We start from the raw sequence: 144179 nt of genomic DNA on the forward strand, positions 1-144179 counted from the left end.
GGAGTCTGAGTGTCTGGACTTGCGAGTGTCCTGGATAAAAACCAAGATCCAGGCTTTTAATGACCTCTTGGGCACAGCCATCAGCAGTGTGTCTGTTTGCGGATAGAGTGTCGACTTTGTTGAGAGGTTTACTTACCTTGGCAGTGACATTCATGTCTCTGGTGATTCTTCCTGTGAAGTCAGTAGATGAATTGGGAGAGCATGGGGGGTTATGGGGTTTGCTGGAAAGGGGTGTGTGGCACTCCGGATATCTATTCAAAAGGACAAAGGTCCAAGTCTTTAGAGTCCTGGTGCTTCCTGTCTTGCTACGGTTGCGAGACATGGACGCTATCCAGTGACCTGAGACGAAGACTGGACTCCTTTGGTACTGTGTCTCTCCAGAAAATCCTTGGGTAACGTTGATTTGACTTTGTGTTGAATGAGCGGTTGCTCATGGAGTCCCGAATGAGGCACATTACCTGCATTGTGAGGGAACATTAGTTACGGCACTACGGCCATGTAGCGCGTTTCCCCAAGGGTGATCCCACTCGTAAGATCCTCATTTTTGGGGACCCGAGTGACTGCACCAGGCCAAGGGGTCGCCCACATAACACCTGGCTGCGGCAGATAGAGGGTCATTTCCAGAGGGTAGGATTGAACCGCGTGTCTTCCTGGGGGGTTGCCAACTGGTATCCTGAGTTGTTTCATCATGTAGTGGGTGCGGCAATGCACTGTACCAGTGCATGTTCCCCAACTTAAGTTAACTTGTTCTCCCACTAGCCTTCAGGCATTTTGCCACTCATACACACAGGAGGAAGGGGTTGAGAAAAGCCAAACACTGAAATTTACATAAAGGTAATACAAGGAACAATACAATAGAAAATATTTTTGGGTAAGACAGTGCAGCCTTGTCCGGCAACACATATTTCTTATACTAATATCTAAAAATAAAATTTGCATTACATTCTATATTGCACCAGTATTTAATCTCCTGCAAATCGGCAACTGACAGCTGAAATATAATTAAAGATAAAAGGCACTTTAAAGCTCTTTAAACACTCTGCAATGTAATGATCTGCCTACAAAATCACTGTGCTATGGGGAACATAAAACTATCTAAGAAAATGAAAATGCCATGTGGTTTGTTCCCAGAGTGTATTGTACTTTTTGGGTACTCCATTAAATACTATTGTCAGTCAGTCAATTTCTAACCTGCTTTATTCTGAACAAGGTCATGGGGTGGTGCCAGAGCATATGCCAGCTAGCATTGGGAACAAGGCAGGAACAAACCCTGGACAGGGCATGCAGGGTGAACACACAAACAGATACCCTCACCCACACTAGGGCCCATTTACTATCACCAATCCACCTAACATGCATGTCTCTGGACTGTGGGAGGAATCCGGAAGAAACCCATGTAGACTGGGGGTTGTGAGCTTTGGTGGCATGCAGGGAGGACATGTGACCCAAGCCGTGGTCTCCTTACTACAAGGTATAAATACCATTGTCTTAAATACAAATAAATACTCCTAAACAAGTCATCTTTGATTTTATTTACATTTATGTTGCCCCATTACTCCATTAGCCTTTTCATTCTAAGCATGTCGAACATGAGAAATTTATATACATTTTAAATTAGACTTTTCCATTTTTTTAAAATACTGTAAAGTAAAAAATATCTGATTTTCCAGGATAAAATGTTAAATACATTCTTTTCTATTTGTTGAAAATTATGTTTTGGGCTTGACTAAGGCCTACTCAATTGTGTTATGCCTTTATCCATCCATGCTTCCATCAATTTTTGGACCCTTCTTTATCCAGTATCTTGAATACTGTCTGGATATCCTGGGCTTTCCCACAATCTTAATACTGGATATACAGCCTTAAAAATATATGGATATTAAAACTTAAGTATGAGAAATAAGACAAAAAACAAAAACAGAAATATATGTGGAATGATACAATAAAATAAGGCATGATAAGACAAGATAGTGCTCGTTCTTCTTTCAGGTTTTAACATCCATCAAAGACCTCAAGCTACAGATGAAATCAGGCAAAAATATTGCTTCAATAATCATCTTGACTAATTGTACTATAAAATAAACTTTGGACTTTAAAAGCATGGCTGTTGGAGCCAACCTTGGTTGGTGAGCTGATTGGAATGATTTTCAATATAGGTCAGGTCAGGTCAGGTCAGATTGGGGAGCATGCACTGGTACAGCGATTTGCCGCACCCATCAAATGACGAAACAGCTTGGGATCCTGATTGACAACCCCCCAGGCAGATACCTAGTCCAGTCCCACCCTCCAGAAATGACCCTCTATCTGCCACAGCCAGGTGTTACGTGGGCATCCCCTTGGCTTTGTCCAGCCACTTGGGTCCAAAACAGTGAGGATCTTGTGAGCCGGATCACCCTCGGGGAATCACGCCACACGGCCGTAGTGCCATAACTGATGTTCCCTCACAATGTGCATCATTCGGGACTCCATGAGCAACCGCTCATTCGACACAAAATGAAACAAGCAGTATCCATAGACTCTCTGAAGAGACACAGTGTCAAAGCAGTCCAGTATTTGTCTCAGTTCACTGGAAAGCATCCATGTCTGACAACCATATAGCAATACAGGACTCTGAAGACTTGGACCTTTGTCCTTTTGCATAGATATTGGGAGCACCACACACACTTTTCCAGCTACCTAATGACCCATCATGCTCTCCCAATCTGTCTACTGATTTTCAATAGATCTATGGATTTTCAATAGAGGCATTAGGTAATAACTAAAACAATTTTTATTTATTTGCATGTTTGTTAATTAATGAATAGTTGAAAAAAACGGCAGACGGCTCAGAGAAAAACCATAAAAATGAGGAAAAGTTTAAAAAAAAGCACAAGCCTGTGAAAGCACAAGAACTAAACACTAGGACACAAAATGAGCTCTGAATGGTGTCTGTGCAAATGCTAGAGCAAAGCCGTGGCCTTAGCTCTACTGGTTTTTCACACATAAGAGGCGAAGAAGTAAATCAGTTGCAGAAGGAAAGTCTTAGGTGGAGCTCAAACCATTTGCTGTTAATCACAAAGTATGCTTCAGAAACAATGGAAATTCTCCCATTTACTTCTCCAGCTGTCTCTTACTTTAATTCTCTTGCTGCCTTGGCCAAATCACCTCTCTCCTAGTGTGTCTGTCCAAAGTTCTGCAGCTTTTAGTTTGCTTCATAGGACAGTTCTGGCAATAGCATGATGCATTTTCAAATAATTCCACAGACTAATTATCTTAGTTTTGAAAGTTTTAGAAAAATTCAAAGCAGAACAGTTGACAAAAAACGGAAAAAATTATATTACAAAGAAAAGAAATCAAAAGTTCTTATTTAATGAAAATTCTGTTTAAGGCTTATTTATCTTGTTTCATTTCTCTCTAAATTTAGTCATTAAGTCATATTACGTTCAGAATGATCAGAAAATTGTATGCAAATATCTAAACTGATCATGCAAGCAGTGAAACTATTTCCTAACTGGCTTAATCATCACTCTGTTATACAGATATAGCTAAGAAAGTTCTACTTTGTGTTAACTTACAGGGGGTAAAAGACTATACTACAGTCTAAGTAACTACAAGATACTGTTATTCTATTGAAATTAAGCAAACATTTAAGTGAATTTAACATTAGCATTACTTTCTAAGATTGACTCTTACACCTAGTCAGGCTTTTGCCCAAACTCACCTACCAACTCCAAACTCAGTGGGCAGATGGAAAGGAACAACTTTCAAACCCTAACCAAAGATTACTACTGGGGCATTTGCTATCACCACTTTCGGGGTCAAGAATGCTCTACGGATGACTCTGACCATTCTTACTCGAACTTACTCTGGCTGCCTTATGCTTTAAGCAGCTGTGAACCCCAGTACACACTTTAAAAGATGAGGATCCATTGCTGCACCTGTTATTATCTGTTCCACCCAACAATTTCCATATGTTAGACTCCCATACTCTCATCTAATGGCATTAGAAATGCATATATGGTATGCATTTATTCCTTCTAAAATCATGTGTGAAGTTCTTAAAAAAATTAAAGGGCAAGTTAACTCTTCAATTTGAACCAAAATCAAATCGAGCCATTCTTATTTGACCATTGACCCATTATTAATCCCCCATAATCCAGTTCAGTGTTATGGGTATTGGAGCCTATCCTGCCAGTACTATCCACAAAGCTGGTACCCACTATGGATAGGGTGCCAGTCATAAAACTGCTACACTCACTGTTGTGGGCTCAGTTGAGAATCACCAATTAATCTAACTAACATGTGTTTGGATACTGAGAAGAAAACCGGAGTATCTAGAAGAAATCTCATGGACATACAGAGAGAATGTGCAAACTCCATATAGGCACTGACCATACTACAATTTTAGCCCCAACACCTTTGAGCTTTAATTGAACAATGCTAACCACGGTCACATCATGCTGCACTTCTTTCTAATCTTCTTGAAAAGCAATTTTCAGTAATCCATAATTAAAATTGACAAATACACTTACTTCTGTGACTTTTTAAGAAACTTTCACAAAATTGAAAAATGTCCCTCATATCACTATTTGAATACATAGCAGTTTTTATCATTTCATGAAAATCTAAGTCTCATAACTTCCCTTTCTGTACGTTGTGATAAAGGCACAGACTACGCAGAGGCACGTGTTCACACTCAAAGGGCTTTTTATTTTCTTCAGCCGTGGGCACACGCCTTCCCCATGTCCCACAGGCCCAACACAGTCTAAAGCACAAAATAACCCACACAACCAAACGCTTCCTGGCACCACCACTCCTCCCAGGCAACCTCGTCCTCTTCCTCCCGATTCTGGCCTTGATTGCTGGGAGGCAGGCCCTTTTATACCCCACCCGGAAGTGTTCCAGGTGCCTGACCAGCTGGTCTTAATTGCAGCTCCGGGTGGGGCTGATAAACCGTCCAGTGTGGTGGCTGGTTGTCCACAGCACCCCCTAGCGGCCACCCCATCTCCCAACCGAGCTGCTGTGGTGGACTCCATGATCCATGGAGCCACGGGGAAGATTGAAGAGGGATCCACGGCCAGGGAGGCTGCCCCCAAGCGCCCCGGGGAAGGTACTGCAATGTCCATGATGACTCCCCCGGGACGTATGCAGCAGAGGCGTCCCGGCCGGGCATGGGACCCGGCTCTCCATCACAACGTATACTTTAGGCTTATTACCTATACAGTATACTGTATATATAGTAAACATTGTGACAGAAACATAATTTTGATTTTAAGTTTGAACAGATGTATACAGTTATGTATTTTTAGGCATATCTGAATGCAATTTGACCAATTTCAGAGTGACATGTGTCTGCTTTTGTACTTGTGCCCATCTCTGTGCCAGAATGCAAGTCTGTAGACAATGTAAGTAAAAATAAAATCACTAAGTCTAAGAAAACATGGCACATTAGTATCATAATATTATAAAATAGTCTACAAAGACAACTACCTATACCATAGCTATACCTAGAGAAGGTATGACAGGATCAGAACTTTGAAATCACAGCATTAGGTAATTAATATAATGTAATGTAATGACATATCAGTTATTTTATTACAGTAACTGATAATCTTAATCTTGTGTGTTGCTTTCCTTTAAATATATTCACATTATAAAGCTCCTTGTGATAATTGTTTACTGTACAGCATGAGATACAGTACAGTAAAGAAATACTAATGTAATCATCCTTTTAAATATAAACCAACTTCAATTATTATGTAGATTTTAACTTGAACTGCAGAGTAGATATATTATCATTAAATTCTTAATAATTTGTCATGCAACCACTATAGACCACTAGTTTTCACAGATATGTCACCCCTGTGAAAATTAGGTTCTCAATCCAAATCAGGCAACCATAATCATGCAGCGATTAAAAAAAAAAATTTTAAACTAATTTATGCTCCAAATATGTCATGACCTTCATGTCAGCTGTGAAAATTCATGCTTTTAAATTTGAAAATGCTGCATCTTTCATTTTGTAAAATCCTGTACATATGATTGATAGGCATTTATAAAGATGCAATTTCACAGCACACACCTTCACAGATAATGAATATTTATGTTTATCCTAATGTTTTTTTAATCTTGTGGGCTATACTTTAATTGTAATAGAAACCTCACTCTTTCTCATGCTGCCTTACTCATATTTAACATATAATGCAGCTTTTCAGTTTCAGCCTTTACACTGAGATTAAATCCTATGGTATTGTAATTGTATGATGTGTTTTCCAGAACTGCTCTGCTTTAGCCCAGTACTGAGTCACCAGGTCTCCCTTATTCAAAGGATTTGCATGACATGCACCTGCAGAAAAAATTAGTATATTGAAACATGAAACCAGGGAAGGATTAATAACTATGGCAGTTGCTATTGGGAATTTCAATTTCACTTTAAGTTCATTATTAATGGTTGCATTTTTGAACAACAATAGACAAAAGTATGCTTCAATTGCTATCATAATATACATTGTAGGTGACAAGGTGGACAAACTGGAAACCCATCCAGGAAGGAGGGTGGTTCCTTACCCAGAAGGGAGCCATAAGATTATGGCTAGACAGGCATCTAGTCCTGGGTAATTGCAGGTGCCTTTCCTGGCTGGGAGGATATAACAGAAGGACAGGGAAGGACTGTCTCTTGGGACCGTGTAATCCCATAGTACGTCAGATGGTAGCATCCCTCAGGTAGAGCTCCCATGTGTACACCCATAGAGCACCTTGGGGATTGTAGTCCTGATGGATAGACCTGTCAGGGTACGCAGGTGCCACTAGAGAAAAGAGAGGACTCACAAATTTTAAGGAGGTTCTGCCTGACCTGGTAGTGCTTCCAGAGTGTAATCATGCGGCACTAGAAGTACTCCCAAGCCAGGCATAAAAGAAGCCATTCAAACTCATCCAGGTGAGCTAGAGTCAGGAGGTGGAAGACAAGGCTTGCCTGGCAGAGAGCAGAGGAGAATTCATATATGAATTTTGCGTGTGAGTACTCTTTTGAAGAAAGAACCTGAAAAAGGTATTTATGAATAATATAATTGAGTTTATTTTGAACCCCTGGCTATGGATGTACACTATATTTCAAGTCTGGGGCTCAGTGGGGCTCCCTACTCATTCACAACATGTATTGATTTTATAACTCACTTATCTACTAGAGCAGGTTCTCATTCTGGTATCACCACCAAATAAACACCCACAATCCTCCTAAGCCAGTTTAGATTCTCTAGTTAATTTGAATGGCTCCACAAAACTGTTCTGAGAATTTTATACTTTAACCATGACACCAATGATAAGATCCGTTAAATCATAAATAAAAATCAATGAACTACAAATACCTCTTCATGTTAGCAAAGAGAGGAAAGCTAAAATCCAAGACAATCTTGTAAGGAATGGTCCTGGGAACATGAAAAAGAGGGTGGAGTGGGTGGAGAAGAGTGTCAGGAGCAAGAGGGAAAGGAAAGGTCTACAAGATGGTAGTGGGACCAACTATGTTATATGGGTTGCAGATGGTGGCACTAACGAAAAGACAGGAGATAGCAGAGTTAAATATTTTAAGATTTGCATTAGATGTGATGAGGATGGACAGGATTAGAAATGAATACATTAGAGGGTCAGCTCAGGTTGGATGGTTGCGAGACAGTCAGAGAGGTGAAATTATTATGGTTTGGATATGTGCAGAGGAGAGGTGCTGGGCATCTTGGGAAAAGGATTTTAAAGATAGAGCTGCCAGGCAAAAGTGAAAAGAGGAAAGCCTAAGAGAAGGTTTATGGCTGTGGTGAGAGAAGACATGCAGGTGATGGATGTGACAGAGCAAGATGGGGAGGACAGGAAGATATGGAAAAAGATGATCTGCTGTGGTGGCCCCTAACAGTAGCAGGCGAAAGAAGAAGTAGAAGATCAAAAAAAAACATTTGCAGTGTATTTATTATAAATAAGAAATGTATTATTACAACGTGAGTCATTTTTAAATCCAGTTCTTTTGCTTTTAAAGACACATATTTCAGCCTGCAACCTATGTATCATTACTAATGGCTAAAATGATGCACTCTTTGAGTGGCTCAAATGAATAACGTTAAGCTTAAAGATATTAATTTGAATGTATTAGTTGATATAGAAATAAGTCCTGATTGCCCTTCTTTCCTGATGTTTGTTTAGTCATCTGAACATTTCAGTACAATTATATGTACTAAACTAAGGTAAAACACTATCTCCATTCATTCAATGAATTTCAATATCAAAAATGGAACTACTTCTGTAGTGCATAGTCAGAAATTACTAACAAAAATCAATCTGGAATTTCAAAATGGAGAGGTTCCCCATATAAACACTATACACAGACTGTTTATGCTAGCATAATGTTGTTTTTACTGTTTTCACTCACAAAGTAAAGTCATTACTCATCTGCATGTACACAAAATCGGCATTTTTTTCTGAGAGATTTCAGTCAAGATCAATAAATCCAGGGCCTCCTCTCTGTTCACTGCTTTTTCACATATGTATTGTACAAACCTATGTAACCTAAGTTAAACCTAAGTAACAAGACTGCATCGACCTGCTGATCTGTCTCTTCATTATTTACACTAATGACTTCTGTCTTCTTCAAGCTGATGTTTTGGTCACATTTATTTTAAGGGCCACTTCTGCTTTCTTACTAGCTCATCAAAAAGAATTTTTGTGCTAAGGTGCTATTCCATCTGTTTGTCTTGATCCATTGTTACTAATCACCACTGTCTATTCATTTTCAGTGTTATATAAAGTACCCAGCATTCATACAGTACTTGAGTAAAAGCACAGAACCTTATTGAAGTGACTTAAGCAGAAGTAAAATTTGCCCATAAGAAGCTAGTAAAGTAGACGTTCAGTTAAGTATAAAAAGTAGAAGTAAATGAAAGATTGCTCTCTGTTGTCATGTCACTTTCTAAACTACTTAATCCTGAACCAGGATCATGGGTGGAGGTGGTGCTAGAATCCGTAGCTAGCATAGGGGACAAGGCAGGAATTAACACTAGACAGGCATTGCAGGGTAAACACACACACACACACACACAAACACACACTAGGGACAAGTCGTCATCACCAATTCACCTAACATGCATATCTTTGGACAGTTCGAGGAAACTGGAGGAAACCCACATAGACATGGGGGACACACAAATTCCACACAGAGAGGACCTGTGACGTGAACCCTGGTCTACTTAGTGTGAAGCACCGATGCTACCCTTGCAGCACTATGCCACCCCACTCTCTATTTTAGTTAGTCAAAAAAGTTCTTACAAACTTAAAATACTTTTTCTGTGAAATTTGAGTTACAATCACTAAAGTATGAGCCAAGAAACTGCAACTTAAAGCAGTGATACTGAGTATGTCACATAAAGGTACCCTAATTTAGTGGAGTAGGCTAATAGGAGAGGCATACAGTTTACACTTTAAGAAGGAGCTAATCCATTGCTTAATACTCCTTTGTAAAATGAATATTCATAACACATACACTTAAATACAGTTAATTTAAAAGTTAAAATTAAATTAGTTAAAATTACCCCATTTCTGTTCAAGTAACATCAGATTAAATGAAAATTGATAGATTTAGTTTAATGACAACAATAGTCATCAAAATAAACCCTAATAAGGCATTACTCTTTATTAAATAATAATTGTGTATGTCCACTCCCTCAGAGCAATCTGATTGGTCAGTTTGGTTTCTGTGTGACTGGTCAGTCTGGCTTTGGTGATGTAATGAAAAAGGAACTGCCAGCGTAAGACACATGAGGAAGGTAAAGGTGTAGGATGCATACTGAGAATCGCTTTCAAAGATAGGATGTATGGAAACAGACAGGACACAAGAAAAACCCATCAAAAATAATGACAGTCTGATCAGCAGTTTTTACGGGAACATGCTCAAGAGAGGGAGTGACAGTGAATAGTGGTTCATGCACAATAGTATACATAGGAATGGTGCTGAATGTATATGTGGGTCAGGGGATAGGAAATATTTTGAAATTATTCAATAACATGTCTTTAACAGGTGGGCGGCACGGTGGCGCAGTGGTAGCGCTGCTGCCTCGCAGTTAGGAGACCTGGGTTCGCTTCTCGGGGCCTTCCTGCGTGGAGTTTGCATGTTCTCCCCGTGTCTGTGTGGGTTTCCTCCGGGCACTCCGGTTTCCTCCCACAATCCACAGACGTGCAGGTTAGGTGGATTGGCGACTCTAAATTGACCCTAGTGTGTGCTTGGTGTGTGGGTGTGTTTGTGTGTGTCCTGCGGTGGGATGGCACCCTGCCCAGGATTGGTTCCTGCCTTGTGCCCTGTGTTGGCTGGGATTGGCTCCAGCAGACCCCTGTGACCCTGTATTCGGATTCAGCGAGTTGGAAAATGGATGGATGGATGTCTTTAACAGGAACCATGGCTAGTGTTTAATAAAGTGCTTTATCAAGATTTTTCACTTGAAAATATACATTGAAAAGAATGGACTTTAGGTTTTTCTTTGGAATTTTCCAACTATTTCATTTTCTGTTTTAGGGTTATGATACTCAATATAATTTGAGAAGACATGTGAGCAACACACAGAATGTGACACGTTATGAGAACTACAGCACATGACCGCACAAGCCCAGCTTACTGCAGCCTGAGTGAGGACAGTGTCTAAACACAGCAGCAAAAGCAGTGCAAATAACAGACACTGACATTCTGACATTACACGTTACCAATATCCAGCCCTGCCATGTTCAACATGTGGCAGCAAGGTGTACTTTGAATGACTATGCAGACGACCAGATGTTAGCACTAGCAATGCACATTTGAAAATGGTTCCATCTTTTCCACATACACACATTTTCTTAAAGTTTGTTCCAGAGAGGTAGGGTAACATGTATTTTAGATAACTGACTAAATAATATTTTGTGTGTATTTCTATAGCCCATTTGTTTTCTGGTTTAGTATTGCATTAACAGAAGTGTCCAGTAAAGTAAAATTTGCCATTTGCAATTTAACATATAGTGAAGTAAAGGTGAACATAGATAGAATATTTAATATTTGAATAAAGAAGAAATAAAGCATACTCAAGTTCAGTAACAAAGTCTTTCTATTTGTTACTATACCACACTGTTCATTTTAAAACTTGCTTATTGTAGTCAAGCTTGCAGGGTAATTGCATTTTTGGGCATATAATTATACTTAGGAAATAGCAGAGTCAAATAAACATAATTAGGAAACAGTGCAGTTCTGATAAACTGTAAAATTATTGAAAATACAAAGTAATGAAGTGTAATGATATTTGGGTGAAGACAATGCTGGTAACTTGAAGGTTAGTGGTTCGAATCCTGGCCGTGACAAAAGGAATGCTACTCTGTTGGGCCCTTGAGCAAGGCCCTTAACCTAGAATTGCTCCAGGGGCACTATACAAATAGCTGACTCAGTGCTCAGAGTCCAAACTTTCTGGAGAGTAAGTAGGGACATACGAAAAATGCCAAATTCCTAATACAGTACAAGAAATTGAATGTGACGAATAAAGGATTAAATGCTTATTAGAATGTTCTTAATTCTCTTCATTGTAGAATAACCCATGTCTAGTGAAAGCCTTTTGTATGTTGTAGTATTTCACATGATTTGCTAAGGTCTAAAATTCACATAATGTGGAATATCAACCACAATTGGCCTATATCCAATTCAGCTGAAGTAAGCCTTTGTTTCCATGACGTTACATGCAAACTGTACATTTGACATGCAAATTGTGTCAGACAGGCAGAAAACATTTGCTACACAAATTTTTCTTAGTCTCAAGTTAAAAGCAAATTACATTGTATGTGATATTGAAAGTATAAATATTCACCAATTCTTTAACTGCTCCTCTATCATTAGCAGGTCACTGGGAACCAAAGCATACCCAGGTAGCACTGCATGCAAGGCAAGAGACAACCTTGGACTTGAAGCCAGTATGTGACATCCATTCAATAATTTTCCCAATCCACTTATTCCTGCACAGGATAGCCCATCAAAACCATGCTAGCTGCAAAATAAGAGACAGCCATGTTCAGGATGCAAGTCTATCGTATTGATCTGTCAATAATACACTGCAGTACATTTTTAAAATTTAATTTTTAATCAACCTTACCCATCTAATCAAGCTAATGAAAGTCTAATAGAAAGAAGTCAGGCAACACTATCTTTTGAGAATTTTGGATAAGATTTTTGCTTGGCTACCTCACTAATCTTGACATACTTGTCAGTTCCTTTGAAGATAATACTTCAAGGTAGCTTAATTTTTCTTTGTAATTAGTTGGTTTTTTTTTTTAGAAGATGAGGAGTTTATAGAAAGTCTCAAAATGCTTATATGATTTCAGTTAAGATCTGATATAATTTATTATTTTCAAAAGCAGTGAGCCATACAGTGACACAACAGCAATAACCAGTCAGACCAGTTAAAAAGTAAATACAAAAGGAGACAGATGAAGTTTATATAGTATATAATTTAAGATCAAGTGCTGTCAAGGGATCTGGACATTCTTTTTCCACAGGTCACTGGGTGCAGGCTGAAAACTGACTTGGACTTCCACTAAGTTGTGGATGCATAATTAAACTGTGCAAAAAGTATAGAAAAAAATAAGGAATGTGAACTTTTTTATTAAAAGGTTCTAAATCTGATTAAAAGTCCAGTATTGAGAACATCTGAAGAGAAAGGTAGATCAGAATGTGGCCCCAAAAAAGCCAAAGTGGAATAGAAATTAAAAAAATATAAGTGACAGCACTGTCATCAAATTTACCTGGCTTGAAACTTGGCCGTGGTCTTGTTGCAAGACAAGAAATTTCTTCAAAGAAACACAGGGTTTCAGTATAAACCTACTTCAGCTAAGAAAAATACTGGTAATTCTTAAAAAAAAAGCAGTGCTTGCTTTAAAGTGAGAATGAGCAGATGACCATATAAGGTTGCAGCTTGTAAACCATGCGTCACAATGATCAAACAAGAACTGTACTGCAAAGGAACATTAGAAAATGCAGTGGGGCGCTAGTGCAGAGCAAAAAGGAAATGAGACAGAGAGAAACAAATAGGAGGGGAGCGAGAGAAAGAGACACGGCAGAAAAGAGGTCTGCATGGAAAGCAGGGTCTACAAGAAACAATTTTATCATGTGCTTTTTATGTAAATATACACTCACCTAAAGGATTATTAGGAACACCATACTAATACGGTGTTTGACCCCCTTTCGCCTTCAGAACTGCCTTAATTCTACATGGCATTGATTCAACAAGGTGCTGAAAGCATTCTTTAGAAATGTTGGCCCATATTGATAGGATAGCATCTTGCAGTTGATGGAGATTTGTGGGATGCACATCCAGGGCACGAAGCTCCCGTTCCACCACATCCCAAAGATGCTCTATTGGGTTGAGATCTGGTGACTGTGGGGGCCATTTTAGTACAGTGAACTCATTGTCATGTTGTGCGTGTTGTGGCTTCACAAATGCTTTGCTGCATACCTCGGTTGTAACGAGTGGTTATTTCAGTCAAAGTTGCTCTTCTATCAGCTTGAATCAGTCGGAATTCTCCTCTGACCTCTAGCATCAACAAGGCATTTTCACCCACAGGACTGCCGCATACTGGATGTTTTTCCCTTTTCACACCATTCTTTGTAAACCCTAGAAATGGTTGTGTGTGAAAATCCCAGTAACTGAGCAGATTGTGAAATACTCAGACCGGCCCGTCTGGCACCAACAACCATGCCACGCTCAAAATTGCTTAAATCACCTTTCTTTCCTATTCTGACATTCAGTTTGGAGTTCAGGAGATTGTCTTGACCAGGACCACACCCCTAAATGCATTGAAGCAACTGCCATGTGATTAGTTGATTAGATAATTGCATTAATGAGAAATTGAACAGGTGTTCCTAATAATCCTTTAGGTGAGTACTTACCTCATTCATTTATTCTCAGTCAGGTCCATAAGTATTTGAACAGTGACACAATTTTTTATAATTTTGGCTCTGTATGCCACCACAATGGATTTGAAATAAAGCAGTCACTATGTGATTGAAGTGTAGACCTTCAACTTTAATATGAGAGGTTTACCAAAAATATCATATGAGCCGTTATGGAATGACAGAATTTTTCTGCATAGTGCAGAGAAAAAAGGAAATGAGAAAGAGAGAAACAGAAAGGGAGCGAGGGAAAAAGACCCGACAGAGAAGAGGTCTGCACTCAAGAACATGGAAAGCAGGAACTACAAGAAACAATTTTATAATGTGCTTTTTATGCATTTATCTCATTTATTTATTCTCAGTCAGGTCCATAAATATTTGGACAGTGACACAATTTTTAGTCCCCGCATTTTTAGGGGCTCAAAAGTATTTGGACATTTGACCAACAAGCTGCTTCATAGCCAGGTGGAAGCAGTTTCCTCATTATTTCATTAACTATTAAGCAGGTAAAGGGTGTGTCTCATCTCTTCCCTCTGCAGAGATGGCCACGGCCCTTCCAGTCAGAGTCTTATAAAAGACAGACGTCCCTGGAAGGAGATGTGATTCTTGGACCTGAGCTTAAATTATTAAGTTATTGTACCAAGAGCAATCTACTGAGGCATACAAGGATAGCCATTGAACAGGAAAATCTTTTTTTTTTGTTTATGTGGGGCTACCAGACAATAGTTTATTTGAATTATAAGATTAAACGGAGTGGCCTGGTTGGCTCCACAACTATTCCCCTGGACGTTTCTAATTTACCTGGGTGATTACAACGGTAAGTAACCTAAAGTGCACAGCATTAGGATAGGGGTGAAAACCACACAAGCAAACCAAGAACATGTAAATTCTTCCTAGACAGTGACATGTATGGCAAGCCGATCTCAAAATGAACTTCAGATATCTTTAAAATGCAGTTACATTTTTAAAATACATGAAACTCATTTTGAAATAGCTCAAAATATATTCCTTTCCATTTTAAGATATCTGCAATATACTGTATTTAGTGATCTCTCAAATGCATTTCAAGATATCTCAAATATATTTTCAGAAATCTCAAAATAAGTGTTTGTGCAATTCAAGATATCTCTCTTTAAGGTATCTCAAGTTGACCTTGCATACACTTTAAGCTATGTGAAATGCATTTCAACATATCTCACACCCAATTCATGTAAAATTCTCTATACTTCAATGGGACTTTCTGTATGTTTTAAGATATCTGGATATGTATTTGAGATATCTCAAAATGCACAGGTAGTTATTTTGAGATATCTTGAAATGCATTACAGATGTCTAAAAATTAACAGGAAGCTATTTTGAGATATCTGGAAATGTATTTGAGACAGCTTAAAGTGTATTGTAGATATCTGAAAATGCTAGTTAGACATCTTGAAGTAATTGAATATCTTTTAAAGATAGCTTAATATTTTTGAGAGATCTTGAAATAAAATGCGAGATATCTTTTAAATACATTTTAAGATATATGAAATGGAGCAGAGACCCATTTTAAGAAATCCTGAAATTAATCTGAGATATCTAAAAATCTATTTAGATATCTCATAAAAGAGTGAATTTCAAGATATCTTGAATACTTTATAAGATATCTTAATTAGATTTTGAGATATCTTAAAATAGGTTCCTGCTTATTGCTACCACAGCACAAATTACACCTCAAAATAAATACTGTATAAGCTCCAGGCACCAAGAACACTAGGATAGGCAAACAATGTTATTTAAAGAATATTTACCTTACTTGGACAGACAAAAATATTTTGTCTGAATAACAAGACCAAGAATTGCACTATAAATCCATTAGATTGCATTAGCTGGTTCTCAGTGCAAGACTAGCAACAACACATACAAATCATCACTTTTACCTCTAGGGGACAATTACTTGTGTGCAAGCCACTGTTGCCAGTTAACAACGAAAACCAGTCACTCGGCATAATAAAATACAGGACTGAGAATATTTTTAAGGTTGTTACATTTGACAATGTTTATTTATTTAAAACCAATATATCTTAGGTAAAATTAAATGCACCATGTATAGCAAAGGAAGCAGTAGTTTCTTATTTATGAGTGTTTAAAAACAAGGATGAGATATGAATACATAGTATTCATAGTACATACATAGCACATGGAACCATGTCAGCAATTAAGTAACAGAAACACAAACGTTTAACTCTGTATCATACTCTTTCTAGTTTAGTCTTACTTTATGGAACTAAATTTTAGCCTTTTGTGAAACAAAGTACTGTATTTGGGTTTGTTTAAAAACACAACAATAACAGACCCAGCACAAAATGTAAGACCAACTAGCATTCTGCTTAATTTTCATGGATTAATCATTGTTATCTGATCTTTTCATTACTGAAGTCTTTATTTCCAGAATACCTGTTGCAGTGATAGGGCATACTACCAACTGCCTACCCTGTCATGAAGAGATATTTTACAATTACAGGTGCTGGTTTTTCTATTTATTTCTCCAACTCTTTTCAGGTCCTGTGCTGTGCTGCTCTAGTACCACTTTTACCGCCCTTTTCCAGCTAGACCACCTAGTCTCCAATCTTCAAAGTAATATGTGGACAAATTAGTTTGGAAAATTTTAGAATCTGTTAATCACTGCTATGTAATGAAATATTAACAAATGTTTTGTTTGCTCCTAATCGGACTTAAGAAACAACAACAACTCTTTAAAATGGAGGTATCTAAACAGTTGCTTACTACTTTATGTTAATAATTAAACAACAGCTTTGTTTGTGTTAACATAGCAATAAGTAACTAATAGATGCACCACAGCAAGTCATTAAAGCCCTTTCTCTAAAGTGTTGCATGATCTATTCCAATAACTTTTAACAAGATTAAACATGATTAAAACCGGTGGTGGTAGTACTGCTGCCTCACAGTAAGGAGACCAGAGCTTGCATCCTGGGTTCTTCCTGTATGGACTCTGCACATTCTGCCCATGTCTGCATGGGTTTCCTCTGGGTGCTCCGGTTTCTTCCCACTTTCCAAAGACATGCAGGTTAGGTGAATTGAGGGCGCTAAATCGGCCCTAGTGTGTGTGTGTGTGTGAGTGTGTGTGTGTGAGTGAGTACGTGTGCTCACCCTGTGAATGTCTGGTGCCCTCTCCAGGGTTTGTTCCTGCTTAACATGACATGACCTGATACTGGATGATAAAATGGATGGATCAATTACTTCTAAACAAACATTCCTGCAGTTTAAATTCAAATAACTTATGCATAAGCACTAAAATATGTAAACGTTGTGTATAGTAATGAATAATTTACTTTTAACCACAAACAATAATGATAAACAGAAGATAAAGAAAAATGCATTTACAAATGACTTGAGCACAGAGCATAAATCAGTTTCAGCAGAAGAGGGAGCACTACACAAAGGATCTTCTGCTTAATTTACCTTCAGAAAGTGCTTCCTCCAGGTATTATTTTACGAGAGGTGTGGAAATAACTGAAGACAATCAGCCTATTTACATGCAGGCACAATCATCAGCAAGGAAATTACTTCCTAAAGTGGTCCATGGCTAATGAATGGGTCAAATTTTTAGATGAAGCTATAATAATTCCGCTCACGTAAACATCAACCAAATGTGTGCAATATTCCATTGACAACTTCAGTGATTTCCAAATTGTATAAAGTGAAAATTTCATTGTGGATCATTCCCCTATCAAAAAGAGAAAAACAACGCTTCAGAGAAAAACATTGTCAAGAGAAGAGAATTGCTTATGTAATTGGAAATGTCTGTCTAAATAACATGAATTGACTGCACTTGGCATACTTTTCATCACAGCAATAGGAGTAAGGTTTTACTCAATTTTGCAAAAAATGTATTTCCAATGGGGAACTACAGAAATCATAATCCAACTATGACCTATTTGTTACTACAATTCAAAAATTAACATCATCTTAGGATGGGCTATAATTACATTCACACTTAAAAGTTCACCACCATTATGTTACACATTCAATGGCCACTATTTTAGGCAACGCATACAGCCTGCTTCCCCACACAGTCAGCCATGCAACATCAATTCATTACATATACAGTAGCATGCACACAAAGTCAAGAAGTTTAATTTTTGGTGAGCAACAAGAGGCCAAGACACATGATCTAAGCCAGTGGCTCTCAAATTCAATCCTGGAGTCCACTGCGGCTGCAGACTTTCTTCACAGCCAGTTTCTCCTTTTAATTGGTCTCCTACCTAATTAAGCAAGCTGTTGTTTCCTAGTTTCTAAGTTGTTTTGTCTATCCAGAAATTAGAGCAAACTCTACATTAAAGATGATGAATCATGAAAATACAGTCATGCATCAATTTTTAGCTGATGAGTTGATGACATTTGTACAAATGGCAGAGAGCCATAGAAAAAACAATAGGGTAATAATGTTCTAGAAATTTCCAAAACCAGCCACTACAGATCCCAAAGGCCATATTCTTTTTGTTTATTACAGCAACGCTGCCAGCCACAGAAGCAGTGAAAGAAGTGGTGTTGGAGCCACAGAGGTAGCAGTCTTTTAGCTGTCTTCCTTCCTGTATTGATGCACCAAAAAACAAACGGCCACAATGTAGCAATAAATAAAAAATATATATCATTGCACTTACAGAGTTCCAATCTTCAGGGCAATGAATGGACATGTAATGCAGAATTTTTTGCAGCTACAATTAATGTCTTTTTTGTTTCTGATCTGTGCAGATGGTTTTCACTTTTTTTTTCATCAAGGAGATTGAAGTGCCTTATAAATAGTAATAAATCTTTCATTACATTAAAAACATTTTCTGTTGTATCCACGTTATTCAGCTTTGACCACTCCCCTTCACACTACTCATCCAATCATTACTCCTACTGTGCACATCCTCTCTCCATACCACCCCGTGACACTCTCAGTGCTTCAATACAGTTGTTTATAATGGCAAGGCAGAAAAGCAAATTTTCCATTCAAGAACGCCAAATTTTAGATTTGCGAATGAAAAATAGCGGCAAGAGATGATAATGAATGTCGAAAAAAAAGAAAATGAATAAAAAAGAGCTTCATATAATAAAAATGAAGAACAAAGAGGATTGTCCAATAAACGAGAAAGAAAAAAATATCCTGAACAGTATACAAACAGAAATGCAAAAAAGCAACGTTTATAGAATGTAAGTTAGAGCAGGGGTCCCTAACAGCCAGGCCGCGAGAGAACTCCCGGAAACGGAGACTCACTCAGTAAAGGGCTACAGCAAAATGGCTGCCCCCTTCACTTAGGACACTTTTCAGAACACTAGGCGGATAGGGCTTTGCAGCGGCGCAGAGAGAGGAGAGGAGAGAGATTGAGCTGAGAGAGTATTACAGCAAAGTATGTTTGTGGTCCTGACAGTTTCCCCATATGACATGAGTCTATAGAAATCTCGTTACTACCTTGAAATGCTTGAATGAATCATCCACATAGCAGTTAGTTCTGTTGTAGCAGCTCAGTTGTGCACATTTGCACAATGATCCCGAAACAGGAAACATTGTAAAAAAAAAAATTTCTTTCTTCAAACTTTCCTCATACTGTTTTTTTGCTGTTTTTTATTTTCTGTGGTTTTCAGTGATACCTTTTGCTTATTGCTCGTCAACATTTACAAAACATCCATTGGAATTTAAATCATTGTCACCATCCTATTGAAACAGCAGACACGAAAAAATGATAACAGTGTTAATGTTTGTGATGGGCAATCTGTTGGAATGACAAATGCAATGCATATGTCTTTGTTATATGCAAAAAAAGAATAAAAATCTCGGGTTGCAAACGTATGTGAACTGTTGCATTTGAAGACAGTTTTTATGTGGTTCAGTGGTGCTTGTTCAAAAAAACATTCCTATTAATGCAGCACTCATTCAAGGAAATGTGAGGTTTCTAAACTCTCTTGGGACCTCCGTCAATGGGAAAACACACTGAAGAGCGTCCCGAAGTGCGATCACCGCGTCTGTGGAAGACTGTTTATCTGTTGCTCTGCTGCGTCTCTCTGCCAAAGCAAACAGAAAAGATCTCAATGGGTGAATCAAGGAACATTGTAAATGCAGGGAACTTGGCCACTAACCTGGCCACAACCCTGCCTGACTGCTGTGTCTGTTTATAGGATAGTAGCAGATCCCGCTACACTAAATAACCATGCTATTCCTGTTTCAAGCTGAATAAAGCTGGTTTTGCTAAAGTACTGAGACTCAGTCTCGTGTTTTGGAGAGTAAGACAGGGACTTACAGTGCGACCACGATCTTTTAGGATTCGTTTCTGCGGCGCTTCACTGCAGCGCTGTGAGCCTGCTGTTGCCCTGCCCTGGCAACAGACAAACAATCTTATACAGACGCGGCAATCGCGCTTCGGGACACACTTCAGCATGAGGTTCCTGTTGGGTGAGGGGGAAGGGGAATCCCAAAAGAGTTCAGAAACCTCACAATAGGAACAGGCATACGGGCACTATTGGGCACCCCACCTTTACCCACTCTGCAGACTCAGTATACAACCAGGCTGGAGGAGTGCTGGAGGAGCCTGTGGAGGAAAATCTGAGGCAGTGGTGGAGCAGCAGCACATGGGGCAGAGGCAGAAGATACCTGTTGTTCAAGTTGCCAGATAAAGTGGCTGCATTCAAAGCCAAACTTGATTTATGGGGCCGATGAGTGAACATTGGGATTTTTGATATGTTTCAAATGTTAGCAGAGGTTGTTAAATATACCAAGCCAGGTTCTTCTTTCTCCCAGCTGGTGTATGATCACATATCTCAACTTTCAATAGAGTTTGAGCATTATTCCCATCCACAAAAGACCCCCAAAATGGGAAGGAATGGATTTATGAATAAGCCAGGTGAATCAACTTTGTCTGTGCTTGAAGAAGATCAACTGCTTGTGGTTGCAAATGATGGTGGCCTTAAAATTATGTTTGATACAACTTCAAACCTCCACACGTTTTGGATTATGGTCATGGTGCAATTACCTGAGGTTGCCACAAAAGCACTGAAAAGTCTGCTTCCATTTCCAACATCCTATCTTTGTGAGACAGCGTTTTCTGCAGTGACAGCAACCAAAACGAGATTATGGGGTAGACTAAACATAAGCAACACACTTTTTATGTCACTGTCTTCCATCGTCCCCAGATGGGATCGTCTGGTTGCAGAATAACAAGCTTAGGGCTCCCGCTGGTAAGTTGTATAATTTCTATTATGATATTATAACTTAATAATAGAAATGTAATGTAAAATGTGTATAAAACTGCCTTACGATCCTGCCCCAAATCCTCCACACCATCACCACCGGCTTCTAGTAAAGCGGTCCTTGGTGTCAAAAAAGCTGGGGACCACTGAGTTAGAGGATAAAGTATTTAATAATATTGTTTTTGACGAGGTGTTAATGTAATTTAATTTTTTATTTACTTTTAATTATGTTTGATTTTTTACTTCTACTTTTTTACTTTGCTTTATTTTTCATTGGTATTTAAAGTAGACAGTTGTAATGAAATACTCAAGTACAGTAACTGCTTTTCTATCTTTAATAGCGAAGGACCAAACCATTTTCCTCCAGCTCCCGGGAGTTGGTGAGCGAAGTGAGCAGTGGCCAGAGCCCCCTAGTTATTATTAGTGAACAGGATCTCACCCATGTTCTGACTCTTGCAGGACCCATTAAGGTTAGTTTTCAACGACACTGTTTCATGTGGTTACTTCTTATTTATTCGGCCCACTCTCCTTTCCATTATACAGATGAGTGCTGAATATTAATTTATGCTACTCCGCACCAGCAGTTAAATTATGTATACCAGTGAACCACAGCACACCTGCAGAGCCTCGATTGCAATGACCTGAACACTTTATGACCTAAATACAGCCAATTTCACATACAGCCAAATAACTAGTCTCAGATGGAGGCGTAAATTGGTAAATGACTGTATATGGCAAAAGATATAAAAATGTCTTAATCTTCTATAAATGTAAATCTCACATTACTACACTTTTCTGAATGCAAAATAATACAGAATAAGAGGTTAGCAAATTAAATGATAAGATCAATGTAAAGGTAAAAATGAATCACTGATTGTGAAATTGGTTAGAACAAAAATCTGTAGCCATAGTGGCTCCTCTGAGTGAACTTCAGAACCACTTATCTAAGCAACTTACTGTATATAAATTGGTAGGATTTTTGGTGTGAAATGTAGCTCTGCAAACAATTCAAAAACTACTGCTTTAACCTATTGCAATGACGCACTACTGTTTTCAGAATTGACAAGGTGCGATAAACAAAAGCATCCTGTAAGCATCAATTCTGTGGATGAAAATGGGTCAGATTAACAGATGGGTCATAAACACTTAAATAACAGGTCTTTACAACAGTGGTGTGCAGAAGGAGATTTTTGAAGACAAAACGATTCAGGATGTGAAGTGAATGGACCACACCATGTTCTGCTAACAGAAGATGCAGCTACAGTGGAAACATAATTACCAAAACATAACAATGGAAGAAAAATCGTAATTTTTCCTGTCACATGCAGATGGTGGAGTTACAATTTGGCATAAACATCATAAATCAACTGATCCAAAGTATCTTGTGTCGATGATATAAGTCAGTAGTGGTAGTGTAATCTTGTAGGGGATATTTTCCTGGCACACGATACAGTAGGTCTATTGATACCAGTTAAACATCATTTAAATGTTAGAGTATGCCTAAACATTGTTGCTAACCCTGTGCATCCCTTTAAGGCCACGGTTCATTCTTTTACAAAGTGAAACTTCCCTCATCCAGTATGGATCATCTCAGGTTGGTTCCTCAAACATGGCCATGCCGTCAGTTGTCATGTTTTAGCCAGAATGTGTTCTCTGGCTTATATGAATTTTGTTTCAGATGTCTTCTTTGTTCACTGTTATATATTAACTTTCATGCATTTATTTTATTTATGTATTTTTGTTGTGATTTGTTATAATTTTGTATCTATGTACTTAAGTGTATTCTCCTATGTCCCTTGTATTCTGCGGGTTGAAGACCTAAGGGATGGGAACACCCTTGCAATATTGCTAAGGGACTTCCCACAGACATTTATCTGACTTTCGACTATTTTAGCTTCTGTTACTGGATCATGATTTCTGGATTGTGTTTGGGATGTGTTTGCCTTGTTTGCCCTTTGAGCTTATTCTTAAGTTTAGTTACTTTTGTAAATATATCCTTATTTTTTTATAAAGATCACTATGATATTTGTCTCTGTGTAAGATAGAATTTATTTGGGTTTTTGTCTCTTGTGAGACATATTTTGAAATTTCAAAGACTCTTGTTTTATTTTTTTGAATTTTTTTAAAAGGCGTTCACATTTTGGGGCCTAGCCAGGCCTGAGACCCCTCCTTTCCTTTCTGTCAGTCCTGCCTGATAGAGACCGATTGTAATTTAGGGCAGGCCAGTGAAGATTTTGGGCTATTTTTGTGTGTTTATTAAAGGCCACACTCATTTTTCTATTTCATGGTGCTGGAACCATATAATATCGGTTTATTTGTATGGCTTGCACAGCTCGCAGGTATCAGCCCAACAAAGCTTCTTTGAGACAAGTATGGAAAAGGAGGTTAGTAAAATGAACATGTGAATGACAGATCAGCAGGAACTGCAAGATTTTGTTGAGTCAGTATTAACTGAAATATCTATAAGGAGTGCTTACTGATATTACAAATTGTGTACTTTGAGAATTTTTTTTTTAAATTTTTTCTCTAGCACCCTGTGTGGGTTCCTTGCACTTATATGTTTCCTGAATGTAATGATAATTATTCAAGGTGTTGCAACATTATTGTTTTATAAGGTTATTATTCTCATTACTGGCATGCAGCCTCCGGTTGCCATGGAAATCATGTAGCATGAAACAGTGCCATGTGTCATCAGCGTGACCCTTTACATCCAACACAAAGATTCATTTGGTATGCAAGATTGGGATAAAAACACCATCAAATGAAATGCATATTATTTCTCTACTTTGTTTTCCAATTCTACTGTTTTTCTCTCTGACTTTTATTTCTGGTTTACGATTAGGCTTTAGTGTTTAGGGTTTATATGAATATAATCGTAGGGCGAATGAAAACATGAGGGCAACCATTAAAAAGTATATTAGGGAAGTTAAAAAGCAGTTAGAGAGGAATATAGTAGATAAGGTGAAAGATGACTCAAAGAGATTCTTGTAGTATTTTAGCAGTAAAAGAACAGTCAAAGAGGAGGTGAAATTCATCAGGAATAGTAAAGGGGAATTAAACATACAGACAGTGAAATAGCAGATGCTTTAAATAAGCATTTGTCTGAGGTCTACACATGTAAGGAAGTAGATAACCTCTCAGTGGTAAAAGGGACTATTAAGAAGGTACTGAGTGATTTGGAAATTGTAGAGGGAGAAGTACTGCTTAGATTAAAGTGACTGAAATTAAACAAATCACCAGGAACAGATAATAGTTATCCTCGAGTTCTTAAGGAAGTTAGAGAATCTATATATATAATTCACTAAGGCAAGACAACCATGAAAAGCACGCCGGAAGGGGCGTGGATTCACTAAGCCGACAAGTGAGACACCTATGGTGCACACAGGAAGGAGCCACGCCCACCAACTCCAAGACCATTGGATACGACGACAACTCGCAGGGCCACACCCACCAACGCGACGACACAGAAAAAATGGCGTCATTTATGTTCATCTGTCGTAGAGGCCACATGCAGTGCAGGTCAGGTTAATGTCATGTACCTCCGAGCTACGTTGACTGTTCATAGAGGCATGTTTCTCGGAGGTGAATGCCATATGCAGCGTGTGAAACGGTTTGCGAGGGTATCCCATGGGATCCTTAAAACAATCCTTTAAAACTGAGGTTAAAGCACAATGAAGGAATCAGTCTTTAAAAACCAATAAGCCCTGTGCCTCTGTTTCATTACCGTCTCACCTGCTTCACCAATGCAGGCCCTGCAACAGTCGAGACGCTCTGTCAGCAGCTGACCTTCTCTGTGCCTGACCGGTTCACACAGAGGCAGCGCAAGAGAAAGCCGCCAGAGACAGACAGAGGCACACACACAGGCAGCTGGTGGGCGGCTCTCCGTGAGTTTCTCTTGTGAGCGGACACATAACCAGGCGGTGTGTATGCTTCGAGAACGAGGCTGGACGCGGCTTGCGGTCGGGCACATGAGCAGGCAGTGTGTATGCTTCGAGTGCGAGGGTGGACGCGACAGGACCATCTAGGAAAAATCATGTCGCGGATGTGATTCGCTGTATGCAGTGTGTAAAACAGTTTGTTTGTCGCAGATGTGAATCGCTGTATGCGGCGTGTAGAACAGTTTGCGAGGGGTGTCCCTGTGTCTTTCCAGAAGTGTTCAACCATCAATAAATAATTATGCGGCGTTTGTTATGCCGGGTTCACTATTGTGTTGTATTTTGCTCTCTCCAGAGTTCCATCTTTTCATTCACTTACTGTTGTATTCTCACACTAACCTGTTTTAGACAACCGTGTCTTTCCAGAAGTGTTTACCATTCAATAAATAATTATGCATGAGATTGAGCGTGTGTCTAGGCGTGGGTAAGCCGTTGAACCCCATTCGGGCTGCAAACCGTGGAATTGCCACTAAGTGCGACTCATACGCTCCCACTGTTTTCGTCCCTACCCTTTGTACACACCCCCCTCCCACACGTTGACTGTTAATAGAGGCATGTTTCTCACTGAGGTGAATCGCCATATGCAGCGTGTAAAACTGTTTGCGAGGGTATCCCATGGGATCATTAAAACATTCCTTTACAACTGAGGTTAAAACACAATGAAGTGAGCAGTCTTTAAAAAACGAGTTTTCGGTTACGACGCACGACCATAGCATAGCAAAGTGTTGTACACGCTACATACAGCAATTCGCATCCGCGACAAACATGCGTCTTCTTAGATGCTCCTGCACTTTGTACACTCCCACCTCGCTACGCCACACGGACGATTGTGTGTTGGTTCGTTCCGTGCATTGTTACAATGTTGCTTTTCTTGCTGATTTATTACATTACCGATTTTGCAAATGTTAAATTTTCTCCCTGTGCTTAAAAATTATTAAAAAACCGGCCTGATTATGCGGCGTATGGTACGCCGCGGGTTGGCTAGTCTTGTATATAAACGTTTACGCGTGGAAGTGTGTTTTTCTGTGCGGCCCAGAAATGGAGTCAGGGTAAGGGCTCCACCTCAGAGGATACGCAAGTGAGGCCAGCACATCGGCAAACACAAAACCGCCGAAAATGTATGGTGTTCCTAATAATCCTTTAGGTGAGTATATATATACAGTAATCCCTCGCTATATCGTGCTTCGACTTTCGCGGTTTCACTCTATCGCGGATTTTAAATGTAAGCACATCTAAATATATATCACAGATTTTTCGCTGGTTCGTGGATTTCTGCAGACAATGGGTCTTTTAATTTATGCTACACGCTTCCTCAGTTTGTTTGCCCTGTTGATTTCATACAAGGGACGCTATTGGCAGATGGCTTAGAAGCTACCCAATCAGAGCATGTATTACATATTAACTAAAACTCCTCAATGCTATAAGATATGCATCCCGCGCGGAGCTTGATTGTTTGCTTGTCTCTGCCTCTCTCTCACCCTCTCTGACATTCTCTGTGCCTGACGGAGGGGCTGTTTGCACAGAGGCTGTTTGCTTAAAAGATACTGACGCTCCTCTAAAAATGCCGCTTTATTGCGGTGCTCGGCATATTTAAAAGCACAAAAGCACATGTATTGATTTTTTGATTGTTGCTTTAATCTCGCTCGCTCTCTCTGACGTTCTCTGCGCCTGACGGAGGAGATGTGAGCAGAGGGCTGTTTGCACAGAGGCTGTTTGCTTAGAAGATACTAACGCTCCTCTAAAAATGCCGCGGCAAACTTAAAAGCACAAGTATTGATTTTTTGATTGTTTGCTTTTCTTTGCGAGCGCTCTCTCTCTCCCTCTGAAATTCTTTGCTCCTGACATGCATTCTTTGAAGAGAAGATCTATTTGCATTCTTTTAATTGTAAGAAAGAACTGTCATCTCTTTCTTGTCATGGAGGACAGTTTAAACTTTTGACAAAAGGGTGTTATTTCATGTCTAGAGGGCTCTAATAATGTTAACAGTGTGGGAGAGTTTACAAGGGCTTAAAATATATAAAAATAACTACACAAACATGGTTTCTACTTTGCAGATTTTCTTCTATCGCGGGGGGTTCTGGAACACAACCCCCACGATCGAGGAGGGATTACTGTATATATATATATATCTATATCTATATACACTCACCTAAAGGATTATTAGGAACACCATACTAATACAGTGTTTGACCCCCTTTCGCCTTCAGAACTGCCTTAATTCTACGTGGCATTGATTCAACAAGGTGCTGAATGCATTCTTTAGAAATGTTGGCCCATATTGATAGGATAGCATCTTGCAGTTGATGGAGATTTGTGGGATGCACATCCAGGGCACGAAGCTCCGTTCCACCACATCCCAAAGATGCTCTATTGGGTTGAGATCTGGTGACCGTGGGGCCATTTTAGTACAGTGAACTCATTGTCATGTTCAAGAAACCAATTTGAAATGATTCGAGCTTTGTGACATGGTGCATTATCCTGCTGGAAGTAGCCATCAGAGGATGGGTACATGGTGGTCATGAAGGGATGGACATGGTCAGAAACAATGCTCAGGTAGCCCGTGGCATTTAAACGATGCCCAATTGGCACTAAGGGGCCTAAAGTGTGCCAAGAAAACATCCCCCACACCATTACACCACCACCACCAGCCTGCACAGTGGTAACAAGGCATGATGGATCCATGTTCTCATTCTGTTTACGCCAAATTCTGACTCTACCATTTGAATGTCTCAACAGAAATCGAGACTCATCAGACCAGGCAACATTTTTCCAGTCTTCAACTGTCCAATTTTGGTGAGCTTGTGCAAATTGTAGCCTCTTTTTCCTATTTGTAGTGGAGATGAGTGGTATCCGGTGAGGTCTTCTGCTGTTGTAGCCCATCTGCCTCAAGGTTGTGCGTGTTGTGGCTTCACAAATGCTTTGCTGCATACCTCGGTTGTAACGAGTGGTTATTTCAGTCAAAGTTGCTCTTCTATCAGCTTGAATCAGTCGGCCCATTCTCCTCTGACCTCTAGCATCAACAAGGCATTTTCGCCAACAGGACTGCCGCATACTGGATGTTTTTCCCTTTTCACACCATTCTTTGTAAACCCTAGAAATGGTTGTGCGTGAAAATCCCAGTAACTGAGCAGATTGTGAAATACTCAGACCGCCCGTCTGGCACCAACAACCATGCCACGCTCAAAATTGCTTAAATCACCTTTCTTTCCCATTCTGACATTCAGTTTGGAGTTCAGGAGATTGTCTTGACCAGGACCACACCCTAAATGCATTGAAGCAACTGCCATGTGATTGGTTGATTAGATAATTGCATTAATGAGAAATTGAACAGGTGTTCCTAATAATCCTTTAGGTGAGTATATATATATATATATATATATATATATATATATATATATATATCCTTTGGGGTGCGAGCAGCTGTTGCTGGGGGTGCCAGAATCCATTGAGGAAGAAAACTTAAAAACATTATTTGTACATAATCTTAAATTATCTATCCATTCCTAAATAATTAAATGGGCAGGCTATTTCGTATCAGTGCAATACGTTGCTTGTTAAAACAGATGACTCCTAATCTTACGTGCACTTAGTGCTGCGTGGGTATTATGAACTATCGATTTGTTCAAGTTCTATTTAAATTTTAAATATAAGTAATTTTATTTGGTTGACAGAAATATGTTTAGTAGGAATGAAAGTTAAATATAATCATCATTGCATAAATTTTTCTTCACCATAGAAATTTAAAGACTAAATCCAACTGCCTGATGGGCTCATCAGTCAGTATACACTCACTGCACCCACTCTCACGAATCGAACCTCAGACGTCAGCTCTAAAGGCGAAGCCTCTCATATTGCGCTAGGGTGTGTGGTTCGTTTATTTGACAGTATGTAGATCGGGGTGTGTATATATTTATATCTATACTAATAAAAGGCAAAGCCCTCACTGACTGACTGACTGACTGACTGACTGACTGACTCATCACTAATTCTCCAACTTCCCATGTAGGTAGAAAGCTGAAATTTGGCAGGCTTATTCCTTACAACTTATTAACTTACAAAAGTTAAGCAGGTTTCATTTCGAAATTCTACACGTAACGGTCATAATGGACGATAACGGTCGACAACGTCCGCCATGTTGAACTTTCTTATTTATGGCTCCATCTTCACGAAATTTGGTAGGCGGCTTCCCTGCGCTAACCAAAACCAATATACTGTATGTACTTATTTCAGTGGTATGACGCCACTGTCGGCCATATTGAAGTTTCTATTGTCATTAATTCTCCAACTTCCCGTGTAGGTAAAAGGCTGAAATTTGGAAGGCCCATTCCTTACAGCTTACTTACAAAAGTTAAGCAGGTTTCATTTCGAAATTCTATGCATAACGGTCATAACGGTCAACAAAGTCCGCCATATTGAACTTTCTCATTCATGACCCCATCTTCTCGAAATTTGGTAGGTGGCTTCCCTGCACTAACCGAAACCTATACTAGCACTAAAAGAGTGAAATGCTTAAGCCTTTCACCTATGGTTCTGCATGTGAGTTGATGGATGCCGCTGAATTGTTCGCTTGTCGCTTTCAAGTGTACCGGAATGGCCAAATATTTTACACCTTCGACAACCGCCAATGCCTCTTAAACATCTTAGATTCACAGGTGATGATTTCAGTAGTGGACACTTTGATGTTTATGAATGTTTAAACTTTTAAAAGCTGGATGTGAAGTTATCGATGAAACCGGTTGTGTGCTTACAACGCTTGACAGACGCCAAATGTCACTTCAACACAACAAATCCTGCAAATACTGTCGTAATTGAAACAAACCATGAAACTGAAACTGATTAAAGAGTAAGCTCAGCGCACAGCTTGGTCATGTTACAACCGGAGGGCCCAACTGACAACATGGTATACAAAGAGATCCTTAACAAATAATTATTGGCATATTTTCCCTCAGTTTAAAAAGATTTAATTTTCTTCTTAATAAAAATTTTAATGCAGTACTTTGCCGCTGCGAAGCGCAGGTATTTTGCTAGTGTATATATATATATATATATATATATATATGCTTTATTGTGGTCTCGGCATATTAAAAGCAAAAAAGCACATGTATTGATTTTTGATTTTTTGCTTTAATCTGCCGCTCTCTCTGCGTCTCTCGCCTGACGGAGAGTGTGAGCAGAGGGCTGTTGCACAGAGGCTGTTTGCTTAGAAGATACTAACGCTCCTCTAAAATGCACGGCAAACTTAAAAGCACAAGTATTGATTTTTGATTGTTTGCTTTTCTTTTGCGGCCTCTCTCTCTCCCTCTGAAATTCTCTGCTCCTGACATGCATTCTTTGAAGAAAGATCTATTTGCATTCTTTAATTGTGAGAAAGAACTGTCATCTGTTTTGTCATGGAGGACAGTTTAAACTTTGACAAAAGGGTGTTATTTCATGTCTAGAGGGCTCTAATAATGTTAACAGTGTGGGAGAGTTTACAAGGGCTTAAAATATATAAAAATAACTACACAAACATGGTTTCTACTTTGCAGATTTTCTTCTATCGCGGGGTTCTGGAGCTAACCCCTGATCGAGGAGGATTACTGTATATATATATATCTATACTTATACACTCACCTAAAGGATTATTAGGAACACCATACTAATACAGTGTTTGACCCCTTTCGCCTTCAGAACTGCCTTAATTCTCGTGGCATTGATTCAACAAGGTGCTGAATGCATTCTTTAGAAATGTTGGCCCATATTGATAGGATAGCATCTTGCAGTTGATGGAGATTTGTGGGATGCACATCCAGGGCACAAGCTCCATTCCACCACATCCCAAAGATGCTCTATTGGGTTGAGATCTGGTGACCGTGGGGGCCATTTTAGTACAGTGAACTCATTGTCATGTTCAAGAAACCAATTTGAAATGATTCGAGCTTTGTGACATGGTGCATTATCCTGCTGGAAGTAGCCATCAGAGGATGGGTACATGGTGGTCATGAAGGGATGGACATGGTCAGAAACAATGCTCAGGTAGCCCGTGGCATTTAACGATGCCCAATTGGCACTAAGGGCCTAAAGTGTGCCAAGAAAACATCCCCACACCATTACACCACCACCACCAGCCTGCACAGTGGTAACAAGGCATGATGGATCCATGTTCTCATTCTGTTTACGCCAAATTCTGACTCTACCATTTGAATGTCTCAGCAGAAATCGAGACTCATCAGACCAGGCAACATTTTTCCAGTCTTCAACTGTCCAATTTTGGTGAGCTTGTGCAAATTGTAGCCTCTTTTTCCTATTTGTAGTGGAGATGAGTGGTACCCGGTGAGGTCTTCTGCCGTTGTAGCCCATCTGCCTCAAGGTTGTGCGTGTTGTGGCTTCACAAATGCTTTACTGCATACCTCGGTTGTAACGAGTGGTTATTTCAGTCAAAGTTGCTCTTCTATCAGCTTGAATCAGTCGGCCCATTCTCCTCTGACCTCTAGCATCAACAAGGCATTTTCGCCAACAGGACTGCCGCATACTGGATGTTTTTCCCTTTTCACACCATTCTTTGTAAACCCTAGAAATGGTTGTGCGTGAAAATCCAGTAACTGAGCAGATTGTGAAATACTCAGACCGCCCGTCTGGCACCAACAACCATGCCACGCTCAAAATTGCTTAAATCACCTTTCTTTCCCATTCTGACATTCAGTTTGGAGTTCAGGAGATTGTCTTGACCAGGACCACACCCCTAAATGCATTGAAGCAACTGCCATGTGATTGGTTGATTAGATAATTGCATTAATGAGAAATTGAACAGGTGTTCCTAATAATCCTTTAGGTGAGTATATATATATATATATATATATATATATATATATATATATATATATCCTTTGAGTGCGAGCAGCTGTTGCTGGGGGTGCCAGAATCCATTGAGGAAGAAAACTTAAAAACATTATTTGTACATAATCTTAAATTATCTATCCATTCCTAAATAATTAAATGGGCAGGCTATTTCGTATCAGTGCAATACGTTGCTTGTTAAAACAGATGACCCCTAATCTTACGTGCACTTAGTGCTGCGTGGGTATTATGAACTATCGTATTTGTTCAAGTTCTATTTAAATTTTAAATATAAGTAATTTTTATTTGGTTGACAGAAATATGTTTAGTAGGAATGAAAGTTAAATATAATCATCATTGCATAAATTTTTCTTCACCATAGAAATTTAAAGACTAAATCCAACTGCCTGATGGGCTCATCAGTCAGTATACACTCACTGCACCCACTCTCACGAATCGAACCTCAGACGTCAGCTCTAAAGGAAGCCTCCATATTCGTTTAGGGTGTGTGGTTCGTTTATTTGATCAGTATGTAGATCGGGTGTGTATATATTTATATCTATACTAATAAAAGGCAAAGCCCTCACTGACTGACTGACTGACTGACTGACTGACTGGCTCACTGACTCATCACTAATTCTCCAACTTCCCATGTAGGTAGAAAGCTGAAATTTGGCAGGCTTATTCCTTACAACTTATTAACTTACAAAAGTTAAGCAGGTTTCATTTCGAAATTCTACACGTAACGGTCATAATGGCGATACGTCGACAACGTCCGCCATGTTGAACTTTCTTATTTATGGCTCCATCTTCACGAAATTTGGTAGGCAGCTTCCCTGCACTAACCGAAACCTATATACTTACTTATTTCGATGGTATGACGCCACTGTTGGCGCCATATTGAACTTTCAACGTCACCAATTTTCAAACTTCCCGTGTAGGTAGAAGGCTGACCCAATCTTCCCCGAAATTTGGTAGGCGGCTTCCCTCGCTTAACCAAAACCAATATACTGTATGTACTTATTTCGTGGTATGCGCCACTGTCGGCCTATATTGAAGTTTCTATTGTCATTAATTCTCCAACTTCCCGTGTAGGTAAAAGGCTGAAATTTGGAAGGCCCATTCCTTACAGCTTACTTACAAAAGTTAAGCAGGTTTCATTTCGAAATTCTATGCATAACGGTCATAACGGTCAACAAAGTCCGCCATATTGAACTTTCTCATTCACGACCGGCTTCCCTGCACTAACGAAACGAAGCTCTTCTCAGTGATAAAGACTAACAAAACAGCACACAGGAGTCGCCTCACTGATGAGCACCTGCAATCCATCCTGAGAATCTCCACAACACAGAACCTCACACCAAACAGAAACGAACTTGTGGCCAAAAAAAGATGCCAGGCGTCCAGCTCTAAAATGACATATGAGCAAAGACAACTGAATGATTTGATTTGTTATTGCACGTAAGAGCGGGAGTCAACCATTTTAACAAACAGCGTATTGCACTGATACGAAATAGCTGTGTGTGTATATATGAAGATATGGATATATATGTATATATATGCTTATATATGTGTGTGTGTATGTATGTATATATATATATGTGTGTATTTCTGTGTATATATGTGTGTGTATGTATGTATGTGTGTGTATATATGTGTGTGTATATATGTAGATATATATATGTATGTATATATGTGTATATGTATAGATATGTACATATATATATGTTTATGTGTGTGTGTGTAAATATATATATATATATATTTATATATATATGACAACAACACTCATCACTCACAACAGTGACAAAACAATTACATTGACAATCAGGTTACGTTATTTTCAAAATGTTTCCTTTTCTTTTCATTGCTTCTTTAACACACTACTTCTCCTGCTGAGCGGGTATTTTTTATACTATATAAAAGAAAAAGGCAACTTTCCTTTCTTTACACCTTTTTTCCTTTTATCCCAAACCAAAGCCTTTCTCTCTTAACACTGCAGAGGACACAAAACTAATTTTCTTTAAATGCCGGTAAGGCACATTACCAGAGGCACAAATTTGAATGTTCACATAAAAATGTAATTTCAATGTACCTGTACTTCTTAAAACGTTAATGTTTTACTGTTTAATAACTTATAGACTATAATTTATTATTTTTCCCTTGCACTCAGTGACCAAACCTATACACACACATATAGACACATACAAACATACACACAAGTATATGTATGTGTATATATATACACACACACACACACACACACACACACACACATACATACACACATGTATATAATTTGTGTGTGTGTATGTATGTGTGTGTGTATATATGATGTAGATAGGTATGTATGTGCGAGTGTGTGTATATGTAGATATGTATATAGATATGTAGATATGAAGATATATATATATATGTGTATATATATATGTGTATATATATATATGTATGTATGTATGTATGTATGTATGTGTGTGTGTGTGTGTGTATATATGACAGCAGCAATCCAAGCTGTGAGAAAACAAAAAAGGAGGCGTGTCAGACGTCGTGGTACATTTTCTGATGCAGCTACCGAAAACAACTTCGTGACGCTGCCGCCAAATACACAAAACAATTGACAATCATGTTACATTATTTTTAAAATGTTTCCTTTTCTTTCTCTTTCCTTCTTTAACACACTACTTCTCCGCTGCCAAGCGCGGGTATATATATATATAGATAGATAGAGAAATATATATATAGATAGATATGAGAACAACACTCATATCAATGACAAAACAATTACATTAACAACCATGTTACGTTAGTTTTCAAATTTTTCCTTTTCTTTTCGCACCTTCTTTAACACACTACTTCTCATGCAAGCGGTATTCTGCTATATATATATAGATAGATAGAGATATATATATATATAGATAGATAGATAGAGATATATATAAATAGATAGATAGAGGTATATATATATAGATAGATAGAGATATATATATAGATAGATAGAGATATATATATATATATAGATAGAAATGAGAACAACACTCATATCAATGACAAAACAATTACATTATCAATCATGTTACGCTATTTTTTAAAATTTTTCCTTTTCTTTTTCGTACCTTCTTTAAAACACTACTTCTCCGCTGCGAAGCGCGGGTCTTCTGCTAGTATATATATATATATATTACTTTTGAGAATGCAACATATAGTTTTGTCCAGGAGGAAAGCAATGTTGCCTCAAATCAATGGCAACCTTTGTAGGGTGTGTCCGTGAGACTTATTAATTGTCATCAAGCAGAGCCTTACTGGAAATTTGAGGATTTGAATTGAAATGGGAGATCAGAGGGTATAACGGTGATGTGAGGAATACATTCAGCGGTGGCTCTGCTGTTTTTTTGTGTAGCTGCCTTCACACAGCTTCTCCGCTGCTTTATAAACGAACGCCATATAAGGCAGTTGTTTCTCCTTGCTTTGCAGTTCTGTACTGTTTTATTGTTCGTTTATTACGATTGTTATAGTTATTGTGTAGCTATTCGAGACTTACTTTACTGTTCAGGTACCCATTTCCTTTATTTAATCCGCGGCTTGTACGCTATTTTTTGTTCATTTATTACGATTATAGATATTTATTGATTCCCTTCTTTAGCTGACTGCCTGCTCATATAAGGCCCGCTGATTTTTGTGAATCAGCCTTTACACAGCTTCTCCGCTGTTTTATAAATGATCGACATATAAAGCCATCACCTTGTCAATTGTGTAATGCGTTTTTTGAACAGGTTTGATGCATGGAAGTGATCACTCATACTGCGTTCAGTGAGTTCACGTGAGCTGCTCTCTTGTGTGATGTTGCGATGTCCACGGCTTAATTTAATGTTAAGTAAGACCCGGCACTTAAAAGTTTCTGGCTGCACTCGGTTGTAATATGACGAAGCTTGCGAGGTCACTTTTGAGAATGCAAGTATAGTTGTCCAGGAGAAAAGCAATCTTGCCTGAAATCAATGGCATCGTTTTGTAGGGTCTGTCCCTGAGACTTATTACTTGTCATCGCACAGCAGAGCCTTACTGGAAATTGGAGGCATCTGAATTGAAAAGGAGATCAGAGGGGATAAAGGGGACGCAAGGAATACATTGAGTGTGGAGAAACTCTAGAGACAGGGTGTGTATTAACTTGTGGATTTTTCTGTGAGTATTTGGTGGCAGTGTGACGAAGTTGCTTTGGAAGACGGCGTTAGCCGTGGAGCTCTGCTCAGAGAGAAATGAGGTGAATGGGAGGGGAGTTGATGACGTGACTCCCCACCGCCTTTAACTGTCAATCCCCACAAATACAGTCTCGAATTTGCATAAGCACAGCCCTTCACCTGCAATTTTAACTTAGTTACAAAGTGATCAAAACTCTCGTTTATATCCTGCGTCCTCTGATTAAACTTGTATCCCGCATTACCGTGGGCATGACAAACACCAGCGGCAGCCTGTCTATGAATTTAATTTAAACTTTAAGTTTACACCGTGCTTTGTTTCCGAAGTAGCAGCACTCATGAATATGGTTGTAAATGTCAGTCGCTCGCTTCTTATTGTTTCGCTGCCTTCTCAATTATATAATGCATGTTTTCTTTAGCGCTTTTGGAGCTCTTTCTGGTTTTCTACGCGCTGATAGTCAGTTCACGCTGATTACGTGGGAGGCGTAATGATGTCACACGAAACTCCGCCCCCCACGGCCATCCAGCTCAACTCCATTACAGTAAATGGAGAAAAATAGCTTCCAGTTATGACCATTACGTGTAGAATTTCGAAATGAAACCTGCCCAACTTTTGTAAGTAAGCTGTAAGGAATGAGCCTGCCAAATTTCAGCCTTCTACCCACACAGGAACTTGGAGAATTAGTGATGAGTCAGTGAGTCAGTCAGTCAGTCAGTCAGTGAGGGCTTTGCCTTTTATTAGTATAGATTTGCATAGGAACAAAATTAACAAGTTAAGTTTGCAAATGATACCAAGCTAGGTGAATTGTCAGATAATCTAGACTCATTATAGAGGGACTTGGACAACATACAGGCTTGGGCAGATTTGTGGCAGAAGAAATTTAAAGGAAGTAAATGTAAGGTAGTACATGGAAGTAAAAATGTTAAGTCCGAATGCACAATGGGAGGTCTGAAAATTAAGAGCACACCTTATGAGAAGGATTTAGGAGTTGTAGCGGACTAAACATGATCAAATTCTAGACAGCATTAATAAGCCATTAGGGATTCTAACAGAATGTTAGGTTATATAGCACGCATGAGTACAGCACAAGTCCAAGGAGGTTATGCTGAAGCTTTACAATGCACTGACATTAGTTAGACTTCACCTGAGTATTGTGTGCAGTTTGGTCTCCAGGCTGCATGAAGGACATAGTAACGCGTTGAAGAAAATTCAACAAAAGAGTGACTAGGCTGATTACAGGGCTACAGGGGATGAATTATGAGGAAATATTAAAAGAGCTGAGCCTTTTCAGTTTAAGCAGAAGAAGATTAAGAGGAAATATGACTGAAGTGATTAAAATTTATGAGGGCAATTAGTACAGTGGATTGAGACTGTTATTTTAAAATGAGTTCATCAAGAACATGGGGCCACAGCTGAAAACTTGTTAAGGGTAAATTTCGCAAAAACATTAGGAAGTTTTTCTTTACACAGAGAACCATATACACATGGAATAAGCTACCAAGTAGTGCAGTGTACAGTAGGACTCTAGGGACTTTAAAAACTAGACCTGATGTTATTTTAGGAAAGTTAAGTGGATAGGACTGGCCAGCCTTGCTCAGCTGAATGACCTGTTCTCGTCTAGACTGTTGTAATGTTTTTACAGTTTTGACTCATTTTGGTTTGACAGACATTTTACCACCTGGTTCTCTTCTCAGCATTGGGCAGAATACTAGTACCTTTTTTAAGTTCATGTCTGAAATATTTCAAACTGTTCTAGAGGGAAATTATGCTCATATCCATTAGGTGTATCTACATGGGCTTAATGCAATTTTAGTTCAAATTCATTTTTGGAATATATATTAAATAATATATTAAATAATATTATAATATACCAGCAAAGGTAAACTGCACAATAACGTGCAGTGAATACCCTTGGCTTATAGTTTTCATCCTCTTTCTCTGTACGTTTTGCGTGCGTTTGCTTAATGGTTGATGCGCTTGCTGCTTCCTGAGCAGCTCTTCTTTTCTCCACTCTAGCGGCCCGCTTCTTCTCTTCTTTCGTCAGCATCTTAAAACTGATTAAGTCAGTGTTTGTGTTGCAATTATGTAGTATGTTTTCCTTAATTTTTCATTTAAGCTGGCACTTAAGTCTTCAATCTGCCTCAAGAATGATTTAAGATATGAACAGGCAGGGGAAGTGATGGTGAAGGTGTTAGGGAATGAGAACGGTGCCCGTACGCATGCACAGCTGCTGAGAGTTGATTCTACAATAACATAAAATAAAAATAAAAAGAGGTATAACCGTGGAGGTCAATCATCACCCCGAAAGCGGATAGTAGAGGTCAGAGAGTAGTATATGTATACCAAATTTCAGATCAATAGGTCAAACAGTTTGTGAGCTACAGGTGATTTAAAATCCTGGACAGACAAACGGACAGCCACGTAGCGTATTATATATAAAGATTAACTCATATTCTTATACATTATTACAATACAGTACAAAACCAGAAATATGCTGTTAATTTTGGTGTAACATGATTCTGCAAGTATTTTGCAAAATATTTTATATGTCTGACAGCTGAGGGTGCTCTTCCCACTGGGAAGAGGACACACTCCATAACCTTGCCATAATAAAATAAAAGTTAAAGTTTAGTGCTGTCCTCACATAGTTCAAAAGGCCATAATAGTCTTTAAGATTCCTTAGGGAGCTAAAAATAGTCTAGTTCTACACTCTTCACTCCTTTTTCTTTATACACTCTGACATACTGCATACATAAGGTACATCCTTCATGGGGTGAAGTTACTTCTCTGTACATGGTAGCAAGTGAACTACTCGAACCTCTCCTGGATCTCACTGCCTTCCAGGCACCCTTGACCTTGTGGCTGGTAATGATGGTTCATTGTGTTCTTTCCAAAGACCTTAACAGACAAGCCTTTGCTCTAAATATCTTGTTGACGTACCTGAGTGTGGTCTCTTCTAGCTGACTTCTGGTCATCTTCTGCTTGTCCGAAGGTTTTCACTGTGTTCCTATGTTGGATGTTACAAGAAGGAATACAAAACCATGAATGTTATTTGTAATAGTCCCCATAAAAAGAATATGGATTCTGAAAAGTATAGTCGCTTTTGTCCTTTACTGCAATACATTGTTGCACTGGCTTCAGAAATGAAAGTAACTCACTAATATTAAATGGATGGAATAAGCAAAGTCTAAAAGGAGAACATCTACAAGTTAGTCGGTCACAAATGGAAATAATATATACTCTGAGATGAAGGCATTGTTTGAGTTAGAAGATCTAAATAAATCGAGAGTAAAGTAGAGATGAGTGCTGGTACAGAATAAATAGCCCCCTTTACCTATACAAAAGTAAGTTGAAATATGTGGGAATGGTTAAAATAAAGTGTGGTTGGATAGCAAGAGAAATGTATACTATACTCAACAATCAATGTGGCTTACATTTATAGAGCATAAGCCACATTAAAATTACAGTCTCATCAAGGTTTTGTCATCATAAAACAATTTTGAGTACATGTAACGTTATAATTTGTGTGAGTTTGAAGTATTACTGAATAACCACTAAATTCTTCAATCTGACATTCCAATCAGTTCTTAACAGTGACACAACATACAGTATGTTTGATGACTGGTTTATAACTGGGTGCCACTGTGCACTATTCTTTACTGGAATAAAGAATTTAAGTCTATGCATAATTCACAATTAAGTGCATAGTTGTTGAAATAAGTGAAAGTTTGTGGAAGCCAACACAAAATGCAACATAAAACAATATACTCCAATAAAACTTTCAGGTCAGCTGAGAGAGGTGCTGAGATCTCTGTTAAGTTGGGCTACTTATCTAATTGTCCACTTTCAAATAAAGTTCTCCACCTTGTCATCCTCTATAAAAGTTTTGTTTCTACCTCTCTTTGCAAGTCCCATCTGTCAAAATGCAGCCTCCCCTGGCTGCTTCTGTCTGCCAGTGCAGAGTTTTTTTTCCCCTTTCCTTTTACACTGGATTATTTGGCCTCTGTCAGCAGGAACCGATTAATTATTAGGTAAGGTTTACTTGCTGTACTATTATATTCTAAATGACACAAATGAGCTTTCTTTCAGGGTGCCTAATGCTGTTTTGCATGATGATGACAATGGGATGTTACATTCTGTGTGCTACGTAGAGTAATAGACCTACCACCCTCAGGAAGTAGACCAAAAAGACAGTTACTGAGAACCACCATTCTCTAATCTTCACAATTTCATCCTAAAATACACCCCGTAGCACTTGTGGACTCAAAGGTTGTTATTATTAATAATCCTGGCCTATTTATTTTAGTGTATGCTTGGCTGTGATGCTGCCTCTAGTTTCTCCTACTATTTGATACAGTTCTAAATGGCTGAGAAAAGGAACCATTTATTTTTAACTCACTTTATTTTTAACATTGCCTGCTCTGTGCACAAGAGCCATCATCTGAGCCAGCAGTCTCTCTACAATTAAAGGTTACTGAAGTTTTCTCAGTTTTTTTCCCACAAGGTTTCAGGTAATGACAGCATAGAAATCTGCTGTAAGGAGCATATCAAGTTTGCTGACTTATTCTTTCTACTAATTAAAATGAAGTTCTGTATTTTAATACAAAATTCTTGTTTATTACAGTGTCAGAGAGTGACAGCAAATTGCATGTTGGTTGGACACACAATTAAGAATTTCACTGTATTATGTATCCATGACAAACTGCTACTATATTATTCTATGTTACAATAAAGCAAAAGACAGTATGAGTGCTGCAGGAGATGGACGGGCATTCCAAAGAGTGATTATTTGCTCGGACGGACATTATGATAAAAGAAAGTGAAGGACAGGCTCTCTGACCAGAAGAGAACAAGAATTCTTACCCAGCAGGGAGGCCAGTATGTTTGGGAGGACCAGGAGAGAAACCAGCATCTGGGTACAATGTCCCCGATATGCTAGAGGGCAGCATCCCTTGGATTCAGGTTACCTTCGGATACCCACAGGGTTTCATTGGAATTTGAGTTCCAGAATACAGCCTGGTTGGATTCCATGGGTGCTGCAGGGGGGATATGGTCCACACTTTGTGGGACTCCCGTCTTCCCTAGAAGTGCTTCTAACAAACCTGGAAGAACTGCCAGTCAAAGATAAAAGGAGCCGCATTATCTTGACCAAGCTGAGTTGGGAGGAGGTGTACAAGGCTTGATGAAAGGAGTATGTAGGAAGAGGATTGTATTCTGGGCTGTTAGTACTTTCATTGTCGTATTCTGTCTATGAAGATAACATTTGTTAATAAAAAGGGACCATATTTGAACCCTTGACTGGTTTGGGTGTGATTGTGTCTGGTGTTTGGGGGTCAGTGGTGCCTCCCCTACTAGTTACATTTGTGTAGTTGGCAAGATTTCTTGGCCATTAGTTGGCAAAAAATTGCAAAAACAATACATTTTTGTAACCAAACCCAGACCATCAACCCAAACTGACTTAAATACTGACTCTTTCATAAGAAATGGACAAAAAGACAACAAAGAGAATCATAAAATTGGGATAAATATGGCGTCTTTCAGATGTTGGGACACCTGGAGAGAGTGTGAACTATCAAGAGGCCAGCTGGCAACTGCTCCATGTAATGCAGCCAGATCCACATGGGCATTTGGAGCATATGGGTGGAGACGTGCCTTAATGCCTCTCTGACAATGCTCTCCTCTGAAAATGACAAGGTTGCTGTGGGCTGACTTCCCTGTTTTTCAGCTCTGCAGCAAGAAAGCCACAAGGCACCTGAGGTATGGCAACAAAAACCTAGATGAACAGACTGGGGGTAAGTGACTTTCCTGGTTATTCTGGGAATAAAAGTGGGCTTCAGGAAAAGTAGCAGGAAAACATTAATAAAAGAGAAAAGATGGAACAGATGAGTGCAGTTACACACATGACCCTTTTTTCCTGTGGGACTCTGGAGGCAGCTGATAGGTACTGGCAGGCCAAGCGGAATGCGGCTTCGGTGGTTGCTGAGGCAAAAACTCTGGTGTGGGAGGAGTTTGGGGAGGCCATGGAGAACGACTTCCGGACGGCTTCGAGGAGATTCTGGTCCATCATCCAGTGTTTCAGGAGGGAAAAGTGGTGCAGTGTCAACACTGTGTATGGTGGGGATGGTGCTCATGCTGACCTTGACTCGGGACTAAGTGGGTCAGTGGGAGGAGTACTTCAAAGACCTCCTCAATCCCACTAACATGCCTTCCAATGAGGAAGCAAAGCCTTGGGACTCGAAGGTGGGCTCTCCCATCTCTGGAACTTAGGTCACCGAGGTGGTCAAAAAACTCCTTGGTGTCAGGGCCCTGGGGGTGGATGAGATACACCCGGAGTTCCTCAAAGCTCTGGATGTTGTAGGACTGTCTTGGTTGACACGCCTCTGCAACATAGCATGGACATCAGGAACAGTGCCTTTGGATTGGCTGACCGGGGTGGTGGTCCCCCTCTTTAAGAAAGGGGACCGGAGGGTGTGTTCCAACTACAGAGGGATCACACTTTTCAGCCTCCCTGGAAAAGTCTGTGCTTATCCCATGCCTCGCGTGGATGACCTCCTCGAGAGACTGGGACCAGCCAAATTCTTGACTACACTTGACATGACAAAGGGGTACTGGCAGGTTCCTTTAACGGAGTCCGCGAAGGAAAAAACCGCGTTTAGCACTCCTAGCGGACACTGGCAGTATCGTGTCCTTCCATTCGGGTTACACGGGCCTGCGACTTTTCAGCGTCTGGTGGACAAAGTGCTCCGGCCCCATAACTCGTTCTGTGCTGCCTATCTGGATGACGTCGTCATTTATTCCAGCACCTGGAAGGAACACATACAGCAGGTCACAGCAGTATTACGGACGCTGGGAGAGGCCGGGCTCCGAATCAACCCCAAGAAATGTTTCTTTGGATTGAGGGAAGCCAAATATTTGGGCTACCTAGTGGGCCGGGTACTGTGAGGCCACAGTGTTCCAAGTTGCAAGCCATAATGGCCTGGCCCGTCCGCAAACCAAGCGGCAAGTCCAATCCTTTCTCGGTTTGGCCGGGTACTACCGCCGGTTTGTGCCTCGCTTCTCCGAGAGAGCGGCGCCCTTGACCGATTTGACAAAGAAAAGAGCTCCTAATACGGTGGTATGGTCTGATAAAGCGGGGGCTGCATTCAGTGACTTAAAAAGGGCTCTGACTTCAGCACCTATCTTGATCTCCCCTAACTTCTCTCTCCCTTTTATCCTCCAGACGGACGCTTCGGACACAGGCTTAGGTGCCGTGTTGAGCCAAAGCGTCGACGGTGTTGAACACCCCGTTATGTACCTGAGCCGGAAACTGTTGGACAGGGAGACCAGGTGCGCGCGCGTGGAGAAAGAGGCTCTGGCGATCAAATGGGCGGTAACTCAGCTGCGGTACTACCTCTTGGGTCGCGTGTTCACTCTGGTGACGGATCATGCACCTCTGAAGTGGATGGCCCTTCACAGGGAGTCGAATCCACGGGTCACGAGGTGGTTTCTTGACCTGCAGCAGTACAAGTATACGCTCGTTCATCGACAGGGTCTCTTCATGCCAACGCCGATGCCCTCTCCCGGCCCACGACCTCTCGGTGCAGGTCGCCCGACCCGACGGGTCTGGGCTGAGGGGGGAGTCTTGTCACACACGTGTGCATGGGAAGCAGCTGAAGGGCTTAGGAAATACTGTTTATACATCTGCCCAGGGGGGGGCGGGGTGCACTGACGCTCTTTCTGAGTTCTCTGCAGGTCTTACCCGGGAAATCCCACCAGGAGCCGCCATTTCCAGGAAGGACACATCACTTCCGTTCCGCCCCAAGAATGAGGTCACTTCCGGTTCCGCCCTAAGGATGATGTCACTTCCAGTTCCGCCCAGAGGATCTACATCATTTCCGCCCTCTGTGCTATAAAGCTCACTGCCTTTGCTTAGGCAGGCAGTTCTGTTTTGGACTCTGTTGTGTAACAACTGTTTAAATATGCCTCAAAGACTTTTGCAGCCGGGAAACCGAATTAAACGGGTGGCTGCCCCAAACCTTTCTACGTCTCTGGTCTCCTCTTCTTACAATATATATGTATATATATATAACCCGATCTACATACTCGAATAATGGATACTTTATTCGCCATCAATGATTGTTTTGGTAAAGCCAAAACTCAGTGTATTCATTAGATGAACGGTAAAAAAGTAAGAGCGAGGGGAGGATGACTCATTGAGGCATTCAGGCTGTAGTGCGCGTCAACTCTATCTGAATTGCTCGATCACATTTGAAAAAATATATCTTTTCAAGTTCTATTTAGTCCATATGTGTCAAACTCAAGGGACGCGGGCCACGTCCGGCCCGCGAGATCATTTTATATACTGTATTATTGTTATTAAAGCCCGGGTATATGAAGCGTGCTGGTAACACAATAAACTACAGATCCCATAATGCAGCGCTTCAGCTGCCTTGCCGAACACTTACCACGTTAATCAAGTCTACCTTATGATGCTGCAAGTTATTGCGAAGCTAGAGTTATTGCGCACTGAGTTTGCACGGCGCTTTGGTGACTTTGAAGAACAAAAAAAGTCCGTCTACATGCGGCTCGAACCTTGTGCATGTTTGGTAGCACATATCTGTGTGAGAAGCTCTTCTCAGTGATAAAGACTAACAAAACAGCACACAGGAGTCGCCTCACTGATGAGCACCTGCAATCCATCCTGAGAATCTCCACAACACAGAACCTCACACCAAACAGAAACGAACTTGTGGCCAAAAAAAGATGCCAGGCGTCCAGCTCTAAAATGACATATGAGCAAAGACAACTGAATGATTTGATTTGTTATTGCACGTAAGAGCGGGAGTCAACCATTTTAACAAACAGCGTATTGCACTGATACGAAATAGCTGTGTGTGTATATATGAAGATATGGATATATATGTATATATATGCTTATATATGTGTGTGTGTATGTATGTATATATATATATGTGTGTATTTCTGTGTATATATGTGTGTGTATGTATGTATGTGTGTGTATATATGTGTGTGTATATATGTAGATATATATATGTATGTATATATGTGTATATGTATAGATATGTACATATATATATGTTTATGTGTGTGTGTGTAAATATATATATATATATATTTATATATATATGACAACAACACTCATCACTCACAACAGTGACAAAACAATTACATTGACAATCAGGTTACGTTATTTTCAAAATGTTTCCTTTTCTTTTTCATTGCTTCTTTAACACACTATCTCCTGCGAAGCTGGTATTTTGCTATACTATATAAAAGAAAAGGCAACTTTCCTTTCTTTACACCTTTTTCCTTTTTATCCCAAACCAAAGCCTTTCTCTTAACACTGCAGAGGACACAAAACTAATTTTCTTTAAATGCCGGTAAGGCACATTACCAGAGGCACAAATTTGAATGTTCACATAAAAATGTAATTTCAATGTACCTGTACTTCTTAAAACGTTAATGTTTTACTGTTTAATAACTTATAGACTATAATTTATTATTTTTCCCTTGCACTCAGTGACCAAACCTATACACACACATATAGACACATACAAACATACACACAAGTATATGTATGTGTATATATATACACACACACACACACACACACACACATACACACATGTATATAATTTGTGTGTGTGTATGTATGTATGTGTGTGTATATATGATGTAGATAGGTATGTATGTGCGAGTGTGTGTATATGTAGATATGTATATAGATATGTAGATATGAAGATATATATATATATGTGTATATATATATGTGTATATATATATATGTATGTATGTATGTATGTATGTATGTGTGTGTGTGTGTGTGTATATATGACAGCAGCAATCCAAGCTGTGAGAAAACAGTAAAAAGGAGGCGTGTCAGACGTCGTGGTACATTTTCTGATGCAGCTACCGAAAACAACTTCGTGACGCTGCCGCCAAATACACAAAACAATTGACAATCATGTTACGTTATTTTTAAAATGTTTCCTTTTCTTTCTCTTTCCTTCTTTAACACTACTTCTCGCTGCTGCGGGTATATATATATATAGATAGATAGAGAAATATATATATAGATAGATATGAGAACAACACTCATATCAATGACAAAACAATTACATTAACAACCATGTTACGTTAGTTTTCAAATTTTTCCTTTTCTTTTCGTACCTTCTTTAACACACTATCTCCATGGCTGGTATTCTGCTATATATATATAGATAGATAGATATATATATATAGATAGATAGATAGAGAGATATATATAAATAGATAGATAGAGGTATATATATATAGATAGATAGAGATATATATATAGATAGATAGATATATATATATAGATAGATAGATATATATATATATATATAGATAGATATGAGAACAACATAGATAGATAGATAGATAGATAGATAGATAGATAGAAATGAGAACAACACTCATATCAATGACAAAACAATTACATTATCAATCATGTTACGTTATTTTTAAAATTTTTCCTTTTCTTTTTCGTACCTTCTTTAAAACACTACTTCTCCGCTGCGAAGCGGCTGGTCTTCTGCTAGTATATATATATATATATTACTTTTGAGAATGCAACATATAGTTTTGTCCAGGAGGAAAGCAATGTTGCCTCAAATCAATGGCAACCTTTTGTAGGGTGTGTCCGTGAGACTTATTAATTGTCATCGCGAAGCAGAGCCTTACTGGAAATTTGAGGGATTTGAATTGAAATGGGAGATCAGAGGGTATAACGGTGATGTGAGGAATACATTCAGCGTGTGGCGCTCTGCTGTTTTTTTGTGTAGCTGCCTTCACACAGCTTCTCCGCTGCTTTATAAACGAACGCCATATAAGGCAGTTGTTTCTCCTTGCTTTGCAGTTCTGTACTGTTTTATTGTTCGTTTATTACGATTGTTATAGTTATTGTGTAGCTATTCGAGACTTACTTTACTGTTCAGGTACCCATTTCCTTTATTTAATCCGCGGCTTGTACGCTATTTTTTGTTCATTTATTACGATTATAGATATTTATTGATTCCCTTCTTTAGCTGACTGCCTGCTCATAAGGCGCTCCGCTGATTTTTTGTGAATCAGCCTTTACACAGCTTCTCCGCTGTTTTATAAATGATCGACATATAAAGCCATCACCTTGTCAATTGTGTAATGCGTTTTTTGAACAGGTTTGATGCATGGAAGTGATCACTCATACTGCGTTCAGTGAGTTCACGTGAGCTGCTCTCTTGTGTGATGTTGCGATGTCCACGGCTTAATTTAATGTTAAGTAAGACCCGGCACTTAAAAGTTTCTGGCTGCACTCCGGTTGTAATATGACGAAGCTGCGCGAGGTCACTTTTGAGAATGCAAGTATAGTTGTCCAGGAGAAAAGCAATCTTGCCTGAAATCAATGGCATCGTTTTGTAGGGTCTGTCCCTGAGACTTATTACTTGTCATCGCACAGCAGAGCCTTACTGGAAATTGGAGGCATCTGAATTGAAAAGGGAGATCAGAGGGGATAAAGGGGACGCAAGGAATACATTGAGTGTGGAGAAACTCTAGAGACAGGGTGTGTATTAACTTGTGGATTTTTCTGTGAGTATTTGGTGGCAGTGTGACGAAGTTGCTTTGGAAGACGGCGTTAGCCGTGGAGCTCTGCTCAGAGAGAAATGAGGTGAATGGGAGGGGAGTTGATGACGTGACTCCCCCACCCGCCTTAACTGTCAATCCCCCACAAATACAGTCTCTCGGAATTTGCATAAGCACAGCCCTTCACCTGCAATTTTAACTTAGTTACAAAGTGATGAAAACTCTCGTTTATATCCTGCGTCCTCTGATTAAACTTGTATCCCGCATTACCGTGGGCATGACAAACACCAGCGGCAGCCTGTCTATGAACTTAATTTAAACTTTAAGTTTACACTGTGCTTTGTTTCCGAAGTAGCAGCACTCATGAATATGGTTGTAAATGTCAGTCGCTCGCTTCTTATTGTTTCGCTGCCTTCTCAATTATATAATGCATGTTTTCTTTAGCGCTTTTTGGAGCTCTTTCTGGTTTTCTACGTACTGCGTTGATAGTCAGTTCACGTGATTACGTGGGAGGCGTAATGATGTCACACGAAACTCCGCCCCCCACGGCCATCCAGCTCAACTCCATTACAGTAAATGGAGAAAAATAGCTTCCAGTTATGACCATTACGTGTAGAATTTCGAAATGAAACCTGCCCAACTTTTGTAAGTAAGCTGTAAGGAATGAGCCTGCCAAATTTCAGCCTTCTACCCACACAGGAACTTGGAGAATTAGTGATGAGTCAGTGAGTCAGTCAGTCAGTCAGTCAGTGAGGGCTTTGCCTTTTATTAGTATAGATTTGCATAGGAACAAAATTAACAAGTTAAGTTTGCAAATGATACCAAGCTAGGTGAATTGTCAGATAATCTAGACTCATTATAGAGGGACTTGGACAACATACAGGCTTGGGCAGATTTGTGGCAGAAGAAATTTAAAGGAAGTAAATGTAAGGTAGTACATGGAAGTAAAAATGTTAAGTCCGAATGCACAATGGGAGGTCTGAAAATTAAGAGCACACCTTATGAGAAGGATTTAGGAGTTGTAGCGGACTAAACATGATCAAATTCTAGACAGCATTAATAAGCCATTAGGGATTCTAACAGAATGTTAGGTTATATAGCACGATGAGTACAGCACAAGTCCAAGGAGGTTATGCTGAAGCTTTACAATGCACTGACATTAGTTAGACTTCACCTGGAGTATTGTGTGCAGTTTGGTCTCCAGGCTGCATGAAGGACATAGTAACGTTGAAGAAAATTCAACAAAAGAGTGACTAGGCTGATTACAGGGCTACAGGGGATGAATTATGAGGAAATATTAAAAGAGCTGAGCCTTTTCAGTTTAAGCAGAAGAAGATTAAGAGGAAATATGACTGAAGTGATTAAATTTATGAGGGCAATTAGTACAGTGGATTGAGACTGTTATTTTAAAATGAGTTCATCAAGAACATGGGGCCACAGCTGAAAACTTGTTAAGGGTAAATTTCGCAAAAACATTAGGAAGTTTTTCTTTACACAGAGAACCATATACACATGGAATAAGCTACCAAGTAGTGCAGTGTACAGTAGGACTCTAGGGACTTTAAAAACTAGACCTGATGTTATTTTAGGAAAGTTAAGTGGATAGGACTGGCCAGCCTTGCTCAGCTGAATGACCTGTTCTCGTCTAGACTGTTGTAATGTTTTTACAGTTTTGACTCATTTTTGGTTTGACAGACATTTTACCACCTGGTTCTCTTCTCAGCATTGGGCAGAATACTAGTACCTTTTTTAAGTTCATGTCTGAAATATTTCAAACTGTTCTAGAGGGAAATTATGCTCATATCCATTAGGTGTATCTACATGGGCTTAATGCAATTTTAGTTCAAATTCATTTTTGGAATATATATTAAATAATATATTAAATAATATTATAATATACCAGCAAAGGTAAACTGCACAATAACGTGCAGTGAATACCCTTGGCTTATAGTTTTCATCCTCTTTCTCTGTACGTTTTGCGCGTTTGCTTAATGGTTGATGCGCTTGCTGCTTCCTGAGCAGCTCTTCTTTTCTCCACTCTAGCGGCCCGCTTCTTCTCTTCTTTCGTCAGCATCTTAAAACTGATTAAGTCAGTGTTTGTGTTGCAATTATGTAGTATGTTTTCCTTAATTTTTCATTTAAGCTGGCACTTAAGTCTTCAATCTGCCTCAAGAATGATTTAAGATATGAACAGGCAGGGGAAGTGATGGTGAAGGTGTTAGGGAATGAGAACGGTGCCCGTACGCATGCACAGCTGCTGAGAGTTGATTCTACAATAACATAAAATAAAAATAAAAAGAGGTATAACCGTGGAGGTCAATCATCACCCCGAAAGCGGATAGTAGAGGTCAGAGAGTAGTATATGTATACCAAATTTCAGATCAATAGGTCAAACAGTTTGTGAGCTACAGGTGATTTAAAATCCTGGACAGACAAACGGACAGCCACGGTAGCGTATTATATATAAAGATTAACTCATATTCTTATACATTATTACAATACAGTACGAAAACCAGAAATATGCTGTTAATTTTGGTGTAACATGATTCTGCAAGTATTTTGCAAAATATTTTATATGTCTGTGACAGCTGAGGGGTGCTCTTCCCACTGGGAAGAGGACACACTCCATAACCTTGCCATAATAAAATAAAAGTTAAAGTTTAGTGCTGTCCTCACATAGTTCAAAAGGCCATAATAGTCTTTAAGATTCCTTAGGGAGCTAAAAATAGTCTAGTTCTACACTCTTCACTCCTTTTTCTTTATACACTCTGACATACTGCATACATAAGGTACATCCTTCATGGGGTGAAGTTACTTCTCTGTACATGGTAGCAAGTGAACTACTCGAACCTCTCCTGGATCTCACTGCCTTCCAGGCACCCTTGACCTTGTGGCTGGTAATGATGGTTCATTGTGTTCTTTCCAAAGACCTTAACAGACAAGCCTTTGCTCTAAATATCTTGTTGACGTACCTGAGTGTGGTCTCTTCTAGCTGACTTCTGGTCATCTTCTGCTTGTCCGAAGGTTTTCACTGTGTTCCTATGTTGGATGTTACAAGAAGGAATACAAAACCATGAATGTTATTTGTAATAGTCCCCATAAAAAGAATATGGATTCTGAAAAGTATAGTCGCTTTTGTCCTTTACTGCAATACATTGTTGCACTGGCTTCAGAAATGAAAGTAACTCACTAATATTAAATGGATGGAATAAGCAAAGTCTAAAAGGAGAACATCTACAAGTTAGTCGGTCACAAATGGAAATAATATATACTCTGAGATGAAGGCATTGTTTGAGTTAGAAGATCTAAATAAATCGAGAGTAAAGTAGAGATGAGTGCTGGTACAGAATAAATAGCCCCTTTACCTATACAAAAGTAAGTTGAAATATGTGGGAATGGTTAAAATAAAGTGTGGTTGGATAGCAAGAGAAATGTATACTATACTCAACAATCAATGTGGCTTACATTTATAGAGCATAAGCCACATTAAAATTACAGTCCCATCAAGGTTTTGTCATCATAAAACAATTTTGAGTACATGTAACGTTATAATTTGTGTGAGTTTGAAGTATTACTGAATAACCACTAAATTCTTCAATCTGACATTCCAATCAGTTCTTAACAGTGACACAACATACAGTATGTTTGATGACTGGTTTATAACTGGGTGCCACTGTGCACTATTCTTTACTGGAATAAAGAATTTAAGTCTATGCATAATTCACAATTAAGTGCATAGTTGTTGAAATAAGTGAAAGTTTGTGGAAGCCAACACAAAATGCAACATAAAACAATATACTCCAATAAAACTTTCAGGTCAGCTGAGAGAGGTGCTGAGATCTCTGTTAAGTTGGGCGACTTATCTAATTGTCCACTTTCAAATAAAGTTCTCCACCTTGTCATCCTCTATAAAAGTTTTGTTTCTACCTCTCTTTGCAAGTCCCATCTGTCAAAATGCAGCCTCCCCTGGCTGCTTCTGTCTGCCAGTGCAGAGTTTTTTTTCCCCTTTCCTTTTACACTGGATTATTTGGCCTCTGTCAGCAGGAACCGATTAATTATTAGGTAAGGTTTACTTGCTGTACTATTATATTCTAAATGACACAAATGAGCTTTCTTTCAGGGTGCCTAATGCTGTTTTGCATGATGATGACAATGGGGATGTTACATTCTGTGTGCTACGTAGAGTAATAGACCTACCACCCTCAGGAAGTAGACCAAAAAGACAGTTACTGAGAACCACCATTCTCTAATCTTCACAATTTCATCCTAAAATACACCCCGTAGCACTTGTGGACTCAAAGGTTGTTATTATTAATAATCCTGGCCTATTTATTTTAGTGTATGCTTGGCTGTGATGCTGCCTCTAGTTTCTCCTACTATTTGATACAGTTCTAAATGGCTGAGAAAAGGAACCATTTATTTTTAACTCACTTTATTTTTAACATTGCCTGCTCTGTGCACAAGAGCCATCATCTGAGCCAGCAGTCTCTCTACAATTAAAGGTTACTGAAGTTTTCTCAGTTTTTTTCCCACAAGGTTTCAGGTAATGACAGCATAGAAATCTGCTGTAAGGAGCATATCAAGTATGCTGACTTATTCTTTCTACTAATTAAAATGAAGTTCTGTATTTTAATACAAAATTCTTGTTTATTACAGTGTCAGAGAGTGACAGCAAATTGCATGTTGGTTGGACACACAATTAAGAATTTCACTGTATTATGTATCCATGACAAACTGCTACTATATTATTCTATGTTACAATAAAGCAAAAGACAGTATGAGTGCTGCAGGAGATGGACGGGCATTCCAAAGAGTGATTATTTGCTCGGACGGGACATTATGATAAAAGAAAGTGAAGGACAGGCTCTCTGACCAGAAGAGAACAAGAATTCTTACCCAGCAGGGAGGCCAGTATGTTGGGAGGACCAGGAGAGAAACCAGCATCTGGGTACAATGTCCCCGATATGCTAGAGGGCAGCATCCCTTGGATTCAGGTTACCTTCGGATACCCACAGGGTTTCATTGGAATTTGAGTTCCAGAATACAGCCTGGTTGGATTCCATGGGTGCTGCAGGGGATAGGGTCCACACTTTGTGGGACTCCCGTCTTCCCTAGAAGTGCTTCTAACAAACCTGGAAGAACTGCCAGTCAAAGATAAAAGGAGCCGCATTATCTTGACCAAGCTGAGTTGGGAGGAGGTGTACAAGGCTTGATGAAAGGAGTATGTAGGAAGAGGATTGTATTCTGGGCTGTTAGTACTTTCATTGTCGTATTCTGTCTATGAAGATAACATTTGTTAATAAAAAGGGACCATATTTGAACCCTTGACTGGTTTGGGTGTGATTGTGTCTGGTGTTTGGGGGTCAGTGGTGCCTCCCCTACTAGTTACATTTGTGTAGTTGGCAAGATTTCTTGGCCATTAGTTGGCAAAAAATTGCAAAAACAATACATTTTTGTAACCAAACCCAGACCATCAACCCAAACTGACTTAAATACTGACTCTTTCATAAGAAATGGACAAAAAGACAACAAAGAGAATCATAAAATTGGGATAAATATGGCGTCTTTCAGATGTTGGGACACCTGGAGAGAGTGTGAACTATCAAGAGGCCAGCTGGCAACTGCTCCATGTAATGCAGCCAGATCCACATGGGCATTTGGAGCATATGGGTGGAGACGTGCCTTAATGCCTCTCTGACAATGCTCTCCTCTGAAAATGACAAGGTTGCTGTGGGCTGACTTCCCTGTTTTTCAGCTCTGCAGCAAGAAAGCCACAAGGCACCTGAGGTATGGCAACAAAAACCTAGATGAACAGACTGGGGGTAAGTGACTTTCCTGGTTATTCTGGGAATAAAAGTGGGCTTCAGGAAAAGTAGCAGGAAAACATTAATAAAAGAGAAAACATGGAACAGATGAGTGCAGTTACACACATGACCCTTTTTTCCTGTGGGACTCTGGAGGCAGCTGATAGGTACTGGCAGGCCAAGCGGAATGCGGCTTCGGTGGTTGCTGAGGCAAAAACTCTGGTGTGGGAGGAGTTTGGGGAGGCCATGGAGAACGACTTCCGGACGGCTTCGAGGAGATTCTGGTCCATCATCCAGTGTTTCAGGAGGGAAAAGTGGTGCAGTGTCAACACTGTGTATGGTGGGGATGGTGCTCATGCTGACCTTGACTCGGGACTAAGTGGGTCAGTGGGAGGAGTACTTCAAAGACCTCCTCAATCCCACTAACATGCCTTCCAATGAGGAAGCAAAGCCTTGGGACTCGAAGGTGGGCTCTCCCATCTCTGGAACTTAGGTCACCGAGGTGGTCAAAAAACTCCTTGGTGTCAGGGCCCTGGGGGTGGATGAGATACACCTGAAGTTCCTCAAAGCTCTGGATGTTGTAGGACTGTCTTGGTTGACACGCCTCTGCAACATAGCATGGACATCAGGAACAGTGCCTTTGGATTGGCTGACCGGGGTGGTGGTCCCCCTCTTTAAGAAAGGGGACCGGAGGGTGTGTTCCAACTACAGAGGGATCACACTTTTCAGCCTCCCTGGAAAAGTCTGTTCGGGGGTCCTGGAGAGGAGGGTCCATCAGATAGTCGAATCTCGGATTCAGGAGGAACAGTGTGGTTTTCGTCCTAGTTGTAGAACAATGGACCAACTCTACTCCCTTGGCAGGGTCCTGGAGGGTGCATGGGAGTTTGCTCAACCAATCTACATGTTTTGTGGACTTGGAAAAGTCATTCGACCGTGTCCCTCGGAGAATCATGTGGGGGATGCTCAGAGAGTATGAGGTACCGGACCCCCTGATAAGGGCTGTTCAGTCCCTGTACAACCGGTGTCAGAGCTTGGTTCGCACTGCTGGCAGTTAGTCGAACCCATTTCCTTTGACAGCTGGACTCCGCCAGGGCTGCCCTTGGTCACCAATTCTGTTTATAACTTTTATGAACAGAATTTCTAGGCACAGCGAGGGCGTTGAGGGTGTCTGGTTAGGTGAGCTCAGGATTGGGTCACTGCTTTTTGTAGATGATGTTGTCCTGTTTGCTTCATCAGGCCGTGATCTTCAGTTCTCTCTGGATCAGTTTGCAGCCGAGTGTGAAGCAGCTGAGATGAGAATCAGCACCTCCAAATCCGAGACCATGGTCCTCAGTCAGAAAAGGGTGGAGTGCCCTCTAAGGGTTGGGAGCGAGATCCTGCCCCAAGTGTAGGAGTTCAAGTATTTTGGGGTCTTGTTCATAAGTGAGGGAAGAATGGAGCGGGAGATTGACAGGTGGATCGGTGTGGCGTCCGCAGTGATGCGGGCTCTGCAGCGGTCTGTTGTGGTGAAAAAGGAGCTCGGCTATAAGGCAGGGCTCTCAATTTACTGGTTGATCTACGTTCCTACCCTCACCTATGGTCATGAACTGCGTATAGTGACCAAAAGAATGAGATTGCGAATACAAGCGGCTGAAATGAGTTTCCTCCACAGGGTGTCTGGGCTTTCTCTTAAAGACAGGGTGAGAAGCTCAGTTAACTGGGAGGAGCTCAGAGTAGAGTCACTGCTCCTCCACACTGAGAGAAGTCAGATGAGGTGGCTCAAACATCTGATCAGGATGCCTCCTGGATGCCTCCCTTGTGAAGTGTTCTGGGCATGTCTAACCGGGAGGAGGCCCCGGGGGAAGACCCAGGACACGCTAGAGGGACTATGTCTCCCGGCTGGCCTAGGAACGCCTCGTGATTCCCCCGGAAGAACTAGTAGAAGTGGCCAGGGAGAGGGAAGTCTGGACATCTCTGCTCAAGCTGCTGCCCCTGCGACCCAATCTCAGATAAGCAGAAGAGGATGGATGGATGCTCCTTTCAGTGGAATTCATTTGGTCGATTCTGACTCTTCTGGAAGCCTCTGTTAAAGGTATCAAGAGCACCATCTGAGCATCTCTTAAGGCAGCTGAAATACATTTATGGTTTTTAGGAGAAGGACTGCTGCCCAGTGTGAATTTGGCTACACAGATGAGTGGACTCTCTATATTTCATCATAAAGAAACAGTACAAAGGGGGGTTTTTCGTTTGGTGAGCTCAGGATTGGGTCACTGCTTTTTGTAGATGATGTTGTCCTGTTTGCTTCATCAGGGGCCTCATGTATAAACGGTGCGTATGCACAGAAATGTTGCGAAGAACTTTTCCACGTTCAAATCGCGATGTATAAAACCTACACTTGCCGTAAAGCCACGCACTTTTCCACGGTACCTCATGCCTTGTCGTACGCAAGTTCTCCGCTCGGTTTTGCAAACTGGCGGCACCCAGCGTCAAAGCAATGGTACTGTTTTTGTGTGATTACTCATTATTTTCATGACGGCTTTATAAATACACAGAAACTAACCGCATATTGTTTATTAGTGTAATGCATCTGATTGTAATTAACTCGTAACAATATAATGGTCCAGGGAACAGCCATAGTATTCCAAATGCCATAACTGCTTTAGCGTTGTTACTCTCACTTCTCCTTCTTCTTCTTCTTCTTCTTCTTCTTTTCTTCTTTCAGCTCCTCCCGTTAGGAGTTGCCACAGCGGATCATCTTTTTCCATATTTCTCTCACTGCACCACTCGGAGTATTTATATCACTGTATCTGAGTGTGAATCACAGCAGCAGCTGATCGGAAGAGAATTATCGGTATACGACATTAAGCACACGCTGTCTCTGCCACGGCAAAAGCGTTTCAAAGCCTTTCCTGTACGGACCTCGCGGTTCAAAACAATTTAATCCCAAAAACTTTAAATGCAGCCAATCAAGTGCTCCTTGTAGAACTGTTTGTACTTATAAGTACAATCACCTCACTGTAAACTTGCACTACAGTTATAATATCGCACAACCTGAGCCACTTTATAAAGCGCGTATTTACATATGATGACAATATCATTTTTAAGGTGAAATGCAGCAAAATATGTTTGTTAAATTATACAGATAAAACTTTAACTTCATTTAAATAATCTATATTCTTCACTGGGAGTGTCTTTAAGGATAGAATAATTAAACATGTACTACGAAGATATTTCAATGTTCTTTAAACGTTTTGAAGAATCGGCTAAGCTTACAGATGGCTTAACGTCTATTACAGAGCTGATTGTATGGCGATCGGTTACTTGGGAAAGAAAAGCACTGACTGCAGTGACGGCTACGCCAATATATATTGAATATAAAACAGGAAGATAAATTAACAACACAGCTAAAAACGCAGCGACAAATTTCGGCAAAAGTTAAATGCTTGTGTCATGAGCACGGCGGCTAGTGTCTGCAACATCGTGGCCATCCACCGTGCATGACATTGGCGGGCGAAGGAGCCACCGATTCTTCCTCTGCCCAGTGCCACCACAAGCTTAGAGCCGCCCCTGATACTGCTGCAATAAATTATTTCATCGAAGTGAAACATGTTTAATAACGTGCTTTAACTCCTATCATCATGAAAATGACATCACGTATACATCTCAGTATTTTAGTTATTCAGAGAGCTGTAATATCACGAATGTAATGGACTCTGTGTCCAGTTGGAGGAAGAGAGCCGGTTTAAGAAGCAAGTAGTGATTTACACACATAGAGCACATAGAAAATCAAATACAAAACAAAGCATTTAACGTGCTACTTTAATTACGATGTGATTTTGAAACTGGTTAATTAAACAATTTTAAGATGAATTTTATGATGTTCTACTTTAATGACAAAATAAACTACGTGATTAAAGTGGAAATGTCGAGATTGAAGTGGACATTTCGTGCTTTTTCCCCACCGTGTGGCTTTTTTCTCTGTACCCTAATAAGCTTTCATATGACACTCAGACAGTGGGCTTACAACTCGGCTTTCCACGGCGACTTTGATATGTGACTTCTTTTTTATTTCCGGCACTGTGCGATTTTGTGAATGTGAGCTTTCAAGTTTCTCCAACACGCTATGTCACTCGATCAACTTCCTTTTGTTGATTATACCACGGCTTATTTGAACAAATAGTATGTTTTTCCTTTGCCTCCACTTGGTATTCGCTGAAATTCTTATGTTTCCCCCCGTGCTTTTCCCATTGTCTTTTCACAGAAGGCTGCGCTTAAGGGTGATTTATATTGATTTGCATATTCAAATAGGCGTAATTCTGGGAGGATTTGGGGCGTTACATAATGCAAGTGCACGAGCGTTAGTTTTCACGCTGATCGGGATTTATGTAGCGGAAGAACATGGAAGTTGGAGTACGCACAGATTCCTGCATCTGGATTTTTCTGTGCGTAAGCACATTTCGGCTTTTGTGCTTACGCCATGTTATAGTGCGAGTTCTACGCACGGCGTTATACATGAGGCCCCAGGCCGTGATCTTCAGTTCTCTCTGGATCAGTTTGCAGCCGAGTGTGAAGCAGCTGAGATGGGAATCAGCACCTCCAAATCCGAGACCATGGTCCTCAGTCAGAAAAGGGTAGAGTGCCCTCTCAGGGTTGGGAGCGAGATCCTGCCCCAAGTGTAGGAGTTCAAGTATTTTGGGGTCTTGTTCATAAGTGAGGGAAGAACGGAGCGGGAGATTGACAGGTGGATCGGTGTGGCGTCCGCAGTGATCCGGGCTCTGCAGCGGTCTGTTGTGGTGAAAAAGGAGCTCAGCTGTAAGGCAGGGCTCTCAATTTACTAGTTGATCTACTTTCCTACCCTCACCTATGGTCATGAACTGCGGATAGTGACCGAAAGAATGAGATTGCGAATACAAGCGGCTGAAATGAGTTTCCTCCACAGGGTGTCTGGGCTTTCTCTTAAAGACAGGGTGAGAAGCTCAGTCAACTGGGAGGAGCTCAGAGTAGAGTCACTGCTCCTCCACATTGAGAGAAGGCAGATGAGGTGGCTCGAACATCTGATCAGGATGCCTCCTGGATGCCTCCCTTGTGAAGTGTTCTGGGCATGTCTAACGGGGAGGAGGCCCCGGGGGAAGACCCAGGACACGCTGGAGGGACTATGTCTCCCGGCTGGCCTAGGAACACCTCGGGATTCCCCCGGAAGAACTAGTAGAAGTGGCCAGGGAGAGGGAAGTCTGGGCATCTCTGCTCAAGCTGCTGCCCCTGTGACCCAATCTCAGATAAGCGGAAGAGGATGGATGGATGCTCCTTTTAGTGGAATTCATTTGGTCGATTCTGACTCTTCTGGAAGCCTCTGTTAAAGGTATCAAGAGCACCATCTGAGCATCTCTTAAGGCAGCTGAAATACATTTAAGGTTTTTAGGAGAAGGACTGCTGCCCAGTGTGAATTTGGCTACACAGATGAGTGGACTCTCTATATTACATCATAAAGAAACAGTACAAAGAGGCCTCGGATGCTGGTGAAGTGAGCCGAGTAGCATTTGTTTCAACAGTCATGTCGAGCATATAAAAAGCGTATCCCTGTCTGAAAATAAAATTGTGGAGGCTGCTTCCCAAACCACAGTGATCACACTAGACAAAGAGAAATCAAATGCAAAGGGGTCCTTGGCATTGGTGAAGGGAACCAAGTAGCGCTTGCTTAAACATTTGTCCAGAAGGAATCTTCCATGCCTGAACCAGCAGTCTTGGAGATTACGGGGAACCTTTGCAAAGGTGAGGGGTCATCCCACAGTAGGTGGGTAACCAATCCAGAAGCACCATCCAGAGCATGTGTCCAAAGGTACCTGCCTAACTTGGCTATGTTATCTCCTGGCATGTCAATACAGGAGAGAAGTCTCATCCAGGAAAAAGAGAAGACATTTGCATGGGAGGACATACCAAAATCCCAAGCTTTAAAAGACGGTCCAAAGTATACAATAGACTCAGAGGGCTGTGTTTCAGCTGCCAGGGATTGGGGCACTATTGGAGACACTGTCCCCTCCAGTGGCTAACAAGAAGCAGGGGCCATGATAGTTGACCCTAATGTACTCATTTGGAGGGCTGTGGTAAGGACCAAGTTATTTTTGTTAAAGCACTCTGAAAAAATTCCAGAAATCAGAAAAAAAAATATCTTTACATTTAAAATGGGCTGTTTCTGTGGCTGTGAGTCTTCCCAAAGTCAGAACCACTGTGAAAGATAAGACCCAATCAAAAAAGCTGAGGGCACTAAATAGTCATTTTCCAACCCACTACATCCTAACACAGGGTCACGGGGGTCTGCTTAAGCCAATCCCAGCCAACACAGGGCGCAAGGCAGGAACAAACCCCGGGCAGGGTGCCAGCGCACCGCAGGGGCACTAATTACAGCTTGGGAATTGTGCTGCTTCTACAATGATCCAGGAAAGGATTGATTAACAGGAGTGGTGGATGCGGGGGTTGTGTTCAAATGTTAGAATTAGCTGTCTCACCTGGAAAAGTCTATGCTAGTACACGAAAGGAGACTCTTGAAGATAATGATACTTTGGGTTGAAGTGAAACAATGCTGATTCTACCATGTCCATAAAACTGTGGACATTGTTTTGCTCATTGCATGGATATTTCAGTGGTTGTGGTCATAAGGAAGGACGATGAACATACACTTTTGTAGCATTTTGTGGGGATCCCAGTTGCAGTTTTTCTCTGCATATCTGACAGGCAATTTTTTAAGGTTAGAGCAGGACTTTTTTATATGACCTCCTGAATGCATTGTTTTTTCATGGAAAGGATATGCAATTAAAACTGAAGTGCTTAGAGCAAATGGTTTAGGGAACTGGTATGTTGCATCTCATATGTTTTAATATTATGTTACAATTTTAGCCTCCTCTGTGAAGTCTGTGCATGCATTTTAACAGATTTTAGCCATAGTATTAAGAGATTGGAGTGAGAGTCTGAATTACTGATGATTAAAAACAGGCAAGTTTCAAATTGCATAGTTTTATGAAACTGATACTAAAGTTTGTTTCACATGCATTTTGCAAGTGCAAAAAGTAAAACTCACTAAAGAGTTTTTTGGGGGTTAAAATATTTTTTTAGATGAAATCAAGGAATAATACTCCCTAGCTTTTTTAACAGTTCTTTGTTTACCTGTGTTATTTTCTGCAGATGTGTAAAACATGTAATTCACACAACAACAAAATAATTCTATTTCTGGCACTCAATCACATCAGTCGTGGATGAGTGCAGTATGTTTTTAAAAATCTGACGTGCTGAAAATGTATTTGGAGAAAATGTTCCGCACTAAAATATACCATTGTGCACATTACTGTGTTTTCTGAAGAGGAAAATCAGTACACAGAAAGTCATTGCTGCCAAATAATCCCCCCATCCCAGTTCAGCTACCTAGTAACCACCTTATGCTAGTTGGGGATATTCAGATTTCTGGTGATTTTTTTCCCTACCACAGCTCTTTTTCTTTATATACTAAACAAAAGGTAAACACATGCAGAATCAATGCATTAAGGTGCTTCCAAAGAGGAACGAAGTGCCTTGCTCCCATTAGGCCCGATCATTTCAAAACATAAGGTGAATTATCACAGCCATGCAGAAGGTACACAGATTTATTTGTAGATAGCACCAGATGACCCTGAGGCTCTAAATCCCCCGACCCAGTGTCTTACCAGCATTATCAAATGGGTGAGTAATAATTTCCTTAAACTTAATGAGGAAGAAACTGAAATTCTAATTCTGCAGCTTCTGTAGCAAACAAAAAAAGCGAGGACCTGAGAAATAAACTAAGCCATCTGGTTTTACAAATATGGCCAGAAGTAAAGAATCTAGGTGTCAATTTAGACTCAGAGCTAAACTTCAAATTGCACATTAAACATGTTACAAAGACTGCATTCTTTCACTTATGAAATACTGCATGAGTTGGCTCTTTTATATCTTATCTTTCATAAAATGTATATGTAATTTTATTTATTTAAACAGCTTCTGTAAAAATCTAAATTTCAACCTGGGGACAAATAAAGTTCTATATATCTATCTATGCAATAACATGTTTTCCGGCTTCTTCATCTCTCTTTTGTATTTTGATTACCATAAGGTACTAACTCTTTTTTTATTTTTGAGGATGGAACAATGAAAATGCAGTCTCCTAAACAAATTAGACATTTGTCACAGCTCCAGTACAGGATAGCAGGGAGAGATCACATGTCTATAGCATTTATTTTCCTCCCTTTGCCAAAGGGAGATAAAATGTTTTTGACTAAACCTTTAAAATGCAACTGTTCCCTATGATGAGAATTAAAAAAAATTTAAATGGAAGACTCACTTTAAAAACACACTATGACATACAAACAGTCACAGGTACAATGAAGAGTGGGAAGGAAAACTTCTACATTTACACTGCTTTCTGTCTTTTAATTGCTGCAACAAGAAGAAGGGGAACATTACGTTAATACCCTGATTTCCCCTTGTTTGATATTTTGGGACAATTCAGTGAACCTCTACATATAAAAATAAACATATTGTGGGCGGTCATTGAAAAGTCCCTTTTTTCAAGAGTGCTATCAGCCTTGTAACTTAAAAAGTTTGACCATCTGTGGTAACTTTCTGCACTTGCTTTATACATTAACGACATATGTTATGATCTGCGAGTTCCTTTTGTGAGTTGTCATCAGTTTTGCCAAACTGAATGCTGAAAACATATAAGCAGTGAATGCCAAATCAAATGAACAATATAAACTAGACCTCCTGAATGAGACAAATGATTTACACTTTTTAGCAGTGTTGTGTAGTAATATAATCCATTCAAAGTAAGAGTTACTGAATTAACCATATCCTGGATTTTCAAGTTTGTTTAATTTTAATATATCTATTTTAAGAGTTGCATTTTTATTCTGAAAACCCCTTGAACTATCAAAAAAGTAAAACTAAAACGCACCTGCATTTAAAGCAGTAAAACATTTTTTATCTGTTTATGTCCATGAAATGTATTTTTAATTGGCTTCAGACAAAAGTACAATCAAAATAATTTGTAAGTTTTTTGTTTATAATGCACTTTCAGTTTTGAACCAAAATGAAAAAAAAAAGTTTTAAACAGTTCTTTGGTAAAAACATTATGTATCAACATCTCTTGTGATCAGATATATTTAAACTTTGTAAGCAACTGCAAATTATGAAATTTTCTATCTTCTTGCATTCTGAAATAGACATTCATTTGAAGTGATGACCTGTGGATTGTGCATTTTTTACAGCATAAAGACTTTGTGCACATTTTTGAACATCCCAGTACAGTGTACTTTAGTTACTTGATTTTTCCTTTAGTCATCCATCCATTTTTAAACCTGCTTATTCAGTTTAGGGCCCAGGGAGGCTGGTGTCTATTTCAGAAGCATTTGCCACAAGGCTGCTCTGTAAAGTGTAAAGATGATAAACTTGACTGAGCTGAACCCTAAATGGGACACCAGCCTGACCCAGTGCAAACCGACGCACAAACCAACACTATGCCAATGTACAGTTGCCAATTACCCTAACACATATGCCACTGAAATGTGTGGGGGGGGAACCTTACCTTTGTAGGCAGAGGAACATGGTACAACATTCACAAAAGACTGGATTTAAACACAGGTCTCAAGTACTTTGAAGAAGCATCTTTAACATCTGCACCACAAGGTTTTCATATTTCAAAATGTTCTGTATGCCATATGTGAATGTGCATTTACAACTCTAATTCAAATTAAGGTATAGAGTTGTGGAGAACGAAAAAGGTTTTCAAATCAGTTAACCGGTAAGGCAGGAGACATGTGGTTGTAATTTTAATGTGCTTTGTAAGCTTACAGGTTTAAACTACTAAGACACTGAAAGAAAAACAAGAATGTTAAAAGGAATCACTTAAAAGAACAACAGACTGCCTGAGTTAGAATCAAATGGTGGGGGTAGCTTCTTAGGAGCCATGAGGGTTTGACAAGAATGGCTTTGTTAATGATTTACTTCAGTGAAAGTACTACTTGCAAGGAAACACATTTGATGTTTTCACTTACAAAATTCTATATTCCATACTACCAGTTGCAAGACATTGAAATTGACCCATTATCTAATGTGAGCAACTTACATTATTTCTGAATACCAAGTCATATATTTTGATGAGTAGTTGGGAAATTCCTCTGTGCATGCTTTATAGAAACTTGCCCCGATTTCTGATTTTCTCATGGCTGCATGAAAAACAGTAGAGATTCTCCCAAGTTGTAATGTATGGCGAGACTTACACATGTTGCATAAAGGATGAGCAGATCCAGGTTAATTTAGTGTCTGAGGCACAGATGCATTGCCCAAAATGGAAGTGTGGATGGTCATGTTGGCTTTTTAAAAGATCAGGCATCACAAAATAGATGTCTACCCTTTTAAATAATGTTATTTTCTGCAATTCATTTAGGACTCTAGTGAGTGTTGCCAACAAGAACAATTTTCCATAAGAAAGTCATGTCATTAGTTTGGAGCTATGTAATTTGTTGTGGGGTTTCCTGCCCAAACAGGATGGCCAAAACCATGAAAGAAAGATTCTAGTCCCAAAAAAAGACAATTGTTCAATTCTAAAGAATTAAAGAAAAAGAAAAAAAATACATGTGAGAAAGGTAAGGTTCCCAAATAACTTAAATGAGAATAGGTTTGTAAATAGTGTAGTTGCAAGAAACATACCTTTAAATGATTTCCCTTATTCTTTAAGTCTCTTCTCTTTTTTAGGATAGATATTCAACCTTGTGAGTTCTGATCATTTTCACTGAGTAGCTCCGCTATTTTAAGTCATTGAAGGTAGTATGGCAGATCCTGCTCTACTCAGTTAAAAAGAACTAATAATGTTTACTTTTGAATTTTGCAAGGGACGATATCAAATGAGTTTCTTTCAACATTAGAGGAAAGTGGTTAACCTTCATATCTTGCACTTCTTTGTATTTTATTCTGGTGTTCTGCAGTCAATGCAAAATACTGAGAAAACAATTCATATTTTTAACTGATTTCAGATTCAGCCACATGCTATTATTAGACCAGGAAAATGATAGAAACCACAGCAAGCAACTGTTTCTCACAGAAGAACAGAAGATAATCACTGTTAATATGCTATACAAGTGGTTTTCAATCCCATTCCTGGGCACTCCTTGGTTGCTGGTTTTTGTACCAATTAGTTGATCACTTTACCTAAAATTGAGCTCACTGTTCAATTAGCAGACTGTTTTTACTCCCTTATTCTGCATTTAGAAAAGAGCTATAGTGTTGGATTTACAGTACATTGATACCAAATTTGGAAATACTCATATTGTCTTAGTTTAAAGTTCTTAACTCTCTTTTGTCACTTTCTTATTAATTCACTTTTTCTGTTACGTTTGGTAGACTTTTACTATCTCAGTGGAAAATGCATTTGCAGCAGGAAAGTAAAAAAGTAAGGCACTATAACACAGATACAAAAACTAAGCAAAGACAACAACTGTAAACCAATTGGACCAGTTATTGGAAATACAGTACATACACTCAAGATTAGCACAAAGAAGAATAATCACCTTGAACAGTACAGAAAACAATAATTCAGAATTTAGCAGAATCTCCGCCAGTAATACAATTCTAAATGCTTATACTCTGCGAAAAAATTACTTCTTAAAAATGTTGCTTTTTACTCTTGGGAAGCTACATCTGCAGCAGGGTGATTATGGCTGAAATATAGGAATAAATTGTTTCTCTTAAATATATCGTATTAAAGTTAATTAATAACGAACGAAGCAGGCACCATGATAAACTTGACCCCAGAAAATTCAGAACTGGATTTGGAATTATATTGGAATCCGCGTTAAATATCATTACAATATTAGAATGCAATCAATGGAGAAAATTTCCGAGATAAAAATTGAAGTAGTAGGAAAAGGACAAATGAGAGAGAGGGAGAAAACGTACATGGCAAAACAGGAGCTATTTCTAAATTTCTTATGAATGTAAATTTCATACTAACACTCTTTTGCAAATGCAGAATTCGCGAAGAAAAAACACCAGCTGATTAAAACAAATGAGATCAGTATGAGGTAAAATTACATCTAAATTGTCAAATAATTTGGAACAGAAAAACTGCGGCTCCAGATGTTCCTGAGACTGGAACTGGAAACCACTACGATATACTGTACTGTACATTATCTAACCAGTGATATATCTCGCTCAAGACTGGCACGTTCTAATTCGAGTGCTTCGTCGCTCATAAATATTCAGAATATTTTAGTCTCAACAGCCTAACTCACAAGACGTTTCTTCTTCCCATTGAACAAGGTTGCTCGACGATCGAGTACCAAAACGCATGTGTTTCTGATAAACTGAATAAAACTGCCATTCAACTTCCCTTATTCCAGACTATACGTCTAACTTTAACACTGCTACAAGTGACCATTCAAATAGTGCAGGCACTTTCGCAGGCAACTACTCTCCTGCAGGCAGGGGTCCTTCGAGCGTAAAGAGAAACGGAAGCACTAGTAGAGGGAAGCGGGCAGGCGGAACCGCCTTGTAGCTGAAGTGGAGGCGTATAGGGTGGAAAATCAATTTTAATTATTAAATCGTACATTTTTGAATAAGTAAATCTAACTGAAGACCATTTCGCCGTCATGATTCTCTTGGAAATCAACAACCGGATTATTGAGGAGACTTTGACTCTGAAATTCGATAGTGCCAGCAATGGGTGAGAAAAAATGTCAAATATTTGTTTAAGATATTTAATGATAAAATGACTCCGGTGGTATGGTTAATCCTGACATACATGCGAATTGTATGATCCCTATGACAGTATCTAGTTATTTTAGGTTTAACGGGTAAGATGCTATGTGGTAAATGTTGTTGACGGGATATTTATTTTATAGAGAGCCAATCAGTTCAACCGCTAACTTGTCCTGTCTGTGCAGACGTTACTGTCTGGTTTCCTGCTGATGTACATCCTGTACATTATGTCTAAAACACAGTCAAGCAGGGTGAATTTAACACATTTTAGTATTATAGATTGCCCAACTCCAACACATTCCTTTCCTCATAACGCATTTAATTGCATAATTAGCAAGCAAATGTGATTATTGTGCTGGACAGTGTGAATGTGGACTGTAAATATCTGAAAAGACAGAGATATTGTGATAGTGTTTCGCATCACCGTTGTGCAATTTATAATGGGTAGTAAATCGGTGGAGGAGAGAATGGGCAAATATTTTAACAAAATTCAATTAGCATCGATGTAGCGCATCCTTGTTTGGGCTAGTTTATTGTTTTACTTCCGCATTCTAATGCATGATGTGTAGACGGTTACTGTGGGAGTTTTCTGGTATAGTTTTCTTGTTTCTTTTTGTGTGTTTGGCCACTTTTCGATTACAATATTACAGCTATCCGTGTACTTTATTTTGACCGATTACACACGCCCATTGCAAAACCTCCCCCACTTGTCAGTCTCTTCACTTCCGCATTCTAGTTCTCGAGCGCGAGGAGTTTCTGCTTGTCTGAACAGGAGCTGGCGAAAGAAATGCAGCGATTGTTGCATACATTTTGGCCCACCATATTTTCAAAAGAATGCTAGGTTATTTTTTTTAACTTGCAAGAAATAAGGTTATGTTTGTTTCGAAAATGTTTATAATCGTGAGTTTATTTAACCTTATGTGGTTTAAAATTACCACATATGGCCTGTAACGGGTGATGTCTGATTAAGGTTTTTATGCTCAATACGCCAATTAAAATAAGTAATGAATGCTGTTTATTATTAGCATGTAACATCAGCATAAGTACACTAGTTTAAGATGCATTATGTTTAATTCTTGTAACAGTCATTTGATGTGGTCAGCACTGCAGTGACAATTCTGAAACCTTCAATTCTTAATAGTTGAAATTTTTAATTTTGATGGGTGATGCTCAAATATGTCCATCCATTTTTTTAATCTTCTTAATTCAAATGTAGGATCATGGAGGAGAGAGCCTTACTCAGCAGCTTGAGGAACAACGTGGGTTAGACATGAAATTCACATATGCATATCCACACATAATCATATTAGGCAATTTTACTCTCCAGTAAATTTAGCATTTAGTCTTTGGTGTATGAGAGAAAACAGCAAAAAAAAAAAAAAGGTGCATACACTGATACAAGGCGCAAAGTCCAGAGTTTATGGTTAGGCTGGGATTTAAATAAAGTTTCTAGGTATTGTGTGGTAGCAGCACTAACTGCTTTGCCACTGCACGTCCCTGTCCCTTGCGTTAAGAATATTGAACCAGTCATTTGAGTTGGAGAAAACTTGCCTGCCTGCTTTTTTGCCCAAATTCTTTGTCTATCATCTTATTTCTTACTTCTTTTATTTATTACGTTAAAATTTTTCCAGCAAAACATTTGAAAGGCTAGATGTTACATAAAACATATGCATTTTTCTTTGTTAATTTTCCTCTCTCAGTTGCTTGAGGGTTATTTATGACAATAGAATATGTTGGATTTTGTTTTATATCCATTTATCCATCAGTTTTCTAAACCCACTATATTCTGAGCAGGGCTGTGGAGTTGCTGAAGCAAATACCAGCAAGCAAAGGATGCAAGGCAGGAAAAACCCCCAGATGGGGTGCCAAGTCATTGCAAAGCAAACACACACACTCTACACATTAGGACTGGTTTAGCAGATTTTTTTTATATATAAATGCTTAATATGTCATCCATTATAATACTTTTCTTATAGTGCTTATCACTGGTTTTATCAGATTTACCTTTTTGACCGTGGGTTTAGTTATGTAAAGAATATACTTCCTTACACACCTTATAATTACCCAACAATTAGTACATTAACAAAAGTAGCTGAGGGTATATTTGCCTGACAGTTACATATCATTCCTCCTCTCTCTTTCTTTCTTGGGTTTTTTTTATAGCACTCTTTGTTTTGTATACATTTCTGATTTGTTGCACATAAGTTGAAAGAGCACTTGCATAAAAACATTCATTACTGGTAGGTAGGTCATAAATTACTTAGGAGACATTTTAATGTAAATGCCTAACTGATTTTTGATTCTTTCACAGTTGGTCCTTTTTGAGAGTCTTTGGCAGAATTTCATCACACCTTTTTTGAACTGATGCAAATATTTTTTATTCCTAGTATTGTTGTAGCCCAAAATAGTAAAAAAAAAAAAAACAGTACATATGTATGTTTGTAGATTTACAACTCTTATCTGTCATTTGGACTTCCCTTTTAAGTGCATAATCTACAGTTTACTTCTCACTGTAGTGTACTTCTAAAATATATTTTTATTACACAATAGGGTAATTAATTTATTTATGGCAAAAGCACCACCTTACATTTTTCAAGCCAGGGAAAAAAGGTTTTTGTATTAATCATTCTCACTCTTTTGTCATGCCACATTCATCTTGATATTGCACTGATCATAAGCATACACAGTACCGATAATATCAAAGAGCCAATAAAACTTTTGTGTTAATTACGTTATCTGTTGAAAAAAAGTTCATGTGCAATCTACACTTCCTACTGCGTGAATTTTTTTCTCTTATACAGATAAAGCTGACCAGTCCGCTGCTAAGTACGAAGTAACTGCAGTTTCTTTGGATTTCGTAAACTTTCTATCCCTTTACTTTTATCTTGGTTGTGTACATTATACAGACTTTAACAAAATCATAGTTGTTTAGGAAGTGGTAGATTGCTCATTTTTTTTTTAACCATTTGGACTAGCCATAGTGTAGGTCCTTTTTTACTGCAATTGAAAACTTGGACTACTTTTTACTTCTTTATAAAGTAGTCTTTTTCTTTTATGTAAATACATTTTATTAGACAATACATATATGGATGCCTGCTAAATTAATAATGATAATATTAAGAACTTAATTATCGCTTATAGTACAGCCTTTTAATGCAATCAGTTGTTCTATTTCTAAAGCATATAAAGACTCTTAGTGTATATGATTAGATTAGATAGACTTTATTAATGCCATGGGTGCAATGAGAAGTCAATCAAAATGAAATTTGCTAACTGAACTGATTACAATGTGCTTTCTTTTGTGGCAACTGAAGCTCCTCCTTCAGGCAGGTTGAGTTCACTTTGCATCCATAATTGCTAATTAGGATCAACACCTTATTTATATATATATATATATATATATATATATATATATATATATATATATATATATATATATATATATATATATATATATATATATATATGAACTTTTTTTTTTTAATCAGAGTCTAGCATCAAGTCAATTAAACTTCTGTGATATTAATCTGGTCAGTTAAGTAGCAGAGAGGGTTGTTAATCAGTTTCAATCAATCAATCAATCAACATTTATTTATATAGCACATATTCATACAAAAAATGTAGCTCAAAGTGCTTTACAAAATGAATAGAAAAATAGAAGACACAATAAAAAATAAACATAAGTCAACATTAATTAACATAGAATAAGAGTAAGGTCCGATGGCCAGGGTGGACAGAAAAACAAAAAACTCCAAAAGCTGGAGAAAAAAATAAAATCTGTAGGGGTTCCAGACCAAGAGACCGCCCATTCCCTTCTGGGCATTCTACCTAACATAAATCATCATATTTTCATGGAAGGACCTGATGATGATGGTCACGTAGACTTCTGGCTTTCAGTCCATCATTGTTGGAGCATCATGATGCTTTGAGTAGGTGGTGGTGGCGCAGGCCGCCACCACAAAGAAACCGGAAAAAGAAACAGAAGAGAGAGTAGGGGTCAGTACGGATTTTAGAGCCACCATGAATAGTTATTATGAAGAATTGAACATACAGAGTATCAGGATTATGTTAAAGTGAAGTTATAAAAAGGCCATGTTAAAGTAATGTGTTTTCAGCAGTGTTTTAAATTGCTCCACTGTATCAGCCTGGCGAATTCCTATCGGCAGGCTATTCCAGATTTTAGGTGCATAGCAGCAGAAGGCCGCCTCACCACTTCTTTTAAGTTTAGCTTTTGGAATTATAAGGAGACACTCATTTGAAGATCTAAGGTTACGATTTGGAATATAACGTGTCAGGCATTCCGATATATAAGATGGAGCGAGATTATTTAAGGCTTTATAAACCATAAGCAGAGGTTGCACAGGTAGTCCAACTTCTCCAGGATGGCACTTCAATACGTGCCGTTGCCAGAAGGTTTGCTGTGTCTCCCAGCATAGTCTCAAGGGCGTGGAGGAGATTCCAGTGATCAGGCAGTTACTCTAGGAGTGCTGGGCATGGCCGTAGAAGGTCCTTAACCCATCAGCAAGACTGGTATCTGCTTCTTTGGGCAAGGAGGAACAGGATGAGCACTGCACTGCCCTAGAAAGTGACATCCAGCAGATTGACCAAACAATCAGAAAAAGACTTCATGAGGGTGGCCTGATGGTCCTGCGCCCTGTGGTCATTGCCTGGCACCGTGGAGCTTGATTGGCATTTGCCATAGAATACCAGAATGGGCAGATCCACCACTGCCACCCTGTGCTTTTCCCAAACGACAGCAGCTTCACCCTGCGCTCATGTGACAGATGTGAAAGTGTCTGGAGAAGCCGTGGAGAATGTTATGCTGCCTGTGACATCGTTCAGCATGACTGGTTTGGTGGTGGGTCAGTGATGATCTAGGGAGGCATATCCATAGAGGGACGCACAGACCTCTACAGGCTAGACAACGGCACCTTGACTGCCATTAGGTATCAGGATGAAATCCTTGGACCCATTGTCAGACCATATGCTGGTGCAGTGGTTCTTGGGTTCTTTCTGGTGCACGACAGTGCCCGGCCTCATGTGGTGAGAGTATGCAGGTAGTTCCTGGAGGATGAAGGGTTGACTGTCCCTAAAGCTCGCCTGACCCAAATCCAATAGAAAACCTCTGGGACATTGTTTTGGTCCATCCGACGCCGCCTTGTTGCACTTGCTCAGTGATGCTCTGGTCCAGATCTGGGAGGAGATCCTCTTTAGGAGTGTGCCCCGACATTGTCAGGCATGCATACAAGCACGTGGGGGCCATACAAACTACTGAGTATGATTTTTCAGTTGCTGCAATGAAATTTAGGCAAAATGGACTAGCCTGCCACATAATTTTTTAGCTTTGATTTTTGGGGTGTCTTTGAATTCAGCCTTCTATAGATTGATAATTTTCATTTCCATCAAACGATGTGGCATCCTTTTGTTCCTAACACTTTAGCCAGTCCATATCAGTATAGATATCCAGCATCACCCCCGCCCCCCTTGAGATCTGATGCATTTTCAAAGTATTCCTTTATTTTTTTTTGAGCAGTTATAGATAGACCAGTAACAGCATACACTTGACTTGAGCATTCATAGTTTTCATACTTTTTGCTTGCTGCTTCCTGAGCAGCTGTTCTTTTCTCCAACCTAGCGGCGCGCTTCTTCTCTTCTTCCGTTGGCATCTTTTTGCGTTAAAACTGATTAAGTCATTGTTTGTGTTGCAATTACTTAGTACGTTTTCCTGAATTCTTCACTTAAGCTGGCACTTAAGTCTTCAGTCTGCCTCAATAATGATTTAAGATATGATGAAGTAGGGGAAGTGATGGCGAATGTGGTATGGATGGGAAAAGCGCCCATACGCATGCGCCACATGGCTGCCCTGCTGGCTGCTGCTGAGAGTTGATTCTACAATAAAATAAAAATAAAAAGAGGAATAACTTTGGAGGTCAGTCATCACCCCGAAAGCGTATAGTGGACATCATGTAGTATAGGTGTACCAAATTTCAGGTCAATAGGTCAAACGGTTTGCAAGCTACAGGTGATTTAAAATGCTGAACAGACCGCCATGGTAATGTATTATATAAGTAGAGATATATACCTGTAGATAGGGTTATTATTAAGAGAGATCAGCAGTGACATTACATGTTCAAGCTTCTGGTAGTACACAGTGTACCATAGCTGCATCCCATAGAAATGGAATAATGCCTGATTGTAATGTGCTTGTCCCAACTGTGAGAGATATCACATGGGTTTCTTCTGTACATAATTCCATTACCTCCCCTTTACTACAGTTACAGCCAGAGGAAAGCCTATTATCTTGCCCAGAAAATACTTTTTGTTGCATATTAGAGAGCTGGAAAGTCTCATTCTTGTAAGGTTGTGATTTTAATTGTAATAGCTAGTAATTAGAAAATGACATTTATTACGTGGATTTGTGCACATTATTTTCTAGATATTTTGTCTGACATGGAATAAGATTTTGACATAGTCATTTTCTCATTATAACTTAATAGTGTAAAAAATTTTTAACCGAGTCTACAATCCACTTCCCCTCCACCCGAAATTGTATTAAGCTGATTCAATAATCGATGCATAGCTATTTTAAAGTGTGCGCAACTTTTATTAGTGTTATTTGCAGTAATTTGTTTTCTTATGTCTTCAGTAAAGTTTAAATAATAATGTTAAAGCACAAGAATAAATTTAGATTCTGTTTTCTTTCAGAAACAAGCCAGAAGTTGTTGAAGTTACATTTGCTGGTAAGGATATATAAAATGGCAAAATAGTTTTAATTAGTGAATGTATGTAAATGTTGTTTATTTTCCTGTTATTCCAAAAGTGTTATATACACATCTCATAAGAATTCCAGTTGTGCCTGCTGTAGAAATAGATTATACCAAAAATATATACTACTGGTCAAAACTTTTAGAACACTTCAGGTTTTTCCAGCTTTAACCATTTGCATTATGACTGACTGAGGGTTTTTAAATCAACAGAAATTGTGACACCAGTGCAAATTTGTTGCTTCAACTTGCAAGGCTTAATTTACTTTAATCGCTGCAGAAAATCTATAGGTTGTAACCTCTCAGTTGTTCTCTGAAGAACTCCCTTTTGTAATATTCTGAAATTTCCTTTTATTTCAGTTTACTGTTAGTTACTGCTTACCTTTTCACCATTTTAGGTCATTCATTGCATTTCAGCCAATGAAATTTGAAGAAAAACTGGAAAAATGAAGGTGTTCTAAAACCTTTGACTATTAGTATACATAATGACAGAATGTGACAAAATCTATAATACAAAGAAATGTGAAAATATTCTGCTTCTTCTAGGAGCATGACTTTGAACTGTGTTAAGCTATTGGTATCATAGGCCAGTGTTTCCCAACCTTGGTCCTGGGGATGCCCTTTGACTGCAGGTTTTTGTTCCAACCGGATTCCCAATCAGTGACAACACCTGATAACACTGATCTCATTTAATTAGCTGGTATTATTTTTCTTTTTCTATAGATTTAAATGCTTAACTCTCTTTTGTTGATTTCATTATATTTTGCCCTTTCTCTGTGCAGTTTTTCCCCTTCGTTGTAACTTATTAATGACAATTAAAAATGAGCAGAGCAGACACACTGGTAAACATAACTGAGTAATCAAAGACTAAAAGTACTTTAGCATCAGACCCACTAAGGCCAGGTTTATACTTCACGTGATGCGATGCATGCTGCAGCGGACGCTCCTGCTATGCATGCGTTTTACTGTTTATACTTGCGCTCGTACTTTACGTAAATCTGGAGGAATGCACCAGGTGGCAGTGCGAGATATTATCACGGTGAGAACAGGTTCGGCTTCTTTGGGTTGTGAGTTGCCTGGAACACCAATTAAATTCCGATGACACCTTACTGTAATGTCTCTGAAAGGGATGTTTAATGATTAAATCCATCAATCCAGGGATGTGTCCATTCCAGCAAGCATTGGGCACGAGGCAGAAACAATCCCTGGACGTGGCCTCAGCTCATCGTAAGGTGAATACAAGCACACATATACAGTGGAGTCATTTTAGCGGCACCGAATCCCCAAATCTGCATATCTTTGGTAGGAAACTGGAGCACAGTGTGGAATCCAAGCAGGGAATACCAGTGACGTGACTCCCTGCGAGACAGCATTGCAACTGCTCTGCCACCATGTCACCCCATGTGTGTAATTATTAACAGTATTCATTATTTAAATGAAAGTAACAATTTATCTGTAAAATGTAACATACAGTACATATTTTAATGCATTTCATTATGAAAGTAATGTCAAGTATAAATCTAAAGATTCTAAATTTGCAGGTAGTTGGAATATCATACATTTAATGTGTTCTGTGTGGTGATCTATTTCTGCTTGCCATTGCTGTCAGGTCAGGAGGAAGTCCAAGAAGCTCGTAGTGATTAAAAAGTGTGATGACGTTTACGGCGGTCTGCTTTAATGATAAAGTAAACTACGAGGTTAAAGTGGACATTTTGAGATTAAAGCCGAAATTTTCACTTTAATCACAAAATACACATTTTCACCATGTCCATACTTTTTTTTTTCTCTGTGGCTCAAATACAGCACTATACATTATGTTGCTGTTGTGAAGTTGCAAAAAAAAAAAAAAAGATGGTATGTGAGACTTTTAAAATGTATCGTGTCATTTCAATCGGGAATATGCGACACTTGAATATAAAAGCACCATGCACATAGACATTCTGAGCGTGAAGTATAAACGAGTCCCAATTAGTAATTAATTGATTAATAAAACAATTAGAACACAGAGAAAAGTATAATGAAAATCGAGATGAAAATATTGTTAAAAAGAAAAAATAATACATTGTGACCATAGAACTGCTTTGTACATTTTAATACTGTATATATATATATATATATATATATATATATATATATATATATATATATATATATATATATATATATATATTTTAACAAACTTAGTTTTCTAATTTCTATATTGTTGCCAAAACACAGAACTTGGGAAATAACAGTTCACTTAATTAGCCCAGGAGTCCAATTAAAAACAGAAGCTGGTTGGAACAATAAACTGCAGCCACAGTGTGCCCCCAGGACCGATGTCGGGAAACACTTTCATAGGTGATAGTAGTTCCACTCTTATCTTCTGAAACAGTCATCATTTTCAGTAGCCATACCAGCACCTTGTACAGTATATTGCAAGTGTGTTTAAGCTTGAGATAACATTCAAGGAGTGTAGCTGTAAATTTTCATTATCTGTCGGTCAGATTTTCAGACCAAGCAGTTTAGTTTATTCCGACATCAGGATGCCGTAATCAAGTAGTAATGGTTCCAGAACAGAATAGCTGAAAGTGAGTTTGGAAATGCATGAGGTATTATGCTTTGATTGTGTTTTTTGTTTTTTTTTTTTAATCCGGCAGTGTGTTCTAGTAGCTAAGGAATTAGATTTTATATAAAAAAATGTTACATAACCAAGGCCTTGCTCAAAGACTCTGAAAACAAGGACTCCTATCCTAATTTCCTGTGATGCAAGTCAGGGCTCAACAAATTTGTGTACATTAATAGTACAAAGATGTTCCCTGCTTGCATAAAATTTTCACATAAGCAACATGTTTTAAGTGGAGCACATCACAGTGTACATTATAGGAGCAAAGTATGATTTCTGCTGTCAGTGCTTCTTACTCCATCTCTCTTTATGGTTTTGGCAGCCCTGATACCATCATTTAAAAATAATTACTAAGCCCTACCCTAAGGACATTTTGCTCATTTTAAAGGCATTTAATCTGCCCCTGATTGCATTTCTATATTTGTACAAATTTTAGTGTAACCCAATAAATAACGGGCTCTGTGCTAGTGTACTTTGTCTTCATAGGCCTTTTCTTGGTTATTTCATTTAAGAAAACTTTACTAAAAACAAACTTCCTTTTTCAATGGGTATCCTTCAGATAAACCACTGACATGTTTTAAGTGCTAAAGAAAACATTTTCCTACTTAATTGGCATAGTCAATGTTGGTTTGACAGTACATTAATGATGTGTCCCTAAACAATAAAAATAGGCTGTGTGATCAGTTCAAAGGTGACTTCCATCTATATTTATATTCTGCCATTCTAATTATAGCTCCTTACTGCATAAAACAAGTCTAAGCAATATATAACTTTAATCTTTCTCCATTTTGGACAACTTTTGTTGTACCAAACTTTGATACATTGTGTTACATATTTTTAACCTGTGATATAGACACCATTGTTTCACAGCCTATAATTCTTTCATTTTATTGTTTTTGTTTGTTTTTTTGCATTGCAACTATATTGACAGCCTTTGTATATATTTTGTTTACCTTGTTTGACATTATTGCACATCACAACGTAAAAGAAATGAAAATGCTTATAAGAAAGATAAGAATAAAAGCCTAATTATGAACAGGTAAACGTACTTCAGGAAAACTGATTCTCAGTGACGAATATTATTACTTAGAAGCACTAATCTTAATAAATCTATTTAATCATCTAATATATAAAGCAGAGTCGATGTATGTTTGTTTGTCCGCCATACAAATCTGGACCGGGCGTCCAACCGCCACCAAACTGGGGATAGGGCTTCTTTGTGACCAGGAGTCAGTCATGGGGTATGTTTGGTTGGGAAAAGTGTTCGGGGTGAAGCGCAGGGCACCTTTTCACTGACAGTTCTGCACACGTCCCCTGTACTGCCAACAGGAGAAGGGCTGTTGATGCAAGAGTGGATGAAACATCTCAAGAAAGGGAAACCAGGCTGTCTGCCAAAAGGCGAAGGGCTGCTGATGCAACACGTGGACAAATGCAGCACGCTTTAAAAAATATGGCATTCGCATATAACTGACAGGTTGCATATCATGAACATCCTGTCGCTGTTATTGGCCGAATGGATCATATCTGTGTTCATTGTAGAGCTCTAAAATGGAAAGGAGAGTCACTGGGATTGTGTTGCTCAAATGGGAAGGTGAAACTGCCATCTCTACTTCGTCCACCTGAATCTCTACACTCTGATGTCAGGATCAATACCAATTTCAAAGCATTTCTTGAACAACATCAGGAAGTACAATTCCTGTTTTCAAATGACTTCTTTTGGTGCAACTAAACAAATACGAGAGGATGGGTTCATGCCCACATTCAAAGTGCAAGGTCATGTTTACCATACAATAGGATCATTACTTCCATCAACTGATGGGAGAATTGTGTTCCTTCAGATCTACTTCATGGGAGATATTTCCATAACGGCGCATCATAGACACAGCAGAATAACAAATGTGAGACTGGACATTGTGATGGATTTAGAATGATTCCTTCATGAGAACAACGCATATGTCACCCTTTTCAAGACTGCACTTCAATGTATGTCAACTTATGATTATAAAGTTGTCATAAGAGCTGACAAAATGCCACAAGGAAAGCATCACCGACAATTCACTGCTCCAACACTTGATGAGGTTGCCATTGTAATGGTAGGCAATGACTTTGGGAAGCGGGACATTATCATTGAGAAAAGGAACAGAAGTCTTCAGCGTGTGGCAGACACACACAGGTCATATGATGCCCTTCAGTATCCACTAATCTTTTGGCAAGGTGAAGAGGAGTATTACTTTGGAATTTCACAAACAGATCCATCTACGGGCAACTCTGTTGCTGGCAAGAAACTCAGTGCAATGGACTTTTATGCTGACCGACTAATGAGTAGAGTTTCTGAAGAGAATCCCATCTTGAAATGCCGGCAACTTTTTCATCAATACATATTATTGAAACAACTATCATAACAGGTTGCAAAAGATGTGAAAATGTTTTCACACCAAGAATACCGGTGATTCCGAATGATTTATCCTTTGATTTCAAACGGCTACAATTTCCTGTTCGTTTGGCTTTTGCTATGTCAATTAATAAGGCTCAAGGGCAATGACTGCAAGTTGCAGGCATCAATTTGTAAAATCCATGCTTTTCACATGGACAACTCTACGTAGCATGTTCTAGAGTGGGCAATCCTTAGAATTTGTTCATTTTCGCACCACAAGGGAAATAAAAATATTGTGTATCCAAAGGCTCTGGAATAACCACTTGTATTACCTATTACAAAAAATGTGAATCGGAAAAATGTTTGTTCTGTTTCTGTGTTGTGTTTCTTTCATTTGGGAAATTCATTATACATTCCCGGGCAACGCGGGGTACTCCTGCTAGTAACTAATATAATACTCTAAGCATCTTGCTCAAGACTGAGATAATCGTAAGGCTGTGCCTATGATTTCTGTAATGCAGAGAACATGGGTAGAATTCTGGATTTAACCGATGAATACAAATATAAACATTGATGTGCAGAAATTTGAGAGTAGTGGGAAAATTATTAAAAAATTCCTTGAGCATTTTAAACATATGCCCTAATATAATCAGAGCAATATGTTCACATTTGTTCTTTTGGAACAAGAAAGTCGAACCTGTTTCCAGTGAGAGTTGGACTCCGCCAAGGCTGCCCTTTGTCACCAATTCTGTTCATAACAGGGTGTTGAGGAGGTCCGGTTTGGTAGACTCAGGATTGGGTCACTGCTTTTTGCAGATGATGATGTCACTGTTTGCTTCATCAGGCCGTGATCTTCAGCTCTCTCTGAATCGGTTCACAGTTGAGTGTGAAGCGGCTGGGATGGGAATCGGCACCTCCAAATATATATATAATATAAATAACAATGTATTCTGTTGAGTGCATAAGGGGTACAATTATTGGCACCCCTAAAAACACATTAAATAAATGTGTTTCCTTGTGTTTTTTTTTTTGTTTGTTTTTTTTTAAATAACTTTCTCATTATTGCTCATTTTATCCAGGAGATCCTTACTTGTCTGTGACCATTTTGTGTTTCCCTGGAGTATAAGTTTCACGTTACACACTTGTAAATTCCTTGTCTTCCATTAACATTGGTAAATTCAATTAACTTTCATCCTATTTGAGGGTAAATGTTATTGACCTGCACATATTAACAAAGGTTATAAAAAGTCCTACATATCTGAAAATGCCTATAAACACAACCATGGCCATAATAATAAAAAAAAAAAAAAAACGTTCAGGAAGACGATCCATACATGGTGAGAGAATGTAAAAGAGGCAAACAAAAAAACAAAGATCATAATTTCTCATCAGTATAGTTTGGTTAAATCTTGGGGTTATAATAATTCTAAGTTAACTGTTAAGGCACCACCACCATGATGAGAGGCTTGTTAGAAGAATTTCGTAAAAGAAGCCATTCTTAAGAACAAGACACCCAAAGCAAAGCCTGAAGTTTGCCAGTGCCATTGGAGGTTGAAATTGAATCTTGTTTGGTGGTTGGATAAACTTAAAATAATACATAATTTTTTTTTTGGTTATGCCCGCAGTTGTCATGTTTAACGCAAAAAGAGTATTGTATTCAAAGAAACACATGTATGTTCATATGCATTGTACTGTGCTGCAGGTGGTCCAGGGTCTCTTGTGAAGATTAACCAAAGAAAAAATCCTCAATATACCTGGAAATTGTATTTGAAAACTAGGTGCATTTGCAAGAAGGCCAAAGCTTGTTGTAGATCAGGGGTGGGCAATTTTTAGTCTATCAAATTTTTCTGTTAAGTTTTTTTATTAAACCAAGTAGTATATGATGAATCCTCATAGGTGTAACTGGAAACAAGTTAAATGTAGAACTCCTGGTGCCTTTGTCATTTGCATCCTATTGCTGATAAAGAGCCATTAAAACAGGGGATGCTGCTGTTCAAGACTGAAAAAAAGCAATTCAGGATGGGGAACCTTAACAAGAGAGATCACTAAAATGAACCATCAAAATGTCACTTCTGCAAAATCAGCAATAATTGACTTCTCATTAAGAAACTGGGTTGGACCAGAAACCTGCAGTCACTGCAGTTCTTCAGGACTAACATTGCCCACCCCTGTTGTAGCTGGAAGTTTCAGTGAGGTAATAACCCCAAACAAATGTCAAAATCATCATAGAAATAAATGCAAGATGTCAAATTTAAAGTTTAATTTGCAATCAACATTTCTGTCTCCAGATTTGAAACCCATTTGAAAACATATATGAATTGAAGATTGCAGCCCACAAGAGCAAACCAAAGAAATTTTCAGAAAGAGAGTGTTATTTGTGCCAGAAGAAACTTCACTAAATATTAATCGTGGCAGTGCCATTATTTTTAAAACCTACAGTATGTTGTTAATGGAAAATTTGTTTTGCTAAAGAAAGGTGTTTTTTGTTTTGCTTTTAAATTGTGTTAAAATGAAAGAGGCTTACATGTTTATTCAAGCCTAAAATGCCAGAATGTGTATGTATGGTTCATCTTGTATATTAATATTTAATTACAAATTTCATTAGGGGTTCAAGTAATTGTGGAGATGGCCAAAAGTAAATCAAATTTAGCATACATTTCTTGAAATTTTAATTGACAAAGTTGCTTTTGTCAAAAACTGCATGACTCTGATGACTTACCAACACAGTTTTACATTTTCAGAATATAATGATCTCACACCTTTATCTGATTGCCAATAACATGCTGCCTGACTGCACCAGTGATATACAAATGCTTTCCATTACTTTCACTGTTTTATTGATACATTCCATACATTGTACTTCCAGTTATGTGTCACATACGCAGAGCCCACCCCTGTGACTTAAGATAAAATCAAATGAGTTGGATGTCAAACTACATGACTGGTTTACACACAAACTTGATTCCCCAAAATCACTGAGATTATGTAAATGAGGTTGTGATGGAAAATCTCTTGAAAAATTCTGTAGTGCAGGGCCTGTTTGGAGCCCTGTCTTAAGCACAACTAAACTTTGTAAAAGCCGCTGACCTATACAGAAAGATTATTTTGAAGTTAGAGTTATTGTCCTTAATTAATGAGTGAATGTTAAACTAAGAAAAGTTTTGACAACACTTTGAGACTAACTGTAGGCCCATCCATACCTGGCATGTATGTACCTTTTCTGTCATCTATTCATGTATGGATAGCACTTTATCTAATTAAAGACCATGTGTAAATATAGTCATGACTAGATTCAGTTGTGATCAATGAAATACAATGACTTTATTTAACACACATGTAAATTCATTTGCAGATTTTTATTTGTATTTATTTATTTATTTATTTTTGGAAGTTGATGTGAATTTTGGTCAGGGTTGGTAATATCAGATTTCTGCATGAAAGTGACAGAATAGTAACAGAGGTTAATTCAAAGTGTAAATATAATCTCAATAAATTATAGTTGGATGGAATGCTAATGTCCGATTTAAAGAGGGACTTTGAAATAGACTGTTGACTATACAAAGTGAATTGATTGATGTATAAAGTTAACATTTTATAATATAAAGAATGACAATAAGAGAGGTAATTTTTTTTCTATTCCCTTGTAGATTTTGATGGTGTTCTCTATCACATCTCTAATCCTAATGGAGATAAAACCAAAGTGATGGTCAGCATTTCATTGAAGTTTTACAAAGAACTACAGGACCATGGTGCAGATGAGGTATTTATATCAGAGTTACCAAATATAAATATTTTCATTAGAATTATTTACTTTGCTGATGGAGAGAGTATAGAGTGACAATCTATGCTTGGCTGTGCTATATCTAATTTATGTTCTCTGTTTTTACATTTTTTTTTCTTTTTCACTTTAGTGCTATACTGCTTTGCTTGAAATCTGGTTGTAGCTTATATTGCTATATAGATATTTACTGCTTTTTTTTCCACACACCATAAGATTTTTGGTGTGGTGTTCACTTTTCATGTAAACAGAGAAAACTAAACTGGAGGATTTGATGCAGAAGAAGAGCATAACCTTCAGAAGTTATGTGCTATTTAGTTTAACATAATTCTCAATAGAAAAAGTTGGTTCAGTGGCAGAGGGGTCTGAAAGTTACAGTAAGTGTAAAATGCTGTTCAACAAAGCCAGGAACTAGAAGCTTGTGGTTTCTAAAAGTATTCCTGGCTATTAAAACAGTTACATAAAGAAGCAGTGGTTTGGTGAAATGTTTGAAGCTTTCATATTTTTACTCCATACTAAAATTAAGCAATAGGAAATACTTGCTCAATAGTAGCAGGGGTACTGGCTTTATAGGGGCCCTGCTTACATAAAGTAAAAGGTCTGATTTAATTTATTATTCTATACTTGCTTTTGCATAATTAAAGTCTCCATGGGTGAATCAGAAATAAAGTCTTCCTCAAGTTTAAACCCAGAGTAGAAAAAGGCAGATAACACACATAACACAGAGGTGTTACTAGGGTGTCAAAATAAAACTGCATTATTATATCTTTTTATGTTGTGCATATTTATTAACCCACACAATCTTATTAATAAGGCCGATGCAATGTGAGACTTGTCTGGCGCTGTGGAACCCTGTTTATTAGAAGGGTAGAACTCATCTATGAAAAGTTAAAACTTGAAGAGAATTGTGGCTTGGTCAGGTGTAGGAATATAGAAGATAATTGAAGAGGGTTTCTGGAGTACAGCCCAGATGCACTAAGGAAAACCAATTCAAAATAGTAATGCATACTGATTAAGGCATCACCCTGTTAGAGATTTTCAACTACTTTTAGCATTTTGTAAAGCTGGACAGCAACATCTTTGAAGTGACAGAAAGAATGAAGGAGACTTGAAAGGGGGCAAAACATTATAGAATAAGAACTTTGTTATTAAAATAATTAATAATCCTATATCTACTCGGTGCATGTTTATGAGGTAGGTCTGTTTATAGAACAGAACAACTTTTCAGAGCTGAGAGTTAAATCCAGTTGACATCGTCCATTTAAAAACATATTGCCTAAATAAAGGAAGCATGCTGGTTCTAATAAATATATTTAAAGAGCTAAGAGAGGACCAAAGATGTAAGTAACTGCAGACAATTCTGGCATTATAGCAAAAGTAAAGATCTAATTAAATTGAGGATAGGGAAACATGATTTAGAAGAATAGTAAAAAACCTTTGTTATAATAACACATAATCAAGTTTAGAGGTGAATGTAATTTTAATTGGTGATCTGAATTACAAAAATATATAAAATGAAAACATATATAGATGTGAATGTAATTTTAATTGGTGATCTGAATTACAAAAATATAAAATGAAAACATATATAGTGAGCTGCGTGAACTACTGGATGTTAAGCTCCATTTTATTTTTTAAACATTATGCCTCTATCAATGAGAGAGGAATAGTTAAGTCAGTAGTAATTAAGTCATACAGTGATCATTGAACTTTGCTTTACGGTGTTTTCAAAAGTCAATAAGCAGAAATTAAACTTGAGTTTAATTTCATTCTGAGAAAATGTTAAATTTCTTTAAAAAAAAAACCTGGAATGCAGAGAATTCACTCGAGCTCCATATGCGCAAAGCATACAATTATACAACTCAAAATTATATATCGAGCACATCTGTCTCGACTAAAACTCTCCAAAATGTTTCCAGGGCATGATCCAACCTGCGAACGTTGCAACCAAGCCCCAGCCTCACTGGGTCACATGTTCTGGGCCTGCACCAAATTAACATTCTGGACAAAAATTTTTAATTACTTTTCAGACAGCCTTGGTCTCACAATCCCTCCTAACCCATTAACAGCTGTGTTTGGGGTTCTTCCAGAGGGGCTTAAAGTGGAGAAAGACAAACAAATTGTGATTGCAAGCACTACACTCTTGGCACGCAGACTTATTCTGATAAACTGGAAGAACCCAAACTCTCCTCTTTTAAGTCAGTGGGAAAGCGATGTGTTATATTATTTGAAATTGGAAAAAATCAAATACTCAGTTAGAGGATCCGTACAGACCTTTTTCAAAACATGGCAGGATCTAATCAGTAATATTTTAAAATAAGTTTATAAAGCACAGAGAATGTATTAATTTAGGTATGTTTACAAGCCTTAAATTTTACGCAGTTTGGCTTGCTCTCTTTCTCAGGGGTGGGGATCGATCTGTTCTTAACATAATTCTTCTTTTTGTAAAAACTTGATTGCTATGTATGGATTGTAATAAAATAAATAAAAAAAAAAAAAAAAAAACTGGAATGAATTTCTCTGTATAGGGACTTTTGAGAATTATGTGGGTTTGAAGTAAGGAAATGTTTATGCCACTAATTTGTAGTAGTAGAATACATAATAAATATTCAAAGTGGATGAGTAAAGAATTTAGGTAACAAAATGAAGTTAGACAGCTCTGTAGTATATTAAAGAAAAATGGCATCAACACCAACTGTACACCTTACAAATACATGTGAACCACAACTGAACTGGTCCTTCCTGTAAGTTGCTCTGATATATAATATTTATGTAAATAACACTTAAATTTTAGACAGTGTCTATGTTTACAAGGGTTTTTTCTCAGGAATGTGTTTGAAGGTGTGCAGTGAAAATGGCTGGAGTGACAGAAATTTGTGTGCAACCTTTTACAGGATTTAAGTTATACCCATAGCCTTTTTTTGCATGCAATAAATTGAGATTAATTGCCCATTAATTTCATATAACATTAACAGTTGTTGGGGGAGCTCCAGTAGATCATAAACAACTTAAATATTTGATTTCTCTTAACTCCTATAGGACAATAATATAGCATTCAGAAAAATGTAGTCTGGTCCTGTAATTAGTTGTACGCTTAGATAAAAACTGAAAATATATGCTGGTATCCTGCTATAGATGCCCTGTTCATTGTTCACTACTAGTGTATACCTATCAGGTTAATTGTTTTAATATACTAAGCAAAATACTACTTTTTTCATTTTGTATTGCAATAAAACAATGTTATTTGGTGGTCACAGGGGAAATGACATCTAGACTTGTCTTTCAGAAGTGAATTTAGCCTACTTTTATGTTTATTGAAAATACTATTATGTTGCCCTAAATTTGTCTCCCTTTAGTTTGTGAAAATTACGTATTCAAAAATCAGCTATTCAGTGTCAAATTATTATTTTGAAGCAGTGAAGTTCTCAACCAATATTCTTCATAATGAAGTAGTGGTAGGTGAGTTCCAAGGAAATCACAGCTTAAACCATTTTGCAACTTGAAGTTATTTGACAATGGAATCGAAATCATCTTCATAGAACTTTTTGTCTACTAGTTAATCTGAGGGAAACATACTACAAAACTGGCAGCAAATAATATCTTAGTTCAATCCATTGGTTTTAATCCTTTTCTTAGAGTTCCCGTGTGGTTTAAGGTTTCTTTATTTCGTCATGTTTACATAAGAAAACATGAAATTTACCTTCTCAGTTGCATCTAATAACAGGCAGAATGAAATAAAACAAACAAACATTTTAAAAAATTTTTACAAAAATGTAATCCAATACAAATTAATCTAAGGAAACTGATCCATTATCTGTTTGCCTTTCATTTTTCATTGTAATTAATAATTATGTAAAGACCCAGACCCTCTTGGGTGGCTCCAGTTCTACCTGTCCTCTCTGATATGCAATAGCATCCTGATTCGACCTAGTAAGAACCCACAGTTGCTGTCTAACACTCTGGAGCTCTTCTGGAATGATACTGTGCACTGCCATTTCCATTGTCTGCTTCGATCTGTGCTGAACTATTCTTAAACTGTGCCACACTTTTCTACTTGCCTGCCCCTTGTCTAGCAGGTATCACAAAGACATTTTTTCAAAGTACTGTACTCCCACTGCTTTCCCACATTCCAAAGATGTGAGTAGTAGGTTAATTAGTAACTCTAAACTAGCCCAGTATGAATGATTTTTGGATGTGTGTGAGCACCATAGACTAATCCTCCATCCAGATTTGGCTTCTTGTTTGGGGCTAATGCTGCTGTGAGGGGCTTTAGATCTCCATGAACCTAAATAAAGTAGCAGCTTATTTAAATAGGTGATTGTTTGCCACAGATTAAAAAAAAACATAGAAGGTCTCCTTTTGCTTGGTTTTTTGCTTCAGTCTAAAATTTAATCATGTTGCAATTTTTGTTTTGTTGTTTTTTTTTTTCCAAAAATCATTTGTACTTTTAGGTTTATAACATATTCATAATTTGTACCACTTACAAAGAATCCTAATCTACATGTCTCTGAGATGTAGGACAAAAACAGACTACCTGGAAATAGCCTAAAGCTTTAATCACCCTGTTTGCAAATATCTAGTTTCAAAAATGACATGTACACCCTTATCCCAGTTAGAGAAACCAGGTTTTTGGTCCCTGAGAAACCAGATTAACACGTAGATTTTTCCCCTGAATTACCTGGTTATTTGGCTGTGTACACCTTTAAATTGGTTACAGTTGAGGATTTTGCAGTATGCTCATGTTTTTGCTTTGCAAATGCTTTCAGTGGCCACAATAGGAGCATGCACAAAATATATTTCCTGAAGCAAATACTCATGCATTATTTCTTCTCCTGGTTGAAATAATCTGGCTGAATATTTCAGAAATTGCTAAACTTATGTTGATGTACTGTTGATGTAATGGAGGTATTTAAGAAACCAAGTTTCTGCCTTAACTGGGTCAATCACCTTTTCCCACTTTTGTGTGTGCATGTAAATACACTGAATTTCTTGACCATGAGAAGAATCCAGCATCAGGAAGCTTTGAAGCCACAGTGCTGACTGCTAAGTCCTTCTAAATATTTGTGATAAAAAATTAAGTACTGTATATAAAATAAGTAAATAAAAGCATATATAGTGGATGAATGGATAAATTATGTAACATAACATAACATTCTCAGACCTGCTTAATCCATTGCTGGGTCACTAAGGGCTAGGTTATTTATTTGAATGGTATACGTATGATATACATTTTGGGTTGTGGTAGGAAAGCACACACAGGTTTGAGGAGATCATACAGGCTTCACTCATGAAGTGTGCAGGAGCATAAACTCTTAATTCAAGCAGTTGATTTGTCACAAGGTAAAATGTTAAGTGTAAGCTACAAGTACTTACTAATTTATTTTACATTGGCTAATAAATGTATTTGTAAAATAGGCTGGTTACAAGATTATAAGATTCATGTAAAATGATTAAGTTGTTAATATAACATTGTTTACTCTGTATATATAACGTGTTGTGTTACTGTAGATGCCGTTTATAAGGGTAATTTGTTTCAACAGTAATTGACATGTTTAAGAACTTTCACAGGCCTGAAGAGGGATCAGCTTTTAAAATGTAGGCTTAAATCCTATAGGGCCACAAATAATGAAATTGTTTTTTGGGGTAGATTAAGTGAAAAGATGTTTTAAAAGCTATTGCAGTGTATGGTAATATTCAGATTTTATAAAAATTTTTTTTTTCTTTTTCTCACCACATGAAATTTTATTGACTATCTTTACCACTGGTCGTTCCCTATCATTAGCCAAACTGTTCTTCTCTGTGGTAGCAGCTTTGGCCATTGTTGCCTTGTGCATTGTATAACCTTTCACTTGTTTTAGCTACTGAGGACTTAGTCACTTTAAAGCTAAATTAGCCCTTCTCAAGCCAGTAACATTTAGTTAAATATGCTTCTTATTTTGTAAAGCAAATCAGATCATAATTCAGTGTACTTATAACCAACACATTTATTACGATAGGTTAATTTTTTTAGGTCATGTACTTCAGTCTATTTAGTAATACCCACATTTTCCTGGTGAAGTTGCAGGGAAAGTTGCTTTGTGTGCATACATTGGAAAAACAGAAACTAGTGTTTAGGTTGGTGTTGAACTCTGAAAGTTTCATATTTCTCAGTGGCAGAATGTTGTTCTTCCTTAGGTTTTAATTTGGCCCTTTGTGAGGGGGTGGATCAGCTCTCAATGAAACCATTTATGGAAGAGAACGGCTGGTGCGGTTTGCTCATTGCACAGGAAGTTCAGAATTAGACAGTCTTAAGAAAAAAAATGCTTAAGGTAGACTGAAAGTAAACTTGTTGTGTTAAGGTGGTTTATTCAGCTGTGGCAGCATAAAGCTGATATTAAGTTTTAAATTTAATATTTTTGTAGTATGTTTGCAGAACATTTAAATGTATATGCTTCAGTGCATGTAATTTACAGATATTAAACATATTTTAATACAGATATTAATGAATAAAACAATTTTCTATTATGATAATGTGCTTAATTCCATTTTTTAATTATATCAATACTTAATAGAACTGACTGCAATTTTTTTCATTCATTTCTTCAGAAGTAAAGCAGAAAAGAATAAAAATGATATTCATTAACAAGAAACCAGGAAGACTATCGTAAACCAGTCACAATAGGTTTTAGAAAAACAGACTATATCATTAAAATTGTATAACTGAATATTAAAACTACAGTTATTGCTGCTTTTTGACTACCTTTTATTGTAATTATTTGAGCAATATTAGGATTATTAAACAAATTAAGAAGTGTGCCAAATGTTTCATGTTCAATTTTTCATTGTTTCTGTGCTGGAACTGTAAAGGAAGCAAAAATACCATTTAGTTTTATAACTTATTGTGTTAAATGCAGTGTTTTTCAGTCTTTTCTTCATAACTCACACCTTACAGTCCTAGGATCAGCCTAGTCACTTTTTTCTGAACTGAACTTGTTTTGTCTGTTTTGTAAAATGGAGACTAAAACTGCACACTATTCCAGATGAGGTCTCAATGGCATGTTACGTAGCTTAATCAAAAATTCCCTTGACCTAAACTTTGCACATCATGCCGTATAACCTTGTATCCTATTAGCTTTCTTAATGGCTTAAAGATGTACTGTAGATAATGACAAATCCACTATGACTCTTATATCAATTTGTAATTTCAATTTTCAAATCTACCATTGTGTAATCAAAAGTAAAATATAATTAAAATTTACATCTGCAACAGATGTAACCATGCTTGCATTTTTTCTCAGTCACGCTTCAACAGATTCTAGGTTATCAGACATTCCATCTAGTTTGATATTATTTACAAACTTAATCAGATTATTTTTTTATTACCTGGTCTAAATCTATTTATATATTTTAATAAGAGTAGGAGCCCCAGCACTGTTCTGAAAAGGTTTCTCTAACCATAGCCCTTTTGTTTCTGGTGTTTAATCCAATTTTGCATCCATCTGCATACTTCGTCTAAATACTCACTTGTTTTATTTTTAATGACTAACTTATCATGTGGGTAGCTTATGAAATTCCTTCTGAAAAAGGGAGATTAATAATATAATGACACCTCTGGTCATATGCTTTTATTGCTGCTTGTTCTTGGAACATGATCTCTCCCATCTGAACTTGTGCTGTTTAAAAATACACTGTTTTTTTATATGCAATACTTACTATTTTCATTAGTAATTTTTCTGTCAGTTTCTCCATGATGAATGTTAAACATGCTGGCCTACAATTAATTTGATAAACCAGATCACCCTTTTATATAAAGGGATATTTCCCTACTTCCAATCCTTAAGAATTTCTCTGTGTGCAGTGATTTTTGAAAAATTATTGAAAATTGTGTATATATGTAATTGGTAACCTCCTTAAGCACTCTATGGTAAAGATTTCAAAATATTTAATCTAAGCAGACCGTCTCCCCCTATAATTTCATTATCACTAAGTACCTCCAGAACAGCTCCTGTTACTGTTTGTAGGTTATGATTTTCTTCACACTTGTAAACTTCACAAAAATGCTATACAAGAGTCAAACATATAAGCAGTAGTGGTCGTACTCTTATTTATTAGTTTGAGGGAGTGTTATGCTGTCTTCTCTTTAATAGTACAGGATTCACAAGCTGAATTAAGTACCAATGTTTATTGAATCCCCTAAAAACTTACAATAGCACTGAATGACAAGTTTTAATATATTTTATACTACAGTTTGAGTACACCAATCCAAAGCTTTCTAAGTACCAACATTATGTTACCTATGTTGCTGCTTTTTTTTCTTTTTTTTTTAAATTGGTAAGCACATGTACAAATTCCAAACAGATTTATTCATTTTGAGTGTTAGGAGTCTGGTCCTCCATGAAGAGTACCATGAAGTGCAGTACCTTCAAGAAGCACAATAGCAGCACCTGTTTAGGAATAAAAAACAACAACAACAAAAACAAAATGCCACAAGTGGAAAATTTCACACCAGGGGACTATTTACAAAACCTTTTTTGAATATGAGCATAAAAATATGCATTGGCTATACTGTACTAAAAAACAAGAAATAATGCATATGTCAAAAAATATGATTTGTAAAACCTGGTATATGCACATTTCTATGCAATTTATCTTTATAAATCACAAACATCTTGTAAATGCACATACATGAACTTGTCTCAAGACTAATTGAAGTTAAATATGACTTGCATTAATGAAATGTTACTGCTTACAGTTAACAAAAGTAGTTTAATTCTCACTAGGTGCCCTTATTGCATTACAAGTGCAGTAAAATGCTTTGATTACATTATGAAAATCAGATGCTATTGCAAATTGCCTTTTTATGCTGGCAATTAAATTTCTGTTCACAATAACATATTATGTTTTATATGTACACCTGCACCATATGAAAACTGAATATATCCACTCACTGGCCAGTTAATGGCTTCCAGCACAGCAGGCATGACAGGGTAAAGCTTTATTGAGCTATTCCAGACATGTCAGCCAGTTCCCTTGAGAAGTGACAACAGGTAGCTTTTATATAAACTGACGAAAAAAAATAACCCCTTCCGTGCAACTACTCAGCACTGATCCTCCTTAAAGGGATTTACAATAGAATGTGTACATCATTTTCATCAGTTTTGAGGTTTAATATGATGTTCACATCAATGCACATTATAGTAATGGCTCTGGGACATAAATTATTATATACATGAGTCGTCATTTTGTTGATTTTGCTGCATTTTCCTACTTCATCATGATGATGTCAAAAATATCCAAAATACTCCTGGTCCCAGGCGTTTCAGTTTAATGATACTCAACCTGTATTAATGTTAAGTACCAGTTTGACTAAAAACTCAAGTACTGTTTTATGTTGTAGCACATTTTCTATGATGTCCTTTTTATCCAGGTATTGGATATTAAGGTTTATCACTTCAATTCTCAGTCTCTGAATTTCTTTTAATTTTTTCAGTTATTAAAAAGAGTCTATGGAAATTATCTGGTACCACCAGAGTCAGGTATGTGCTATTAATATTACATAACTGATATTTTATTTTCTTAATTTCTTTTAAATAAAATTTTGAAACCAAGATATATTTCATGTGAATTATTGTTTTATTATTAAATTTTAATGAATCTGCTCTGTATATGTTTGATCCCCGAATTGTATTTGTTCATTACCTTTGGATTATATTTAAAAGAAATTGGTCCTCCATGGGCGGCACGGTGGCGCAGTGGTAGCGCTGCTACTTCGAAGTTAGGAGACCCGGGTTCAATTCCTGGGTCCTCCCTGTGTGGAGTTTGCATGTTCTCCCCGTGTCTGCATGGGTTTCCTCCGGCGCTCCGGTTTCCTCCCACAATCCAAAGACATGCAGGTTAGGTGCATTGCCGGTTCTAAATTGGCCCTAGTGTGTGCTTGGTGTGTGGGTGTATTTGTGTGTGTCTTGCGGTGGGTTGGTGCCCTGTCCAGGATTGGTTCCTGCCTTGTGCCCTGTGTTGGCTGGGATTGGCTCCAGCAGACTCCCATGACCCTGTATTCGGATTCAGCGGGTTGGAAAATGGATGGATGGATGGTCCTCCGTAGTCACAGTTTAAACTACACCTGCCTTGGAAAGTATTATCCATATGATCATGAATGAGAATAATAAATATTTTTCCTAGTAGTCTTATTAACAGTTAGGAAATTCTTATCAATCTGTTTTTTGAATGTTATTTTTAATGAGTTTATTGTATACTTCTAAATTAGCCTAATGCTTCAGTCAAAATTGACCATATTACCAACAATCAAGGCCATTGTGACAAGCAGTAGCTACATTCTCATATAGCTATACCAGCTAGCTAGTAAATTGTGCAGCAGTGGCTTCAAAACATTGTGGATCAAAATACCAGAAGGCAGTTATGGGTTATCAAGACAATATTCTTGATTGTAAATCAAACTTAACCATCCATCCATCCTCTTCCGCTTATCCGGGATCGGGTCGCGGGGGCAGCAGCTTAAGCAGAGAGGTCCAGACTTCCCTCTCCCCAGCCACTTCTTCCAGCTCTTCCGGGAGAATCCCAAGGCGTTCCCAGGCCAGCCGGGAGACATAGTCCCTCCAGCGTGTCCTGGGTCTTCCCCGGGGAACTCAAAACTTAACCTAAATGCCTAATTTGTGAAATAAATCTTCTCACCGATAACATGAAGACAATTTCGCCCTGAAATTGCATTTTCTATGACAGAGAAGCATTGCAGTTTCAAATAGATCTATAATATATATTTATTTGTTTAGGTTGGAAACAATAACAAATGCCCTGAGGTTTTTTTTTTGTTTAAAACTGCAAAATGTTTCAGAAAGGAGCTAATAAATTGCATTGCCTAAGATTTTAAGTAAGTAATTTTAATGATCTTCTGAGAATTTAATCAGGTATAATTAACAATGCTACTGGACTCTAGGCAGATATTATATAAAAGTGGTATAGTATTTTGTATGAATTCTTCAACAACTTGCATCTCAGTCTGACACTACATTTTAAAGGACCATACCCCGCACTTTTTTGATCACAGTCATTTTTTATTTGTAGATCATGCTTGTTTTCTATTCATTCCACTGAAATGCAGAAGCAACTGGAACAATTAACCTCTTATCTAATGTGCTAGCTTTTGTAGTGCATACACACTGCATATTTACATTCTGAGCTTAAGTAAACAGAATTTATAGAAATGCAATTCAAAATGTATTTCTTTTAAAAGTGTTAATCAACTTTTGTAAGTTGATTTTAAACATCTATAATAGTGTCTTTTTATTGTTGTTCTTAGGCTATAATGTGTCTCTTCTGTTTGATCTGGAAAACATTCCTCCAAATAAGGAAGAGGTTATACACCAGGCAGGTATTCTTAAGCGCAATTGCTTTGCTTCTGTTTTTGAGAAGTACTTCCGGTTCCAAGAAGAAGGGCGAGAAGGCGAAAAGAGAGCTGTCATCCATTACAGAGATGATGAGACAATGTAAGTTTTCAGAAATAAACCTAGCTGTTGTTAGAATTTTATAACTGTTCAATGAGCATGGCTTTTAGATCCTTTTTGTTCAGTGTTTATCTGATCAGTTGTTTATATTGATAATGTTTGTATCTACTTTTATTTAATTCTTATGTTCTGTGATGCGTCCCGATTTATTTATTTAGAGTAGTAACCATTTGAAATATGTTAAGGATAATCTGTTAATTTAAAGGATTAAATGAAAAATAATGAACTATAAAGGTACAGTCATAATAAACAAAGTTTTAAGTAAAGCCTTTATAGTTACATATTCTTTACATAAACTTCCATCCTGAGTATACAGCTGACACTGTACAAATGGTTGATAGCTACAGCAAGTTCAGCAGTTAATATCTGACCCTTTTTCTTTTTTCCATTCTGTTGTGCTACATTAAACTTGAGACATCATACAGATGAATGTCTCTTCTGTTTTCAAGGTGCAAAACACTTGTATTCCTTATTCTTTTTCACTATATTAAATGCATTGTACTTCTAGGTAAGCATTGATTGGTTGTCAGTGGTCATGCACAAAGAGCCCACCACAGAAACTAAAGACAAAAGCCAAACCTGTTTGATATTCTCGGAGAGAGTCGCAGACTAGTTGGACTGTTACTGGGTTTGTTAGATTAGGTAATCAGCTTCATGGGAGTGTGTCCCAACTGATTCTGACTCTCTAAGATTATGTAATAGAAGGCTAGGAGTGGAAATTGCTGGAAAACTTGTGTAATGTGACCAAGCCTCAAGACAGAGAATCCTACACCTATGTACCATATTAGACTGACAGAAGTCATTAGGGTAGGAATCCTTGTAATTTTTATATGGTGACCCTTTTTCTGGAAGTAACTTTGAGATAAAGTTTATATGAGACACAAAAGTAATTGAAGTTAGAGAGGTAAGCTTAGCAAAGATTAATTTGTGTAATGAAGAGCAAAACGGAGATTGTGTGTTTTGCACACACAAAATCATAAGCTAGGATTTATTTTTTTTAGTGGTACAATGTATTCTTAGTCATGTCCTCTGTTCTTTGTGAAAATAAAAAGACCTTTTGATATTTCAAGCTCAGTTTGCAGTTTAAGTACATCTGAAGAATTGACATTTATGCCTTATCTTATCCTTATACTAATCCTTCATGGTAACCAATTACAGCTTCTAATGGAACATACTTTGGATTTGTTTTAATTATTATATCTTGTAAAATTCAGAACCCTCATTTGTTGATTGGGTGAAAAATGAGTTTTTGAATTCAGATTCTGATTCTACAATGTTCAAAACATCAAGAAAACTTAATTTTAGCATGGCGTCTGCATGGTATGTCTTAAATGTGTGTGTCTGTGAAAAATCAAAATTTATGTTTGGGTATTAAAAAAATTACAGTTTATGTTGGAAAAAGATGTTTTTTGTGTTGTGTAGAGCTCTTAGATGACTAAATCGGAACAAGAAGTTTCTGAGATATTCACTCTAAACTTGAGATCTATGTACAATAAAAATTAAATATCTCCCACAGGTTATCCTCAAAATGCATACAGTCGTAGCTCCTTGTTTTGTCTTGGTAGAGTTGTATATTACTCTACTTTCCCCTTTTTGTATTTTTTATAGTGTTGCTTTTGTCGGAATGTCTGAAATACCATAGACTTAAAACTGCTTAAACTGATAATAATTTTACGAAAATCACCATTTAATAATTCCCTTAAGACCCCATGACCGCATTTAAGAAATTAGAGGTTTCTATAAGTAGATTGTGATCTTGCGCCATGTAAAAAGAACAATTGGCAATTAATTCCGTGACCAGGTGTGTGAAGCTAGCAGTCACACAAAAATATATTTACCTGAAATTTCTAACAAAGTTGCCTTTACCAAATAATAACAAAAATTAATGACTTATTACAAAATTAATAAAGTTGGGAGAGCCTGGGGGAATTTATTTTCAGTTTCTTTTGCTAGTGGACTGTCACATAAGAAAATCTGAGGAGTGCCATGGAAAGAAGTGAATAATGTTTATATTCATCAAATAACTGTTTCATGTATCTTTTTCAGAAACAAAATCATGTATTAATATTTTTTTCTGACAGGTATGTAGAAGCAAAAAAGGACAGAGTAACTGTAGTTTTCAGTACAGTTTTCAAAGATGATGATGATGTGGTGATTGGAAAGGTGTTTATGCAGGTATCCAGAATTTCCAGCTTTCTAATAAAAGTTGCTTTTACTAATATCAAAATATAAACTGTAATATTTGTTTAAGTAAAATACAATATTTTATCTAAATTGTTTGCTTTTTAATATGCTATTCTTCACTACTCCTCAGAGATTTTTTGGGAATGCTAAAGTATTTTGTAGCCAATATCTCTTTTTACTTTGGAGATTTATATGTTTATATGTGTCATTCTTTCTATTTCCAATTATTATTTATATAGGAAAATAGGTTTATTACCACTTTAAGATATATATATATATATATATATATATATATATATATATATATATATATATATATATATATATATATATATATATATATATATATATATATATATATATATATATATATATATATATATATATATATATATATATATATATATATATATATATATATATATATATATATATATATATATATATATATATATAACTGCTCAAAAAATTAAAGGAACGCTTTGAAAACACATCAGATCTCAATGGGAAAAAGAAATCCTCCTGGATATCTATACTGATATAGACTGGGTAATGTGTTAGGAACAAAAGGATGCCACATCGTTTGATGGAAATGAAAATGATCAACCTACAGAGCCCTGAATTCAAAGACGCCCAAAAATCAGAGTGAAAAATTATGTGGCAGGCTGGCTAGTCCATTTTGCCAAAATTTAATTGCAGCAACTCAAAATTGTACGCAGCACTTTGTATGGCCCCTGTGTTCTTGTATACATGCCTGACAACATCGGTGCATGCTTCTAATGAGATGACAGATGGTGTTGTGGGGGATCTCCTCCCAGATCTGGACCAGGGCATCACTGAGCTCCTGGACAGTCTGAGGTGCAACCTGGTGGCATTGGATGGACCAAAACATAATGTCCCAGAGGTGTTCTATTGGATTTAGGTCAGGAAAGTGTGGTGGCCAGTCAATGGTATCAATTCCTTCATACTCCAGGAACTGCCTGCATACTCTCACCACATGACGCCAGGAATTGTCATGCACCAGGAGCCACTGTACCAGCATAGGGTCTGACAATGGGTCCAAGGATTTCATCCTGATACCTAATGGCAGCCAAGGTGCCTTTGTCAAGCCTGTAGCGGTCTGTGTGACCCTCCATGGATATGCCTCCCCAGACAATCATTAACCCACCACCAAACTGCTCATGCTGAATGATGTTACAGGCAGCATAATGTTCTCCATGGCTTCTCCAGACCCTTTCACTTCTGTCACGTGCTCAGGGTGAACCTGCTCTCATCTGTAAAGCACAGGGCACCAGTGGTGCATCTGCCAATTCTGGTATTCTATGGCAATGCCAATGCTGCATGCAGTGAGCTCAGGGCCCATTAGAGGACATGGGGCCCTTGGGTCACCCTCATGAAGTCTTTCTGGTTGTTTGGTCAGAGACATTCACACCAGTGGCCTGCTGCAGGTCATTTTGTAGGGCTCTGGCAGTGCTCATCCTGTTCCTCCATGCCCAAAGGAGCAGATACTGGTCCTGCTGATGGGTTATGGACCTTCTATGGCCCTCTCCAGCTCTCCTAGAGTAACTGCTTGTCTCCTAGAATCTCCTCCATGCCCTTGAGACTGTGCAGGGAGACACAGCAAACCTTCTGGCAATGACACGTATTGATGTGCCATCCTGGAGAAGTTGGACTACCTGTGCAACCTCTGTAGGGTCCAGGTATCGCCTCATGCTACCAGTAGTGACACTGACTGTAGCCAAATGCAAAACTAGTGAAGAAACAGTCAGAAAAGATGAGGAGGGAAAAATGTCAGTGGCCTCCACCTGTTAAACCATTCCTGTTTTGGGGGTCATCTCATTGTTGCACCTCTAGTGCATCTGTTGTTAATTTCATTAACACCACAGCAGCTGAAACTGATTAACAACCCCTCTGCTACTTAACTGACCAGATTAATATCCCATAAGTTTCATTGACTTTATGCTATACTAATCTCCTCGATCGTTGGGGTAAAAGTTCCAGAACCCTCGCGATAGACTAAAATCCTGAAGTAGAAACCATATGTTTGTGTAGTTATTTTTATATATTTTAAGCCCTTATAAACTCTCCCACACTGTTAACATTATTAGAGCCCTCTAGACATTTGAAATAACATGAAATAACACCCTTTAGTCAAAAGTTTAAACTGTCCTCCATGACAAGACAGAGATGACAGTTCTTTCTCACAATTAAAAGAATGCAAATAGATCTTCTTCTCTTCAGGAGCAGATAATTTCAGAGGGAAAGAGAGAGAGAGAGAGCGCTCGCAAAGAAAAGCAAAAAATCAATACTTGTGCTTTTAAGTTTGCCGCGGCATTTTTTAGAGGAGCGTTAGTATCTTCTAAGCAAACAGCCCCTCTGCTCACATCTCCTCCACAGGCAGAGAAGCGTCAGAGAAAGAGAGCGAGATTAAAGCAACAATCAAAAAATCAATATGTGTGCTTTTAAATATGCCGAGCACCGCAATAAAGCAGCATTTTTTTAGAGGAGCGTCAGTATCTTAAGCAAACAGCACTGCTCACACCCCCTCCTTCAGGCGCAGAGAATGTCAGAGAGGGTGAGAGAGAGGCAGAGACAAGCAAACAATCAACCTCCGCTCGGGATGCATATCTTATAGCATTGAGGAGTTTTAGTTAATATGTAATACATGCTCTGATTGAGTAGCTTCTAAGCCATCCGCCAATAGCGTCCCTTGTATGAAATCAGCAGGGCAAACAAACTGAGGAAGCGTGTAGCATAAATTAAAAGACCCATTGTCTGCAGAAATCCGCGAACATATTTAGATATGCTTACATTTAAAATCCGCGATAGAGTGAAACAGCGAAAGTCGAAGCGCGATATAGCGAGGGATTACTGTACTCTGATTAAAAAGTGTTCCTTTAATTCTTTTGAGCAGTATATTATATATATATTTCACACACGCCCCGTCCGTTTTGCAATGCACGATGGGATTTGTAGTTTCGTTTTTCCAGTTAAAAGATGATTTTCTACTCCAGACTGTGCAATATCTTCTTCTTCTTCTTCTTTCTTACTTTATAAAAGCGGTCGGGATTGTCCTTCTGTCCCGTGAATGGAAAGCGTAGCGGTATTCCGCTTATCACAGACTTACTACTTGCAGCTTGCGGTACGAAGCAACATGATGTGAGCAGAGTTCTGGTGCTCCCATCGTTCCCTTGCTTTTGTGCGCAATGTGCTGGAAAAATAGACAAAATTATGTCTCTGGAAATAATTAATGGTGATGGAGTACAAATGCCACACCGCGTAGTAAATATCAAGGGGGTTCAAAAGTGCGACCTCAATATAGAAAAAAAGTTTAAATTTCATCACAAAAATAACAGAAACTACGAGTATTAAAGTAATACTGCTCAAATGCAATATAACCAAATTAATGAGTTTGTATAAAATACCAAATTGATCTAAATATTGAATTGCCTTAAGGAGTGGTCAACTTAAAAGTCGGTCGCCTTAAAAGGCTGGTCAGCCTAGTGTATATATATCTATATCTATATCCAAGTTTATTTTAACAAAGGAAGTGTATGAGTTTTACACTTTTATTACTTAAGAATCTGTTCTGTATTTTTGCTTCAGGTTTTCTGCTGTAATTTTCATTACACTTAAATGCATATAATGTTTGATTTCTTTGCATCCGAGACTGTCCCCTTCAAATTATAATTGTTTCATTTTGTCTTTGCTGCATATTTTTGCTTAATATGCTTTTTAGGAATTTAAAGAGGGTCGCCGTGCCAGTCACACAGCTCCTCAAGTCTTATTTAGTCATCGAGAACCACCCCTTGAACTTAAGGATACTGATGCAGCAGTCGGAGACAACATCGGTTACATAACATTTGGTGTGTATGTCGAGATTTCATTGCCTGCCTTGGAGATAGTAGAAACTATAAGATAAGCAAAGTACAGTATAACTGTACCATTTAAGGGACAAATTGTGTTAAATCCTTCTTCATAAAATGGGTGGAATTAATTTTATGTTTTTGAAAAAGTCAAGCTTCAGGACCAGGCAGACTAGGGTGCTCATGTATTTGTTCTGTGTTTTAGAAATGCTTGGCTGTTTTGTACTGTTTTTAAAGATAAATAGTATAATTATGCAGTTTTAATAGTCGTAGAAGGTAGTTAAATTTATTTTTAACTATGCTTTAATTATGCATATATACTTTATTAAAATGTTTTGAAGGTGGTCAATAGTATATTGATTAGAACCATTCAGCCTTCCATTTTCTATCCAGGTTGGGATTAAAGAGTTAGTCTTGCAGACATAATGTTACTTTTTGAAAACAAAGTCAATTACTTAAATTCTTGTTTGTGCTTTTGCCCACATTAGCATGTGCTCTTTGTCAATGCAGTTTAGTCATTTTTCAGTCATGTCTTTGAAATCAATAATAATGATCATTATAACTGACCAGAATGGGTTGGCATGGAATCTCAATATAACAAAGGGAAAAAATAACTTTAAAGATTAGTTGTCTTTAAACTCTTATTTTCTCTTCAATGCCTGAGAAAGTATTTTTTTATAATAATCTGGACAATCAGTTTTCTGAACTTAGGTGAAGATTGCACTTTGGGCTGCTGCAATTTATTTTAGGATGAAATGACTGCTTCAAGTTTTTCCAGGTTACTTCATTATCTTTCCCCACTGATATAATGATTCATAGAAGATTGTTTTTCTAATTTCTTTAAATTTTAAATTTAAAATTGAAATAAAGCACTGTTTCATTGTTTATAAACCATTCAATATTCAAATTTAGTAAGCCATGTAAACAATTAAAGTGAAAAGTTGTCAATAATGATATAAATCTTTAGGTAAAAGGGACACTGATATCTAGATGCCTGCATCTATCTATGCATTGCCCATGGTTGTGCTGTTTAGTCAGTTTTATTGTAACTATCACTTTGGCTATCTGATCATCAAACATTATTTACTTCCTTTTATTACCTTTTATTTTTCACTGAAGGATTTAGCATTTCTTCACAGTAGACACATTGTAAAGAAGCCACCTTAAGGGCAGAGATGTGTCCTTCCAACCCCATAAGGCTAACGGTATAAATGGCTGCTGTTTTGGCAAGTTGTTTAACTTCAGCAGTTTCAGTCAGAGACCGCTCATCTGAATGTTATTCAGTTATTTTGAAAGTCTGATAACAAAGTAGCCCTTTCAAAAAAATCATCATTTATTTTTCTCGACTTTTTATCATAATATATAGTACTAAAGTATTGAAATACAAATTCATAATTTGAAAACAAATTTGCTGCCCATTGTGGCCCTGACAATTGGGTAGACAAGCATTCTGTCATCCAGAATTTGTTTGATCAAGTCGAATTGTGACTGCAAGTAAAACTAAAATTGATCTAACTGAAAACAGACATCAACAAATCAAATTCTAAATCAATAGCAATAGACTTTCACTAAACATACTTTGTCTTAGTGAGTTTGTAATGAATTGCTGAATTGTGCTTATGTTAAATAGGAAATACCTTTTTCTGCATTGGCTTCAAATTGATGGTTTCCTTGTTCTGAATACACATTGTTAGTACTATATGAATTATTAATTGAAAAATAATCACTAGCTATTGTGTTGCACAACTAACCTTTTGAATCATAGTGCACACAACAGTAATACCAAATGGCAACTAGATATTATTTGTTGAATTGCTAGTAAAGCATTTTAGAAATAGAAGACAGAGATACAAAAAAATTATTTTTAAATGTTTACCGTTTATTCTACCAATACTCCATGCCACAACTAATTCTGTTTAACATAGTATTGCGTTTTTTTTTTTCTTAAAGATAGAAATTATGTAATTATAACTCTTTGTTTACCTTTTAGTCTTGTTTCCCCGCCATACCAGTGCAAATGCAAGAGATAACACCATCAACCTTATTCACACCTTTAGAGACTACCTGCATTATCATATAAAGTGCTCCAAGGTAAGCAGGACAACAAAAAGAAAAATGCCAAGTAATTCTGTGACGCTGAACAGGAGACAGTTTTGTGATATGATTTTGTTTGTGTCAGCCAGACTTGTAATGTCTACTCCTGCATATTTGAAAATTATATTTAAAAGGATAAATATTTTATTTCTGGAGAAACAAGTATAAATAAAATATGTTCATAATTCATACCTAAATATTAACTCTCCACATATTCCTGCATAAGCATTAAAGCTGCAGAGATGGTCTTTTTGTAAAACAGTGTGTTATTGTATAAGTGCATATTTTACGGGAAGGAACCAGTTTTTTTATTTTCCTTTCTTTCTTTCTTTCTTCAGGCATATATTCACACGCGAATGAGAGCCAAAACCTCAGACTTCCTTAAAGTGCTCAATAGGGCACGGCCTGATGCAGAGAAAAAAGAAATGAAGACTATCACGTAGGTGTTTGACTTGATCTTTCTAACTGAATGAGTTAAAGTCTAAATGGAGTCAAATGACATTTTGCTCAACAGGAAAAGGCCTGTAACCTTCTTGAAATATACACATTTGAACTATATCTTGTTCAAAATACTGTAGAACAGTGTAAAAATGTTTATCATTGCTACTAGTAAAGCAGTAATTTGAGTTTATATTAACATTTAATATGATGTTTAATAGTAATATAAAAGTATAATAGCAGAAGTAATTACACTCCTGTCTTCCATAAGTTGTTCGCTCAAAATAAGATGCTAATATCAAAGTGAAACACAACACAGACAAACATAACTGGCCTGGCTGGGGGCAAGCTGTGGTGCAAGAAAATGAGCATATGTACTTACGTAGAATGCAATTATTTGTTGATTATTTGGTATTTAAAAACTGTATGCATAAAAACTGAAAATAGCCAAATTTCCCCCTGTGAAAATTAAAGATCTATCTGTTTATCTAAATATATAAATATAAAAAGGAAAATTATTGAACAAATTATGTAAACAATTTTGCTGGGTTCTGTAAATTAAAGTATATTGACTTCAGCACTTGAATTCCTTTTGATATTAGAGCTAAACATTTGTTTTTTTTTTTTCTTTCAACTAATAGTTACGTTGAAACAGTTGACTAATTCAAATATTTCAACTGTTGCATAGTTTTTGTCATGTGTTTCCAAACATGGAAAGAGATTATAATATTGGAAAAACTTGAGACATTTGTTTTTCAATTGAGAAATAAGGACAGACAAATTTTCTTATGTGTATGATCTTTCAGGGTTATTCAGGATTTATTTTTCCTAGAGCTGTCTCATTAATTTGAAGTTAGAATATATTTAAATTTATTTTACACACTGCTTCAGATGTTCCACTTGGCTTCATATTGCTGCAGTCAAATCTCTGAGTCATTTGCTGGAGGAATTTCCTGTTCAGCCAGATGCATAATCATGTTTGGACTTTAGCCAAATTTTGTGGCTACCCTGATGCTACTAATGACAAAGTAACAATTATATGCCTATGGTTCAAAATGAAAAGATAATTTAAAAAGGATAGATGAATTTATTTATTCGCAACACACCATTTTGACAGTTCCAATTGTGAAAGGACTGAAATTGAGACTTCTCCTTTCATTTTACATGTAACATGTTTATGGACTGATTTGCTACAGCCCTGAATTTTTCCTCCTTAGTTACCTTAACATGAAAACATTTGTCAACATTATTTACTGGCTTCGACATAGATTTGCTTTTTAGTGCAGCTTTAAATATTATGATTATAGATAAGAGCAAAAATTTTAATTTTTTTTTTTTTTTTAGATTCTCTCTCTAAAATATGAAAGTGTATTTAAGCTAAATCTTTATTTCATTTACTGAGAATTACATTATGGCTGTAGTGTTTTTTTTTTGTATCTAGATTGTATCTATTGTTGATTAATATTTTTAACATTTTCAAGGATTAATGTTAATATCAATTAAAAGTAATGGTTTCTTAAAATCTGTCATTTTCATTCACTATGACTTACTATATAAAATGATATTGTTCTCATATACATGTCTTTAAAATGTAGCACCATAACTTTCTTTTAATAATAATAATTATTATTCACTACTCCTTTAGTACTCCGTATCAGCCTACACTGTTCATTACCTACCTGGTATCGGTATGTGCTGTCACAAAATTGTAACAGTGCATTCCTATTAAAAATGTAAACTGTTCATAATTTAGACTTGTGTACACTAAGCGATGATCAGACCTATACATATGCATTTCACAAAATAATAAATTGCGTGTGTTTGTTTGAATTTGCTTGTGAATTTTTACAAGTGCAGTGGTGTAATGGGTCATTTATATGCCTTAACATAATGGAGGGAGTGTTGCTAATTTATAGCAGTTAGACCTCAGTCCTTTTTTTTTTATATAAACCTGAAGTGTTTACTGCATTGAGTTAACAGTAAAAGAGGAAGCCTTAAGTTATTTGGTTAGCAGTTGCAGTGAAAATAAATAGCAATTTATGGTTAACAATTTACATTAAGACACAGACCAGGATCATTACATAATAATTTCTTTATTAATAACATACTTTAGAATATTTACCTTTACAGATTGTTGTAGATGCAATTAAAGTAGCAAATAAAATATATTGCAACTTTTTAATATAAATCAAGGGACTGCTAAAAAACTAAATTATACAAAATCTTTAAAGCTGTTGTTTTCCACTTGTTCGGTTAACTACAGCATCACATAAGACTGAATATGACTAAAGAGATTTTTCATTCTTAAATAACTGAGATCTTCTATTTCTGCTAAATGCATCTTTATAGCACTTTACAAACTTATCTTGAAAAGAAGTTCATAATGGTAATCTAAAGGTGCTGAGTCTGTTCCCTTTGTCTACCTAAATTAGTATTAAGTTAAATGTAACCCTCTATCCTATAACATTTGCTACAGTCACACTTCATTTTAATGAAATATATGCTGAAGTTTTAAGTGAGCTCAAGTTTTTAGAGGATTTTCTGAGCTGGCTAATCCACCTGAGAGAGTGATCAGTTGAAATGGTATAAGAATATTACATTTTAAATTGTATTTGCATTTTTGAACATGTTTCAACTTTTGAGAAGAAATTTCTGAAAATGTTTTCGAATGCTGTTTTGTTTAACCATTGTGTTAGTTTACTTAATATTTTATGAAATGATGAATTCTATATTTATTCATTAGTTCAAATGATTACACAGTAACCAAAGCCTTGTAAATTATATTCCTCTCCTTCTAGGGGGAAAACATTTGCTTCTCGTTAAAATGACCATCAAGATGAGCTGGACCTGATCTTTCTCAAAGTGCCGGCACATTGGGCCTTTCAGTATCTGATGAATATCCCTTCTCCACCGACAGCCAGTACATTATTCCATGTAATTTGGTACATTTGTTATAGATTTTTTTTTTTTTGCTTTGCATAGATAAAATACTTAGACCAAACATATATGAATAAATTAATTTTTTTAATACACAATGACTTTTTATGGACATTCTGCTTTTTTTTGACTTGCAATCTCTGATTATCAGCAGTGTTCAATTACAAATCCAGTATTTGCTTCCCCTTTGATATATTTGCCGCTTATAAATAATTAAATGACTCAAGATCTTGAATCAGTGATGAGTAATAAATAAAACATACTTGGTAATAACCTGTTGTATGTGTCAGTTTCAACCTATGTAATAAAACACTTTAAATGAATAAAGTATTACAGCAGCATATACTTCTTCCAGAACTGAGAAGAGTGAAAAAGGCAAGAAGATAATCCAGGTAAAGAAATTATGAAAACAAAAACTGCAAGTTGCTGAAGAAAACTCAAAAATATTTGTTGTTCACAGCTTGGATTTTCTTTGGCAATTGTGGCACAATGTTATGAAAAACTCATGATGGTTATGAAGTGTAAAATTGAATTGATGTAGTGTGAAGCCAGAAACTGCCTTGGTACATGGACTGGTGCATTGTGGCATTATTTGCCTCTTCCACTGTGTTTTTTGGACAGAGTGTGGAAAAAGCTCACTTTTGATAAAGAAAGTTTAAAATAGTATGAAATAATGATATTAGCTGGCTACATAAAACGTAATGAAAAACTATTTTGTAGTGTTCAATGGGTGAAGGTGCAATTTCCTCATGGAAAAACTGTTGGTATCATTAAAGAGTTTTAGAATTGGCTATAAGATTAAGCTTGAATGATGACTTGGCCAGTCCAATGCCATTTTTCTTCATTTTAAATTTTATTATCTTTCTTGCATATTTCACACATATAAACCAAAATTGTAATCACAATTCATTATAAAATTCACATTCCGTAAAGCCATTACCACAATGCTTGAGAAATGTTATGAAGTGTTTTATTGTAGAATTAAGTGTTTGCTTTTAACACATAAAACAAGAGCAATATTTTCCCCAAATGTTGTAATTTTTATTTATTCAAGAACATTTTTTTTTAATTCATCAAGAGTATCCAGTTCCTTTTTGAAAACAAGTCAATGATAATAAAAGTCTCTTTGTGATATTTATACAAACTTCATCTCATTCAAATCTGTCAAAACTGTTTACTGAATTATTCATACAACTAGCTGTAAATATTCAATTCATTTAATTGATTAAGTTAGAACAGTGTGTTTTGGAGGTGAAAAGATTGTCAAGCAGAGCAATGATTATGAAGCTGGAAATTGGAGGTGTGATGATGAATGTTGTTAGTGCATATGCACCGTACGTTGGGTGTGCAATGGGTGTGAGAGAAGATTTTTGGAGTGAGTTGGATGACGTGATGAACAGTGTACCCAACGGGCAGATAGTGGTGATTGGAGCGAATTTCAGTGTTCATGTTGATTAAGGGAACAATGGAGACGAGGAGGTGATGAGTAGGTATGGTGTCAAGGAGAGGAATGAGGAAGGTCAGAGGATAGTGGATTTTGCCAAAAGGGTGGACATGGTTATGGTGAATACGTATTTTAAGAAGAAGGAGGAACATAGGGTTACGTACAAGAGTGGAGGAAGATGCACACAGGTAGATTACATCCTATGCAGAAGAGTTGAACTGAAGGAGATTGAAGACTGCAAAGTGGTAGCAGGGAAAGTGTAGTTAAGCAACATAGAAAGGTGGTCTGTAGGACATTGGAGATCAAGAAGAGGAGGAGAGTGAGGGCAGAGCCAAGGATCAAATGGTGGAAGTTGAAAAAGGAAGACTGCAAGGTTGAGTTTATGGAGAAGTTGAGACAGGCACTGGGTGGCAGTGAAGAGTTAGACAGCTGGGAAACTACAACAGATGTAGTAAGGGTGACAGCAAGAAAGGTGCTTGGCGTCACATCTGGAAGGAGGAAAAGGAAACCTGGTGATGGAATGAGGAAATACAGGAGAATATACAGAGGAAGAGGATGGCAAAGAAAAAGTGAGATAGTCAGAGAGATGTAGAAAGTAGACAAGAGTACAAGGAGAAAGGTGAAGAGAGAGGTGGCAAAGGCTAAAGAAAAGGATTATGATGAGTTGTATGAGAGGTTGGACACTAAGGAGGGAGAAACGAACCTGTACTGATTGACTAGACAGAGGGACCAAGCTGGGAAAGATGTGCAGCAGGTTAGGGTGATAAAGGGTGAAGATGGAAACATAGTCGCAAGCGAGGAGAGTGTGTTGAGAAGATGGAAAGTGTACTTTGAGAGGCTGAATGAAGAGAACAAGAGAGAAGAGGTTGAATGATGTGGTGAAAATGAATCAGGAAGTGCAACGGATTAGCAAGGAGGAAGTAAGGACAGCTATGAAGAGGATGAAAAAATGGAAAGGACATTGGTCCAGATGACATACCTATAGAAGCATGAAGGTGTCTAGGAGAGATGGAAGTGGAGGTTTTAGCTAGATTGTTTAATGGAATTTTGGAAAGTGAGGGAATGCCTGAGAAATGGAGAAGAATTGTACTGGTGCCGATATTCAAGGGGGGATGTGCAGGACTGCAGTAACTACAGGGGGAAAAAATTGATGAGCCACAGCATGAAGTTATGGGAAAGAGTAGTGAAAGCTAGGTTAAGAAGTGAGGTGATGATTAGTGAGCAGCAGTATGGTTTCATGCCAAGAAAGAGCACCACAGATGCAATGTTTGCTCTGAGGATGTTGATGGAGAAGTTTGAAGAAGTTTAGAGAAGGCCAGAAGGAGTTGCATTTTGTCTTTGTGGACCTGGAGAAAGCATATGACAGGGTCCCTCGAGAGGAGCTGTGGTATTGTATGAGGAAGTTGGGAGTGGCAGAGAAGTACATAGGAGTTGTACAGGATATGTACGAGGGAAGTGTGACAGTGGTGAGGTCTGCGGGATGAGTGATGGATGCATTCGACGTGGAGGTGGGATTACATCAGGGATCAGCTCTGAGCCCTTTCTTATTTGCAATGGTGATGGGCAGGTTGACAGACGAGATTAGACAGGAGTCCCCATTGACTACGATGTTTGCTGATGACATTGTGATCTGTAGCGATAGTAGGGAGAAGGTTGAGGAGACCCTGGAGAGGTGGAGATATGCTGTAGAGAGGATAGGAAAGAAGGTCAGTAGAAACAAGGCAGAATACATGTGTGTAAATGAGAGGGAGGTCTGTGGAATGGTGAGGATGCAGGGAGTAGAGTTGGCGAATGTGGATGAGTTTAAATACTTGGGATCAACAGTACAGAGTAATGGGGATTGTGGAAGAGAGGTGAAAAAGAGAGTTCAGGCAGCATGGAATGGGTGGAGAAGTGTCAGGAGTAATTTGTGACAGATGGGTATCAGCAAGAGTGAAAGGGAAGGTCTGCAGGATGGTAGTGAGACCAGCTATGTTATATGGGTTGGAGACGGTGGCACTGACCAGAAAGCAGGAGACAGAGCTGGAGGCAGCAGAGTTAAAGATAGTAAGATTTGCACTGGCTGTGACAAGAATGGATAGGATTAGAAATGAGTACATTAGAGGGTCAGCTTAACTTGGACAGTTGGGAGACAGAATCAGGTGAGATTGCGTTGGTTTGGACATGTGCAGAGGAGAGATGCTGAGTATATTGGGAAAAGGATATTAAGTATAGAGCTGCCAGGGAAGAGGAAAAGAGGAAGGTCTAAGTGAAGGTTTATGGATGTGGTGAGAGAGGACATGCAGGTGATAGGTGTAACAGAACAAGATGCAGAGGACAGAAAGATATGGAAGAAGATGATCCGCTGGGGCAACCCCTAATGGGAGCAGCTGAAAGAAGAAGTTGGAACAGATGTTACTTTTTAACAAAGAAAATATGAACATTGCTCAATTTTTAATCAATTATAAAAAAAAAGTCTTGCAACAATGCAAGACTTTTTTCATGCAACGAGGGGTTTTGGAGGAGTGGGTACGTTCAGCCCCCCTCTTCACAACCAGACATAGGGGCGGAAGGGGTTGGCGAGATTCAGTAAATTGAATTTAAATCTAAGAAATGATTAAAAAAAAATCCACAAGATTTCAACTGTTATCCTAAACTGTGAACTGTATTTTGTAGCAGAGAGTGATTTAATGTTTTTTTCAAACTAAGCTGATAATTTTTAATTGACTTTTAGAAATTTCTCAGATGTTATACCCATTTCTCCACACTTTGCACTCTACCTGTAACTGCATCCCCCATCCTAAGATTTCTGCCCATATCCCAAAAAAACATACAGGTTACATTGATTGATGACTTTAGTCTGATTTTGTACTTTTATAAGTAAAAGTAGTGTGTTAAAGAAGTAATGAAAAGAAAAGGAAACATTTTAATAATAATGTAACATGATTGACAATGTAATTGTTTTGTCATTGTCATGAGTGTTGCTATATATATATATATATATATATATATATATATATATATATATATATATATATATATATATATATATATATATACATATACACACATACTGTATATACACACACATATATATACATACTGTATATACACATATACATATCTACATATATACTGTATATACACACATATATATATATATATATATATATACACATATCACATATATATATCCACATATATATATATTAGGGGTGGGACTCGATTAAAAAATTAATCCAATTAATTAGAGGCTGTGTAAGAATTAATCTTGATTAATCGTATGTAATCGACACGAAATTTGCCCCAAATCGCAAATGTTTTTTTTTAATTTAAAAGGTTTTAGTGGGCTTACAGAATCAAATAATAGACATGGACATGAATATTGTAAACTGAAGCTGTTTTAATTTCTGAAAAAAAGCCTTTAAACTGCATTTGAATTCAAAACAGAAACAAAAATATCATCCCTGGTTAAAATTGGGCAGACTTAAAAATAAAGTGGTAGTTTAAGTACTTTAAGTAGATTTTCAGAATAGTATTGTCTTTAAATAATAATAACCAAAATTTCAACATAAAGTGCAGTTTTTCTTCTTAAAAAATAAGTCAGAAACATAAAAGGTAATTTGACCAACTTAATCTTTAAACTCTGAGTAACATTAGCCAAAATTATTTTGTACATTAGGCTAAAACAGTGTGATCATTGAACATTTTGTAATTAGATGTATTTAGAATTACTAACGGTCACGGAAGTCCAATGATCCCCAGTAAGAGCCACAAAGTCCGCTTTCTGTAATGCATCTAATTTTGCTTGCTTTTCAGTGTGCACAAAACCATGCTTTTATCAAGGCTTCGCTGGAAGTCGAAATGATCAGTCGTGAGGAACGCTTTATTCCGACTCTAACATTTTTGTAGCTGTGATGTGTGCATCAGTGTAATGGATGTACCAGGAAATCATGCATTGACAAAAGTTCCCGCTTGCTTGGAATTGAAAGTGTGATTAAATGCGTTATTTTTAACGTTATGGAGTACATGCATCAAGCTTCTCAGCTGTGCTTGTGCTAAGAAAGGGAAACATTTTAAAAATAACGTAACATGATTCTGCTTAACCTAATATTTTTCATACGTCCCAAACCAAGGAGATGCTAAGGTAAAATGAATCGGTAGCGCGCACATACTCAGTGCATCCCTCTCGAATCGAACCTCAATGTCGGCATTAGAGGCTTAAGACTCTACAATTGCGCCAGCAGCGTGGCTTGTCTATGCTAAAGTATGTATTGTAGATCGGGTATATATATACATTTATATATATATACCCGTATCGCAGTGGAGAAGTAGAAGTTATGAAAAGAAAAGGGAACATTTTAAAAATAACGTAACATGATTGTCAATATACAGTAATTGTTTTGTGAGTGTTATTGAATGTTGCTGTCATCAAGGATTTGATTATCATTATTTGTTTCAATCAGGTCGTATTTGTAGGATGTGTTGTGTTCAAGTTACATTCCGTGTTTGTCAATCGTTGTAAAGATAAGAGGTTTCATTCATCGATTAGTTCCTTACTGCATCAATAAACAGCTCGCCTTCCTTTTTATCTGAGATGTGACAAACTGCATGCACGGGTTTTTTTACACTGTCTTCCTTTAGCGGGACATTCACTTTTTCCACCGTGTGCTTTGTTTCCACAGTAGCTGCACTTATGAATATGATTCTATGTATCAGACGCTTCATATTTTTTTGCTGCCTTCTCAATTGTGTAATTCGGTTTTTGTTCAGCACTCTTTGGAACTGTTGCTTTTGTCTGTGCACTGCGTCCAGTTCACGTGAGCCGCTTGGTGTTCTTGCATCGAAGGTTCCCAGCTGTACTGGTGCCATCTCGTGTAATGTCAGCTAAGACCCGCACTTAAAAGTTTCTCTCGCAGTTTCAATGAGTTTGTGCCAAACACCACCCTGACCATCTCATCTTCCTCTGCATAAGCACAGTCCTTCACCGTGAATATTTACCGGCAGTGTTTGTATTGGATTGCCGCTGATGGACGGCCTTATATGGGCAGGCACTAAATTACAAACGCTAGTGGCAGCCTGTCTATGAACTTAATTTAATATAAACTTACGGTTCACGCCGTGCTTTGTTTCCGCAGTAGCTGTACTTATGAAAACTCAAGACTCCATTACATTATATGTAGAAAAATAGGTTCCAGTTATGACCCTTACGCGTAGAATTTCGAAATGAAACCTGCCCAACTTTTGTAAGTAAGCTGTAAGGAATAAGCCTGCCAAATTTCAGCCTTCTACCTACATGGGAAGTTGGAGAATTAGTGATGAGTGAGTGAGTGAGTGAGGGCTTTGCCTTTTATTAGTATAGATTGTGAAGCAGCCCTGTGATGGATTGGCACAATGATGAGTATACCTGTCTATGGCAAGTTCTATAGGAGTACTCGCCACTAAAATGTATATATGTATACAAGTAAAAAGATTCCTAGAAAAACTCCTTGCTTTCAATATAATGCAATCCTCTCTCTCTCTCTTAAGTAGCAAAAAGCTGACTGTTTTAGTTGTAGATCTAAGTCCCATCTGCATGACTTTCCTAGTGAATTTTCAGTGTAGCTTTAATTTACATAATCATAATAAAATCATGGTGAGTCGTAAATAGTCATAGCATGTACCCATTACCCTTAACAGCCCTACAACTCCTCACAACTCACTGGGACATGATCAAACTGCTTTGACTTTTCTCATGGTGAGTTGCAAGTTAAATTTTGCAGTTTTTGAGTCTGTAAGAGCTAAAACTTAATAAACACTCAACACCTGTCAAGCACTTCAAGCAGTGAACAGAAAATATTTGCAACTCTGCAAACACAGAAATGCTGTTCAAACTATGATACCAGCACAAATTCCTATTTCATGTTTAATGTTTTTCATACAGGTAACAGCAGACAGCGACTAGTAGTTCTTAATCTTCCATATCACAAACAAGCTCTTGTCCCAGGTTCAAAGTGTCTTAGGGCAGCCTTTTACTCCGCTTCTCATCAGCCTCTCCACAGAAAGTGAGGCAGTATTTTCAAAGTTCATCATATGGGGAGCCATTTTGAGGTACATAAGAGCATCATCATGAGACCAAAACAAAAAGACAGCAGTGAATAACGGAGATCAAACTGTTTAGTCCAATAATGATATCTATCCAGGATTGTGGTATCATTTTGCATCCTTGCCATTAAAATCACAGAGATGACACTTTGCACAATACAACAATGTCTAGGCCCACTTGAAGCAGATTTAGCTTAAGATAATGGATTTGGACACAACTCTCTTCCCAACAAATACTGAGACATCTAACAAGGACACCACATGGTACAAAGTCATACACTTTCTGTTGTTTCACAAAACATGTAGACAAGGTTGTCAAACTTCCATGGCCTCTTGCATGCCAGTATGAGAAAAAGGTACTGATTCCATGTTTTCATTGCTTATATGAAGTTGGTGTGGCTTTCCATGAATTTGAAGTTGAGAAATCAGTCAGATTCACCTTTCCAGGAATTACCATTCTCTTAACATTAGAAAACAGCCTTCATTCCCCATTCACAGTGAAAGCTCCCCTTTCTTCAGCAAAAACTGCATAAAAAAGTAGAAATTACATTGAAGATAATTAAAATTCATCTCATCTGGAAAGCTTGAGTATTACTACATATGTCCAGGAACTATTCTGTAGTGGAAGATCACTTTGATCCATGGGTTCGGATCCAGATCCAAGGCTGTGTGTGGAGAAGAACCCACCTGTCCCACTCAAACACATCACCCACTACATCAGAGCCTCTAAAACCAAATCCCTCGACCCGCCGAAAACCCCTTTTTACTAAGGTGGACTACATTTCCTTGTTGGTAGTTGGACTACATCTTGTCTAGCTCCTCCTTTTAGGCCAGTTCTGGAGTACAAGTCTTCTGACAAAATATCTTAACGGATCCCCCAAGTGAATGCAGGTCAAAATTCAATAACAGACATTCAAGCAAAAGTGCTCTGGAAATACTACATATGTAGGGATTAGACAAAATAAAAAGTGAAGGTTAATGTAGTATAGAAGCCATAAACAGAAGGTGCATTTTGTAAAGCCACCTGAGTTCTGCTGGAAAATGAATCAAGTTAGTGTCAGATAGAATGATGATACATCCACGACTTCAGTGACGACAAAATAATTATCTGAATAAACCCACACTACTTGAAAGAAAGCTGTCAAATTAGCGCCTTTGAAGTCCAGTCTAGATGTCAGATTAATTGGTCTAAATCTGCTTTTTACTTTCTCATTTATGAAGTATAGGGAAAGTATTGTAATCGTCCAAAGATTCGATGTCGTGATTTTCATGAATCTCGATGTTTTAGACCTCCCTGAGTCAGAGAATGCCATTTTTGGAATTATGTCTGTGTGTCTATCTCTGCGTGTGTATGTGTATGTAAACACAAGTACCCTTTCACTTAAGTGAACCAAATTTTGCATACAAGTATTAGGTACAAATCTATCAACTTTTGGGTTATTTCGGCTAACCGGAAGTGGTACTTTACCTTTTATTTATGCAGCCGGTGAGTCTGATTTATTCAACTTTACTTTTATAATAATTGTTCAATATATTCATTTGATTTGATTTGTTGTTAATTGTTCTTTCATGTACATAACATAAAAATATAATCATTGTCTTGTGGTTTGCTCTTCAAATATCCATTTCTATATCTGAGTATACAAGAAAGTCTAGGGGAGACCACTCCCGATTTTTTCCCATTATTTTTTCATTGGTGCACAGGCTGTTTCAGATACCTTAGTCGGATGTCTATACTTCAGTCCAGGAGCTTAAATTACAACTTGCAAATTTAAAATAAAGACGAGGAGTAGAAATTATTCTTATAAATGTTTCCCATTTTTGTTACGTTATCTTAAAAGGAATGTAAATTATAAATGTTATTTTAAATATAGCTGAGTATATGTCATAAAAATGAGCATTAAATCTCACTGCTTTCACTGTGCTCTGAATGGTGTCTGAAAATCCATTTTTAATTGGTCCTCGTTTTATCTCTTGTTCGAAACCAGATTGGCTGTTATAAAAATGACATTGCTATCCAGAATTAACATGGTTAACTCTATGTATCCTCTATTTTCCCTTGCTATGTACTGACACACTCTTACCTCTCTTGTTACTTCATTTCTTTGGAGTCACAAGAGATTGTGCATCAATCATTTCAGTCTGATCCTCCACAGATCTGATGGATTAGTCCTCCACCCTGACTTTGAATTGTACCATTATACCTTTCCCCTTAAACTGAGCTGGAGCTGGATTAATTTCCCCATTGCTCAGCTCCTTGATGATTTCTTCTAACAGATTACTCTTATTTTGTTGGTCTTGTCATCTCTTATGCCATCAGACATGGAGGCAGATTCAGAAAATCGATGGGCCCACGGCCAAGATGACGCAGTCTGGTCTCAGTCAGGTATTCATGAAGTCAGGGCTTGAAATGGTCCTCTCCCTCTGGTCCAGGCACCCTATCCCTTCAGCCTCATACATTTTTTTCTGTTCCATTCCACTCAAGTTCATCTCTGGTATTCTTTTCCTTCTGCTGTCCAAACCTGTGTCTAAGTTCTACATCTTCCTCTACAAAGTTTCCCTGAAACCCCTCCCCATGATATCTAATTGGCTGACAGGTCTGTCCCTGAGCCATATGTCATGTGCATGTGCAACAATGTGGGACCAAAAGACTACCTTATTTACGTGTCTTTAGAGATGTGGAGGGAAACTAGTGTACCCTGAAGAAAACCCACTCAGCCTTGGGGAGGACATGCAAACTCCACATGGACAACAGCCAGCATTCAAACCCAGACCACCACACCACCTTATATAAAAAATGTATTTGAAGATCTGTAATAAACTGTACATTGTCCATACCTTAGTGCCTCAGAGCAAGTTCAGAAACTGGATGAAATTCAAAGGCAATTTTACTGATGTTGCTTATTTTCCCATCACCAGTTTCAGTTTCAGAGTTAATGTTTAACAAAACAGGCTTGTGTAAGCTTACTAGAACTTAAAGAGCCAAGTGTAAAATCGGGCCATTTGCTTACTTTGATACCCAATTTAGAGGGTATGATTGTCATCATACTGTCAGCTTTCACAGGAATCCAGTCATACTTGCAGATTTTACCTAACTCATGGAGGAGTTATTATATCATCAGAAACTATAAGCGTATGTCTGCACTTGAAGACTTCTACTCATGAAACATCTCATAGACCCTCCTACAGATGCTGAAGCAGTTGCACAAAATGTCTGCAGTATATGCAACTAGTTGAAGAGATGCAAATATAAAACACAAGACCACTGAACACATAGAATCAAACATTTATTTTTATCTCAAAACACCCCAGTTGAGCTACAAAAAACAAAATCTTGAAATCACATGAGTGCTGAATTTGTTGAGAGGACAAATGGAGTGGGGCTTGTGCTTCTGTCTGAAGCTTTTCATTGCTGAATCTCCTCTTCGCGATGAGACACAACTTTTCCATCTACAAGCTCCTGGTTGATCACCACCACTTTCTTAATTGTCTGCTTTACTGGCTCTGAAAATAATGTCAGATATTAATTAATCAATCAGTGCAAATTATTTACATTTACTTATTTAGCTGACGCCTTTATCCAAGGCGACTTACAACATTTATGATACAATTGGTTACATTTCTTATGGTTTATGGTCAAGTGACTTGCTCATGGACACACATTGCCAGTAATGGGATTTGAACCCACAACATCAGGGTTTTAAGTCCAAAGTCTTAACCATAAATGTACAACCTTTACCTTTCTAAAGGAATTACCATCCCAGGGTGCTATTCAAGTAAATAGCTACTATCTCATTCTTTAGTATATACAGATTAGTTTAGTATCTTTACGTGCGTATAGTTTTCCAATAGTAGAATAGGAAGGCTAAGTGATTCACTCACTGTCACACTGCGAGTCAAGGTGTAGATTGATCCTGCAGCCTTTAGAAATGGTTCTAACACTTTAACCATTGAGCCACACTGCTTATTTATGCATTCAGGAATGTTAGGAATCTGCTATTTGTGCTGGGATACTGAGTTTTAATGGCTAAATGTGTCGTGTAAAGAAATATACAACAGGTGTAATCTCTCTTACATAGCTCATCTTATAATCTATAGCAACTATCTTTTCTATAGCCATATTCATATCTATCTACAGCTTCTTTCAGTTCTGTCAATAATATAGCCCTGTTCATTCTCATCTATCTATCTATCCATCCCTAACTTCACATTCCTAGCCTGCTATGAGGAGCTATCTACTGGCAATAGGGATTAAGTGAGGCATGAAAACCTTTTATAATGTGTAGTATTATTACTTGCAGACAAAGGGATTTAAAATGCAGCAGTTGATTTGCTAAGATCCATCCCTTACACATTTGAACAATCAAGATGAGAACAGGCCATTAAGCGTAACAAAGCTCACAAATCCTATCTGCTTAATTCTTCTAAAATAACACCAAGTCAAAGTTTGAAAGTCTCTAAAGGCCTAATGTCTGCCACACTACCTGGTGTCTATGGTTCTCTGTGTAAAGAAAAAACTCCTAATGTTTGTGCGACATTCACTCTTAATAAGTTTCTAGCTTATCCTTGTTTTCTTGCCGAACTCATTTTAAAATAACAGCCTCTATCCACTTTTCACTTATGTCTCCTCTTAATCTTCTTTTGCTTAAACCGAAAAGGCTCAGCTCTTTTAATCGTTCTTCATAACTCATCCCCTCTAACTCTGGAATCAGCATAGTCGCTCTTCTCTGGACTTTTTCTTGTGCTGCTATATCCTTTTTGTTTCCTGGAGACCAAACCTGCACACAGTACTCCAGATGAGGCCTCACCAGTGTGTTATAAAGGTTGAGCATAACCTCCTTGGACTTGTACTCCACACATCGTGCTATATAACCTAACATTCTGTTTGCCTTTTTAATGGCTTCTGAACATTGTCTGGATGTTCATAGTGTAGAGTCCACTATGACTCCTAAATCCTTCTCATAAGGTGTACTCGCTATTTTCAGACCTCCCATCGTATATTCAGACCTAACATTTTTACTTCCTATGTATAATACTTTACTTTGACTGACATTAAATTTCATCTGCCACAAATATGTCCCAGCCTGTATGCTGTCTAAGTCTATCTGTAATGATTCAAGTAGTACTAGGCTGTTGTACCGTGTTAGCCATTATGAATGTAGAGAAAAGCCAAGCAAAATGACACCTTTTATTGGCTAACTAAAAAGATTACAATTTGCAAGCTTTCGAGGCAACTCAGGCCCCTTCTTCAATTCCTGAAGAAGGGGCCTGAGTTGCCTCGAAAGCTTGCATATTGTAATCTTTTTAGTTAGCCAATAAAAGGTGTCATTTTGCTTGGCTTTTCTCTGTAATGATTCAATAAATTCCAGATTATCTTCCAATCCCTAACCCTATCTTGCAAACTTAACCAGCTTGTTACTTATACAGTATACCTATCTAAATATATATTAAAAATAGCAGCCCCCTAACATTGACCCCTATGGAACACCACCACTCTTAACATCAGCAAGTTCTTACAGGGCTCCACACACTATCTATCAGCCTCTGTTTCCTGTGTCTGAGCCAATTCTGCACCCATCTACAAACGTCAAACTGAGCTCCCACTTCTTGAGAACTGATCAACAGCATCGTCCGGATACTAATCTTTCAGTCGTGCCAGACTAAGAACGTGTGAGCATGGACATGCGGATTATTCAAAGATTAGGTTTCACAACACACAGAAATTAGATGTGGGTTAGTAAAGCACCAAGTTAGTAGATACTCCATTGCTCAAAGGTTTATATGGTCACCCTAACTCAAGTACAAAAAGTACAAAACTGTCAGTTTTTAAATGTCAGCTTACCTGCTTTTAGTGGCATCACTGGTTGACTTCTGTAAAATTAAAAAATGCAAAAAAGCACAGAATGACAAATGAACTGAGATTACCTTTTTAGTGCACAAAGTTTAAAAGTAAGGGGCTACTTTCACTTTGGCTTTATTTAATAAAAAATATTCTGTTAATTCTATTATGAAATAAATGTACAAGAACCACTGTGTTCATTTTAGATGAACTGAATTCCATAAACTGAGTGTACACCAGTCTCATTAGTGGATTCCTCCTCCATTATCTGATGAGGACCTCCTCAGTTTCATATCACACCGAGTCCTCCTGACCTTGAGGTGAGAGTCCAGTTCAATTTGACCTTTGTCTGCAAATGGCCTTCTTTACCATGAAGAGTTTATTCCAGTCCAGTTATTGACATCCTAATTGGTAATGACAGCCTTATTAATTTTTAGCTGCCACCTTGAGTTTATTTCATACTAATTGTTGATATCCTAATTGGTAATAACAGCATAATAAATTTGTACTACAATATTGAGTTTACTTCAGCCTAATTACTGACATCCTAATTGGTAATAACAGCAAAATTAATTTGTACTAAAATTTTCAGTTGATTTTAGCCCAATTATCGACATCCTAATTGGTAATACCAGCATAATTAAGTTGTACTACCATTCTGAGTTAATTTCAGCCTAATAATTGACACCCTAATTGGTAATAACAGCATTATTGATTTGTATTAAGTGCCCATTTTTACGTACTATCCATGCATTTTTCTGCTTCTTTCAATACAGAGACCTGAAGAGCCAGTGCACATCCTGGTAGCATCATGTACAAGGCAGGACCCATCTCTGGATCACAGAATACCCTCAGGCCCACATGCACAATTGTTCATTCATAGGCAATTTAGAGTCATCAGTCCACCTAGCCATTATATCTTTGGAATATCAAAGGACTCAAGAGCTCCCAGAAGATACAAAGAGCACGGATATACAGAGAAAGTTTAAATCTACACTGGTCTGTGAAATAAACTTTGCAAGACTCTGTGCCAATGGCCATGTTAGGCATCAGACGATTATAGTCTTTGGTTTGTAAGAAACAGCGAAGCCTCATTATTATCAGCTAACTTGGAATATACTTCTGAGCTCACTTGGCCTGCAAAAATACGTCTATTTTAAAAATATGTACTCGTTTAACAATTTTCACTATACAGTTAGGTCCATAAATATTTGGACAGAGACAACTTTTTTTCTAATTTTGGTTCTGTACATTACCACAATGAATTGTAAATGAAACTCCTCAGATGCAGTTGAAGTGCAGACTTTCAGCTTTAATTCAGTGGGTTGGACAAAAAGATTGCATAAAAATGTGAGGCAACTAAAGCATTTTTTTAACACAATCCCTTCATTTCAGGGGCTCAAAAGTAATTGGACAATTGACTCAAAGGCTATTTCATGGGCAGGTGTGGGAAAGTCCATCGTTATGTTATTATCAATTAAGCAGATAAAAGGCCTGGAGTTGATTTGAGGTGTGGTGCTTGCATGTGGAAGATTTTGCTGTGAACAGACAACTTGCGGTCAAAGGAGCAGGTGAAAGAAGCCATCCTTAAGCTGCGAAAACAGAAAAAAACCCATCCGAGAAATTGCTACAATATTATGAGTGGCAAAATCTACAGTTTGGTACATCCTGAGAAAGAAAGCAAGCACTGGTGAACTCAGCAACGCAAAAAGACCTGGACGTCCACGGAAGACAACAGTTGTGGATGATCGAAGAATCATTTCCATGGTGAAGAGAAACCCCTCCACAACAGCCAACCAAGTGAACAACACTCTCCAGGGGGTAGGAGTATCGATATCCAAGTCTACCATTAAGATAAGACTGCATGAAAGCAAATACAGAGGGTGCACTGCAAGGTGCAAGCCACTCATAAGCCTCAAGAATAGAAAGGCTAGATTGGACTTTGCTAAAGAACATCTAAAAAATCCAGCACAGTTCTGGAAAAACATTCTTTGGACAGATGAAACCAAGATCAACCTCTACAAGAATGATGGCAAGGAAAAAGTATGGAGAAGGCATGGAACAGCTTATTATCCAAAGCATACCGCATCATCTGTAAAACACGGTGGAGGCAGTGTGATGGCTTGGGCGTGCATGGCTGCCAGTGGCACTGGGACACTAGTGTTTATTGATGATGTGACACAGGACAGAAGCAGCCGAATGAATTCTGAGGTGTTCAGAGACATACTGTCTGCTCAAATCCAGCTAAATGCAGTCAAATTGATTGGGCGGCGTTTCATGATACAGATGGACAATGACCCAAAACATACAGCCAAAGCAACCCAGGAGTTTATTAAAGCAAAGAAATGGAAAATTCTTCAATGGCCAAGTCAGTCACCTGGTCTTAACCCAATTGAGCATGCATTTCACTTGTTGAAGACTAAACTTCGGCCAGAAAGGCCCACAAACAAACAGCAACTGAAAGCCGCTGCAGTAAAGGCCTGGCAGAGCATTAAAAAGGAGGAAACCCAGCATCTGGTGATGTCCATGAGTTTAAGACTTCAGGCTATCATTGCCAGCAAAGGGTTTTCAACCAAGTATTACAAATGAACATTTTATTTCCAGTTATTTAATTTGTCCGATTACGTTTGAGCCCCTGAAATAAAGGGATTGTGTTAAAAATGCTTTAGTTGCCTCACATTTTTATGCAATGTTTTTGTTCAACCCACTGAATTAAAGCTGAACGTCTGCGCTTCAACTGCATCTGAGTTGTTTCATTTAGAATTCATTGTGGTAATGTACAGAACCAAAATTAGAAAAAGTTGTCTCTGTCCAAATATTTATGGACCTACCTGTAAGTGCATCATATTAATATTCTTAAAAATCAATTCTTTAGTGCAAAGTTATGAAAAATATATGAATACATCTGTCTTTGTAAGGAAAAGAAAGCAGTACCTTTACTGCTCGATAACTTGCGGAGCAGGAAAAGCACTGAAATGTGAGACTTCATGCAAAAAGCAATGTGCAAAAGTAGCCCAAATAATCTGTGGAAAGTCACACCCTTTACCCAACCAGTTCACACAAATCCAAACAAAAGAACAGCAAACATCATGCAGTTAAATAATAGCATGCACTCAAAACAGAACACACCAACTTGCGGCCAGTTACATGATTACTTACTGAATATACCCTCCCCCAGACTTTGAGAGATGGCTGCCCTCAAGTTTCTTCATGGATCAGAATAAGAATCACTTTGGTTTCTTGTGGATAACAGATCATGGCTACCTGGCTCATCAGTAAATTCATAAAAATTCTAACAACTCAAATTCAATTTTAGCAACTGTTTTCCTCCAGATGTTTATATCTTGCAGGTTTTAAATACGACGGGTCCATTTTGCGAAATGGTTCAACACAATTAGGTTTGCTATGACCTTTAGTAGAAGGGATAGCCTGCAATCCAACTAACATGTGGCAGGTCATACAAAATCCAAACTAGCTCAGAAGGTTTAATTACAGAAGAAAGCATATGTTGCAACATTATATTATTGTTGTATTACTGTGTTCTTCCAGCTTACTAATTTGAGTTGAGTATTTTATTCCTGAGCTCCATATAAAGAAAGAGCCCAGACCTGTCAATAGTATACACCATGCTATCTGCTCAGTGACATGGAAGGTCAGTAAGGGCAGAGCTCTTCCTTTGTGTTCAGCTGAGAAATAGTTGTAAATGATTGATAACTGGCTAATGCATAGAGATTTGTGGAAGAATCGGAAGCAGCAGCCCTCCTACGTATAATGAGCACTTCTGGAAAAATTGTTCACCTATGTGATGAATGATCCGTGGTGCAGGGTGACTTTTTAAATAAATAATTATGTCCCCGTAAAGGTGCAGGACTCCAGTCGGGTGAATATCGATCTATGGTGAATTGGAGTGCAGAATAATTGCGCCACACACAAATGTATAGAAGGGTGGATCAGTCTGGTACCTTAATGCGGCAACGGAGGAGACTGCTCCTCGCATCTGCGCCAAATGAGGGAGCAGAGTTCAAAGGAGCCAGTATGGAACAGTAGGGAAAATGAAAAAGAAAAAGACAGATGAGACCAAAAGGGAGCACAGGTTAAAGGCTGGAGAGAAGGGCAGGAGTGAGAAACAGCACGCAGGTGTATGGGGGAAAAGCAGGCAGACAGGAATGTGAGCCTAGAAAAGGAGAGTGTGGCTGGCACTGAAGGGTGCTGACAGTGTTTCTGCTGGGCTTGGAAGCAGGAGCAACACAAATGCTCTGGAGGAATTCCCCTGCAAGGCGGGAAATGGTAGAGGGAGTCTGAGGGAATGGAGGCTTGGCGGCACCCCATGGATTGCCATGGGATGGGTGGCAGGGACACAAGCCGAAACTGAAGGATATCTGTCTGTTGGTTGACAAGGCCCGAATAGCATAAGTCGGAAAGATGCCTGTTTTAAAGTGTTGCACCAGGGCTCAAGCGATTTTAGAAGACTGTTTCCTGCTTTTTTTTAAACCATATTTTATGGATTTATTTATTTAATTTTAACATCCACCAGTACAGATTGGTAATGGGTTATATATTTATTATGGATTGTTTTCACTACACTATTCGGACACAGTTTGGTTTTGGATGATTTTAATAAAAGCACTTGTCACTTATGCACCCACCCCTTGCTGCTGCATGTGTGTCCTCATTTGCTAGGTTCATCTCTTGGTTTTGTTATCAGCTAGTAATAATTATGGGTGTTATTATGAATACGAATTTTGACCAGCTCATACAGGAAATTTTCTGGAACAAACACAGCTAAAATAATTGTGTCATAATGGAAGATGACACTGGATGACAAATTGGACTGGACTGCCAATACTGATGCTCTATGTAAGAAAGGTCAGAGCAGACTATACTTTCTGAGAAGGTTGGCATCCTTCAACATCTGCAGTAAGATGCTGCAGATGTTCTACCAGACGGTTGTGGCGAGTGCCCTCTTCTACGTGGTGGTGTGCTGGGGAGGCAGCATAAAGATGAAAGACGCCTCACGCCTGGACAAACTTGTTAAGAAGGCAGGCTCCATTGTAGGATTAAAGTTGGACAGTTTAACATCTGTGGCAGAGCGACGGGCACTAAGCAAACTCCTGTCAATCATGAAGAATCCACTGCATCCACTGAACAGTGTCATCTCCAGGCAGAGGAGTAGCTTCAGTGACAGACTTTTGTCACGGTCCTGCTCCACTGACAGACTGAGGAGATCGTTCCTCCCCCACACTATGCGACTCTTCAATTCCACCCGGGGGAGTAAATGCGAACATTAATTTTATTTTAATTCTTTTCATTTTCATTACTATTTAATTTAATATTGTTTCTTTGTATCAGTATACTGCTGCTGGATTATGTGAATTTCCCCTTGGGATTAATAAAGTATCTATCTATCTATCAAGACTATTCTACTTCTTTATTTACTATTTAGAGAAGAAGGTATCACAATAAATGACATGCATTTCTGGACCACTTCTCTACTCCTCCCAATTCTTAACAGTTACAAAGCAAATGCAGTTGTAGAACCAAGATGAGGTGGTGTTAAATAAATACAAAGAGAGAGACACGAGACTTGCTATGAAGCACTACAATACTCCTGCTATGTATTCATGGAGGTGGGCAGCAAGCCCTGACAGCAGTAGCTAGAGTGACAAGCAAGTGTGGTAAATCCATATTGGGCATGTAGATGTCTCCAAAATGTGGAGTCTTCTGTAGTAACACCCTTTTAATTTCTTCCATGAGCAAGAACAGACAGCTACATGATTTAGTTAGAAAAATAAATTATACTTCTGAATTTCGTCAGGATACTTGTTTGGCGTAAGGTGTGGCATTGTGACAGCATAGTGTAATATTATTGAAAATAATTTCTAATTGCTAATTCTGCAAACTTATAGCCTTGCCGCCAAATCTGCCATGCAAATATGTTTAAAATAATAAGAACTCTTTAATTAATTTATAGAGCAAATTAAAGACGATGTTGTTTTGGTGAATATTTACATTGATGAAAATGAGCAGACCAGTGTTGCTCACTGTCCTCAAGAGTTCCAGTGATGAGCCTTCTCAGAACTGACGCTTACCTTTCTTCTTCACCCTCAAGGAGCCGACGGTAGGTAGCAATCTCGGCCTCCAGCTTCACTTTTGTGTTCAGCAGCAGAGTGTATTCTTGGGCTTGCCGTTCAATGTCTCTGCGCACGTCCCCTAGCTCTGCTTCCAGGCCCAAAATGATCTGGTTAAGCTTCGTCATGTCAATGTTGTAACGGTTCTCAGTGTCTCTCAAGTTGTCCTCCAGAGAGCGGTTCTAAAAGTAAGAAAGAAAGGAAATGAGAGGACAGCATACACATTTGATAATGATGTGTCACAATTGACTGCGTTTTCCAGGCCTTACAGGGTTATTCAAAAAGAATGAACCGATTTCATTATGCAATATTTTATTAAGGAAAAGTAATACAAAACTCCAGCCAAGTCACAAGTATTCTACTCACAAACAAGTTTTATTTCCTGTCTTACAAGTGTTCAAGGTGGCCACCACCAGAAGCACAGGCAACATCAATGCGATAAGAGAATTCCTCTCAGGCGCGTATCAGCATATCATGTTCCACTGACCGGATCACTGTTGTTATTCGATGTTTAAGCTCAAGGAGGTTAGTGGGTAGTGGTGGAACATAAACGCGATCTTTTACATATCCCCACAAGAAAAAAATCACACATGGTGAGGTCTGGAGATCTCGCAGGCCAAGCACAAAGAGCAAGGTCTTGGGCCCCCTTCATACCGTCCTGGACTTTTCCTGGAATTCTCTTATGGCATTGATGTTTGCCCATGCTGCAGGTGATGGCCACATTGAACAATTGTAAGACAGGAAATAAAACTTGTTTGTGAGTAGAATACTTGGGACTTTGCTGGAGTTTTGTATTAGTTTTACTTAATAAAATATTGCGTAATGAAATCAGTTCATTCTTTTTGAATAGCTCTGTAGTATGTTATCATTGACATAGGCTTTAAATTAAGCAACATATATGGTAAGGAAGACAATTTAATTATATTTCCTTGGCAGTGTTGTTTGACATGAAACAATAAAATTGCTCTCAGCTCGCTTCAGTTACCCTAATTGGCATAAACATCCAGTTAGATTTATGTTACGCAAACATATCACACATCAGATATCAATTACAGAAAATGGAATAATATCTAAAACCACTAGGATCATGTCACCTAAAAAAGACTAAGACATCACCAACACATCAGACAATAAGGAATTTGTAGCCAGATCCACTTTGGTTACTCCTTTTTTCTGTGTATCAACTGCAGTTTGAGGAAGCTACGTTATGGCCCAGAGACTACTAAAACAATGCCTCTGTAACTTTGCATATTTAACTTCCACCTAAACATACAGAGAACTCATCCCACTTCTGTTTTCAGTACAATACATTTTTACAGTTTGAGGTAAATGCAAATCTCTTTTTTAAAACAATATAGATGACTATAATGAGTAAAACTAACATGACTATAAACTCTAAACAGGTATACAGTAGGAACTAGGAAAAAAGTAAAAGGACTGTCTATGTGTAACAATTTGAAAGAATTGCTTGAATTTTTAGCTAAAAGATTTGCATTTTACACCACAGACTTTGGCCCCTGTGACCTTGATCAGGCTTGAGTGGGTCTGTGAATGTTACGTTATTCATGGGTCTGATAAATGAACAGAGGACCACAATGCTACCTATTGACAGGTCACAGAGCTAAAATAATTATACCTTTGTATCATTCAAAGAGAAATAAATCACAAACTCATTGGAAGAAAATCATAAAAAAATACACTATCACTCGTGACTCTGAAAGGGGAAAAAGTTCCGTCACACTAAAAATCGGTTTGTTGCAATAGGAAGAAGAGTTATAACCATAAGGTAGGTAAAAGTTTAATTAAGTTTAAGTTATCAACCACCACAGACTGCTGCCAACTACCACTGCACTTCCAGCATTCCAACAGGAGGCTCATCGAGTTTGTAGCAGTGCAGCATAAAACATCAGATGAGCTTCTTCTGTGTTTGTAAGTGTTCTGTCTGTCTGACATTTTTCCTCTATATTTAAATGTTCTTGAAGAAGCGTTTCCCTCTACAAACAGCAAGGATGTCAATAGTGGCAATGTTTAACCTTTTTCTGAAGGTGGAGATTTCATGTGATTGTAACAACTACTCTAATTCCAGGTTGAATAATTTAATAAAAAGGTCCATGCATTTCAACTAGAATAAAGAAGGGAAATTATCTGTAAAACATCATTGTCACCGTCACCTTTACAAATGTCGCTATCATTCACTGAAAAAAATAACCCATCAGCACTTCTCATCTAGTTACCTTCAACAGTAAGGACATTTTGGACATTTCACCCTTCCCATGGGTGTCAGTTTGATTTTTGGATTTCTGTAACATTCCCTTCTGAACTGATTCATCAACTTTCATTTATATTACCTAGAATTACTGGCTTCCATCCATTTTTCATTTCCTGCTATAATTTTACCTTATATTTGGACTTTATGTGTGTGTGCAGTTGTTTGTTCTTCATTTTGTAAATATTTATGTATCGTAGTTAAGACACGGAAGTTCGGAGATTCGATTTGCATTTTCCTTACAACTACATATTTTCTGTTATTTTGGGTTATGGGGAACTTCGGTTGTATTTAATCTGCCATTTCCAGTTAAAAAACAGCTTTATTTAGTTTTCCATTGAAACACCCTGCCAAAAAAAGGCTAGAGGTACATCTAAGCTTGTTACTCATGACCTTGCCTGTCTTAAAGTTTTCTGCGGCCTCCTTGAATTCTGCCTCAAAGATTTTTAGTCGCACTGCAGAAGGTACATACAGTCTACACTGTACCTCACGTAAAATGAGATGATGTTAGTTGGGAAAAGCCACTTGAGATTCAGTTAGCATAACAGAACAAGATGTAAGAAAATAGCAAGTGTATAAATGGTGTATCCAGCTCTAGGCGACTTGCCTGTATACTGGAAGTAATTTCACTAACTGTAAAGCTCTACAGTAAACCAATGTTTCTCAAGCTTTTTGATGATGCAAACTATGTGTAAGTGTCTTCACAACTCACTTAGGGTGTGAATTGAAGATATACATCACCATGGGGACGCTGGGAGCGGAAATACATTGTGCAGCTATGACGACCACTTAAATAACCCACCATGAACCAGTGGTTGAATGGCAGCATGGGGACCAAATACAGGTCATGACCCAGTAACTGAAAAGCATTGCTCTAGGCAGGACCATGGGGAGCGAACTCTTACTTAATGTGGGAGCTACAGAAGCAAGTCAAACGACTGCAGGTCTTTCAGAATTCCTATGCTTCCAAAATAATAACACAGGTTTGGCAGCCTCAGTGGAGTACATAAATTTTCTCCCTGGTTTGAGTCTTTCACAAATACAATATGAAAGTATGCCTTTTTAGTCTAGTGTGAAGTGTTCATTTATGCCAATCTCATTATATACTCTGCAGACTTTGGCATTGCAATGATCATGCATTCTCTCTCACCAGCCACCATTTACTTGGCATTGCTTGGCAATTCTTATTTATAACAAGACACACATGAAAAATGAACTTGGAAACATGTGGATCTGGCCTGAAATGAAATGCTACTTTATGTCCGTAAATGGAACAGAGTTTTTGAGTTATATCATTTTTGTTCTGTATATTTAGTATATAAACCCTTATTAAGGTGTGCAGTATTTTAAGTTACATTCAGGATTAAAATGTGTTTACTGCTGTTTGTGAACATTTTATAACTTTCCAGATGGGCAGCTGATATTTGGGACTCATAAGGCGGACAGCTACCAAGAGACATTGGATGATCTTTGTAAGTCATACAAAGCTATGGGATGTAACATGTCTTTAAAAATGAATCTCTTGGACTCTCATTTGGATTTTTCCCCCAAGAAATCTCAGAGTCATCAATGAGCATGGTGAACAGTTTCATGAGGACTTTTCTGAAATGACGAAGTGATGCCAACACAAGAGTCCCCCTATGTGTGCTGACTAATGTGGATCCTGAGGCCAAGTACAGCAGAAAATTGTACAATTCTACCCTTTAGGTGAGACACTCCTAGCATGTATATATAGTGGAAATATACATTTACTATAATTTTAATGGTGTGTCACTTAAAGCCAGATTAGATATTCAAATGTAGCATAACAAAATACTGTAATGTTCACCATGTGACATAAACAAATCTCTCTATTATATAAAAAAAAAATCCAGGGATGAGACAAGACTTTTTCAGAGAGATAATTTTATGTCCCGCAAGACGAGACTTAACAACGCCCAGGGCTGGAAATATTAGACAAAGAGTAGATGACAAAGTAGAACGTCATAAAGAAGTTCAAAAACGTTGGCGCAATACAAGTGCAGAGCAGGTTAGAGATAATGAAAGCACTAAAATTCAAAAGTCTCAAAAAAATGATAGTAAAGATCGCCTTAGTGCAAACAAACAGAAATTATTACTCGGTGAAATAACAGAACAGCAAAAAAAGATTGAATACATGGACATAGGTGATATGACAGGAGTATGTAGATATTGTTTGGATTTAAACTTTAAGTTGGAGACTTGTAGATCGTCTAATTGATGTGCCATCAGGAAAAAGTAGTGTTTCTTCCCAATGAAGAGGCATATCTGTGAGAATTAAAAGATTTGTTGTTTGATGAAAGTAAAATTCACATACGCGAGCAGCAGACATGCAAAGTGGCCGGCACGTACTGCAGGCTGAGGGGTTGGCAAGCGAAGCGAGCAGGGGGCAAAGCCCCCTAGTAAATGAATAAATAAATTGTATTGCCTAGTGTTATTTTAAATGTAATTAATATTGTTTTGCATTTAATATTGTTTTGAATATTATTTTTTCCATTTATGTATTGTGTATTTAGTTTTTGTGCTGCATTCGTTGTGCTCTGTGGGTGGAACTCCAAGATGTGGGTCCACCATGACATCAACCGCTGAAGGACCACCCTCAGTTTGTTTATTATTATTCTAACTACTGTTCGGATTTCTGGTTTCTGGTTATTTTTTGCACTCTTTCTGAATACTGACAGGACTTGTTTGCTTTGTATTGCCTACTTAGATAAACCCTTCCTAGAGTATTTTGGGCTTTTTCACAGCTTCTCTCTTCCTTCTTGAGATTGATAGGTTTTGCCCCTTTTTGGTGGGCAGGCCACAAATGCCTGCTTGTTTAGTTTTTGAAAATCAGGCCTGTTTTTTGAAAGTGAGAACTAGTTTTTAAAGTGAGGCTTTTTTTAAAATGTTATGGAGCCACATAATCAAAACAATCTGGCACCTCTCTTGCTTTAACTCTTTGTCAAAATGAAACAAATGGATACAAGAAAGAAATTCTGATAGGACAAAACTCTCTATATGCTTAATGGAACAGCAACACTTTCACATTGTTAGGATAAATTCTAGGAATTGCTAAAGTGGATGGACAAAGTACCATGTTAACCAGCGTCTGTATATCAATCTCCAGTGTCGTTTTCTGCCGCCGCAGCTCATTGATTTCACTCTTGGCTTTCTGCAGTGCTTCCGTGTTGTGGCTGACCTCTGTTGAGATTTCATCAAACTAGAATGCAAAAATAAATAAAAAAAAGCGTAGGTTACATTCTTCAGCAAGATTTCACCAGCTGGCCTGGTTTCTTATTTAGCTGTTAAGCAGAATGCTGGCTTTCACTTTTCCACTGGTAACACACAATGCTCCAGGAAATGTGATCAGCATTAATTTAACTAAAAAGTTATGAAATCTGAATCTTAAATCCAATCAGGTGTGAAAAGAATATACTTTTAAAGAGAATACATTGTATGGTGCGTAGGGAGAGGTCATTTGTGTTCATTAAAAACCCTTTTTCATCAAGCTGATGATAAGTTCAATGTGTGTGGACTCTTAAAAATGTAAAATAAAGCAATGTATTGAGCGTTTCTCTTAAATATCAATCATTTACAAAAATATATTGCCTTTTGCAAGGAAATCACAAGTTGATTTATTACTTCACAAGCTTTAATTATTGTATCCACCTTGCTCTTGTACCAGGCTTCAGTGTCCTCGCGATTCTTCTGGGCTACCTTCTCATACTCATTGCGAATCTGCTCGATGGTCTCGCTGAGATCCACACTCTTTGGTATTTTCACATTCACATCCACTTGGCAATTGTTAATCTGGCTTTGTATGGCATTCACTTCCTGTAAAAAAAAGTTTAAATAAATAACTGTATGAAAGAACAGGGAAATTACCAGTATTATCGTCCATCTTTCTCTCTGAGGGAATTGCATTTAGGCACAGAGAGGATTAGTACTAAATTTCTCCTGGGCTTTTCCTCTTAATCTTCAATGTCATTGCATTTCAACTAACCCAATTATTCCTGAAAGAACTTTTATGTAGTAAATGACTTTTTTTTTACCAAACTGTATTCATGAAGACGCTGACAGGTTTGATTTAAAGAGTACTATCTTTTGGAGTAAAGATCAAATTTCATTTTAAGGAATTCAAGATTTCTGGGACCTCAAAAAAGAATAAGATATCTACACATTTTAAATTCCATTACATAACCATTTGAGGACACAGCTGATTATCTCATGTCCTAAACATACAGTATGTACCTGTTATTAGTGTCAGAAATGCTCATCCATAAGAACTGGAACAGCTTTATTTTAATAAAACTTAGAAACATAACCAGAGGGAGGCCAAGGTGAAAACCAGAATCATGAGAATCTTTCTACAGAACTGAAACAACTAAGCAAAAATCACAGTCAAAACCATTGATGTGAAGTTTACAGCTATCGTGTACTGCTTTACTTAAATAACTACATTCCTTTACAAGTAATTTTGGAAGGAATTTTATCCAAATTTTGGACATTTACTGCTACATGGTGTTTGTTTAATAGCCGCCAAAAAGTGATGTTTCAATGCCACTGCCTTCAGTCATGTTGCTGGCAATCCACACTATTAACAACAACAATAGAGCATCATGGGTAGATAGGGAAAACGTGATGATAACAGAATATTAGATCAAAATTAATAGAATACACCAATATTAATCTTTGAACCAAAAGTAAACTCTGAATTATGATTCTGCCTCTCTTAATGTGCTCTAACCCAGGTGTTGCCACCTCCAGTCCTGGAGGACCACTGTGGCTGCAGGTTTTCATTCTAACCCTTATCTGAATGAGTGGCCTGTTTTTACTGCTGATTAACTTCTTTTGAACAAATTTTAATTGATTTGCTCTTGAAGACTCAGAGCCCTTAATTGTTTCTTTTTTCCTTAATTAGCATCCAAACAACAATGAGATACAAAATGAGCCAAAACAACTGGTGTCCATCATACAATTTTCTGAAAATAAAGAAAGATGAAGGTCTCAGGATTGTTGATCTGCTCAGGTCCCCAAAACATTTTAACAATTCTCTTAGAAAAGAGAAAATCAATAATTTCAGAAATATCTGCTAATGCACCACGAGAGCAACAACAACCCATAGAATTAAAGAACTGTTTTAACTAACGACAGGAACTGGCACCTCATTAAGCAGCTGGTTGGAGTGAAATTGGTTGGAGTTTGAGGCCCTGACTTAGTTAGTCTTCTGTTGGCTCCCTCACTTCACATTTCATTTCTATTTGGGTGCCAATTAAGGAAAGAAATGAAACAATTCAGAGGAACGATGACGAAATTCAGGAGAAAAAAGCAATTCAAAATTAAAATTAATTTACAAGAAGTTAATTAACAGCACAAACAGGGCACTCAATTAAAAAGGGTTAGAATGAAAACCTGCAGCCACAGTGGCCCTCCAGGACCAGACTTGGCAACTCCTGTTCTAACCCTTATAGTTTCTTCATATGCTTACCCGATGCTGTGTCTTACAAGTCTTTTTCACCCAAATCTGGCAACCCCTTTTAGGTGCCCTGAATATCACATTTTTCACCACAAACCTATTCTGTATTCATTGACCTCTACAGGAAATGACATTTAAGATGCTCAACAAATGACATCTAAGGTACTTTTATGGATTTCAAACACAAAACTGGGTAAAATCTGACCCAAAGACATTGTAAGGGCTAGATAAGAATAAAAATGGTTACTGAATTGGCTAAACATTTAGTATGAAACAAAATAAGATTGCTGCTTTAACATCTTTCTTGTTTATTTTTATTTAAATGAGGTTTAAACTTTGCATGCAATAAAATTTGCTTAGGGTGGAGCAGCGGGAAGTGGTTCCACATTACGGATCCAGCAATGTGGATTTGTACTTCTAGTTATGGTACACTAAGGTATGGGCAAAATGCCATTTGGTAATGCTGTTCAAATTCATTATTTTTACATAGATTGGCATGCTAGTGTAATAGCTGGCACTGATGCTTGACAGTGGCAATGCTCTAGATTTAATTACCTATATATATTAACTGGAGATTCCAATAGAATCACAGTGTGAATGGGCCTGTGATAGACTGGCTACCTGTCCTGGACTCTTTATTGCCTTATGCCCAGTGCTGAAGATGCTCTAGACCACATGGCCTTGAGTTGGATTAAACAGAATAACTTGTTATGTTAAAATTGACAAAAACCAATCATGATTAACATGTCCATGGATCTGTTTTATACAATTCCCACTGACAGACATTATTTAACCATGTATGGTATTCGGTGAATTACAAAGGCAGTATCCAACATAAATACTAGAAGCTGAAAGGCCTTCACTGTAGGAATTAATGTAATATTTCAGGCATCTATCCCAAAAAAAGTACTTTCATATTAGTTAACAGTATTTTACTGCATGATACAATGTATTCTACGAAATATTTTACAGTTAAGCATTATTACAGTAAAATGATTATACTCTGGTGATGCCATACTGCCTGCGAGGTCGACATTTTTAGCTTAGAAATAAACAAATTTGGAATGAAACCTGTCACACACTCCACATCACAAAGGTAACCTCAAGACAACACGGCTTAAGTTGATACACCATAAAATGAATCATCTTCCACCCTGGACTGATTATTTCTCAGCAGTGTGCACCTGAGGGAGACCTTTGTTTGCAGTATTATGCAATTTTTCAGGACTTTTTCTCAGCAGACAATTCCATATTTGCATAAAGATGATGATTTGCATATAGAAATGCCTCCTTGGGGTAAATGTGCAATTGTTTCCTGGTGATCCTCACAACTTTGGTCAGTGAGAAAGAAATTCAAAGAAATCTGCCAAATATTATTATTATTATAAGCTGATTTAAGTTGGGCTTTTTTCAGAAAAGCTGGTAATCACACATAACCTCACAAAAGCAACCTTCTCTTCATGGTAAAATGCACAGACTTATTGTTAGAAAGTTCATAGTCTAATGACTCTAAATTTATTTTTTACTTTAGTCTTGTATATATGCTGTATATATCTGAGTATAAACGTTTAATCTAATATTTCTGATATATTTTTTAATTGTGAATAGAAATGTTATATTGTACATTTTTACAGCGTTCATGATTATTAAGCGTTTATTTTACAGTACTGGCAACAGAGGTGCTTACAGTAGTTTACTGAGAATAATACAGTACTGTACAATGATTGCAGTAAAGTACTGCAAATCTCATGTAAGTTTCTTTCTTTAATATTTACAGCTGCCAGTAATTTACTGTAAAATATACAGTGAAGTTTTCTTTAGTGTTTTCTGTTATTTTACACTTGAGAGACACTTTAGAGTCTGTCTGTTGCACTAAATACAGCCCCAGATGGATGCTTAGCCTAATGTCTCATGGGGTCTTAGCCAATTTTAGGTTACAATCACTCCGGGCTGTAGTCACCTGTCAAGCTGCCCCATATGACTGATTTTGATATGTGTGAGCAGAAAACCCCACTCTAACAAATAGTTATAAATGTCAAAATAATCATTTGTATTTGCTTCAAAGAGCTTACGGGAGATAAGACATTAATTTGGGTTTGTCTATGGAAAGAATCTAAACTTTTGCCATTGACTTAGTTTCTTCTTTTTTAAAAGTGTCTCAATGTCCACAGCCGTGCTGCCACTGACACTGTGCCACAGCCATTACCTCCTCATGATTCTTCTTCAGGTAGGCCAGTTCTTCTTTCATTGACTCAATCTGATTTTCCAGCTGCATGCGGCTCACATTGGTGTCATCAATGATCTTCCTCAGCCCATAGATATCCTGCTCTACGCTCTGACGCATAGCCAGTTCTGATTCCCACCTGCAAAGGCCATGATTTTGTTAAATGATAGTTTTGTTGAACTTTAATCAACTTTGTTTCTGAAGGATAATGCCAAAGTATTATGAATCCACATTGAACTAAATCTATAGTCATTTTGGAGTATGGTGCTATTAAAAAACCTATAGCAGTCATAGCAGAGTTATTGCCATGTGTAAAGCATACTGTATATAGTGTAGCTAATGCTTTGGTAGATGTATCATATACATATTAAAAAATTGTTTTATTTGTACTTTTTGCAAAAGTATTCTGCTGTAAAGGTAAGATCTCGTATGATAACAGGTACCCTATTGATATAACTTGAATCCATGTAGACTTGGAGGACAGAAGAAATAGATTCAGTTTTGTAAGATGAAATGAGAAAAAATGGTAACAGTGTTTCATTAAAAATACAACTCACTTGACTCTGAAATCATCAGCAGCCAGCCTGGCATTGTCTATCTGCAGCAACAGTCTGGCATTATCCATGGTCATGTCCGAAACCTAAACAAACAAAATACAAGTGAACGTGTCTGTTTCTAAATCCCTCCATGAGTTCAGAAGCCAACACGACATTCCCACCCATACTTGCCTCCACTGAAACCCATTGCTGTCTTCTAGTTAGATGTCTGGCAGCTCATTGCTGCACATGTTAATTCCGGCTCAAGTACAATAAGCCCTCATGGTGTCATTTCCCTCTGTTCATCTTTACATGCAAATGATACCCAGCACAGTAAATGAACCGACTCGTTATGATGTATACATCAGATACGGCCAAAATTCAAACTAACTCAACCATGAAAAACTTTGATAATACAATGTAAAGCTTAAGTGAGTATTTTATAATTTTATTTTGAGTCAAGTTGATTTGGTTTCATGAATGTTCACCCAGATTTTTATTATTATTATTTTTATTAAGACAGCCGCAAAGCAGATGTTGGTCTCATGAGTCAATACTTTCAATCTGTGCATAACATGTTAGAAAATTAAATGAATGTAGGAAGATTAAAAAAAAAACCTCTTAGATGAAAATGTAAAAATTAAAAAACTAAAAGGGCTAACGTGCTGTTTACACACCAAACACTTTCATCAAATGTGATGCCGTTAAAGTTAGCACTGGCAAAGATAAAAACTGTGTATATCTTTTTCATTACATGTGCTTCTCATTTGCAGGAACAGTCTCAGCTCCATGTTCTAGAAAACTGGTAAACACTGAAAGTGACCTAAACTATTATCTGCTAAAGGCTGTTAAAACATCAGGATCATATGAAATTCTGTTCTGAGATGTATCTGCCCTCCATATTCCCATCACTAAATGTATTCCATGATGAACACAATAGGTTTTATGCATTCATAATTGAAATGCATTTCTAATAATAGTTTCTCATGATGATGCGTTTCATCCACAACAGACAGCTGCTGTACAAGGTGTGGCTCATTTGTCTATCAACCAAATGTGCCAATTGTATTCTAATACAATGACATATGTTTGAAGGTGTACAATAGCATGCACCCATCACCAAGGATCAACGGGAAATTAGATACATCTTTGAGTAATTTAGTGTTGCACGCCACCAGCAAATGAAGGGCAGTGAAGGCAAATGCTAGGATGTTTAGCCTAAGCTAAAGGAAAACAAAAAAGAACATGGGATGCAAACAAAAGTAAGACGGAGACTTACTTTTACAAAAGAAATTGGAAATAACTGCAAATGTTTGACTTAGAGATGACTCTGAAAAGCACTCTAACCTATAGCACATTCTTCTTAAGTACTGTAAAGTAAATGTACCAAATCCTTTATGTCTAATTACCGAAATAGAACTGCTTGGGCTGTTATCTTTTTGGAGTATTTTACTCAAATAGTGCAATCAAATGAGCATCAAGTCTTGTCAGGATTAAAAAATATGTATACATATGGAGAAAGCGCAGGTCTTCTTTTATTCTTATTCTATTACTAATTCATTTGTAAAACATATCTAATCAAAGGTGCAAAAATAAAAAATGATACAATGGCCAAGTAAGTAATTTTGAATTGGGTTAACTTAATAGTCAGTATATAATTATATACATTCACTTCTATTATTCTAATTTAGGGACATTTTAGAAATGTTACATTTTCATACACATACATATATATACACACACATACACACACACACACACACACACACATATACATATATATATATATACACATACATATACAGTATATATATACACATACATATACAGTATATATACACATATACTATATATACATATACAGTATACATATAAATACACATACAATACAGTATACATATATACACACACATATATATATATACAGATACATATACATACATATAAATGGATGGATAAATGGATAGATGGATGAGTCGCATAATAATTGTAAGAGGCAAATCAATTTTTCTATTAAAAATTGTGTTGGAATTAGTAAAAGGAGCATCTTATACTGTTTTAAAATCATTCTAAAAGGCAGCTCAGTCATATGTTCCTTCTCGTGGATTATTTCCTGCGAAAGCTAGTTTGTTCCTTTTACAGTTCATTGCAATTTCTTTTTAAAATCACAAAGATAGATTTCAGGTAAGAAAGATGTGAATTCATTCCAGGGTTATTAGTACACTGGGGAATGCATATTCAAATTTAAGACAGAATTAGTACGGTTTGGGAAATACATATTTAATGGCATTCTTCATAATCCGTATTAACGATTAGGCATAATCAGAAACTGAAGGAAGTTCAAAATACAATTTACAACCGTTTGCGCTTTTCTGATTCGTTCACATGTACTGTATGTATTTATTTTCTTGTTAAAGAAAAACGAGACCCCTTTTAAATAAAATTGACAGGTTCCGGGTAAAGAGAACCCGAGTGTTTGTTTAAAAGTGAGCGAAACAAAGCCCTGACCCTAGCAAAAAGAATTTAGATAATGAAAAGAGGAAATCAAACAGTTGAACGCAATGACAAAGGCGCCACGTCCCCGATCGGTGAGCCTTCACAGTTCTGTCGTTACCTGCTTTCTCAACTCGGACAGCTGCTTCTCGTAGGCGCTCCAGTCCCTCTCCGTAGAGCCCCTCTTGGTCATCAGGTCCTTGATCTGGCTCTCTAGTTGCATGTTCGCTTCCTCCAGCCCTCGCACCCTGGACAGGTAGCCAGCTAAACGGTCGTTTAGCCCTTGCATCGTTTCTTTGTCACTGACTACAGCGCTCAAAGCGTTGAGGTCCAGAGAGGAGCGCAGGTTGTTGGTCAGTGACTGTATGGCAGGTATGGCGATGCGAGCTGCCCGGCCGCCACCTTCTCCAAAAACGGTGGCAGCACTTGATCGTAGTGCGTTCTGGAATGCGCTACTGGACATCAGACTAGACCTGCTCATGCTTCGGTTCATGGTTGTTTATTATCAGGAAAAAGAAGCCGATAAATTTTAAAGAATTAAAAAAGACGTGCTGCCTTCGAGTGACTGCGAGAAACCAAAACCGCTATGGAGAACGGGGCTCTTTGTGGCTCCCAAAGCGATCTCTTATAGGCAGTGCTCACCTGTGCGCCACACCCTGATGCAAATATCGGCGAGGTGACAAATCAGCGGTGGAGGCGGATGTTAACAGATGACTCTCCGGGATTGGAAAAGGGCGACGGGCTGCGAAGAAAAGAGAACAGGTATCCAGTGGGAGAACCCGAGAGTGCGGTTCAGTGACATTCTGGGGGTTGGGGTTTGAACCAGATTATCAATTCTGTCCTAAATAACAGTTTCATTTTTTCCCTAAATTGTTATAATTATGTAACACCACACGAAAACTTTGCATGTTCAATATATAAGTAAAGGAGTGAGAGCAGGGGATAAAATTACAGATAAACAATGTCCGTTGTTGTGAAAAATAAGGAAGGTAAGCCTTCGGATTAATGTGCGTCTACTGAAAAGACAAAATAACCAAGGGAAATATTACCGTTTCAGTGCATTTCGCTCACGCCATCAAAAATCGACAAGGAATTCTTTTTTGAAAAACACAAATAATATAATATAAAGTTAATCCTCTAATCTGGAACCAGTCCATCACAGGGGCCCACTCACAACCATATCCAGGGCTGCCTTAACGTATGGCCACAATGTTTCTGATGCCTATGTATGTTTCTGTTTTGTTATCAAACAGAGGCACCAGCACACTGCTTTTCCCTGGGGCATATGATGCTAACTGGGCCAGTGTAATGTTACCGGTTAAACAAACCAGCATGTTTTTGAGGATATTTGAGGAACACTGTAGGATAGATAGATAGATAGATAGATAGATAGATAGATAGATAGATAGATAGATAGATAGATAGATAGATAGATAGATAGATAGATAGATAGATAGATAGATAGATAGATAGATAGATAGATAGATAGATAGATTAAACAGAAAAAACTGAAATATCACATAGACATAAGTATTCAGACCTTGTGCTTAGTACTTAGTTGAAGCTCCTTAGGCCAGGAATCCAGCCTGGAGTCTTCTTGGGTCTTACATGACAAACTTTGCATGCCTGAATTTAGGGATTTCCTGCCTTCTTCTCTGCAGATCCTCTCAAGCTTTATTAGGTTGGATGAGGTCTCTCGGTGGACAGCTATTCTCGGGTCCTGCCAGAGATGTTCTATATTGTTCAAGTCTGGCTGAATCACTCCAGGACATGCTCAGGGTTGTCCCTAAGCCAGTACTGTGTTGATGTTGCATTGCGATTAGAGTCATTGTCCTGTTGAAGGGTGAACATATGGCCCACTCTGAGGTCTGGGTGATCTAGAGCAGGTTTTTAAGGATATCTCTGTACTTTGCTCTGTTCAGCTTTCCCTTATCCCTGACTAGTCTCCCAGTCCCTACAGCTGAAAAATAGCATGATGCTGCCACCACCACCATGCTTCACCATTGGAATGGTTTCGCACAGGTGATGAGAGTTGCCTGTCTTCCTCCAGACATGACACTTAGAATTGAGGCCAGACAGTCCAATCTTGGATTGTGGGTTTCTTATGTATTGTCCTGCTACTCTGCCCAGACTAGTGGAGAGCTGCAGTCATGGCTGTTCTTCTGGAAGTTTCTCCCATCTTCACACAAGTTCTCTGGAGCTTAGCTAGAGTGACCATTGGGTACATGGTGACTTCTCTAACCAAGAATCTTTCTTCCTCAGTTGCTCAGTTTCACGGGGCAGCCAGTTCTTGAAAGAGTTGTGGTTGGTCCAGACATCTTCTATTTAAAAAAAAATGAAGGCAACTGTGCTCTTGAGGGGCTTCAGTGCTGCAGTACATTTGTACCCTTCTCCAGATCTGTGCCTCATCACAATCCTGTTTCCAAGCATTGCAGGCAATTCCTTTAACCTCCTGGCTTGGTTTTTGCTCAACTGCAGGTCCTTACATTGAGTGCTGTGTGCTTTTCCTAAACAAGTGCAATTAATTGAACTGACTCCACAATTGAAACATCTCAACAGCGCACTAGAGACAAACATTACTGTCAATATGATATTTCAGGGTTTTTTTTAATACATTTGGAAAATTCCTAAATTCAAGTTTTTGCTTTGTCATTCCAGGGTGCTGAGAGTTATTTGCTGAGGGAAAGCGTTATGCTGCAACATAATAAAATGTGAAAAAAGTGAAGGTTCTGAATACTTTCTGAAAGCACTGCAAAAGTAAAACTTTGTTCTCACCAGTGTGACAGTGGTGGAATTACCTGTATCAGGGATCCCATAAAGAATGATTAAAGTTTTATAAAGTCAATGAACCAGTTGTTCTAGTTTGCAAAAAGCTGGCAAATCTAAATGGAAAATGCATTTTTTATCAATAAATATGCATAACTAACTGAAAAGCCAACATGGTGACACAATAGTTGCTGACTCCTCGCTCTGGAGTTCTGGAATTGAATCCTCACTACTGTATGTGTGTGGAGTTTCACATTTACCCATACCTGTGTGGATTTTTCATTGGGGAATGCATTTTTTTTTCCTCCCAGAATATTGAGAGGTGCAAGTTAGATAAATTGATGAAGGTAGCTTGGCCAAGGTATGATTAGGAGTCAGTGTGCATGGAATAGTAACCTGTCCTGCATTGTGCCCAATGCTACTGAGATAGGCTCCAGCTTCATTTGGCTATAGAATTGGATGAAGCAGCTTCAGAGAAGTAGACATAAAAGGAGCTTCATAAAATAAAGACAAACTATATCATACTGAAATGATAGCTACAGTAACACACAGTAGCTCTGCAGGGAAGTAAATCAACAGTATGGCAGTCAACTACATTTACCACAAAGCATCTGGCTGTACAGTAGCTTCAGAAGTTCTGATAGCAGTCAAATGTATTTGAGGACCAGTCTGATGTAAGCATGGAATGGATTAAATCCTGCAATGGTTACAACATTATGTATTAGCTACAGTCTTCTCCCTCTTTGGGAGTGAGTTCAGAGTCCCAGTGGATGGTGCTGGGATCTATGGAGAATCTAACATGGGTATTACGTAAAACATAATAACTCTGTCAGTATATGTAAAATATTGAGGAGACCATAGCCAGTCTTACATTTTGTTTGCTCCACCTGCATCTTACTGGCTAACACTGTGTATAAGGAATCAGTTGTCTGCTTATTTCAAATCTATAAGAAGGTGGAGCAATGCCTGCTGGCCAAGGTGGTTGGGCTGCAAATGGTGGGACTACATTGTAGGGGAGCTGCATCCCCATCAGTATACCTCCAAAATGAGAAAACACAGCTACTAGAGCAGAAACTACTGTCACACACGAGTGCTTGTGCCTACACAAAGTAGCTGAACTTACCTAAACAATCTAATGTTCTGTTTATTGGCATCTGCAAACAAATACAGCTATTCTCCTGCCAAGCCCTAAAAAAGAGATTTAACTGGATTTTAGGAGCTTAGGAGCTTAGGAGGTGAGTAAATTATCGCAAGATGAAGGGTTGATTCCGAGCATTAATGCCTCTCACCTTCTTTTACCAGACTTAAAGAAGAAAAAAAACAGTCTGATTCACTTACCTACGCCATTTCTGTACTCTCAAAATGGCATTCTGACATCACTTCTGCTTCCGATTACAGACGATGTCGTCACTCCCAGTCCCCCTATGATGATGTCACTTCCAGCTCCTCCTGATGACATAATTTCCGGTCCCTCCTTTATGCTGTCACTTCCAGTCCCTCCATGATGGCGTCACCTCCGTATTCCTGTTATGATGTCACTTCCAGCCATGCTTCCTTCCGGTCACCATTTTCTATATAACCACAAGTTCACAACTTTTCTCAAATGTTTTTGTTTTGATCAATTTATTTTTTTCATCAGTCCACCGGACATTATACGGGTCAATTCCCCAACACTTTTTGACTTTGTTGCGTCAATTCTTTGTTTATTACACTGCATATTTACAGAAAAAAAATATAAGCAGCAATGTTGAAGATAATAAATAAATAAATGAGGCTCACCTTAAACTCCAAAGGTAAGATGGGATATACCAGCTGTTTGTAGGAGGAAACATTTTGGGCTTCTCTTCAATCAGCTGTACCTTCTCTTTACACTGCTTGTTCATAGGCACTTCAAATATTTGTCCACCATTTGCACATTAAGTTTTACAGCCAAAAGACATGGTATTTAATTCCTCAAGTGGGTGTATGGGGCATCTTTCCTGATAGTTACTCCTAAAGGCTCTGTTTATAACTCTTATTCAAATCTATGGCTGTGTGTGTGTGTGTCTCTCTCTCTCTCTTATTTAGCTGGGTAATTCATTTCTGTGAATAATGAAATGATTAAGGACCTCCTGCATCCCACGTGTCAGTTGCTTTATGGTGAATGCACTGACTTGGCCACAACATTAAAACCACCTGCCTAATATTATGTAGGTCCCCATCATACCACCAAAACAGCTTTGAGACATGGACTCTGCAAGATCCCTGAAGGTGTCCTGTGGTATCTGGCACCAAGACATTAGCAGCAGATCCTTTAAGTTGTGTGGTGGGGCCTACATGGATCAGACCTTATATCTACTTACATCTTGCACATTGATTTTTTCAACATGTAGAATCTAATGCAATATCGCCTTTGCTTCGTTCCAAACTGAATGATGGTTCCTGCCCCCTAAATTCACCATTACTTCTTTATTAGCTCCCTTAAAGTAATTTGCCCTATTAGTGCTTAACACACAAAAGATCTACTATGTAAGAATACAAAGTGGAATTGTGGTGGGGAAGGGAGGTTCACTCAAAATTGGAAGGGTTAGATTTGAATCTGCTTCCTCTGGAGTAGCCATTTCAAACACAAAGCAGTGAAAAATCCCAGCAGTCCTCAAGACGCCAAAGTGTAATACGCATAGTGGTGTTCCACAAGGCTCTATCCTGGGTCCGCTGCTTTTCTCAATCTACATGCTTCCATTAGGTCAGATTATCTCAGGTTACAACGTGTGTTACCACAGCTATGCTGATGACACACAGCTGTACTTATCAATAGCACCTGATGACTCCGACTCTCTCGATTCACTAACACAATGTCTTACTGGTTTTTCTGAATGGATGAATAGTAATTTTCTCAAACTAAATAAAGAGAAAACTGAAATTTTAGTAATTGGCAATAATGGATTCAATGAGGTTATCAGAAATAAACTTGATGCATTAGGATTAAAAGTTAAGACGGAAGTAAAAAATTTAGGGGTAACTGTTGACTGTAATCTGAATTTTAAATCGCATATTCATCAGACCACTAGGACAGCATTTTTTCACTTAAGAAACATAGCAAAAGTTAAACCTCTTATATCATTGAAAGATGCTAAAAAATTAATTCATGCTTTTGTTTTCAGTAGACTAGATTACTGTAACGCACTCCTCTCAGGACTACCCAAAAAAGACATCAATCACTTGCAACGAGTGCAGAATGCAGCTGCTAGAATCCTAACTAGGAAAAGAAAATCCGAACACATTTCTCCAGTTTTGATGTCACTACACTGGTTACCTGTGTCATTCAGGATTGACTTTAAAATACTGCTTATGGTTTATAAAGCCTTAAATAATCTCGCTCCATCTTATATATCGGAATGCCTGACGCGTTATATTCCAAATCGTAACCTTAGATCTTCAAATGAGTGTCTCCTTACAATTCCAAAAGCTAAACTTAAAAGAAGTGGTGAGGCGGCCTTCTGCTGTTATGCACCTAAAATCTGGAATAGCCTGCCAATAGGAATTCGTCAGGCAAATACAGTAAAGCACTTTAAAACACTGCTGAAAACATATTACTTTAACATGGCCTTCTCATAACTTCACTTTAACTTAATACTGATACTCTGTATGTTCAATTCATCATAATAACCATTCACAGTGGCTCCAAAATCCGTACAGACCCCAACTCTCTCTTCTGTTTCTTTTTCCGGTTTCTTTGTGGTGGCGGCCTGCGCCACCACCACCTACTCAAAGCATCATGATGCACCAACATTGATGGACTGAAAGCCAGAAGTCTACGTGACCATCATCATCAGGTCCTTCCATGAGAACCCTAAATACAAAGAGGACTGTTTGATTTATGTTAGGTAGATTGCCCAGAGGGGACTGGGCGGTCTCGTGGTCTGGAACCCCTACAGATTTTATTTTTTCTGGAGTTTTTTGTTTTTTCTGTCCACCCTGGCTATCGGACCTTACTTATTCTATGTTAATTAATGTTGACTTATGTTTATTTTTTATTGTGTCTTCTATTTTTCTATTCATTTAGTAAAGCACTTTGAGCTACATTTTTTTGTATGAATATGTGCTATATAAATAAATGTTGATTGATTGATTGATTGATTGATTGTTGTGATGCCAGTATTACCCTGGCATGATGATGAACCTTGGGTATCTTGCAGTTCACGAACCAAGACCAGCGATGGAGCT

At 37.9% G+C, this 144179-nt stretch overlaps 2 protein-coding genes and 1 long non-coding RNA gene across 4 annotated transcripts; 1 reads left to right on the top strand and 2 right to left on the bottom strand.

Moving 5' to 3' along the window:
- Nucleotides 1-39018: 39018 nt before the first annotated feature.
- Nucleotides 39019-64492, bottom strand: LOC120531209. The gene is made up of 3 exons (XR_005634073.1): nucleotides 64155-64492; nucleotides 50634-50700; nucleotides 39019-39085 (listed from the first exon to the last, which is right to left on the bottom strand). It is a non-coding gene; the product is annotated as an uncharacterized LOC120531209 (long non-coding RNA).
- Nucleotides 64493-65954: 1462 nt separating this feature from the next.
- arpc2 (actin related protein 2/3 complex, subunit 2) lies at nucleotides 65955-105016 on the top strand. The gene is made up of 10 exons (XM_039756416.1): nucleotides 65955-66165; nucleotides 72906-72940; nucleotides 81591-81703; nucleotides 91191-91236; nucleotides 93015-93201; nucleotides 95301-95394; nucleotides 99143-99269; nucleotides 101260-101360; nucleotides 101702-101802; nucleotides 104600-105016. Exons 1-10 carry the CDS (start codon nucleotides 66092-66094, stop codon nucleotides 104622-104624), a joined length of 903 nt encoding a protein of 300 aa, XP_039612350.1. The 5' UTR covers nucleotides 65955-66091; the 3' UTR covers nucleotides 104625-105016.
- Nucleotides 105017-115515: 10499 nt separating this feature from the next.
- On the bottom strand, nucleotides 115516-137823 carry zgc:92380 (uncharacterized protein LOC445086 homolog). Of its 2 annotated transcripts, XM_039756418.1 has the most exons (8): nucleotides 137329-137823; nucleotides 134736-134818; nucleotides 134161-134317; nucleotides 130148-130312; nucleotides 129573-129698; nucleotides 124174-124394; nucleotides 118088-118116; nucleotides 115516-115749 (listed from the first exon to the last, which is right to left on the bottom strand). In XM_039756418.1, exons 1-8 carry the CDS (start codon nucleotides 137698-137700, stop codon nucleotides 115652-115654), a joined length of 1251 nt encoding a protein of 416 aa, XP_039612352.1. In that variant the 5' UTR covers nucleotides 137701-137823; the 3' UTR covers nucleotides 115516-115651. The 2 variants fall into 2 exon arrangements, with proteins under 2 accessions (XP_039612352.1, XP_039612353.1); XM_039756419.1 differs by lacking the exon at nucleotides 118088-118116 and having other exon boundaries at nucleotides 137329-137822.
- Between the last annotated feature and the right edge of the window lie 6356 nt (nucleotides 137824-144179).

Source organism: Polypterus senegalus, chromosome 6 (genome assembly GCF_016835505.1).
Source record: "Polypterus senegalus isolate Bchr_013 chromosome 6, ASM1683550v1, whole genome shotgun sequence".
Classification (NCBI taxonomy): Eukaryota; Metazoa; Chordata; class Cladistia; order Polypteriformes; family Polypteridae; genus Polypterus; species Polypterus senegalus.

Bases quoted from the DNA above. Each gene is read 5' to 3' on its own strand.
- arpc2 (XM_039756416.1), top strand. From the start codon at position 66,092: ATGATTCTCTTGGAAATCAACAACCGGATTATTGAGGAGACTTTGACT. The intron at 81,704-91,190 runs GTATTTATATCA...TAATTTTTTCAG, and splicing joins AGGACCATGGTGCAGATGAG to TTATTAAAAAGAGTCTATGG. The intron at 101,361-101,701 runs GTAAGCAGGACA...TTCTTTCTTCAG, and splicing joins ATCATATAAAGTGCTCCAAG to GCATATATTCACACGCGAAT.
- zgc:92380 (XM_039756418.1), bottom strand. From the start codon at position 137,700: ATGAACCGAAGCATGAGCAGGTCTAGTCTGATGTCCAGTAGCGCATTC. The intron at 134,819-137,328 runs GTAACGACAGAA...TTGTTTGTTTAG, and splicing joins TGTCCGAGTTGAGAAAGCAG to GTTTCGGACATGACCATGGA. The intron at 124,395-129,572 runs GTACTTTGTCCA...TCTTACTTTTAG, and splicing joins TACAGACGCTGGTTAACATG to AACCGCTCTCTGGAGGACAA.